The sequence below is a fragment of the Cinclus cinclus genome, chromosome 15 (genome assembly GCF_963662255.1).
Source record: "Cinclus cinclus chromosome 15, bCinCin1.1, whole genome shotgun sequence".
NCBI lineage: Eukaryota > Metazoa > Chordata > Aves > Passeriformes > Cinclidae > Cinclus > Cinclus cinclus.
This window is the reverse complement of record NC_085060.1, coordinates 10,249,640-10,354,290: the sequence shown is the minus strand read 5'-3', so window position 1 is coordinate 10,354,290 and position 104,651 is coordinate 10,249,640. Positions and strand designations below refer to the sequence as shown.

Genomic DNA, 104,651 nt, shown 5'->3' with positions numbered 1-104,651 from the left:
TGACAGTCCCCATGTAAATGCAGGTTGACAGTTCACAAGATTCTGATGAAGGCACATACAGTGAGGTAGCTGTTTAACATGAGTTTGCTTACAAATGCTTTCCAGAGGAATTGTGAAACGTCAGAATTGTGCTGCATGTAGATAAAAATGTGAAAATGCAGTTTAGGAGCTTGAGTTACATCCATATTTATTCATCTGGCTGTATCTAGAAGACAGCCACAATTGCTTTTGGACAAAGACCCTTAGCAAGATACGAAGTTTGATGTTCAATACACTGATTATTGCAGCTTTCATTTTGTTATGCTTTATTTATTATATGTCAGTAGATGAAATTAATGTGAAATGTTGCCTTCATTACATAAGATCTTACCCATGTTTGTAAATTCTGCTCTAATAAATACAAATAAAAAAAAATAATAATTGTAATTGTTTGTGGTAGATAGGTTCCCCCCCAGTCTTCAATACTGATGCTTCCTACAGGCTTCTAAGCCAGGTTTTATTAGTCTTTCTGTTCTTATGTTCAGATGGTGAGTGCCTTTTCAGGCTCATGAATGACAAATGGTTGCTACTCGAAGTAGTTAATCTGTTACTTTTATCTAAAAAGACGTTATTTTCTTGACAGAAATATTTTCTGACTATTTTGGAGAACACTTATGCCCCTCTTAAGTCTCCTTTTTAGTATTTTATACAGTTATAGTGAAGAGAGACTCTTGTATTTGTTGACCATGTAAAATGTTTTCAGTTGCACTGATGTGACATACCAAGGGTGTTTTTTCTCTATGCAATATTTGCAGATTAAAGGTAACAAAATTTCTGCCTCTGTCAATCTATAGACAGTTTTGTGTCCATGAGTACCCATTTCCCACTACACAGGTCTTTTGGTGACAGGTGAGGAAGCATTTCTTTTTGTTAATCTGGGGGAGAAGGAACTAAAGATTATTTCCTTCTGTGTAAATTTCCAGCGTTTTATCTTGCTGTCACAATAGCCAATAACAAATAAATACTCCATTTCTGCAATTGCTTCATGCGTTCACTGAATTGACTGAAATTTGATAGAGGATTTGCTTTATTTCCCAAGTTCTCATTCCATGTAAAACATTGTTAGCTAATAAAATATGCATGCACTTTAAAATGTGCGATATCATTGTAATCTTCATATTGAAAGAGCATTCCTGTGTTTCCTATGTGACATTATTTAGAACCCGATTTCAAGTGTTTAATAATTTTACTTTTCATAAAATCATGGAATGGTTTGGATCAGGACCTTAAAAAACATCTTGTTCCAACCTGCATGCCAAGGACCTTCCCCCTGCTTCAAGCAGTGTCCAACCTGGTCTTGAACACTCCCAGGGATGGGGCATCCAGTTTCTTCAGGCAACCTCTGCCACAGCCTCACCAGCTCACAGGAAGAATTCCTTTTTCCTGTCTGCACATCTGAGGCCCACCTTTTCATACACTAGACTGCTTAATATAATTTTATTATCCTGAAGGCTAATCTTTAAAGATACATGTAACAGCTTGCTTGAAAACTTTTAAAATGCATGGCTGTGTAGATTGGATTTCAGTTGTTAAAAATGTCACATCCCACGTATGAAAGTTACAGAATGTTTGGCAATTAAAACATGTATTAGATGAAAAGATGCATTAAAAGCAGCATTTATATAGTTCAGCAATGGCAATGTAGAACATTTCTAGCATAATTTCACACCTTTCAGATTAAACCTGACGTGTGCTCTTGTGCCCAGTTGCTGTTTCAAGAGGCTGGGTGCTTTTTATGGCAACACTGTTTACTCTGACATGTATGAATTTGGGCCCTGAGACTGCATATCTTGCCATCAAATCTAATTTTCTGTACAGAACTAGTGAAAATGCTTCCTCATCGAGCTGGTATGAAGAGAAGTTGGCTGAACTATGCTTTGTTACTGAAAATTTGTGACCTGTGGGTTGTACCTTGTAGTGAATACTGAAGTCAAAATCCTACAGGCTGGTGTTAAAGCAGAAATACACAAGGCCTGTTATTAAATCAGTCCATCTGCTTGAAATACAATACAGCAATTACAATATAAAGCCCTTTCTTCTTAATCCAGGATTCCAGACAATGCACAGAAATGGCTCACCCTTCATAAAACCCCTTACCTAACTTTCAACAGAAGCATTCAATACTGAACTTTTTTTTAACTAAAACACCAGGAAGTAAGAGCTAATAAAAGTGATTAAGGGCAGGTGGAGTCCAGCTGAAAGAATATGTGAATTTTACAAAGTAGTTAAGAGTATGAGTTTTCCTGGCTCAAAAAAAAAGATATGACTCTGTTGTTTTGATTTGTTCTGGAGGAGATCTTTGTGACAGGTGTTGGACAGGTCCAGTGAGGGAGATCAGTGACATTCTCTGCATTTAACTGGTCATCGTGTCCTACCTGGTTAATGTACAGCCTGATAAGCTGCCTGGCATAGTTCTTTTTGCACAGTCATTGCTGCCAGTTACTGTTGAAGGAAGGGTACAAGTTGTAATGAACAGAGTAAAAAAGAAGCTAATCCAGTTTCTTCAGCACTTTGGGAAAGAAGAAAAACCTATGGCTGCTGCTTTAGGAGCAGCTTTCGTGACATGCATCATCTCCTTTCACAAGAAATTCTGTTTTCACTGAAAAAGTAACAGTCTTACCAAAGTGTCATATCTCCTCCCTAGGAAGTATGAACAAGGAGCTTTGTCTAGTGTTACTGCCTGTTTTCTGCATAATTTTTGTTACTTTTTTTTTTCCTGATGCATAAGGTTCTGATGTACAGATTAATACTTAAAATAGTGTTCAGTTCCTTGGGAGATGTTACAGAGTAACTTAAGAGTCAGGTGGTTTGGTCCACTGAAGCGTAGGTTGCAGCCTTCCAAAGCTCCAGCTTTTGTTCAGTATTAACAATTACTTGGGTTTTTTTTTCCTGCCTAACACTATTTTTGCAATAGAGCATGTTCTCTATTTAATATTTTATTAAAGTTTTACTAGTGAACTGCATTTACAAGTATTCCATGGGAACATATTTTACTCAAGCTATACATTGGATAATGTGACACATTGAAGAAAGACAATATAAATCTTGAAACATTAGGGGAGTATTAAATAAAACATTTGGTTGCAGTAAATAAAAACAAACACCACCATTATGCAAGAGTATTTTATTTTCTGCCTTAAACAAATAAAAGCACGTTTCCAATTTGAGGTAAACCATTAGTAGTAGTTTGCAAAGAGTACAAATGTCTCTAAAAATAAAATAGCAACACAAGGTCCTTACAAAGTCTACATGTGTCTCTAGACCTTCGTTAGGTAGTTCATACAGTACCACTTTAGACAAGCTCTCTGGCTCAAACAACCTCACTCTTCATTGGAAAGCCCAGTGCAAACAAAAGAAAATCCCAGGACAGTGTTGGGACTGAGGGAGAGTCAGTTGTTCTCACCTCAGATGGTCTCAGGCACTTTAATATGTTGTGTGGACTTGTTTATGAAAGCTGCTGTTGTGCAACACACTCTACTTCCGAACACTTTTGCCTAGTTTACACCTTCCCACTCAGGACTCATCATTTTGGTCATGTTGCCAAATTGAAACAACCAGACAGCTGAGCCAGAGAAATGAAATAGAGGGAACTACACCAGACAGGAATCCTGGATATTCTGCACTAGCAGAATCCCTTGGACATAAAACAAGGTCACAAGTGATCAGCAACTCATTAGTTATCTTGGAATTTATAAGAAGGTTTTATGGAAGTATTTTGGATGATGAACATTTATGTTTTTCCTTGGTCATATCCATTTATCTAGCCCTCTCTGGTAGGAGGCAGGTCACTTAGAAAAAACCTAGTAATTAAACATAGAGGTAAGCCAAGAAAGCAAGTAAGTATAAAGCAACTCAAAGGTCAGGTCCACAGGTATAGCATTGCTGGTTATACATGAGATTGTGCTGTTTCTTTTAGTGGCAACATTCCAAACCAACAAAGGCCTCAATGGAGAAACAGCTTACACTGTTTTATTTTGTACAGGAAACTTATGCAAGTTACCTTGACTTATGTAAGTTATGTAATGTTTTTCTGCTAAGTAAAGGTGCATGTAAAAGAACACTTGCTAATCATGGCATACCAGCAACTTCTTGTTTTTTAGGCCTAGGAATCAAGAGCAGATGATCTTCCATGTTTAAAATAATTCCATTAACATTCACAGGAGTGCTTTTTACTAAGAAAATCAAATGAACAAAAGTCAAGTCACACTCCATGGTGTACCTCTAGGGATGCCTAGTTCCACTCGTTATCTAAACTTTTGTAACACTATAGATGTGCTTTAAAAGTGAACAGAGAGTATTAGTCTATGCAAAATTATGCATATTGAATACATCATGCATTCATCAGTCTTTATTAAATATTTAAAAGTGATTTAACCTCTCAAAAATTCTTGATATTTTTAAAAAGCAGTTAGTGGTTCATCCGTAAGTTGCTAATGCAATGCTTTGAAAGCCAAATTATCTTACATAATAATGAATTACACTGCACAACAAATGAGTATGATGCTTTGTGGACAAACAAAATATAGTCCCTTTTCTAAAGGAATTACAACCCAGGGGACAGATCCTGCAGAAGCTAACACAAAAGAAGATTTAGTGGTATTTGTGTTGCAAGTGTGAAATTAGTCATGCGCTTGTGTCCACAGTGCTAGGTTGGTAATGAAAAACTTGATTTCAACCTACTTTGCACTAAATGGTGATAGCAGAAAAATAGTCCTTTATTGCCAAAACTGGAGTTTACTTTTGCACAAGACATTTATCATGCTTACTTCTTATTATGTGGGTTTAAAGGAAGACAGATAATAAACCTTCAGAAGCTTCCCACTGTATTTAAAAAGGAAATCTTTGAAAAGAAACAATTCACTGTACCTCTGGACCTTTTGTAAGCCTTGCTGCTGCTGTACCTTGTCAAACAGAAGTGGAATGTTACAAATGATCTTTTATGGTTCAAAAATAGATTGCTCCTCACTGCAATATCTACTCTTTCTTTGCATTCTGGGCATCTTTTTCGTCTTCATCAGAATACACGGTGGGTTCCTCTCCCTCCTTCAGCAGCTTACCAACATGATGATACTTAACTGGGGAGAAAAAAAATGCAAGTAATTTTTCTGCCCTAAAGAGACACCTTTTTAAACTCCTCCAACTGTTTTCTGAATGAACAGGATGGCTATATTTTAATAGAACAGCTCTGAGCAACTTGTTCCAAACACTGGGGGAAAGGAAAAAAGCTAAATCAACTACTACCTGAACTATTACTGTTGTCATAAGAATCCTGTGAAGTGAATGTAACTCTTATTTTATTGCTTAAACCAAAAGATGAATAAACACAAACTGAGGGACTCACCCAGTCAAAGAAACAGAATCCTGGATTAGATTATTTCTCTTGCCAATGTCAAAGCTGGTTTTTCAACCAAAGGCATTGTTAGACTATTTACATCTATTAAACAGGCACATACATATGTGCACACAAGAACACAACTTGGAAAGGGTTTTATTTTTTATAATGTTTATTAAAAATACTCAATAGGACAGAAGGGAAATCCTTTCTCCCAAAGACAAAGATGGATCTGTTATCCAATTATGTGATTAAGTCCCCGATTTATTTTATATCTCCTTTTGAGCATGTAAAAATGCCAAGATCATATTAACTTTTTCTTTGTAATTAGGTAAGGACTGAGAGCTATACTATGTTGCCTATCTGTCAACTTCAACAAAGCAAAAGAAGCCCCTGATTACAGGTATTTCAGACTAGCAGTGTTGTTGCAACTATTTAAAGCAATTATTTGCCATATTTAATAGGAACACAGTAATAAAAAGAGTGGACTTCACTGTCGGTCCTGATGCTCAATACTTCTAAAGGTAGATTTTAACACTAGTTCAAGTCAGATATTTGATAGCATAGTTCTGGTTTCTGCAACCAGACTGTTTTATTAAGCTTGTCAGCATAATAAAACAGCCATTCACTGTGGCACGATTAACAGTCTTAATTAAAACAGGAAGAGGGCCAAAATAGTAGGGGCACATCAGGTCAGGACTGTTTCTAATGACATCATGAGGAGAAAACTCCACTGTAGCTGGTTATAGTAAATCTTACAACACTAGATTTAAAAAGAAAACACATTTTATTTCCACTACACTGGTTATTGGTGTATGCAATTTCCATAATTTATATATATTATGCTTCCAGCTGGTTACAGACTTTTAACTATTGCTTCCCCTATACCAGTTAACTATTTCTTTGTAATTACGTTTAAAATTGCTTACAAGTGAATTGTGACTCCCAGTCCCTCAAGGTCTCTTGCTGTGTAGCGTTGAGATCAGAGAGGTCATCATACGTATCCCTCAGTGCCTCCTTATCCAGGCAGAAAGTGGCAAGACCTCGGGATGCATCTCTTCCAGCAAAAATCCCATATGGGCCCTCTTTAAAATAAAAACATAAGCAGCATTATTGCAGAGGTAATGGATGCTATGTTATCTCTGTGGATCAGAGTCCCTAAACTAAAACATATGATGAATTTCTACCCTGAGACATTTGAGGTAGCCTCAAACTTCTGAAATGCTTTAAACTTTTATTCTAATTGGTAATAAGAGAAAACAGAGGAAGAGGATAAGAAACAAAATCATGGAGAAAAATACTGAGGTTTGCTGAAACATCAGAACAATGAACCACACAACAGTGCATGGCATATATAAACAGGGCAAGGATAAGCATACAGACTGGGACATACATCCTTAGAATAAGGAACACAGGAAGGATTTCTATATCTGGGGTGAAATGAAAAGTTTTCTAACAGATACTCCTGACTTGAGATGAAAGGATGGATTGACAGAAAATATGGTGGAGCTACCAGAAATTATCAAGTTGGAGGAAACATCTATTAAAACCAAATGCAATATGAACACATGATCTAAACATGCAACTCATAGCAGATCAGAGACATCAAGATAAACTCTTGATAAACTTCATCAATTATTAACTTGCTTGCATGACAAGCCAAAAATTGAGATACTGCATGTTCAACTAGACATTCAAAGTTCTCCTAAAAGGAGATTAAAGGATTTAGATGTGAACTCTGGTTGTTGTACAGCACACGCCAACTTCCAGAGTGTGCTTTTTCCTAAATTAATCAAAAGAATCTTTTCCATTAAAATGAAAAGCAAACTAGCCAGACATTGTGGCGAACCATTCAGCAATTACCAAATCAGATGCAACAGGCAGCTTTTACTTTCATCAAGGAAGGCAGCATCTAAAGCTTGGACCTTATATCAAGTGGGTTTTAGTTTGCACAAATACAAAACTGCACATCTAACTCGCTGTATATATCGTGACTGCTGCAGAATGCAAAGTTACAGCTTGGTATTGTTCACTGACAATCTCGTCTATGTTTGGCCCGAAAGCAGTAACTGATAACGCTTCCAAAAACATCATGTCTCCTGCATTTTTCTCCTGTCTCTAAGTAGCACTGGCAGCTCACTACTGCAGCTACCAGGCTGTCTGGATAGCTCAAGAGTGGTTATAGCAGGCAGATCCTGGTACAAATCAGCAAGCCTCGGTGAGCCGTTTTAACAGTCAGCCTCTGATAAAAATAAAATCCCCTGCCCTCGTGGAGGTGATAAACTCTTTCACCTGGGTGCACATAGTCCCACCCACCTCACCACTGGCTGCTCCACGAGCATAGGTTATTCAATCTTTGCACGTCTGAACTATGCTCCTGTTAGAAAGCTGGTTTAATCTAAATTGCCAAGTACTTAGTATAAATATTATGCAATAAAGTGATACCCACTAAAAGTTGGGAATGGAATGTCAACACCGAGAGAATACTTCACTTCTGCTGCTTGCCACCAGGCAAAGGCAACCCAGGCCGACAAAGCCGCCCAACCCCTTACAGTGCGTGTAGCCTGCCATGGGAAAACACCGAGAATAATGAAACAACGCGAACTGACAAAGCCGGAGTTTCTACAGCACCGGGGCCCGACTCTGGAGCCCGGGGTGCAGCAGTCACCCGGCCCGCAGCGCTCCAGCTTCCCGGCTGCAAGCAAGCAGAGCCCTTTCCAAACCTCCGCATCGGGACTAGGGCCGGGATGGTGTCAGCAGGAGCGCTGATCCCCGCCGAGGGAAGGCGGTCCCGGTCAGCACCGGCCCCGACCCGCGCTCTCCCCCCGCCCGGCGGCCCCGGGCACAGCGCGGGGTGCCCGGGCCGGACCGGGCCCGTCCCGCAGCCTCCGCCCGCCCTCACCGGGCCCATAGAACTTCTTGGCCCGGGTCACGTCGAAGACTTTGCCGTTGACGGCCATGAGGATGCGCGGGTCGCTCACGCCGTCGAAGGGCCGCAGCTGCTCCAGCGTGAAGTCGCGGCGCTTCATTTTCGGCAGCGGCGGCGGGTCCGCCTCGCCCGCGGGTGCCGCGGGCCGCTCGCCCCGCAGGATCTGGTAGAGCAGGAAGAGGCAGAGGCCCAGCAGGCTCAGGTTGAGCGGGGAGCCCACGATCTCCAGCAGCAGCCCGCCGCCCTCACCCGCCACCGCCTCCTCGCCGGCCACCGCCGCCTCCTCGCGGGCCATGGCGCCGCACTGTGCGGGGGCTCGGGGGGAGCGCTCAGCGGCGGCGCGGAGCACACCCGGCCCGGCGGGGCGGGCCGAGGGCCGGCGGGGCTGAGGCGCGGGCGCGGGGCCGCCCCCAGGCTGGGCGGGCTCAGCCGCTCCGCTCTCGCCGCCGGCGCTAGGTGGTGGTGGCGGCTCGGCCGGGGCAGCGGCTGCTCCGGTGCTGCTCCGGTGCCGCTCCGTGGCCCGGCCGCCGCAGGTCGGGTCAGACAGCGCCGGGCCGGGCCAGGCCGCTGTTGCGGCTCCGTGGCGCACGGTTCCACGGAATTGCGGAAAAAATAACCTCGGCGTGGCGTTGGATCCGTGTCGGGGCTGCCGTGATGGGCTGTGCGAACCAGCCGGGCCCTGCTGGATGGAGCCAGGCTCAGCTCCGTGGTGCCAGACACTGAGACAAGAGGCAACGGGCATAAACTGGTGCACAGAAGTTTCACCTGAACTTCTTTACTATGCAGTGACTACAAAATGGAACTGATTGTGAGAGTTCGTGGAGTGTCCCTCATTGGAGAAATTCAAGAACCGTTTGGATGCAATCCTGTGCCTCTGGGCTGACCCTGCCTGAGCAGGGAGGTTGGACCAGATAACCCCCTGTGATCCCTTCCAAATAACCCACTGTGATCCCTTCCAACCTGACCCGCTCTGTGATCCCCTACACTCACTCCATCTGTGCTAAGCAGTGACTTTTCTGAGTACTCTAGAAATGTTGTCAAACTTAACATAGAAGAAAAGGGAAGAAATTACCAAACTTCTGGGTTTTTCTCATTCAGGTATTACCTCCAGGCCCCACAAAACTTAAGGAGCAGCAACACCAATGTATTAATATAAAATGAAAAATAAAATAGTCCTGTTATGGAGTTCTGTATTAATGTTTCTTCTCAGTGGAGGCTTTGGAGAATTAAAACTTAAGATGAAGGAAATACTAACTTGGGTGTATCTACTTGGTATGGTGTTCATATGGTGGAGCAAATGGAACCCCAAATACAGGTAGAATACAGCTGGTGACATCTGCTCCTTGGTGTCAAGTGTGAGAAAACAGAAGTGATGTTTTGGGTCTGAGTAGTTGCCTCTGCAAACTGTGTCCTTCAGAAAGAACACAAACGAATGCCAGAGTATCATCATTCCCTCTACACAAGTCAGTACATCAGGGTACACACAGAGAAGTAATGCAGTGTACCAGCTATGATCATAGAATCTTTATAGCTTGGCAGATGGTTCATATCACTGCTTCAGGGGAAGCACACAGCTTCTACTGAACCTAGCATTGGGACATGTAGTTATAGAAAACTGAAAGAAGTGCATCTTGTTTACTTTCTAATTCTAAGTGTTAGGAAATTTTTTAACTCTGTGGGTCACTACAGGTGTGGATGAAGTTTTGCCTTTTGGGATACACGCAAGGACTTGGAGTACTGAGATGTTTAGACATGTTGGCTCTTGCAAGGGAGGGTGATTGGTTCCACCTGCTGTCTCCTTTGGGAAGCTCCTTGTTTTATTGGTGAGCCCTTGAACTTAGATCTCTACTGTCATGGTATGCACTGACTTTTGCTTCCTCCTGCTGTGTAACTTGAAAAACTCCTTGTTTCATTGATCTGATAACTGACATTTGTATTCGTTGATAAAGTAGCTCTGCATTTTGACCCTATTTCAGATACTAGAGAAATCTCTGAAACTTCAGAATTATTCAAACTTTTCAAATTATTCAAAGCTTTATTACCTAGTTAATTCTGCTCAGTGTAGACATGACACTGTTACATTTCATTGTGTTGATACTATGCTGTAGAGGAATAGATGCAGAAAAAAAGAGAAATTTGGAGGGATATTTTACATTTTTTTCAGCAGTGAAGAAAGAACAACAAGACTCCAAAACAACCCCAACCCTGAATTTGACCTTGAACTTGACACTAAAGCAGGGAAAAGAAGCTTTGTTTATGCCTAGTATCCAAGAGAAACTATTCAAGAACATTCTTAGATTAAGAAGGGCCAGGAAACATAGTCAAGATTGATAGAGTCTCAAATAATTTGCCACGTGAGCGCTAGTACTGGAAGTTACAGTGGCCCAATGTTTCATCTCCTTATAAAAAATAATATGCCTTAGAATGTATCTTAAGCAAAAAATAACAACAGATATTTAGAGATAAAAGGTTGGAAATACATTGGTTGGAAATACCTAAATTCATGAACTCTTTGTTATACATTTCCCTCTAGCAAGCCTGCTTGGCAATTCCTTTAAACAGAACTGAGGTTCTAGTCAGAGAGGAGTTTGCCCCAGCTCTAGTTAAATACCACTGGCATTAGCTCTGCTCCCACACAGGTTTCCCTCTCCATTCTATAGACAACAATAGCTTTCTCCTTTAAACTATTCTGTTTACATCTATGAGATCAGTTAATAGCTTTCAGCACAGTGTTCTAGTATAAGTATAATGCTTTCTTCTTATTAATTGCAGAAAACACTGGAACTCAGACAACTTTCATATCCTTGCAAATCAGGATTGTTCAAACAGTTTTAAAATACTCCTTCTTGGTTTTTTTAAGAAGCAGCATAGATCTGTTAGAGATGAAGCAAAATTAGCTCTTTTATACCTCATCATTCTTCTTACTGCACTATTTCCACTTTGTATCTTGTCTGGTAGATTTAATGCATCTTTTAGAGCAAATTTAATGATTCTAAACAAAGTGAGCTTTGCCTGGGTTCCCCATGATATTATTGTTGCCAGGCTGGTTTTGGGCCTCACTTCTCTCATTCGAAGCCCTTCACAGGAATTCCTTTCTCTGACTTACCTGGTTGACCATTTTAATTTAAACTAAGGCTGCAAGTTTGCGTAGATGCTAATGCCTCATTTGTATTACTTGTGATTCCCAGAACTGCTGGTCACCTGGAACTATTGCTGGTTTTATTTGACCTGCAAGGACCCAGGGTTTCCAAAGTAGAGAGGAGGTATGTTAGTCTTCGAAGTTGCTGTGAACTGGTGATGAATAAAACCACTGGCAAGTTAGATCTTTGCTGCCCACACTGAAGTCTGATTTGTAACTCCTATTTGAGAATTTGAGACTTCAGGAATGTGTTGTAGGATTGCATTACAAGAAGCTTGTGATACCATGGAGCTAAAGAGAGACAATTTTTGCCTTGTGGTCCATTGGCCTTCTTATATGAAGTGGGTGTGTTCCAGGTGCAGAACAGGTGCCTGACCTAAGAATGCCCTGAATAACATCTAGTCCTCAGATCAAAAGCACAGACCATCTTTTTTGCTGGACTTGTTTTTTTATTATTTTTTTTATTTCCATCTCCATCACTTTTCTGCTTCAGTTTTGAGTTGCAACTTCTGACTTCCTAGCTATGCTCTCCATCCAGTAATGTACAAGGAGAAAGGACTGTGGAATGTGAAGAAGACACTGTGCTGAAGGCTATCAAGATCCTGTCATTCCTGGAGATAAATGTGTAAACATCTGCAGCATAAAACAGCTCTAGATGGGAATTTTTACCACATTTTAGAAAATGTGTCAGAGGGGTATTGGAAAGGCAGACTGTTTGTGCTGGGGAATTGCTTTCCTCAGAAATATCCTGTTGTGAGCTTGCAGCTAAAATCTTTCCCTCACTGACTTTATCTTCCCCCCTTCCAGGACCATAGGCTTCAGTTCAATCATGTTGAACAGGACTGACAGTCACTGTGACAAGAAAGCTTGCTTGGTCAGTATGTACAGCAACTACCCTAGGAAGTTTTGGAGGTGTATTTTGACTACAGGTGAAAATCCAGGTGTGAATTCTCAGTATTGGCTCCTTTTTTTGAAAGGCAGTGGATGTCAAAACCTATCTGTACAAGCTGCAGCTACTTCTGGAATAGGCGAGGAAATAAGAAAACATAAATCCACATGTGATTCTTGCAGTGTAAGAGTCTTAGTATCCCTAGGAAGCACGCTTATTGACACTGAAAGGGTAAATTAAGTCCCTGACTTCCTGAAAATAATAACTTGTATTTCCTTCCAGGTCTAATGAGCCAGAATAATTTTATATATCAGAAGTAACTGGGTGATGGGAAGGAAAACTGATGCATTCCCAGATCAGGTCAAACCAGTAGCACTGTTGGGAGAATTAGGAAATGTTATCTCTGCTCCATTAGTGGTGGATATGGAAATGCTGTTCGTGGCATATACATGTGTTGTTCACAAGGATCCATTTTTACTTGCACTAGAGACATTCACTTTGCATTTTGGAACACATGAACTGTCTTCACTTGTGTCACTGCATCCCTGAAGGAAGGCCTGTGACTTTTCTGCCAATGTGATGCAGTTCCAGGTCTGCAACAGAGCAGATCAGATCAGTCTGTTTCAATGAGACTTGGGAACCAACTTCAACATTAATAGAATCAAAGATTAGAAGACAGGAGTTATCAATAAACTCTGTATTTTCCCAGGTGTAACCTTGCAACATTTTAGTTGCAGAAATGCAACAAAATAGATGGATTCTCGTCTCAGTTTATTTAGCTGAGATCCCTTCAGTCACTGAACTTGATTTGACATGAACTAAGATACTATATAGTGATCAAGTAGAATCCAGTTTTCAACAGGCTAAGGAAGCACTCCATTGATTTCCCATTCTGATGCATTTCCATCTGTTCTAGTTATACAATGCCCTCAACTGGAAATTCTTTCAGATCCTCAAAGTCATTCCACAGCCTGAACAATGTTACCTGAATCATGTTGCTGAGAAGATGCCTTGAGCCACTGTGCCACTTGCCACTGTGCCTTGAGCCCTCCAGGTAACGTGCTGAGTTCTCACTTAGGTCAAGCTGAATATTTTCCTGAGACATTGTGTCTCAGGAGCCAAGCCTCAAAAACTGACACTACCATCACATGAAGTTGAGTCAGAGAAGGTTTTGGTTAGATACCAGGAAAAGGTGTTTCACTCAGTGTGGCTGGACAATGGAATAGGCTCTCCTAGGAAGTGGTTACAGCACCAAGCCTGTCTCAGCTCAGGGAGTGTTTGGACGATGCTCTCAGGCACACGATGTGATTCTTGGCCTGTCTTGTGCAGACCAGGAGTTGGACCCCATGATCTTGGTGGGGTCAGCATATTCCATGATTCTGTGGTAACGCCGTGGTTGTGCCTTCACAGCTGAGTTGTTACAGGTTTCTCAGGCTGTAGTCTGTATGAGACCATGGACTATAAACCAGTAAGAAGCCTTGGAGGTAGCAGGGACTTCCCATGTCACAAGGCTTGAGAAAGAGCCAAAATTCCTTCAGTGTCAAACGCCTCCGTTTTGTGTAAGGCGCTCTCTCAGGCCACGAGCAGGCTTCGGGCGGAGACAGCGTGTCCCGGCGGTGGTGCCCACCGGGCCGGACCGCCCCGGGGTGTCTGTGCTCTTGCGGTGCTCGGGAGGTGGGGCCGATGCCCGGTGCCCGGTGCCCGGTGCCCGCTGGGCGGCGGCGGGCGGGGCCGCCCGGGGCGGCGGGCGCGGAGCGGCGGCGGTGAGTGACGGCGGGGCCGGGGCTGGGGCCGGGGCCGGGGTCCGGGGACCGGGGACCGGAGACCGGGCAGGGAGGGAGGGAGGTAGGGCGGTCATCGGGACGGGCACGGCCCCAGCTCCCGGCACGGGAAGGGCTCCAGTCCGGCCAGCCCCTCGGCAGCCGCCGTGACGGAGCAGCTCCTCGGGCGGGCGCTGCACACGCGGAGCCCCCAGCGGCGGCGGGGATGGGATAACGCCGGCGGCGGGGCTGGGATAACGCCGGCGGCGGGGATGGGATAACGCCGGCGGCGGGGCTGGGATAACGCCGGCGGCGGGGATGGGATAACGCCGGCGGCGGGGCTGGGATAACGCGGCTGTTCCGCGGCGCAGGCGAGCGGCTGAGCTTTCCGTCAGGCACTCTTTGTTCCAGTGCCGTGTTCTCGGCTCCCTACGGCTGCGAACGCGGAGGTCGACGGGCTACGTGGGCATCCTCATCCCGACCTTACAGACTTGCAGTCTTCCAGTGTCGGACCTCTACGTTTTATGCTCGAAATCAGGTTTTTAACATACGCTCGGTAGCTGGAGTTAGCTGGTTGGTAATGTGAACTGGTCTTTATTTTGTCTCTTGCGTTGTTAGTAGAATTGCTGGAATTGATGGCTGTCTCCCACGTGTGAGATCTTAACACTGGTGTGGGGGACTGCGAGAATCCGTGTGGTCTCAGAGCTTCTGTGCAAGTGACCTGAGAGAAGTAGTAGGGTCTTGTAAAGGGTCAGATCCGCAAAGTGTCATAGAATTAAAAGACACTGTGTCATTTCTTTCTTGATTATTTTGCTGATACAGTTAATTGGTCAATCTTAACAAACAGCTGTATGCAGGAATAAAGCCTTAATCGCATCACGACTTTGATGACGTGTCAATGATAGCTATGCTTATGCGAGTCAGAGTGGTTTTTGCAAGGGCAAGTGCTTTCATCCAGGTGGCAAGCTGCAGACAAGGTGCGAGCACAAAATATTCAAGAACCCCAGCAAACCACTTCCAGTCTTTTCCACTTTCTAGTTCAACTCCTCTTTTGAAAATGCCATTCAAAGTAAACCCTTTTCCCTTCCATCCCTTGTGCTGTGTCCTTGCACCACATCCTATGGAGAGCTCTGAGTGGACTTCTCTGCCTAGATCTATGTACTGAGCAGAGCTTGTCTGATGCATATATGGATGGGGTCTTACTCATTTCAGACCTGGTGTAGCAGATTGGAGAAATTAAGAGTTAGCCTAGTACACACATTCTGATCCATTTGGGATTACAGTCACTGTGGATCTTTTATACTTCATGCTGTCTTTCTGATATTTGACAGAAACTGAAAGCAGTTACAGGTAAATTGAAGTGTACAGTTTGAAACTTAAAAAAAAGAAAGGCAAGCTTGGTGGCCTTGTTTTTATTCACAGCTTCATGAATGTGAGTTTTCCATTCCTTTTTCTCTCACACAGTATAATAGATGATAATTAGGACTCCAAAACCTTTGCGGACCCATTGTAATATAGGAAATACAAATACATATTACTCTTGGTGTTATACAACAAATACAATAAAAGCTTAATCAAGCAATTTCATAGTCATGGAATGAATTTTTGCACTGTTTGCTCAACTGGTTGTTTATAGTTTGGACTTCTAGCTCTATAATACATGGACCAGTACATTGCTACTGCTGCAGGCCGATTCCTCCTGAATATTGTACCAGAAAATTTACATTGACTTTGTGAAATTGCTCAGCTGTTTCCAAAGTATGTCAGTAGATGACTTATCAAGAAGAACACAGCTACACTTCCCCAGACTGAGTTCATACAGTCAAGAAAATACAGCCCTACCACACAGGCAGTGTGAGGTTTGCAAGGATTCCAGAAACGTCCAGTCCAATATAGAATTTTGGTCCATATGGGCAAAATTGAAAGTTGACTTGGTTCTCACTATAGTATAAGAAAGTGCAAAGCACTTCTTCTTACATTGTGCTTGACTCAAGTTTAGAATATATTTAGATATTTAAGGCATTTATTTATGTGTATAAATGCTTTTTCTAATATTCAAACTCAAATTACTTGGATGTTATATGAACAAAAAGTAGATCCCTCCATTTTTTCATATCACTCTGAGTTGGAAGGCTTTTCCACATAAACTGTTTGCTTATGATTCTGCCAAAGATTGATGGAAGTTTTCAGAAAATGAAATGTCACAGGTTCCTGTGACCACAGAGATGGAGACATGCCTTATGCAGATTTGATGATTCAAAACTCTTTGTCCTTTGGAACCTACAGTAGAGAGTTTTTGGCTGTATCCAGACATTTGGGAAGTAGATCCCCTTTTAGATTTATTTTTAGTTTTTCTGGAAACAGTCAAGTGCAGACAACCATCAAAAGTTAAATTTTATCACTTAAAAAGTTTTACTGGCACTTATCTCTGTTTCAGAGTTAATATTTTTTTCTAATGGTTCATAATTTGCCAGTCATGGAAATTTACTTCAGGCAAATGTACAGCTATGTTTTCTGTCACCAGAAGAAGGTGTATGGCAGTCAGAGAAGAAACAGTGAGTTTTACTTGGTCTAAAGACTTGCTCAATACAGGCCCATTTATTCAATTTCTAAATAAATTTATTTAGAGATCAGCGGATACTTAGAATATTTCACAAGAAAGCAGTAGCTGCAAGTGCAAATATTGGACTCTTGCATAAGCATTAAGAAAAGGGCTAAGATGTTACTCAGTTTTGAATAGCTGTGAAAATGGGTGCTCAGGGAGCAGTACTTTGTGTGTGTGTGAGTCTGATACATGCAATACAAACACATTTTTAGTTGTTCCTGCTTAATATCTGCTAAAATCCAGTACAGCTTTGACTGGAATGCTTCCTATATTTGATACTGTTGAAGTGTGTTACACATTAATTCATAGGTATTTATTGATTTATATGAAGTGTCTCTATATATATGTGAAAAGAAAATGTACATGGTATATTAAACTGGGGAGGTTTTTTTTTCTGCTGAGGATTTTCAGTAATCCTTATGTTTGTACTGTGTGCGTGGTGTGGTTGGTCTCAATATCTTTAGTTATGTTACATAAACATCAAGCTGTGCTGTAAGTCAAGCAGGGGACAGAGCAGTGTGGCTGCAGTCTCTGTGGTACATCAGAGTGTAAGCTGCCTGCTATGATCTGAAGAGCTGAATTTAGTGGAAAGGCTGTCATTGATTTTAATGAGCTCTGGACATGGCCCAAACTCAAGAATCAGTGGCTTGGTTTTATTGGACTGCCACCAGCATCATGTTGAGTCATGCGTGCACAGATACATATACATCCTCTTAAAGTTTAAAAGGAGTGCCAATGCCACAAGCATGGATGCCTTTTGTATTTCATAATTTTTCTTCTAAATGAATTCAAAGACATTGCATGAGATTTTGGTACTTGACGCTGGGTTTAGTGGAAATGCCGTTCACATCATTCCCTCAGATGAGTTTCTATGCCAGTTCTTCTGTCTAAGTTCAATCTATTGTGTAGTTTAAACATAGATTTCTCTCTGTATCTTCAGTTGACAGCTTGTATGTGTAATGGGAAGGAGTGCTACAGGTTAGAACTTGAAACCACCTCTTTGGCAAGCAGCAGACACTCACTGATGTTATTAACAAGGATTGTTTCAACTACTATTCATCCCTGACTCCTGCTGACTCTTGCAGTTCTCCCCCAAAATCTCATAAGACCTCATCAGGTCATAGCTCACATAGCCAAATGATCATGCAAGACTCTGAACATTATTCTGATTAACCAAAACTGCAGCAAAACTGCCAAAATACCTGCTCAGTTACAAAGCTTGAGAAGAAGATCTTTAATGATTCAGAAACTCAAAATGAAGAGACCACCAAATACTATTTCCAATATACCCACTTATTTAAGCTGTCTCATAGTTTAGCTGACTCAGGAATGCTGAATTTGGCATGGCTGCTCTATTCTAGGCTCTTAAAACTGTAGGAAGTAATGAGGATCTTACTTCTTCTTGAAATTGCTGCTTAAAAGCCTGTGGGGGGAGATGGAAGTCAGTGTGCATACTTATTTTGCTTACAACTTTGACACTTCCTTTAGGGCCAACCTCAGCAAAATGGCATGTCAAGGAATCACACAGCCCATCCTGTCATTTCGCTGCCATTCTTTTCATTTGCTGTTCCACTCGTTTTTCTTTCTGATGAACATGCATTTATTAGAATTAACTGACATTTGCTCATAAAAAGGCTGCCATCATTCATATGAGCCTGTTAAATATTATTGGTACAATTTGCAGCAAATCAAATTATAGTACCTTGTGGTCAAATGTGTCCTTTCTTTTCTCCCAGTGAATGCTTCATGAGACCATTTTTGTATACCACTAGGTTAAGTGGGAAGGGTAATTGCCAGCACACAGAGGATTAATGCTGCTGTATTTGGCTGGTTCTTTGCCAGTCTTTGCTCTTTTGAGTGCCAAGACTTTTTTTGTGACTTTTTTTTTTATTTTTAAAAGATATCTAGCTTAGTGGAGTTGAGCTGCAACCCTTACCATGCAATATGGGGACATTTGTTTCTCTCTGAATCCTGGTGTCTGGCAAACTGACTTTTTTCCCCAGTTCTGTCACTTCACTGCACATGGCTGCAGCCAGGTAACAGAGATCTAAGCTCTTCCTCCCAACGTCAGGATAATTTTTATTCCATTGTTCAAGAAGCTATTTGTATATTCCTAAGCACTGGTAATGATAGGAGGGGGGGAGTTTTGGAGGAAATGCATTCTCTGATCCTGTTGTCTCCCCAGGAGTGTCAGAATTTCTGAGCTCTCCTGAATTTACCCTGTTTTTTATATGATAATGATTTCATTATCTCAGTAGGCGGAAGTGAAAGGATAAGGAGACATAAGCCGTGTGGATTGCTTGACATTTGAGAAATGATCCAAGATTTTCTCTATAAATTTAAACTATACACCCATAGTATAACTTCCCAGAAACGTGCTAGAAGCAGGGAGTGTTTATGAATGGTGCTTGCTTGATTTTCTTGCTTTTTCAATCTATGTTACGTTTAAGTCTGCCTTTAAATTATTAAACACGTTATAGGGAACTTCTGGATTTATTTAATTGGCTCTTTAAATCTGAATTTTAAAAGGCAGAGATGTCAACACGATGTTATAGAGAATGAAGCATAGAAAACCTTCTGTGCATTAGCAGACTAAACTTGACTGGAGAGGCCATTTCAGAATTGTCTTCTGTACAATAGTAATGAAAGTTTTTCCAAACCCTTTTGTTCTTTGTTTGTATATAGATTAGGAAGGACTTTATTTACAAATGTATAAAGGTTTAATTTTTAAAAGATTTTTGTATTTTGAAAGGGACATAGCATACAGCACATCCAAGTAAATTTCAAAACCACAACGCAAGCTGTTTGTGGACTCTTAAGGGTTCAAGAGCAGTACAATGAGCAGAAGAACACGAGAATGTTTACACACCTGTTGTTAACTACCAGAATGCACTTCTTTGAGTGTTTTTAGTGCTTATTTTCTTTTTTGAATCTATCATCTGTACATTAATACTATGTTGCTACCGAAGACTGTGTGCTGACTGTGTGAATTTAATGAGTTGATCTTCGAAAGCTGTGTGTTCTGCAATAATTAAAAGTGATATCTTATTGAATAAGATATTAAGGTCCTTGCAATAAATGAGCTCAAAGCAAGAAATCTGAGCCAAGAATGACTATAATTTATCTCAGTTCTTGCCTTAGTTGATTTGTCAAGCTTCTAGGCTGTGCAAAAGGTTTTATATTATCTTTTTAATTCATATCAATGCAAAATCATGTCAAGTAGAGGAAAGAGGAAAGAAATGAGCAAACTAGACTTAATTACTGTGACGAGTCTGAAGAAACTATGTTATATCAATATTATCACAACCTTTGGGAATTGGATAGAGGAAAAAAAGAAGTACAAGCTATTTATTTGCTCTGATTCTGATGATCACATTTCTTCTGCTCTACTGGTCCTCAAACTATGGCCATTGCATTTCCTCTTCATTCTATAGTTATAAGAGGGTTAAAAATGGTTGTAGGGTGTGACCTAGATTTTATTATACTGTACATTACTCAGCATCAGCTCAATCACAGGTTCTCATTCCTGAGAAGGAAATATATTTCAGATTTTGAACATGTTTTCATTTTGGTGGAATGGGTGTTACATTTGTATGGTGTATGGGACTCTTGAAATCAGGTATTCGCTGGTTGTGTAATGGATTCTGAAGAAAAGAAAAAATTAATCATGTCATCACTAATACAATTTTAACTGGTGACCAGTAGTAATTCTGCAACAGTCAGTGACATTTCCTTTAGATGGTTTTGACTAGCATCCCACTGTATTTAGGAACTACATGGTGAGAAAACTTTTCACAAGCTAAGAAAAATATCTGGAAGTCTTATTATTGTTTAGCATTTTTACATGGTTGCATTTGCCTTTGTGAAAAATTGAATCTCTCTCATCCGTGGTGAGAAAATATTACAATTTTTGTAATGTTGCAATATTTGTAATGTATCAATTTTGAATAATCAGAAGAGCACTGCAAATCCATCTTGTTAACTTAGCTCATTAGTGTTCAGTGGCTTTTAAAGCCTATCTAGTCTTATGTACATCAAATATAATCTCAGTAGAAGGAGGGCTTGCTTAGTATTCCCTTCACCAAAGGGAGCACTCAGTGCAGAACAAGGAGAGTTAATATTTAGGCTTCCCAGTAGCTTACCTCTATATAATATATAGATATATAGAGTCCTTTGAGAACTCAATTAGTACCATGCCAGGCAGTATCAGTTATATTGGCCTCTGTGTTATATTCAAAGCAACTGTTTAATGAGAGAAGCTGAGTTTGTGTTCTTGGGTAGGTGTTGATAAAGTCTGTAGAAGGGGAAGGTGACTTTTCAGCTCCATGGTGCATGGTGACAACTGCTCCACTTTGTGTTTGGACCTGTGATGTTGGCTGGCATTTCACTGTATGAATACGTGGGTGAAAGGATCCACTTAGCAGCAAGGATGATTTAACACCTGATGCCAATACCAGTGGCTCTCAAGTATGTTCTGTTTAAAGGTTAGCTATAGGGGCTGGAGTGGTAAGGCTGAGAGTGGCATTCACCCTAGGAAAGCCATAGGTATCCCCTGAACTCCATGCTAAAGATGGTACTAAAACAATGAACTTAAGTTTGATATGGCTCTGAACTGCAGCTTTTTTGGCTACCACTGATCCTGGGATGATAGATACACCCATCAGCTCAGCAAATAGCTTAAAGTGTGTGCCAGGTTCTGTGGCTGGGAAGGACCAAGCAGCGATTCAGTTTAAACACTTGATTATGTGACTTAGTGACACAGAACTGTGGTTTATTCAACAGTTTTAGGTAAAATTCTTCTGCAATTAGCTTATTTCCTGCCTCTGGGTATGTATTAGATATTTTCCTTTCCCACTACTGTGGGAATAGCTCCAGCATATTTAAGAGACAATTGAGAGCACACTGGGATATTTAAAGATTGCCAGAAGTTGTCTGAGTAATGTGATAGGCTGCTGTGTAAGGACTCTGATGTACTGTGTGTCTACTCTGGTGCAATTGGCTCAGTATGAGGTATTTTTTATTATGTGATGATTTTAAAACTCTCAACATGTAGGGCCAAATCATATTGTACAGTCACTGATTTCTAATTTAACTCAGCATTTTGATGCCAGTATTTCTGTAAGAGTTCCCATGGCTGAAGGCTGGCTAGTAAACTTAAAGTTATCTTGGATATTTATAGGGTGCCTATTCTTGTAGGGTCTTTCTGGCTGTCCTTATTGAGCAAGGAAACATGGAGAGAGACTCTAAAATACAGTTTCAGTCACTAAGAACTTTTGAGTTTAGTTGCAGTTTATGGATTCTGAAACAATTGCTGAATTACTTGTCCTCAGTTCTCCCCAGTGTATCTGCAGTATGGAATAATATATTCTGTACAGAGGAGCACAGGTCTAATATCTCACAGATACAAGTGGTAGGAATAAATTCATTATTACTCCATATTTTCACTTTTTTTGCTGACTGGGGAATGAATGAACCAGGTACTGTATTCATGCCTTTACAGAGAGGAAAGGTAACTAACACTGTTACCATTGTGTACTCATTTGAGTTAAATGTCAAGAGTATGCAGTTCTGAGTTTTATTTTTCTGTTTATCTCCCCTTGGTGCAAGAAATCCTGCAGGCAGGACATTCTGGGACTTCCCTGCCCTTCTCTGAAGGTTAATGGTCACCTTATCTTTAGCCTTGTGTTTGCAGGCATTGGAGTCAGACAGCCTTTTCCCCAGAGCTGTGCTTCCGTGATTTCCTGTATTATTGCTTCAGTCGACAGTCACTGAGATGGTATCAGAGATGACCTTCACTTTTGAAGTTTTATTTCAGTTGCAGCTGGAATTCAGGATGTTGATGGTTTTAGGAATATTATTCCAGATGTGTGAGTCCCTGTTTCAGTTGCTCATTCCCATACAAACAAATCAGAAGTAACTCTGTTGAAGAGGTGGGCCTACATTAGTGTTAAACTAATATACATGGGACGTCATTAAACCTGATTGCTGTTCACAGCACAGGCATTAGTAGCAGCATTGGTCTGATCTGTCTCCAAGGGAGCTTGGCAAGAGTGTTTGAAGGACATTAACTGGGTCTATCCCTAGAGGGGAATTTGGGAAGAATGGTGTGTAGAAAACTCAATTCATTATTCACATCATCTCAGGATATTTATTTAGACTCAGTAACTGTTACCTCTGATGTTCAACATTCAGACCAGGCACTGGTCCATGTGCCTGCAGCTACATACTGTGTTCTCACATTTCCTTCCAGATGGTCTTGTGTATTGGTGCCTGCCTGGTACTGAGAAGGAAAAGTTGTGTTGTTAGAACTTAATATTCTTTAACATGGTATTTTCTTAAGTCAGAACGTGCAGAAATAGAGCTCCTTTGTTCAACTTCTGCACTAACCCACCAGGACAAAAGAACCACAGTTTCCCAGTGTAGAAAATATTGTCCATGCTAGTATTTTCACAGGAAATACCAGCTCTTCCACTGGGTCAAAATTAATCTGTCTTTCATTCAAATTCTTTAATATTTTAGATTTGTGGTCCTGGATGGAGAAAGCAAAGATTTGAGAAGCAACACATTCTGGTCTGTGTATACAGGGACACTGTTACTTATCTAAAAATAAATTACATATTTATATGCAAATAAATCCTTGTAGATTGTAAACTGTCAGACAAGCAATCCTATCTCTGGATCTGTACTATTTGTTAGGCAATTGATATTTTCTGTCACTGAAGTCTGAGGTTACATCTGTGATCCCGTTGCAAATCTAGGGGAAATTACCTTTCAAATGACACATGGCCTGACCTTCATCTCTAGTTAATCCAGGGAGAGTTCACATTTGGCTGTGGGGACACAAAGGATAGATTAAGAGTGCCAGTATTTTTCTGGCCATATTTTAGAATTCAGTAATGCGCTAGATACAGCATACCAAAGTTTTTCTTCACTTCTTCCTCAGAAGAGAAGACAGTGTGTTTGTGATAAACTGAAGGAAACAATGAAGACTGAGAATTTCCAAACACTGGAATCGAAGAGATTATTATATTATTGCTGTGGTCTTTTAAATATTCTTAGTGTTGAAGGAGATTGTAGGAAGTACCTCTAACAGGGAATGACAGCAACAAAATTGTACACATTGTACACAAAGTGTGAAAAACAGATAATTAGAGCAGCATAGAGTAATTAGACAACAGAGCAAGTATCATGGCAAATTCTTCTGGCATGAAGAATTTATTCATCCATATATAAATAACTGCATGAATAAAAAGCTGAAATATTGCATAATTGGATGCCTCTGACTACACTCTCTACTTTCAGTTTCAGAGATAGGCTTTGACCCTAATTTTCTTCATAATATTAATCACAGATGGATGTAGAAACTCTGCAAGCAGAAATCCTCTTATCTTCACTTCTTTGTTGTCTGCAGACCACTGTTTCTAACCCTGTTTGCTTAAAGCTCTGATAGTGCAGCTTTTAACAGTGATGCATGTTTTGTTGTGTCTTTAGAACTGAAGAGTTTTCATAGAAAATTTCTAAGCCTGGCCAATTTGCCAGCCTGGAACTATCACTTGTAAGGAAGCTGAATCCCTTTCTTCTTCAGCAAAGTGTTTCTTGAGAGGCACATTTATGTTGGCATATGGTTGCAAAGTGTTACTGGGGGTACAAATGCAACATGCTTGTAAGGAACACAGAGAATCTTCATGACATAAAATCCAAGTGGCTCAAGGATCAGTATATGATGGATCACCCTATCACAATTTGACATTTACCTTGCTAAGAAGTCAGTTCAGAGACATCAAAATACACCGAAAATTTGAAGTGCTATGGTCTATCAGTTTGGTGTGGGATTTTCACTTCTACCTCTAAATTTGTTTAGTGAAATGCTCAAATGAAACTTTTGCCCCTTTCTGAAAATAAATTTTAAGAAATGTAGACCAAACACCCCTGTTCAAACACAGCTTGTGAAGTGCGTGCTTTCCTTTCTGTGTGACATCTGGTCCCTTCTTGCTGCTGTGCACTGTGTGTCCTGATGCCAAGCAAGCCAGCTTTGGATGAGCATTTTGTGAAATGTGAAGTGCCTGCAGTCAGGGAGCTGGGGAGGCCAGGATGTGGTTAGCCCTTAGAGATCCAAGAGGATCCAAGAGGCAGCAAGAAACACAGCAGCTCTGTCGGATATGAAACATTCAGGATTGCTGGTTCTGTGTGTAGCTCCTAACACCTCTGCTCTCAAGCTGCTGGCATGTACCCTGGCTATTTGTAATACATGAGTGTTTGAGTTTCCTCCACTGGATTAGTAGTTGCTGTTGGTTACTTAAGTTGGAGAGGCCTTTTTCGCAATGACTCGAGTGACAGTGCATGTGAAACAAATAGCTTGATGATTTTAGGAGCTGTATTTCGGTGCAAGGATTTCTTAATAGTTGGGTGGCTGGACCTTGCTCAGTCTTGCCTCCCTTGTTGCCTTTGGAGAAATTGAGAAACTTGTTGGGAAGTTTACCAAGCACTGGGAGCTTACTGCTGGTACCACTGTGGGAGGGCAGGTGGCCCCTGGGACTGCCTGGTTTTCCCTGCAGAGGAAGCGAGGCAGATTTGGATGTGCAATGAATTGAACGTGCAGTGATTCGGATGTGCAGGGGGCTGGTGCAATGTTGGGCTGTTGAGGGAAAGCCATGACAGTGAGTTTGAAGAAAGCCATGATTTTCAAATGAAAGTAGGCCCAGACTGGGATATTTCAACCAAGCCAAGCCATAAACTTTAAGGGAAATCCAAATCTGATTGAAATTTCAGGTATTTAAACTTGCTGTCTTCCCTATCTTTGAGGAACCATCTTTACTTTGCCAAAGACTGTGGTTATTTGGTGCTCCTCTACCTCCAAGCTGAAAACAACTTCAATTAATTAAGTGGCAGTAGAGCAGCCCATTCACTTTAGCACTTGACAAGTGAGGAGCAAATGTCAGCAGAGAGGTCTGGCTGTCAGAGCAGGTACAGCACATCCCTGCTTGCTTGCACTGATTTGCCTGTGGACACAGAGCTGTGATGTTTATCCACATCTAAGATTTCAGGGCTGTACCCAAAATGCTCAGTGTGTAGCCATTTGAAGCTGTGCTAGTGATAAAGGGGCAGAGCAGTGAATAATAAATTTAGCATGCCTTGGAGGTTGATATGAAGATAGAGAATCAAAAAGTATTAAATCCTGAGGTATGATAATTATTTTTAATGACTGTTTACTAGTCTGTGCTTCTTAGAAAGTAAGGGGGTTTTGAGATGGTGCAATTTGTGTTGCTGAAGTGCTAGTTGCTGAGAACAAGACTATGTTTGACCTAAATGGAAGCCAACAGATAGTTTTGCATGTTCAGGTAAGTAACTTAAAGACAAAAATGCATGAAAGAAAAAACAATATTGAAAGGAAGCATATTCTGAAGGCAAGCCATCTGAGGAGGTTTGGAGACAGTAAATCTGCTTTATGTTAGCAAAAACACTGATTATTTGAAGCTTCCAGGCTGTGTTCTACACCAGTTAAAGTGATGAAACTCTTCCAAAGTTATGAGTATCACACCCTTCCACTAGCTTTAGGGACTGTGCCTTCCCACTGGAAGGCCATTTGATCTTTCTTGATTTTAAATATAAATGTGAAATTCTCATGAGATCTCCTTCATTTCTTACTGTAGTATAAATGTTTCTGTTGGCAGCATTTTTCTGAACAAAATGCCAGGCATATTTCAGACACAGTCCTACATCCTAGGTTTTGTCTATTAGGCCAGTCAGAATTTCTCCAGTAATTTCTAGGAATTCCTTCCTGGTGGTCGTTGCCCAATAACTGAACCCTTAATTTTGCATTTTTTTTTCCCTGTGGGCTTTGTCTGATGGATGGAGATTAATGCTCTCTAGTGATCGTTTTCTGCTGGGATTAAGAATTCAGCATGAAGTCATTGCGACAAGCGCAGTAATTCCCAACAGTGAAACTAGTTTGGGTAAAATTCAACTAGTGCTACTGTATTTTTGCTGCTTTGTCTTTTCCCAAGAGACAAAAAATATATTATATCTACTCGAGGTCAGCTTTGATCTGCAAATGCACTCCGTGGATGACATTGAAGTTAGTTGTTTGTGGAGGCTTTTGCTTTCCAGCTAAGTGGGAAACGAGACCAGAGTATGATTTGTTTCTTGTTTGTGATGGCCCTTGCAATTGTTGTCATCTATTATTTGTGTGACAGCTTTCCTTTGTGTAGGGCCTTTATAGAAAATTGAGAAATTGAGTTGTCCATTCACAGATGTCAAATTTCTGCACTGTTAGAAGACTGCTGAGCCACTTATGGGACTCCTCAGGAGAGGTCCACTTCTCTAACTGCATGTATCTCTTATGAGAAAGGTATTAAGAGAAAGTATTTTTTCCAAGTATTCAGGAAGGACTTCTCCAATGTAGATCTGGTATTTCTACTAAATGTCTTTAAGAAACTCATACAAAAACACTTAATAATACTCCCTCCTACCGCCTTGCCAGACCCAAGTATTCAAACACTATATACCAGCTGAGAAGTACAAATAAATGTGGTTTTCTTCTGATCTTCTAGGAATGACTGTAAATCTTTGCTTTGCTACTATGAGAGTTATGAACCTCCTACTTTTAAATATCCATGCAATTTTTACTCAGGAGCTGATGTTCTTAGCAAGCTGTGCGACTCCAGGAGCAGGCTCACACTATGGCACTGGCTGCTGCTGCTCCCTCCCTGTGTGCAGGCAGCACAAGCAATGTCTTGCCTCCTCTGCTTTTACCTCAACAGAGGTCGTTGATAGCCATGATGCAAATTCATTTCCATATGAATTCAATGCAATGTAATGCTAGAAATGTCTACAGCTATGTTGTGCCCAGGACTTGGTTCACCCCTGTGTGAATGAGGCTCCTTGAGGTTTATGTTCCCCAGCATTTACCTGTTTCCACACCCAGTGAATGCCTCCTGAATTGTGACAGTAACAATTGTTAGTATATTGTCAGAAGTCATCACTGGGCAGTAATTCTGTCATATGGGTGTGCTGGCTATTTTAAACTCTAGAGCTTTTTGCCTGACTTTGCAATATTGCAGGAATGCAGTTGTTTGGGTTTTTTCCCCTGTTAATGTGTAGAACAGCTTGTCAGAATAGATTGTGATTTACAGTGAATTGGGATAATGCCCTTCTTGAAAGATCCTGTGCACCCCTTTTGTGCTGGAGAATAACTACAGCTTTTAGTTGTTATTTCAAAGATGCTGCAAGTATTTTCTGTAGCTTTCCTCTGTCTAAAAAACAACACTAACAATTAATCTCCCCAGGGCTTCTTCACATCCTAATTACAACCAAACCTCTCATTAGTCCCCCAGGGAGAGAGAATCAAACGCCATATGGTATTTTACACTTCGGATGCTGCGCGTACCAATAGCTGGAAGGAGACAGGAAAAGAGGAGTTAACAATTCATAACCATTTATGGAGCAGGCACAGCCCTCCTTGGAGCCAGTTCAGCAGAGCCTGAGTGCCTCACTCACATCAGGAACTTTATCTGGCCGGGAATTGCCGCGGCACGCTGGGCTCTGGTGCGTGGTGCCAGGATCCCTGGGCTGGCATCTGCACACAGGATGAATTAAATGCACACACGCCTCCCGGGAAGCGCCATGGCTGGGTTCTACGGGTGCCTAAAAAGTAAAAAGTAAGTTCCATGCTGAGCCCTCCCCTGCACCTTTCCAAAGGGAGCTGAGTCTAGCGGGTACTTGGAAATTCTGTCTTTGTTGTATTGCAGCTGCAGCATTGAACAAAGTGGTTGTGCCTTGGGTCTGAAGTAGCAGCCTGAGCACGAAAGTGCAAAAAAATAAGTCCCGGCTAAAATATTAGTCTGGTGAAAATTGGTAATGTTTGTTTTTGTTTTTTCCTCCTTCAGAAGTATAAACGTGAAATATTGAAAAAGGAATTAAGAACATTTTCCTGTTTAATTATAGCAAGAGGGAAAATGTGCTGTCCCATAGTGATTACCTATATTGTTTACATATTAACACATAAAAAGGAGAAATTCAAAATTCACATTGGCTTTTAAAAATGTTCAGCTAGAAGTCTGGCAGTAAATGCTCTTTAAGAACTTGATGAACTCAGTTTTTCTGTAAGCAATCTGAGTTTTGTTTCTGTAATTGCTCCCTCTTGAGAGATTTAGTTGTATTTAAAAGAATTATTTTTTTATTGCTTCACTGGCATGTTCTGTTGGAGCAGACTATTGAGGGAAAAGAGAATGAGAGAATGTATGTTAGTATTTGTGCTTTAAACCACCATGAAGATGCATTCTGCTTTTCCTTTGACATTCTCCTGGCTGAGGAATAGAACAAAATTTCTTGCTGCCAAACCTGAGGAGCTGTTTGGTGTTTTGCACCAGCAGACTGCAGAGGGCTCTATTCTTGCACCCGGTGAGGGATTAGACAGGGAACATGCACAGTGGAAGACAAGTAAAACTGTGTCTTGAGGCTTAGGATGTGAATACTGATAGTTAAATGTGTGGGTAAGTCCTGGATAGCAGAGGGAGGAAAACAGTTCAGAAGTGGAGCTGGCAACTGACTACTTTTCTTTCTCCCAAAGGTTGTATGCCTCACAGCAAGTTTGTCTCTCACATTACTCTGGTGGAAATGTACATTTTCAAAGGTGCACAACTCCTACTGGAGTTCTGTTAGTATTTCCATCCATATTGACTCTTTTCCTCATTTGAAATTTGTAACAGGGAATTAATATTTGGTGGAGAACTTTGCTTTAGATAAAGGGAGAGTGTGCCATCAGAACTAGCAAAAGGGTTATGAGTGAGTCCTGATGAATGTAGGTGGATTGGCATTTGAATTGACAAAAAGTAGTAAATTTACATTGCCTGATTTCCACCCCTGCCCCTCCCAACCCCAAATCCTTCAGAATCTAATGCACTTAAAACAAATTTGAAGTTCAGAGAGAGACTATAAAGGCTGGAGAGATGAAGCTTTTTTACATGTTTTACATGTGGTAAAACACCTCTTCTTTCCTGGTCAATCTCCACCTGATTTATGAGGAACAGGGTTTTTTTTCTTCAGCAGGTTCATTCTTTCTTGATATTCTTCAGTTAGGTCTCTATACTTGATATATATACACAGGTTATATTTCTCAGCCTGTTGTTTCAGCCCTGTGATGTATTCCCAGGTGAATTAATGCAACTACTGACCCTTTGCAGTCTTCACAAATTTTATATGCTGGCTTGGCTGTGGTTATTGGCAGTTAAAATAAGTTCAAGACGCTAGTTGCAGGAATAGTGATGTTCTTAGCCTGAAATTAATTTTCAGTGGAATTTGTTTGGAGCTTAACATGAAGTATTTGTCTTGCTCGACAAATATGTCATTGGAACAACTTCCCCAAATTCTCACATGGTCATTTGACCTGTAGGAGTTAGTTTGCTTTCTGAATGAAAGTTCTTTTGGAATGAAATTACTTTTATGCTTTAAGCGATTGGCTTGGGTACCAGCAGGAATTTGGCCAAAGTGACTTAGAGCTCGGTTACCTGCCAAGAAACCTGTCATGGACTTTGGAGAAGGGTTCCCTCCAGGGGTTTGAGCTGCTGAGTCCAGCTAAAGCACCTGGAGTGCTTCAAAAGCTGCTTTAGGTATGTGCTCTGTGTGCTCCTCTGTGCTGCTGTCACATTTATCCCACTCCCCCACATTTTACAGGAGGAGGCAAAGGCTCTGCCTTGGTACACTGTAATAATGTGTGGCTGAATCTGATCTTTGCACACACAGTCTTGTCCCTGTACTTGGTTAATGTCCTCTTATGAAATGAAAAAAAAAAGAACCCAAAGCCTAATCCAGGCAATTCTTCATCACAGTCCAAATCTGCCTGCTATTTTGCTGAAATAAAATTTCTAGACTGTGTTCATATTTCTCTAACCAGCATATGCAGCCTGAGTAATCATGAATTGTTCTGCTAAGTTAATAGCTCGTTGCCCTTGAGTTGTAGAGTTCTGTTTTTTTCTTGCTTCAAACATGGTGCCAGAAAAAAGTGTGATACCTGAATAGATATGCTAAAGTTTCCTAAAGCCTGTGGAGGAATCTTTTCACATGCCCCTCAGTCTTTGGTACTAGCCAAGTATGTTGTTATGAGCTGAAAATGTGGTTGCTGGAATAGTAAGGTTCACTGATGGTCAATGCAAACTGCCAATTTCCAAAGACAAATATAGTGTGTTAGAAGCTATATAAAATATTTGACTGAAGGCTTTATATGCCAGCTCAGACTGGTTTCTATAGCAGACTATAAGAAAATGTATTTAACTACTGTATTTAATGTGGTTACTCAGGATTTCATGGTGCCTTTCACAAACAATACCAGAATTATGGACATTTCAGCTTGAATGTCTTCTGCTTTGCTAAGCTTTGCACTTCCAGTGGAGTATTGTGGTCTTTTCCTATATTCCAAAAAAGGGCTTTTATCTTGCAAAGGAGTTCAGCATTTGGGTGAAGCAAGTTGATCAAGGAATGAATCAATAGAATTTTCAATATATTTCTAGATTGTTTGAGGTGAAAGCAATTGCCAATCTAAAATGATGTTACGACCGTGAAATTGAATAAATTGTATTTTCTGGCTTAGGTGCTGTTGCTGTATTTTGTGTTGTTGCCTGTTCAGATAAGTGTCAGGAAGAGATTGTGTTGATTGCTGGGTTTATTCCAGAGATGTACAGAGCTGTCCACCTGATGATAAGATGCCTGTTCACTGCCCCTGCACCTTCATCCCAGCCCTCTTGTTGAAGAGGCTCATAGAAGACAGTGGAAATCCCAAAAATCCCTTCGTCCTTGAGGCTAGTTGCACTTTTTACAGCTTTTACATGCTTGTGTGGTCCTTTGAGCCTTTGGCTCCCTATCCACAGCAAGCAGCTGCTGTTTTAGCTTGGACAGAGACAAGTGGATTGGAAGTGGTTTAAAGCTCCACCAACTGCTACTGGAGTAGCAGCTTGACACGTAGGGGCCAGGGCAGTTTGAGCTGCTGGCTCTTCTCTGTCAGCAGCTCATTCTCCTCCTGTGGCCTCTCTCCCTTCCTGGGGGCGTGTAATTGCCATGGGGGCTGAGGAGCTGCATTGCTGCCTGGCTGCAGGGAATGGTGCTTTGCTCTTTGGCACGGTTTTAGACATGAAGCATCTCTCCGAGACTCCAGGGTGTTTAAAATGAAACACTGAGTTCCCTGGCTATCCCTGCCTGGGGCATCCCCCAGCATCATCTCAGCTGAGCCGTGGTCCATGGGCTCAGTTGGCAGCTGTCAGAAGGCTGTGCAGCTTTGGGATCAGTGCAGGCTTCCTGGGAGCTGTGGCAGAGTCACTGCCCCTGCGGTGATCCGGGATCTGTCTGTATGGCTCACGAATTCAGGAGAGGTGAAATGCTTCCCATAAACACTTTGGTATTCTGAAATATGTCTGTTTACATGTCTTTTTATTGTACATCACTTTAGCATTTTGTTTCACAACAAGGGCAAGAATCATTCATTAAGAGCAAGAATCATTCATTAACAGCTTTTCAGTGTTGGGGGATTTTGAGATAAAATTATCTAAGTATGACAGGTGATCTCTGCCCAGCAAAGCAAGTTCACCTGTGTAGAGACAATCCTTGGGTGAGTTTTGAGAAATAGCTTTTATGGAAAGTGAAGAACTCTCCCCACTTAGGCCAAATTAGAGATTGTGAGCTGAGTTCAAAACACTCCTCAGGTGTTGTGAGTCTCGTGGAGGAATCTTTCAGTACACCAACTATGAGCATGTTCCTGTGTTTGACAATTAGAGAGTGTCTGGACATTTGTGAGCATTTTGTCTGTAGCTCACAGGAGCCATTGAGTGCTCTGCCCAGTATTAACTGTATAGAGGCTTAAGTCCAGTTTAGTCCTGTTTTCTTTTTCAAAAAAAGCAGAGAGAGTGAACAAAAGCAGTTAGGAGGTGTCAGAGCTGTGGCACTGCAGGCATTTGGGCACTGTAAATACAATGGTGCTATATTATTAAAAAAAAATCAACTATTTCTCTTTGTGTTTCATTCTGTTTTACTCATCTTTGTGCAAGAAGTTCAGTTCTGGCTCAGTACACCAGTGAGTCACTCCCATCTCCTCATTCTGTTCATGCTTCTCTCTGGATGGTGTTTGTTTTAGCAGCCACAGTGGTACAGTGTGTTTGCTGGCTGTAGGCAGAGGAATTCCAAGCAGGCCTGTTTATTTGGTTTCAGTAGAACAGCCCTTTTGCTATCACCAAGGTTCTGAGTATTTGGCAGATATGCTGTCAAATTGACCTCTAATGCTGCCTGTCCTACCTTGCTTGCAGTGGGGCAGAAGCTTGGGTTGGGACAATTTGCTGAATGTGATTCTCACTCTTCTGCATCATTTGACCATCAGGTTTTTTTGCCTACATAATTTTGCCAGACTGAGCCATGAAAACATCTTGTCGTAATTTTTCCTTGTGCTCTCTTCTTAGACAGAAACTTGTGCTGCACCAAGTGTCTAGCTTTCTACCCCTAGAGACAACTGAAGAGGTTAATTTGTCATTTCCTCCTTGTGCAGAGGTCTACCAAGTTTTAGGCTTTCACAGCTGCTGTGATATGAAGGCCTAGAATTGGATGTAGAAGCTGAAATCTGCTCATATATGGGACAAAAAATGCAGTGGGTTCAAGTTGTACTTCCAGTAGATAACCTACAGCAGGTAGAGCTGATTACCAGCCAGATTTGAGAAAATCTGAGATAAGTCTGTCCATGGGGAAACAGGAAAAAAACCCAAGGTAATTCCAAGGTTGATTCCCTCCCACCCCCCAGATTTCTCCTGCTGTAGGTAAGCAGTTGAGCACAAGCTGTTCTACACTAATGTGATTCAAGCTTATAGTTCTGCATTACATCTGTTATAGTCTCAAGATTGGTAAAGCTAGTATGGATTAAGTAGTTTTAAATATTATTTTGAATACAGCAAATAATAACTGCAAACTTTCTTATTTTGTTTTGTTTATCTTGTTATTTTATTCATAATGATTTATTTGAAGTTAGCAGGTGGCCTCTCACTCCCTTGCAGGAGTCGCTGTATAAACAAAGAAAAAAAGTCAGTGTATATCCTGTCTGATTTTGCTTGCACATGCTGAGCTGTCACTGCTCATCACTGTGCCAATAGTCAAGGTTGTGCCAACAGCCCAAGGTTTCCAACACAATGTGTGTGAAAAAGTCGTGACCTGGGCCACACACATCATTATTGATTTCTGTAACTGTAGTCTTATACCTGCTGCATTTGGGTAAGTGTACAGGTGCCAGGACATTCTCTGCTCTCTTGTATCCTATCTCAATGCTATAGCATGTTGTTATCTTTGTGACTGCTGTGCTTTAACCCCAGCAATTAAGCCCTACAACAGACAGTCACTCACTCACTCACTCACTCACTCACTCACTCACTCACTCACTCACTCACTCACTCACTCACTCCCCCCCGGAGGGATTGGAGAGAGAATCCCAGAGTGAACATGAGAAAACTCGTGGGTTGAGATCAAGACAATTTAATAGGTAAAGCAAAGGTCATGCACACAAGCAAAGCAAAACAAGGAATTTATTCCCCACTTCCCCAGAGCAGGCAGGTGTTTAGCATCCCCAGAACAGCAGGTTTCCATCACATGTAATGGTGACAGGAAGACAAACACCATTCCTCCAAATGTCCCTCCTTCCTCCTTCTCCAGATTTATATGCTAAGCATGAGGTCATATGGTCTGGGACATCCCTCGGGTCAGTTTGGGTCAGCTGTCCTGGCTGGGGTGGGGTGAGGAGCAGAAAAGGCTCTGGGTAAGACCTGCTTAGTGATAAAGGAAGCATCTCTGAGTTATCAGCACTGTTTCAAGCACAAACCCAAAACAAAGCTCTATAGCATCTGCTATGATGAAAACTAATTCTACCTCAGCCCTGACCAGGGTGCTCTTAGAGGGAATTGTAGCACTCAGTCAGAGCAGGGAAATTTGGCTGTACAGACAAAGCTGCCCAATCTTGCTTTCTAACCATCCATCCATCCATCCATCCATCCATCCATCCATCCATCCATCCATCCATCCAGAGCCAAGTTGTCATTCCAGCTTCAAAATTTTGTAGTGGTTGTTCCATTTGGCCTCTGAGATTCAAGGGTCTGGTGTTAATTAGTGAACTAAATGTTTGACTTGTATTCCTGATGAATTAATATGTGCTTATATATTCTCAGAAATATGTAACTGTGCACTTCTGCTGGGGCTTCCAGGTATCATTCATCCAACAAGGTGCTTGTGATCCACACAGTAGTTCTGATGCAAATGAGATGTATTTGAGTAGTCTAGCTTAGAATTAGGATAGAGACATTGTGGTAACCATCAAGCTATTTATGTACATGGAAAAATACATACCTGACAGACATGTGAAGAAATTGTTTGCTGATTCACTCTAGCAATGAGACTGCTTTCCATCATTTCAGTTTAGTGAAAATTATGTTTCAAAAGCTTACATTAAAAAAATGCAAATTGTCTTATTGCTTCCTTTCTTGCAGCCTTGGCCTGTGAAGATCTTGCAGAGTGTCTGTCTCCATCTGAAACTTTTCCCCCATGTGCCTGCTTGTCACTACCCCATCTTGCAGTTCTTGTCTTTGGTGTCATGCTCCTGGGTTTTTCTGCAGTCATGTACTGTCTCTGCTCCCTGATGCTGCTGTACCACTGCCTTAAAATACAGTTGAATTCAGCTTGATACTCCATTGGTACAAAACAGCATTAGCTCAGATAATCTTATTTTAGATGATCCTGTTTTAGAGAGGTATTTGTGTCTGGAATCCCAGAGAAGTAGGATCCCTTTTTAGTAGTTGCTCATACTAGAGTGAAAGGTCAATAGCTGCCCTTGGGATGGAAATGGCTCAGGAACTGCTTTGAGCACAGGCATGATCTCCCTTGGCTCCAACATTCTCCATGTGCTTTGAGACCAATTGTCCTTCAGGAGCTGCCCAACTCGAGGCTCTAGAGAGAGAATCTGGGAGAGCAGAGCAGGGACAGCAGGAGGTTTTCTTTAGAACAGAAGGGAGGAAAACCATCAAACTTCACACACAGCTGCAGAAGAGCCCCTGTGCAAGCACAGAAGCTGCCTCTGACCTTCCTTGATCAGGGGTCAAAGTGGGCTCTGAGCTGCAGAAATGCCCACGGGCAGTGGGAGCTTGGGGTTAGCCAGTCAGACACAGTGTGTTACAACATGGGAAGGAGCTAGCCTTGTTTTTATTTGTTGTGTGTGCAGGCAGTGGATACTGACAAATAGGTTTTGGGACATCACATGAAGGGAGATTTCCTGAGCTTCCTGCCAAAGGCAGCTTCTGAGACCACAAAGCCTGTGCTTCTTTATAGCCAAAGGATGGCTGACTGCTTTTATGGCATTTTGATCTTCAGAGTGAAGATTTATAACAGTTTGTTCCAGAATTTTCTGTTTGCCTCCCCCCCCTTCTATTTTTCAGTGCACTTTAAGTTCTTGGCAATTGAATGTCTTTATTATCTCTTATCCTGAGAAGTTTCATCTTATTTGAGGATTTTTTCCTGTCTTTAAGCTGCTATTTAACCAGAAATTGAGGGATAAGTGACTGTTTTGGAAAAATCTTAAAAGAAGGAGAAAGATTTAGCTATAGCCTATAATTCCATGTTTCAGTTCTGGTTCTCTATTGTTTCAGCCTCATTTTTTCCTGCAATAGTCTGACAACTTATTTTGGTAAAAATCCCTCCAAACTCTCTTCTTTCAGGCCCTGGATGCAACTATTCTTCCCAGTTTCTAAGAATAACATATTGGAAATCACTGTGACTCAAATATGGGGGCATGGCCTATATGCAGATTACTCTAATGAAATTTTATGGGTTTTTTTGTTATTTACCTTCAGTGTGGTTCTAGCACTTTTGTCAGTCCATACAGTTCCAGCATGCTGCTCTCCTGCAGCAGAGGGGATACTTAACTCTTCCACAGGGCTCATTAAGCTTTCCAGGAGTTCAGTGTGACCATTGTGATTCCACAGGTAAAGAAGCTCATGGCTGAGTGATAAATAACTTGGTTTTTGTTAGAAATCCAGTAATTTGCCCTGCTATTCAATGAAAGAGCCAGGAAAACCAGTGAATCTACCCAAGTCCCAGCCCAATAGTCTTCACCTGCTAGACAAGCTCTGTCTCATAGATTTTGCTGTCTAAACTAGTATTTGTCACCTTCAGAGTTTGCAGATATTGGCATTTTCCATGGAGTTTTCTCAGGCTCACAGTCTTTCAAGCCTCTGCAGAGCATGTTGAAGCCAGCTAATGGCAAACCTCTTTCCTTTGTCACATTTTGCTGATCCCTACAAGGCAGCCCATAGGAGTCTGCACACCACAGATCAGATCCCAGTCATCTAACTTTATACTTGAAGGCTCCAGGTGAAACAAAATTAATTAGGGATTTGGAGAGGGGGCAAAAAGCACATGCACAAGCTAGAACACAGTGGCTAAATATGACCACCACCAGACCTGGGATGGAAGATTACACTTACTTGTTGAATTTGCCACTTGGAGAGGCAGAGACAGTAAGCTTGACTTTTATTCCCATACTTGATTCTCTGACATCTTGACTCTGCTGGCATGAGGCATGTCTGCTGTTCAGTGATAGTGGCTTGACATTTCCTGTTGCTTTGCCTTGAAACCATTTCCAAAGGCAGTAATGCACTGGGAGTAGCTCCCTAACTGGCAAAGGCAGCCTTTGGTTATATTCCTGTTGATTTTTAAATGCATGTTCCTCCTCCTCTGCAACTACAAATGTATCCATGTCAAGGGGATCTGAGAGCATCTCCTACTGCTGGCAACTGGTTCCTTTAGTGTGGTTGCTGGAAGACTTTTTCTTTTTTTTTTTTAGGAAGAGTGTGAGAAGATCCTCCTTCCAGACGTTTCCTGAAATTTCCCCAGTGTGTTAGTGTGAAGAAAAAGAATTACCACTTGGGGAAAGCTTAGTCCTATGCTAATGCCAAATGGTGGAATTTAACTGGGTCATTTAATGTCCATTCCTTTAAAATGGAGATATTCTGGGGAAAAATTTACTGTGGCTTAGATCGTGACTATATTAGAGCCAGTCTTGATTTGGACAAATTTCTGTCACATTTCTCCTTGTTGGTACTGACCTGCAAATGCACTGTATGATCTCTGTGATAAATTATTATTATTAGGGATGGACTATCAAGAACCATTTTCCTTGGCTTTTGGCTAATCGGTAGATATTTGCTCTATTGTCTGAGCTGATACAAACTTGCAGAAGAAATCTTGCACAAACAGCAGCTACCCACGATCTTGCTAATAAGCACAGCTGAGTAATTAGGTGTGTGAGGACAGCTTGAAGTGGCACCAAAACAAGTTAATTCATCTGGTGTGGGTGCCAAGTGTTACAAAGCTCTGGTACCTGGGACTTCAGTTTGGCCTCCTGAGCTGAGTGCAGACCAACAGGTGCCCTGCTCAGGTACCTGCCTCAGGTTTAAGGTACCGGGACTGCACTACAGAGCAGTCCCCACATGCAGGGACAAGTTCTCTAATGCTAAATCAACAAATGGAGGAGTGCAGGGAGGGAGGGGAGTCTGGGGAGATGGGGCAGCAGTGCAGGGGATAGAGGCATTGACTCTCTCGGTTTCTGGACTGTGCTTATGAATTTTTCCCCTTTTTTTTACCCTTCCCCCTTCTTATCCTCTTGGCTTCTCACACAGTTACAGAATGAGTCTGTGTGACTGTATGAAAGGCATTTCCTCCTCTTACTGTTTTTTTAAAGTTGGCTTCAGCCCACCAGCTGCTTTCCATTAGTGTTACACACACGCTCAGTAGGAGGGCAGGACATAGTGCTTCAGGCACTGTTGAGCAGCAGAAGTCCTTCAGAATTGCTGTCAGGCAGAGGCTTCTCAAAGGAGGCTGCAGCTGACAAGAGCTCAGCACGCTGGGACCTGTTCTTCTGGCGAGTGTTCGCAGAGGAGCCGAGGTGTGGGGACAGAGGGGGACTGGGGGCCTGACTGAAAGCAAAGTGCATGAATGTTTGCTCTGGATGTCTTGTCAGGGTTTATTGGTATTAAGTATTATCTAGATGCTTATCCAGACTTGCTGGTGGGTGCTACTGCTGTATTTATTATTTGTGATCCTTGGAAAAGGACCTTAAACTGTCTTCAACTATCCCTCCTTCAGTGAAAATTACAAGATCAATATTCATTAACTTTATAAACTCTTCCCTTCACCATTACCAGCCGAGAAAGTAGCAAGAATCCTGGTGTAAAATGCTGTTTGTGCTATTCTTTTATACCTACATAAAACAGTCATGGGAGGGACCCCATGGGATATACCAGCTAGGGGCTTGCAAAAAACCCTGGGAATTTCATCCTAGAAACACAACGTTGTGGAAGGGCAGAATGGAATCAGCTGTACAAGGTCAGATTCTGGTTCCTCCTGTCATATTGGATTGTACTCTGTTTCAACAAAGCTGCTTGTTGAATCCCACACTGTTCAGCATATTCTGTGACCATGAGCCTTGAAAGTGCAGGTCATTCATCTCTTGGAGAGCAAAGGGAGCCTTGGTTGCTGAGTTTCTGATATGCTCAAGGGATGTAAAAACTGAATAGAAATCTTTTTGGCTTTGCTAGTGCTGTATGATTGACTCTGAAATACTGTTCTGTGGAGTTGCAGAGGGTAAACTTTACTTCACTTAGCTGTCATTGGATTAATGAGTTCATTGATAGCTTGTTTGGTTCCCAGAGAGGAAAGCCATCAACCACATTTTGTCAGAACAAAGTTCTCTAATGTGCTTTAATAAGAGAGAAGAAAATTTAAAGTCTTAGTCACCTTTTGCTGCACAATGTAATCTGAATATTAAATCATCTTGCATTCTGTGTTTTTTGAACCTTGGTTTTCAGGAGAAAAAGAGGAGTTTTCCCTGAGGTCCTACAGTAGCTGGATCAGGAGATAGTAGTATGTTCTGGTGGAGGCTGGTTGCAGGGTAGTGACCTGGAGGACCAGATGAATTCCACAGGATCCTTTTTCCTGTGCTGATGCATCCTGCTGTGAAAAGTGTGTGTCCTGAAATCTGGAGCATAAGCTTGATTTCAAAAATTTTTTGTAACATGGAGGAAATGGGTCTTTAAAAGCTCCAGGCCAAAATTTCACCTCTTTCTCTTGGCTGCTTGCCACTGTCTGTCTTCTATAGGCTATGAAGATGCTAACTGAATGCAGTGCCTTGCATTCTTGAGGTTTTATTTCCTCAAGCATTTATTTGATAAGAAAGAGGCTGTTCAGGGTTCAGCATCTCCTTTGATCTCTCTGTCACAGGCCTTCTGGAATGCTTATGCACAACCATGGGACTGAAGCTGAAGAAACACTAAAGGTGGGGTAGGAGCTTGCTTGCTGTGCAGTTTCCAAGTCTTCTGCTCCACTGGAGAGACAGCAATGAGGCTGTGTCCCTTTTCTGAGGCTGAGCAGAAAGCATTTGTCTTAGACCTTTGTTAAATATAAGAAACTTGAGTCCTGTACAATGCTAACTGTCCAGGAGTCCTTAAATACACAAACCAAGCCATGAAAGGGAATTGTCTTTTTTTTTTATTTAGCATTCTCCCACCCCTCTACCCTCCATGTATGTATTAAGTCATGTGTTCAGCTTGGCAAAGCAAATGGTCAGAACACCATCCTGGAACTTTATTTCTTTTTGCCCTATCACTGCCCTCCCATAGAGTACTCCAAATATTTGTCCAGTTGGTTCAGTTTGTAAAGGGTAGACAAGGACATTTCTCCTATTCCTGGAGATTTTTTTTTACTTTTCAGGCTCATTAGTTCTTCTAACGACTTGAAGAGCTCCAAGTGACTGCACCACAGTAGGCTTAGCAATGGAATTTGGTATGGGATAGCAGAGAGCCTAGATCTAATACATCAAACCAAGTGAGGGTAGGGGTGACTGCTAAGTTCCATTGTCTGTTTTGAAGTTAAAGCAAACCCTATAACTTTGTAGGAGTTTAATTGCTTGAAAGTACACCCTAGCAATGCAAATAGGGTCTAATCACGTCAGTATTATTTTTGTGATTGCATCTGTAGAGAAAGCCACTCTTTGTAAGTAATTAATTAAATCACAATTGTGGTAATCCAGCCCTGTGCAGGGAGAAGCAAACAGTGTGATTTTGATAAACTTTCAGTCTTTTCCATGGTCTTATATAGGAATTGAGGCAGTGGACTTACTGGCCATGGCAGAGTCTGGCTTTTGAAGGGTGTGGCAGAGATTCAACATCTTGTGTGTGCCCTCTACCTCTGCTACAGGAGGTTTGTGCATCTGCAGGGATTTCAAATACTGAGTGAGAGAGGATTAAGAACATTTTAGAAAGCTGTAGACTGGGGAAATGTGCCCAGTGTTCCACTTTTAGTGAGAAGCAAACAGTAGCTGTGACTTGGCAGCTCTCCTGTGTCAGCTGGCCATGTCTGTCCCTGCTCCCATTCTGAGAAGTCTCCTGCGTCCTTCTGTGAGCATCTTCTCTAAGCTGTCCTGTAGCATCTCAAGAGTATTAGAAATACTGCTTTAAAAGGCCATTTGTTTAACCTGGTATTTTTATCACTGAAAATCAATACACAGTATTTTTTTGAAACTTTGTCTCTAATGGTGTAATGCTCTGGGAGAGCTCACAGGGTGTTAGTACAGCTGATTGAACTGGATGTACATGGTATTGATACATCCTGACACTGTGTCTGTCTGCTGTTATTAAGGCCTGGAATTGGTGAATGTCTGGAGGTTTGATTGGTTGATGCCTGTGCATTCACATGTATTTGTATTGAAAGGGTTTTGTCCTTTTTTCTCCATTACACTGACCTCCAGGCTAGGGTTTATTGCTCAGAACATTTGCTAACTGTTCTCTGTAAAGTACAACTCACTGCCTCCAGAATTTGAAGTCTAAATGCCATCTAATTGCTAACTTTCCTCTAGATATGTCGTCAGGTTTTTAATGATGGGACCTCCACTTTGCTGGTGGAGTATATACATCATATATTATATGGGGTTTTCCCCCTGTAATTCAGCTACTTCAACTTATTCAAAGCTTGAGAAAATCTGTGATGTTCAGTTCACTGGAACTGAATGATAAGGTATACAGAGGCACCAAACCATTAGGTCCTAGATGGGGCACCCTTGCAATTAACACTTGAATTCCATGTGCCCCAGAGAACTTGGCTATAAAACTGAGCTGGAGCTGATTTGGCTGTGAAGAAACTGCCTTAGAGCTGAACTGTTTTGCAGTTGTAGTTCTAGTTGTATAAAAGATATATCAATTGGAAATATATGCTTGCAGTTGTAATTGACACTGCAGTCAAAATATCTTCAAAGGCTGGAAGGATTCTGAGTGAGCAGCTGAGATGATTGAGTAAATTAAATAAATGTTGAACTGATGCAAAAAAAAGCTGAACATGAAAGCATCAATTTTCTCTTGGCTTTGCTTTAATTGAAGGTGGGTAAAGCAGAAGTTAGAGGTCTAGATGAGCCAAATGCCAGGTCCACTCACATTCTGTGAAAATAAATGCAAGTCTGCAGACTTGTCAGTTTGTCCTTGTAAATCTGTTGAATGCTTTCTCAATATTTTCTTTCAAATGCATTTCCCTTCCCAAATGCTCAGAAGAGTCTAACACAGTATGCATGATGCATAAAGTTGAGAGGAAAAAGTGGAACCAAATTTCTTTTTCATATAAAGAAATAATCTATGAGAAAGTCTACTGATGACTACTTTAAGGAAAGTATGCAAGAAATGCAAACATTTTCATAGATAATTGATGAGACAAGGGGAATAAAGGACAAAAGTTGAGTGGTTATGATCATCCAGGAGGAAACCTAGAAATCTTATTTTTTATTGCTTGTCAGTATTGTCTGACAATTGTTTCAAGAACGTCCTCAGTGCATCTCAGTTAGGAAAGGTGTAATTAGTCCTGCTTGTTGCAATAACTTTTTCACTGGTTTTTAACAAGTTGAAGTGAGATTATTTGGAACTACACTGTGTTAATGCTCTCCTGTGCCAGTGCTCACAGGGGATCTGTTTGACTGGACTTGGCTTCTCTTTTATTCCCTGATTCCTCCCCACAGTTCAGCTGCTTGATAGTTTGCATGTCTATGTGGCCAGTGCAGGGAACTCCATGGCCTCTTTTTTTCGAAGGAGTTCTGCCTATTTTACCTCCATGAGCTGCACTTTCTTTTCTCTGACAGACAACTCTGTCTCTGAGTTTGTACACCTTATCTTTTCAGACTGTCTGAGGATGTGGGCTCATAGAAAGGTCCCAATGCTTTTGGTCATGACAGATTTTAGAATATGTGGGTTATGCAGAAGAAATGGATGAGTTTACTGATTGGCCAAATTAGTATAGAATCACAGTCTTGTTTGCTGTTGAGATACTTGACTTGGCTGTATTTTTACACCACTTAAATGTGGAAAATTGTTAGATGTGATCTATGCAGAAAAGGGAACAGGATTTGGTTGTAAAGATTCTTACTCTTCAAGTCCTGACAGCATATGGGAACCTCTAATTATATAAAAGTATCACTGAGGTGTCTTCCATAACAAAGGACAGTATTTATGAGCTGCCCTGCTAAACTGTCACATTTCCATTGTTGCTTGACATTTGTACTGTAACTCTTGTGGTCTGCTGCTTCATTCCTTTGTCTATGACAGACACCCATTTGGAAAATACAAAGTGCAGCCAGTTAACACTGAATGATCTTAAAACTAGGCTGAACTTCTGTTTTCATCAGGGAGGAAGATGATGCCATCAGCTAATTTGGTTGATCAATAGCCCTGCTGGCGATAAGGTTTCAGAGCTTGTGGTTAAAAGCTGATTGCACTGGATCCAAAATAAATTTGATCTATTGGTTTCCACAAATGTAGCATAGCCTGGAATGATGTTTCAGTGCTGATGCTTAACTGGTTTTAATAATGATGACAGACTAGACTGGTGCCTGCTGTGAGGACTCTGTAATGCATGAACCCTGTGCAGCTGAACACTTACTTATGTTTTTACAGTAGTGTGGAGCTGTCACTCTCTGGCCAAGGTTCATTATTCTAAGACTGGGAAGCATTACAGTGTTTGCTGAGCAAGTGTAATGACATCTTTCCTGGAAGCAAGCTTTGATTCTGGTCTCCTTACAAGAGAATGGTGCTGGCAATGATTAGACTTGTTAGGATTGTTAGTTGTGGCTGGAGAAATGTGTCACTGAAAAACAGAAAGTTCCATGGCCAAAGTGCAAAAAAGTGTGCAAGGCGTATTTGTGATAACCATTTGGGCATGTAGTTTTAGAAAGGATTCAGCTGTGTTTCTTCATGCTGAGTGGGAACATATTGTGCTGGGGAGATGGACTAAAATTTAACTGATGCTTTCATCTCTGTTTCAGTGACTATATAATGGCTACGAGACCCACAGAGGTCACACCATCACCTGAAACTGGAGACACAGTTGAAGCATGCACAGGTAAGCACTTGTTCTCTGAATGTATAGCTGATTTGGAAGATTTATTTTCTTCAGTTATTCAGGTCTGTAGTGACCTGTTTTGCAGCATTGGTTTTTCAGAGCTTCTTTTGTAGTGTAAAGAATATTCTGTGTGTCTTTGTCAGCTGTCAGTATTATGGAAAAGATGTGTTAATGTGCAATACTGGAGCGACATATCCTGTTGGAGGATATTCCTTTTGGTTCTGACTTGGATTTCAAAAGCAGGATGTCAGAGCTTGAAGGGCTGATAGTTGTGCCTGTGTTGATAGATCCTGCAGAGGTGGGAGCTGAGCCTGTTAGTGAGTCTCTGTCTGTGGAAGCTGTATCAGTACCCCCAGCAGCCTCTTTCTTTCTCTGCTTCTGGTCACAGGCCGCCATTTGTTGCTCATTCTTTAAGCTGGTGGCATGGTCTGATGCAAACAGTGTGAGGGGATGGAATAATAAGTGAGAAAGGAAAATATCTTCTGCTGGAGACTTGTCTACATTAAAGGATATCCCCTTTGCTGGTTTGAATTTGAGGAATAGCATCACATCTGAAGCGTCTCTGGAGAAGTGGCTGTCACACCATTTCATTTTTCTCTCATTCCTTTGGCTAATGTTTTGCAATCATCTTAAATGTTTGTGTTTCAAAGGTCATCTTGCTTTATCCTTTAGAAATATATTTGCCACTATCAAAATATTAGATAGAAGAGATAAGCAAATGGCAAAGAGACTGTTAGTTGAACTCTGCCTGGCAGATGGATAGAGGTGAAGAAAATGTAATGATAGATGCTCAGCACTCTCTGGTTCCTTATTTATGGATTTCTTATTAGATTTATAATCTAGTTTGTCACACAGTATAGTGCTATCCCAGCAAACTGGTGTAAAGATTGTGTAAAGTCCACATGTGAAAATTTTGTACTGGGGTTCACTAAAGGACTCAGAAAAGAGATCAAATTCTGATCTGGGTGATAGGAAAAGCAGGAGATGGCTCATGGTCTGAAATGTTGGCTCTAAATCCACCAGGAATATTTCTGACCCTAAATGAACAAAATTTTAAATCATTAAAGACTGCTGTGCTGTTGTCAAGGAGTTCAGGAGACTCTTGCTGGACCTGGAAAAAGCCATTTTAGAATCTTCTGTTTACTTCAAATGTAATGGAGGATTGCCTCACCTCTCCCTCTTCATAATTAGCTCATGATGTAAAGGTTCTAGGAGGTTAAAATCCCTACCCTTCACAGTGCAGTTGATTAGACTGATTTATTGAGGTTTGCCTGATTGTCTGTAGTACAAGGCTTCCAGTACATGCTGCTCCTTCTTTTTGGCAGGAACCAGGTTGCTGTCCAAAAACCCTCAGCATCCAATGTTAGTGCTACTGAATTCCATTATTTTATTGCCTCTCTGCCAATATCTGGTATTTTTTATTAAGTTAGAATCATGACATTTTCTGGGAATCTTGTCTATGGGTTGAGATTTTTTTTTCCTGGTGTTTTTAATGTTGAAATTATCTAGTCCTTGGATTTGAGGGTAAAAAGGATAGAAAATATCTCCTGATTGCACCCTAGGAAGTCAGAGACCATAGAAGATCCCTAAAAGAGTGGTTTAATTTAAATATGACTATTGACCTTCCTAATCAGATGTTCCATGTGCTTTTTGCAGTTTCAGTTTTTGCACTGGAAGAAGCAACCTTTTCTTTTCTACCATGTTATAGGGAAGAACTGTTCAAAGAGCAGAAAGTCCTGAGTTAATTCTCTCTGTGCACAGGAGACACAATGAAATAGACAGTACACATGCAGAAAAAATACAGAATACACAAACTTTACAGAGAAAAAACTGCTTCTTTTCTGTTATAGTTGGCTAAAACATAGCATAAACAACTAATTTTTGGGAAGGTTTTTCCTTTTTAGGACAGTAACCTAGAAATTGAGTATTTATTTTTAATGCCATAAAATTGAAGTAGGCAGCCATAAGATTTCAAAAATCACCAGTGGATGAAGGGGAAATAGGCATAGTTGTTTGAGCTTGGATTTTTGTTATGCAAAGATTTTTTTTTTCCAGTATTAAGGTCCTCTTGTATTTCATTAGTTCAAGCCTCATCGAGCATTCTACCAGTTTAGTGTTACATTGGGCTGCTTCACAGTGCACTGAGAGTAGGCACCTTTAGCTTAAAGGTGGCATCCTTTTGGTGATGTGCAAAACCAGAGCACAACTATTCACAGCAGGAAACAAACAAGAGCATTGTCTTTCTGAACCATGTCTTTTTTTTGCTAAGTGCTCTCACATAGAACAGTTCCAGTTGAAGAATTTTTCATCTGCATCCAACACTAAATGTCTAGTAGTGATTTTATTTTTTAACATAATAATATGGCAAGTGCGAGTCTCTGGAATTACAGGGAAACTTGGGGGATGTCTTCTCATTCATCTGAGGCAACTGAATGTTTGCAGCTGAGAAAAGAATGGTTGAAGAGGAGTTATTGCTGGAGGGCGTGTACCCATCACATCAGTAATAAATTAGAGTCTAGAGGAGGCACTGAAGTAACTGATGTGTCTGCACCAGGTACTCTCTGTTGCACAGTGACACAAGTGTTGTCCCACACCAGCTGAGTATTGCTCTTTGGCAGTGTTTGGAAATCCCTTCTGTAGCCCCCATTCTAAAGTTAGCATCACTTCTGATCTAGACAAGTATTTGGAGTAGTACCTTGGCAGTGTTTGCTTTTGTGGCAAGACTTACATCTGTTCCTCTCAAACATCCTTAGAGTAGCTTTTTTTTTGATATTGTGTGGTGGGTTTTTCAGTGTGGTTTAGGGCTTGTTTGGGTTTTTTAAACACTCTCCTGGTTCTCTGGAAATACCAGCATCTAATTAAGCTCATCAATAATGCCTGCACTAGAATCCAGCTTGCTTTCAGTCTCTGCAACTGACAGTGTACATGACCAATGCACAAGTTCTTTTTTCTCATTTGGATAGCTTTTGAGTTGCAGAGCTCTTGGCTATCTCATAGTTTGCCATTTTGTTCTTTGAGTCATTGGCTGTGTTAGCAGGCATTGCAGAATTTATGATTTTGGGGAACTGCTTTAATTAAACTTATTAAACTTTGTTTTGCCTATCTAAGATAAGCCAGATCAGCTTTGACAAGTTTTCTGGAAGAATACCATACACATTATCCAGTTGCTGATATGAAAGACAGGAATGGACAGGATGAATTTCTAAGACTCTGAAGCACTCGTCACGCTTGCTTGACTCGAGAGGCTCTGTGTGCTTGCTGTGTGACCTGTCTTCTCTTGCCAGTTCTTGCTATGGGTGCACCATGAAACTCATTGAGCCCTGTGGGAGTCTTAACAAATCCCAAACCCTTGGTATTAGCTCTGCTGTCTGGGCCACAGCAATACAACCTGTGACTGTCTCATTCACTTACTGCCTGATAAGCAGCAGTGGAAGATAAAAAGGCCTTCCACTGATAAACCCTGCCTAAGAGCAGCCACATGCCATTGTTATTGAGACAAGTGGGACTCCAGTGAGAGTTCACTTTATATGCATTGAAAGATGCCTCGGTCTCAGAAACAGCCCAGGTCACTTGGAAAGCAGTGTCTTTGGTGGCTGTGTCACCAGGCTGTGCTGGACACTGTGGCAGCATCCTTGTGTGTCCTGCCACGTGGTGCTGGCACTGGGCTGGGGAGCAGGGAGGAGGCAGGGGGAGTAGCTCTCAGTATCATTGTTTATTTCTCAAAGTGGCCACTGTCTGATGCAGCTGTGTGGTGGCACAGTTTCAGCCCAGATAAGGCCCTTTGGCAGAGATCCCTACACGTACAGGGCACACGTTGAGACAGAGCATGGCCAACTAAATCATTGCTGGGAGAAGACAATAATTGTGTTGAAATAGTGCCTTGCTTATGAAGGAATCCTACAGCTGTGTGCATGTATTATGTCAATTGCTGTAAAGTATTAATTGAACAATCAAGTTGGCTCAGATATGTAATGATGTTATTGCTCTGAGTATGTATTTAAGTCAATCACAGTGGTCTTAGTACAATTGTTTGGCCCAAACCACCCAAAGTGACCTCCCAGTGTTAGGGTCAGGGACAAAGTGCAGTACTTGTGCGAGGAAAGAAAATATATGTAAGAATGCTGAAGTATCTTAGATCTTGTTAAAAATAAAAGATCAGTGATGTTTCATGTTTTTTGTATTTTCATTTGGACTATGGAGAATCTGAAACCAAATTAACAGTTTTCCAGTTGTGTTCTTAGCTGTGTGCTATGTTTGGGGCTTTCGTGTCCCACAAGACAATGTCTTAATTTAAGTTTGCTTCTTTGTCCCTGGAGGAGTTGTTGCTTTTATTTTGGGACAGTTTTTTAATGTCAAAACAGATATTTTGGCTTTGGAGTTTATGAATTCTTTTTCCAGTTTCACTCTTTTTGCCAGTGTTGAATGTCCTTCAGGTGTTGTCTCCTTAGAGCACTGAATAAAGAGTGAGGAGAACTAAACCAAACTAAGTAAAGAACATTAATAGCTAAAGACATTGACAGCAATTTTTATTGAAAATATACCAAGTATGATCACTGTTCAGTTGTAGATAGATACATTCTCTATATAAAGTATATTTTTGCATTGGCTGGAACCTAGGTAGGCACCACTATTGTCAGCCTAATGCCAGTGTTGCTTTATAGGAACCAAATGTAAGAATTGAAGCTTCACCTTTCACTGGACTCCAGCACTGAATTATTTACAAAGGAGCTGACTGAAACTGAATGGGCTGCTCTAGCTTTGAGGCTTCCTCCAGAATTTAAGAGCTAACATTACCCAAGCTAAGCAACACCAACAACTTTTAAAAATTTCCTTTTTTTTCATGTTGCAGGAAAGAAAAAATCCAAATTTCAGACTTTCAAGAACTTCTTTGCCAAGAAGAAAAGGAAAGAACCTCCACCTCCCAGGGGAGAGAGTAATTTAAAACCTTGCCAGTCCAGCAGTGATGTCAGCATCGCTGTGCTCAACACTACTGCACTTCATTCACCGAGGGAGGCTGGGTAAGCTGGCAGGGAAGGAAAATAAATAAAAGTGCACCTCTCACAGCAGTAGGATGAATGCATGAGTTGGCCCCTTAGGAGCAACCTCTGTCCAAATTCGTGCAAAACAAGCCATAATGCTGGTGAAGGAATTTCAGGAATTTCCTCTTTCTATGCTAGTGCTTGAAAAACCAGCCTGCAAATGAGGGGGAGGGCAGCTGGGGGCAGGGGTGATCCAACCTCTTAGTGTAAGACTGCAGATAGTACAGATTGCTTTGATTGTTTTTAGTGTTTGAAATCTGTCTAGGAAGGTCTGACCAGTAGCAACTTTACAAGAAGAGGATGATGACTGAGCACTGCTAGTACAGAGAAATGTGAAGCTGTGTGGTTGTTTTTCAGCATCAGTGATGCCCTCTGTCATGGCTGCAGTAAAGAGAAAAGTATTTCTGGGGTATTATCAGTGTGTGATTGCTTCTTTAACTTTCTTACCTAGCCCTTTAGGCGTAGGTAACAACTGAAGACCCCTGGTTTTGTGTCAGCCACCCCTGGAGGGCTGTGCATGTAAGTGAAGTTTGCAAGTCTGTAGGAGCATTTCTCAGCTCTCTGAATGGTGCTAGTCCAAAACTATGTCCCTTTCTCAGTCAGTGTAATACAAGCTATCAGCTTCACTGCAAACACTGCTTCACTAATAATCTTTACACCATCAAACTACACAACTCCTCCATGGTAAATCTCCGACTGACTCTGGCCTTGAACAGCCCTCTGAGCATGGTCATGTCTCCTTCCAGGGGTGTCGTGGAATGGTAACAGCTACCAGGAGCTCCCCACCCTCCTCATCCTCCTCTGTTAGCCACCCAGCCAGGCCTTTCTCGGGATTGCCCTGGGCTTTGGGCTGTGGGGCCAGCACACACAAAGTGTGACAAAACACTGGCTGTGTCCAATGGTTTGCAGAGTTTTGCTGGAGGAGCCATGGGATGGAGGTGACACTAGCAGAGGGCATGAACAGGTGACTGGAGTGGGACATGCTGAAATCAGCACTGCTGCCAGGTGCTTTCTATCATCAAACCAGGCGTTTGGTGGAGCTGGACACTGCATTTCTTTGGTGGAAAACTTGTAGATCCTACTTTCTCATGGGTGCTTGTTTATCCTTGCCCCACCTTTCCCCACTTGCTCTGTGTGTCATGGAAATGATTTGGGAATGAAACAACAATCTATTTATTTTGTTTGTTAGCATAATAGCAACAGATTAAATGACCACACATCCAGTCTCCTGGGGCAAAGCAGATTAGAGTCAGCCCAGTCAAAAAACTTTGGAACATCTGAACTTGCCCCATCAGCCCACAGAAGAGATCTGGCTTAAAATCAGCTGTCTGCTGCAGGGACACCCTGGGTGAGAACTCTTTCTCCTGCCCTTAACCAAGTATTTGAAGTCCAACTGCTGTTTATCTCAGTTCTATCCTTCAGTGATTCTGAACTGTTTTGAAAGATCAGAGATCAGAAACTGAGTGAAACTGTTATTTTATTTTTTTTCCCCTTAGAGATAGAATAAGAGGGACTATCCAAAAAGCTTAGGGATACGTCTGTGCTACTTGAAAACCCTGTCATATACAGACTGCATAAACACACTTTATAAATACCTAAAGAGATAGAACTACATAATCCTTTATAAAACCTGATCCTGAAAGCCACTGGAAATACAACTTTTGAAGGGTTTATAGCAGGACCCTGAGCTTTGCAATTTCTGGCATGCAGAATATAAAACCAAATTCCAGAACAATGCTGCTGTTTGCTTGTTCTTTAGGAAGAAGCACTGGTTTTCTTTTTTTCTTCTTTTTTTCCTTAAACCATGTGTGGTAGAAAGACCCTGCTGGACACCAGGTGCCCACTAAAGCTCTGTCACTCCTGTCCTCAGCTGGACACGGGAAAGAAAAGTTAATGAAAAGCTTTGTGGATCCAGATAAGGACAGGGAGAGATCACTCACCAGTTACCATCACTGTTCATCCCCTTGCTTCAAACACTAATGAAAGGAATGGGGTTGCAGCAACAAGAAATGGAAGATGGAACAAACCATGATAAATTTAGGAGCCTTGTGGCTGCCTGTAGAGTCCTATCATTTCCTACTGTTTGGTGGGAAGCTTGAATGTTTATACACATGAATAAATTGAGCATTTGTATAGGGAAATCAGTGTGGACATAGAGTGCCTGAAACATCTGGACTTTAGTTAGTGCCTCTTTAGATGAAATAGAAATATATATAAATATCAATATCAATACAAATATACTGCCTGGAATTACAGAGGAATGTAGATTTGCACATAAGAGACTGATCTGTACTTAAGCTGCAGTTAATTCTATATTTAATCCTATGCTTTTTTGGTGACTGCTAGAAGAAAATACAGTAATTCTCTTGCAAACACATATGATACATATGCAGAGAGAGAAAGAGAGATAGAGGTGCATCCTAATTCACATACATTCTTGGCAATAAATAAAATATGCCAACCACAGGTGAATATACAATGCAGTAAATAAAAGCTACATGACTGTTCTTAATGCAGTAAAATTATGTCTTGCCCATATAGAGTACCTCTCATGCTGAAAAGAGCTATAAAATCAAACACAAAAGGAAGGAATGGCTTTATTAATGATGAATTAAGACAAGTGCCTTGCTTGTGTGTAGAACTGCTGTCCTGTACACAGACATTAACCATGATGTATAATGGGAGGAAGCAAAAACTCTGACCTGTGCTGTAAGAGAAACAGCTCTGATTGCCTTCACCACAACATAAACTTGAGAAAATTTATTTTGCCGTACTGTGAGGCTGTGTATAACCATAGAGTGACTGACTACACCTTTGGGGCAGTGGAAGGGTTAGTCCAGCAGCTAGAGGAAATGTCTGGAGATGTAAAGAAGGGGAATGCAGGAGGAAAAAGAGTAATTAGTTTGGATTTTTTACATAGTATTTACTTTAAAAATACTCAGTCTTTCACATCTTTCTTCTAAATAAAGACAGAATCTGTGGTTAGGCAAAGAGCATAGGCCTCTTCTATTTGATTTCCTTGCAGAAGAGCTTTGACATACTGAGTTTTTCTTGTCCGAATTTTGTTCCTAATCATCTTCTGTTCCTCAGAGTCAAGCTTTCAGAGGCAAAGCATTGCCTGCGCAGCTTCTGAGCCAAGGAATCCTTGTAACTTGTATGTGTTAATAGTCTCATGGCCAACAACAAGTGAATATTCTATGATGTTTGCCAGTTCAAGACTGGGATGAAGTTCTGGTAGAGGCTATCCTTGTTGTCTTTTGGACAAAGTAATGTACAAATGGTACTTACCTGTGCTGATGGAACTTGGCTAATAAATGATTTGGAGCCTTCCTTGTTGTGCCACTGAAGTGCAAAATTTGCTCTGCATAGTAAATAGTCCAAGCCAAATCAATCTCATTTAATTACAACTTAATTAACAGCTGTTGTGGGAACTCATCATTGCTTCACTGGGCTGAACACCCAATGAGCATAGAAACAGAGCAGGAGTATCTTACCTAGGCACTTTAACCTGGCCATCAGTAGTTCTGTAACTGTAGCCATGCACACTTGTCCCATCTACATTTTTTGATACACTTGGGAGCTGATCATATTTAGGATATGGGTGAATGCAACTGGTTTTATTGCTGGGCATGAGAGGATTTCAATCAAGTTTGTTAATATATCGAGGTTTAATTTTCTTCCCACATTTGCAAGAAGGGAAAAAACAATCCACCATCTTTGGCAGGCGTGACATGCACCAGGCTGCAAAAGTTGAATCCTGAATGTCTCATGCTTGGCATAATGCCACTGAAGGAGGACAGGGGACTCCTGTTGTCCCCTTCTGCACTGTAGACCTTTCTTAGGGTGGTTTGCATCCACCTAACTCCTAACATCAGACCTAATCATGCTGGACTCCCTCTCTGGTCTGCAGACAGACCTGTGTGTTCAATGCATATGCTGAGTATATTGCAAAGGGACAGCTGCATTTGATCAAATGTGTTTCTCTTCCCTTCTGAGTATAAAAGAAGCAAACAGTGGCTATCTTAAACATGCATGGATCTGAAGTTAAGCATGATGCATCATACCACTCTGGCCTCTTTATCACCCTTCTGCCCTGGTGGTGTGGGGAGTGTTCCCAGTGCACTGACCACTTGTCCTTCCTTCCTTTCCAGGCACAAGGGTAGCATGGGAAACAAAGCCTTGTCCCATGACAGTGTCTTCATTTTTGAGTCTGCACCAGGAAATGTGACAGGTGATGTCTTGTCTCAGGAAAACATACCTGGAAGAGTGAAGACTTTGCAGGTGAGAACATCATCCCTCAGCAGTAGTGCTGCCTCCCAGGAAAGTCTGTTGCTTGATTCCTTTGTGGTGTGCCTTAGGATTTTGCTGGCTGAAGTGTTCAAAGCCAAATTTGCTACTTTTGGATCTCTTCTGCCTCTTGGAAGCTGAATTTTTGGGCAGTCCTGGTGCTCTCAGCCTTGCCCAGATCTCACAGTGTGTGATGTAAATCCAGTTCATGAACTCTTGGAAACTTTCCTTATTAAGTGTGTCCTCTTCAATGGAACTTATATTCTGTACTTCACAGCTACTGCTTTTGGGTTAAGGCCATTTATTTATACTGTAGTGTGTCCCTTATACTGTTATTTTAAAAATATTATTTGTGTAACTCTTTTTGGCAGTTCTGGCTCAGATGTTTTCACTATACATGGCAGTACCAGAGGCTGTGTAAGTGTGTGGGATGATGGATATGTCAGGATGCTCTGACATCTTTATTTATATAATTATACTTTTGATCTCTGCCAGCAAAAGATACTGTGTTCTGCTGGGTCATTTCCTTCTTCCAAGGCAATACTGAACCCTCCATGACAGCTCCCTTATGAACTGTTGATTTTATTAATAGCATTTCACTAACTGCCCAGCTTGTAACACGCAGATAAAAGTTTAAGGTTTTTCCAAAGACTGAGTACAAATTGTTGATAAAGGAGCCAAAGGTCATTGAAATTCTTCCTTTGCTCAGTGTGAGCTTCATGTTACAAAAGACAATTGAGTCACATGTTAAGTAATAGAAGATGCACAGAAGGACTCGTTCCTCTCTAGAACTGCAAAATAGGCAAAGATATTTTTTTGTATAACAAAAGGAGTAGCAGAAGAAATCATGTTTGTATATTACAGAACATTGTTGGGGGGTGGGGTGGGAAGTTCTTTTCATGCTGTTTGCAGTCCACTGTGCCCTCTCATCATCCATCATCCTGCATAGTAATGTAATACTGCCAGCACTATTTTTGTAGCTCTAAGAGACAGGCTTTTTTAGTGACCTTGACTCTTGTCAGAGTAAAAGCCAAGCACTAATAAAAGCAATTACTTTCTCACCAATGTAAGTTAACTTACACCAGTAGAAGACAGAATGCAAATTCAGTTTCCCCCACACCACTTTGCTGTCTGCGTGTAATAAATTTAATAAATCGAAGACAGGAAGTTGTGAAACGAGACCAAAGCAAAACTGACTTTCTGTATTTTCCTTCCCATTAAGTGCACACTTATGTTGTATGCCTTGTGTTGCCCATATATATCACAGTATTGCAATAGATTGCCCATAAATTGCAAAGGAAAGCAGTTTGAATGGGGGAATGGTATTCTAGACATTGTGTGCCGTGTGTGGCAGCTAGACCTATAGGAATTATATTGCAAATGAATCTTGCTGAATAAGAATTGCAGCTATTTATGTCTATTTTACAGAGGTGTAAATGAATGCACAGACTGCAGGAAAATGCAAAACTAGACTTAGAATTACCCAATATGGTTTAATAAGCAAAGAAACAGAAAAAAATAAGTCTGCATGTTTATCTTGGGAATATTCTGTTGAGATGTTTTCACTTGAAGGACAAAGTTTGTGTTCAGACCTTGTTTCTATTCCAGCTTTGCCACAGCTGACAGACTTAAGCCAATAATTTTAGTAATGGTGTTTCCTGAGATCTGAACATTTTTAGTTTGAGGGAACATCTGGCTGCTTATGAGTTTGCAGCTTTTTTTTGTATTTTTCTAGGGCCAGGGCCTGCCAGAGCATTCTTTTGTGCAATCCTGGAAAAGAATCCCCATACTCCTTTACAAACAAAGTTATTCCTGGCTGCTCTTCCCATTCTTGCTGTAGACATGACCAGGATGTGACGGTGGGGAAAATTAAAAAGCAGTTCATTAGGGTGGACCAGAAATGAAATTAATTTGGTGTTGTATAAAAATTGTGACTCAGCTACTAGTGTGGGAGAGGGTTGTAATAAGCTCTCAAATTTGGAAGGGCTGTGTGAGGGAAAGGTGACTACATAAAACTGGGATTGGGAATGCTGACTGGCAATACTTCATGTGACTAAATACTTAAATTTATATGACTAAAGAATTAAATCTAGAATTTTGAAAGTTTGTTATTTAAATGGAGTTAAGCTGTAGTAAATTTTCTGGAATGGTGAAATTCCTGTCTTCTTTTGGTAAATTACTGAATAAAACTGATTTTGATTTTAATTTTTTACCAACACCAGTTTTAATGATGGGTCCTTGACAAACGTAGCTGGATAAAATTTTATTAATGGCTCTTTTCTATAAATGGTCTGCTACTTCAAGTTTTTTTGTTTACTAAAGAATCTCCATATCTAATAGGAGCATCTGGGTTACAATATCCAGAACACCTCCTTTAAATTGCACCACTTAAAGTTTATACTCTGTATTCCAACCACAGCTTCAGCTGCAGCAGACTGTCCGACTTGGATCACCTCCTCTTGTTATAAGTGGGAAAAAGCTGGAAGATGCAGGTGCTGTTTCTGAAGATGATGGTTTACCTAGAAGCCCTCCTGAAATTTCAACCCTTCATGAAGTTCTGACAGATTCGCCAAACAAGGTATAATTGTCATTTCACCTTAATGACCATCCATATAGAAAAGGTAAAATCAGCCTAGAGAAGGGGAAGACCATTTTGTTTCTTTGTGATAAAATATGATGGTACAGGTCATTTAGAACCAGAAGAAATTACCTAGATGTTTTGTGGACTTTTCACTGAGTTATACCTAGAAATTGACCCTAAAAATATCCTTTCTGGGTACAATTTTCCATGCTTTTATGTAAACCAGGACTCTGACATCTTTCATTAGCAAATGCATGATTTTATACTTCAGTGAACTTGTGACAGTTTGTAAAGCTGATGATTTTAAAACAACAGCCCAAAATAACTTTATAAAATATATGCCCTCCTGTGGTCAACCTTCCTGGCATATCTCAATGCAGGAGAAATCTCCCCCTGCTTTGTTTGATGCAAATGAAGAAGTTAAACCTACTGTGTAAGGCAGGGACCCAGTGACCCTTCCTTTATTTTTCCTCTTGTGTTTTCTCATAATTAGCACTGGATATCCAGCTCAAGACAATTCAGTATGATACTTCCCTTGACTTATCCTCTTCCTCATTTTATCCCACAGTCCTCCAACCCTGTTCAGCGTCATAGTTCTTTGAGTTTAGGAGGGACAGACAGTGAAGATGAACAGGTAAATAGCTCCTTTTCCTGCTAATAAAATTCCCTGAGGTGGCATATGTGGAGTTTATGTGGAGCCAGTAGAGTAATTTTATTTTTTAAAATTTATTCTGGGTACAGTGTATCCTAGGAAACAGTTCTTTAAGAGTCCAGAATGAGGCAAATGATACTTAAAATGCACCTCTCAGGCTTTTGAATAGGAAATAAAGACAGGCAGAAGTCTACTGCTAAGTGGGTTGTGTGAACAGCACAGAAGCAGCTCTGTGACACAGTATGAATCTATGAAGTTACACAAAAAAATGGACCAGGCAAAACACTTCAATTCTGCTTCCATGTCCCAGGGCCCCCATACCAAATAATCACACCTTCCCATCAGCAGTGGCTGGTGAGCAATGCCCTACATCTCTCTTATCATGGGAAATGATTGCAGGACCAGCCTTTCCTCATGGCAGGTATTCCACAGGAAAGGGTGTGTTTGAATTTGCAATTTTCTTTGCATGATAAATGACCATGAGAAGCAGCAAGTTCTGCCCTCAGAACAGCACAGTTTTTGATCAGATTGGAAAAATTTACAGAGGTCATTTTTTAATGTACATTGACAGTTTTTGTAGATGATATGTGAAGATGTTTTCTTGATCTGTAAAACTTCATCAGCATACGTGTTTGAAATGCTGTGTTATATCCTAAGTTTAAACAAAACCAAATTGTGAATGCCAGGCACAGTGCAATGGCTGTGTGTCACCCAGCTTTATGAATGAAGCTTGTTTGGCACATCTGTGACATTTTGCAAGTGTTCCAGAAAGTTTGGTCTGCGTTTCAAAACACCAGAAAACCCACTCAAACTTCATGTTTAGGGGCTTTCTACAAACATTTCTGTAAACCCTTTATTTTGATTGCACAATCTAAGGTTACAGCTGTTCAGCTCCCCAGAGCAGCATTGCTGTGAGGATGAGATCCACATCACAGTCTGGAAGATGGTTCTGGTATACAGACAAGTGTTTGATTTTCCTGAAAGTGGATATTGAAAGAGAAAAGTGGCTATAGCAGCTTTCTTAGAGATAATGAGGAGCAAGTATCCGTGCCACTTCTACGTCTTTTTAATAATGTATTTCTGCCCTGGGTCAGGTTCCTGGGGTAAAAAGGCAGCGATGCAAAGGGCAGCAGTGTCTCCTGCTGGTGTGTGCATAAACTGCAAACGTGTTTGCAGGTCAGAGCTGGGGTGGTCAGAGCTGAGGCTCGCCCTGCAGCAGGGACAGGTATTTCCCCTTCTGTGTCAGGCACAGGTGAACACACAGAACTGAGTAATCTCTCTGCAGGGATGACTTTAGGCATGCATTTTAAAATGAGGATTTGTATGCAAAACTACAGCCGTTTCAATCTTCTGAAATGGAATGAACTGAAAAGGAAATGTTCCAGAGATGTGGGGAAGCAAAGCAAATATATAAAGCATTGTATTTCTGTTTTACAGATACCTTCTGGAGCTTCCTCCAGACCCATCAGTCCTTTATCCTCTGCCACTCAGGGGACCCCCATCTCACGAGGCAGCAGCTTCCTTCCTGTTGATTTTACCATTCCTGCCAGCCCCCTTGGCTGCCTGGACACCTCAGCAGCCAGGCACAGGATTGCCATCAACCCTCGCAAACAGAAAGGCTTCACCAACAAGCATCACCTCCAGGTGGGTGTTTTCTGGAAAAGAATTACTGAGCAGAAGGAAATGAGTGTGAGTTATTAATTATTATTGTGAATGTTTTAATTTCTTTTTTCTTTCCTATCCATGTTCATTTACTTCTTCCATTGGAAGAAGGGAATACACCTCTTTTGCACCAACCAACCAAAAACGATGCTGAAAATTTCAATATCATGGAAACTGAAGAAAAATGCAGTTTTTGGTTTTCATTCTCTAGCCAAAAATTGTGGGTTATGCTTCATTTGTAAAAAACGCTTATGGTGTTTGAAAAGCTAAATGTCAATTTTAAAGAGACCTAAGTCTGTCTTTACAAATCTAGTTCTTAACTGGAACGGTACATTAACCAAAGTGTTTGTAAATTACAGGATGGAGGTTTTGTGTCTATGATTTGAGTATTCATAGAAATGCATGTGTATAAAGTGCAATTTTTGGGCATGATTCTTTAATTAAAGGATCTTCACTTTTTTAGGTGGAACAGCTGGAAAATGAAGCATATCTTCCTGCAACTCCAGAAAGGAAGGGAAATTCAACAGAATTACTTGAGAGTGACAAACATAAAAGTGATTGGGAAGGTAATGAAGACATAGGTATTGCTACTTTGGGTGCTTGAACTCTTCTGCATAACATGGACAGAACCTGTTTGAATTTTCAGTCCTTTCAAACTAGGCATCTTTTGGTTCTATAATATAAAACCAATCCTGGCTGCTAAGTTGTTGTGGTGGAAAAAGTCAAGTACACTCAACAAAGTGATGCTGAAGTGGTGAACTTTGAGGGCAGCATTAAAAAAAAAACAAAACATGAGGTGAAAGCACCATGTTCAGAAGCACCTGTCCTACACTGCTGGCTGGACCCCAATGAATGTGAAACTGAGTTCCTTGACACTCAGAAAAACCTTAACCTTGGCATTATATGTTGTGTGTGTCAAGTGAATTTGATTGGCTTCTGTTTATTGGATCTTCTTTTGCCACTCACCCAGGGAGGATTTTCCCAGTCATTGTAGACGGCTTTTCTAGGCACAGACATGCAGAAAAATCTAGAGAAATCTGGCCAGTAGTCTTACAAATAAGTATGCACAGGGAACAACTGAGCAGCAGCCACTGCGGTGCATGTGAAACAGACAGTGACTTTCAGTCATTCCCTGGATTAGGTATGTTCAAACTAAAACTTTATTAGTCTCTGGCTTGGACAGCCCATTTCTAAACAGCCTCTGAACAGCCTTATTTATCAGTCAGCAGTGCCCAGAGATGGGACATTCATGTTAAAGGACTGCACTATCTGGAATGCATACAGTTGGTGTCTGAATTTTGACCTTTAAGTGTACACTCTTTTCCTCTGTTTAATATAGGATTATCAGCCCAGGTGGGACACTGGGCAAAGGGAGGTGGTTTTAAGGAAACACCAGGTGTAAAAACTCCCCCTGATGCTGCCCCTGGCTCTTGTGATTCCACACTTGTGGTAGAAGACCCCGGTGCTGTGCTGCAAGAGGATGGATACCTTCCTGGTGTGGACCATCACTATAAAGGAGCCACACTCCTTCTGAGGCCTGAGTCTTCTCCAGCAAACCTGGAAGAACAGCACAGTGCACGAGTGTTGTACTCTGCAGATGAGTCTGCTACTGAATCAAAAGTTCATCCACAAAGAATCTGGGCTGAAGTACCTGCACTTCCAGAATTGCAGCAGCTTGAAGGAGAAGCTGTTGTGTCTCCAGACATACCAGCAGCTGACTTGTTCAGCAGTGGTGTGGAAACAGTGGGCATGGATATATTGCCAGACGTGCAAAGTTCCTCAGTAAATTCTGTGGATCCAAACATTGAAGTCCAGGAAAAGGGGGATCCACTGTTTGCTGGCAAAGGACTCTGCTTTGGTACTACTGGGAATCATTCCAACCATGCTCTCTCAGGTACTGCACTGAGCACTCCACAAGTTGCAGTAGCTGACTCAGAGTCTTGTTCTGACATCAAGTCAGTGACTGTTTTGAGGTCTGAAAAGAGTTCAGTAGCAAAAAATGACAAAGAAACTTGTGAAATTATGGGATTTCTGTTACCCAAGGACAGTGTAGAAAAAAAAATAGACACTGCTGCATCTGTCTCAGAAGCAGTTTGTGTGGAACCTTGCTGTAAATTAGAAGTATGTTTTAAAGCAGAAATTGTTCCAGTTTCAAAGGGCAACCAAGGCAGTCAACAGGCAAACACATCCATTTCTGAAAAACTTTCCATTGGGTGTCTTGCCTCTTCAAGTTTGGCTGGCTTGAAGAGTAGTATATCTTCTGATGCTAGCAGTAAGGAGTACCAGATAAGCAGTGCAGCTTCTCACAGAAAAACAGCAGAAGGCAGTCAATCATCAGATGAAAATATGAAAAGTCCACTGAAGACTGCTTCTGCTAAACCAGTCAGATTTACCATTGCACCAGCATGGCAAAGGTCTCTCTCAGGGGGTTCAAATTCAAAGGAAGATTGCTATTCCAGAAGTTCTCCAACATCCCCTATAAGACCAGAGTTCTTTGAAGGAATGACAAAGGAGCAGACACGCTTTGATGCAGTTATGCAGGAATCAGCGAAAACCAACTCAGATAGATTTGATCAAGATTGTAAGGACAGAGACCTGCATTTGAAATCTTTTATGGAGTGGGCTGACCATGAAACACAAAATTTTGAGAGCCCATTTGGGGTCAGACTAAGAAGAACATCGTCTTTACTAAAATACCAGAATGAAAGCCGTGTAGAGTCCCCAAAGCTGATCCCCTCAGCTGTTCCAGTTGCTTCTTCTGCTTCAGTCAAGGAGAATCAGAAATTGATGGGCACTGGGAAGCCACCTCCAAGCACTCCTGTCAACACAAAGTCAGTTGTTAAAAAAACAGATCTAGAAGACAAAAATCCTGCCAAGGCAAGATCAGAAGAAGTGGCAAAGAAGCAAAATGGTTATAAACCTTCAGGTATTTATACTGTATTTGTATCCAAACTTTGTAGAAAACAGTGGTCATGTAAAAAGCCTTGACAGAGCAGCACCAAAAAAAATTCTCTTGGCTAAGAACCAAATTCAGCCTTGAGTTCATCACCACTATAATTTAATTGGCTTGATGATTTGGCCAGTCAAGAGAATTCTTGGTTTATCTTAATGAAGGGTGTGTTTCAGCAAGACTAACAACAGAATAATAGCTTAAATGCCTCTGAAACATTTCTGGTATGAGCTATTCATGCATATAGTTGGAGTATTAACAAGTTTTTTAAAACTTGCTGCAGTTTTGTACTTAAAAATTGAGACTGCAGCTGCTCAAACCTTAACTAGGAGTTGCATTAGGTGTGATTAATTTTTAAAATAATGATTTAATTTAAAATATTTAAAAAGTGACAAGGAAGCCTGTATTTTACTGCCTACATGAAAACATCATTATTGTAGTACTCATTTAATCTGCAATTGAAGGATGTTTTTTCAAAGGCAAAATTCAGTTCACAATGATTTCAGTGGGACATCTGCCATTGACTTAGACAGAAGCACAGTTGGGTCAAAAAGTCCAGAAAAAAACAGTTATTGCTTAGGACAAAATCATCAGGGCAGGTAATTTTATCTCCACCATGTTCAAAGGGTATTACAGATGCTGAAGGATTTAAAACGTGAAGCACTAGCTTTAGGCTGACTTGACCTAAATCCCTTCTTTACTTCAAACATGCTTCTTTTGTAGAAAAAGTATCTCCATATTTGGAAACTGCTTCCTCTCAACCAGCTTGGGTCTCCATGGCAAAACTAAAACAAAAGGGTTTCCAGGACCATCCTCTTGCCAAAGAACATAAAGATGAAGACAAAGCTTTGACCAAAGTGGATCAAGGGGAGGTAGAGTACTGAGTAAGGTTGCATGGGTGTGCATCCTGCCCCAGGTCACCTGGGTACTTCTGAGACTGGTCAATGTTGTCTTCATGGGAGGTATGTTGTGAGCACTACTCAAAGAGAGCTTTGCAGGCCTGGCCTCTAAAGCACTGAGACAGACAACTGCTGGAAGTGAGCAAACACCTGTGCCTGTACTGTCACAGGGATTAGTTTCAGAGCTGGATGATCCTATATGTTCCTTTGCACTGCTCAAACCTGAGCCTTTTCAGAGCTTTCTTACTGCCCAGAGCATATTTATGTAGCTGCTTTGAGTTGCATTAGCTTCCTCACTGCCTTCTCCCTCCCTCCTGCAGGATGTTCCCAGCCATCCTTGCATTTTCACTGCCAGGTTTGAGAGGTTGCCAGGGTGAACTTTATGAGTGCCCACGACTGGCAATCAGTTGCATTCTTCTCTTTTCTTTTCTCCTCACACTGCAGCAAGAGACCTGTGCTAGTGAGAACTCACTGAAGAAGAATACGCCCTCCAGCTCTCAGGACAAGAAAACACAAACGAAGACTGGTGTGTCTGCAGCAGCAGGTATTCTTTTATCTACATAGTGTCTACAGTTGTCACCAGTAAGTGGTGTGGGTAGCAGGTGATGGGAGAAGAGAGGCACCACTTTTATAGTCAGCACACTTTATATAAGGCCTGTTCAGACCATGTTTTTTGAATAAGTCAACATAATGGTTTGTTCACTCAGCAGAGAAAGCAAATGAGGAACGCTTATCTCCACTGCCAGTTCATGAAATGGCATATAAACAGTCTGGTAATTTATTACTGGCCAAGATCTAGTACTAAAGAATAGCAGTTGAAGCTGGAGAGTGTTCAGAAGAGAGCAGCAAAAAGGTCAGGTCTTCTAGTTCTCCAGTTAGCCAGGAAATACTGATAGGAGTGGAGTTGTTTAGTCTAGAAAAGACAACTAAATTTTCCCCAGGGGACAAGACTAGTCTTTATGGCCAGCATGAACTTAAGCTAAACACCCCCTGGTGCATTTTAGGTGTTAGGAAATACTTTCTAACAGCAGGAGCAGTGAGGTGCAGAAGAGCGTGGCTTGCATGTTGAGAGTGTGCAGCGTCCATGGCGGATGTGTTGAATAGATAAATATGAATCTAGAGTAATTTATGTAGAGTCAGTGTCACCCTCAGGTGAGCACAGAGGCTGGATGGCCTCTCTCCTGAACACTTAGCTGTGTTTCTCTTTATTAAAGATGCAGGGGAAGAGTGTGACTCACTTGGTGACTCACGTTACCTCTTCCAAGGCTTCTGCTGGGCTGCAGCTTCTCCTTCCCTGCTTACTCAGTGTGGTGCCAAACCTCAGAGACACACTCCAGCTGGATACAGATAGGCCAGTCCTTCAGCTGTAAAAGTTTATTGTGCTTGCTGTAAGCTATTTTGTTTTTATTGATTGCAGATACTGCTTAAGTAGATAAGAAATGCCCCACTGTGTCAGACCTGTGGCTTTTCCACTGCAGATTCTTGTAGCTGACACAGCAAAAGAGGCTGTCTAGAGGGATCCATGCACCTGGCCTCTTTCTTTCCCTGTGTAATCCAGCAGCACCCAGAGTTGTTGTGCTAGAGATATTTGACAGTACCTCGGTGCTGTCCCTGTAGCAGTTATTGCTAGAGGTATTAACCTGAATCTACAGGTTCTACAAAATTAGTTTCTTCCTTTCCACAGTAGGTGACTGGCTTGGGATGTTTGCACCAACACAGAGGTTCTGATATCAGTTGCAGCTAATTTTGTGTGTGTGTATGTGTGATTAAAATACCATATTTTTTAAAAAAGGATTCTGTTACAGGCCAGCCTTTTCTTAGGTACAAAGTGAGAGATGAGATATTAACAGGCCAAGATTTCTGCTCAGATGAGGTCTTCCTTTGAAGGGAGGGAGGTTGGTTTTCTGGATTTCTGGATTTTTTGATTTCTATGTGTTGCATTATCCTATCCTTGGAAGCCCAGCAGCCTTCAAAAAAAAAAAAAAAAAAAAGTTCTGGAAGCCCAGAACTTCACAAATTGGTCTGCTACTCATTTACTAAAATTTGCAGTCTTTGTGGTGCTTACAGCAGAATTACAAGTTTTTGTTTGTTACCTCTTCCCCAGAACTGGCCAAGTTTCCTGACATCCAATGACTGTTTCCTTGCCTCCAGATATGCATTTATAGGCATATTCTGGTGTCCGATGACTTGAGCATCACAAAAACTCTGACTAGTGCTGATGTGTAAGGAAAACACTTCTCTTCTGCTGCTCAGAAAGCCAGGCCCTATTGTTTAGGAAGTGTTCAGCACTGCCTACACATGAGTAAGAAATTTGGAATCCCAAATGTAAACTCTTCTCTGATTTGGTTCCCATTAGCCCAACCAGGACTTTGTCTGGTTGAAAGTGCTGGTGGTGGAAAGGATGTAGAGTTAATATTCAGAAGGGTTATTTATTTGAATTGTTGTGCTTATTACAAAGAAGGTTCTCTCCCAAAATGTGGAAATTAATTTTCAAAATTAAAATTTCAGTACCACTTGAATTTCTACCTCATCTTAGATACTTCTGGAAATTTCTTGTGTATGTAGAGCTTCAGCCTGTTTAATGGACAGTGTCCTTCCTCCAATGTTCTTAAGTACAGTTTGCCTCCTGCAAGAGCTACCAACCAGCCAGAACTTTTAAAAGACCAGAGACCTCCTGAATGAAAATAGGGATCTACTTTAGCTCTGCTCATGGAGCCTGACTAATGGAGCTGATGGATATTTTCCATTAATCTCAGTGCAAGCAAGATCGAGCTTCTTGTACTTAACATGGCTTAGACATTAATTTAAAAAAAATTCAAACAAGGTGAATGGAGCAGGCCTTTTCTAAACAGGAACTCAAAGCCACCAAACAAGCATTGTCTGTGTTCCTCCATCCTTTGTGAGTACGACAGGTGTCTGTGAGGTTGCATCAAGAGGAGCACCTGGTACCATCAGAATCCCACCAGCACAGCTTACAAGTGAAAGTACATAAAGCACTGGTTTGATTCCTACCTAGTATTTAATAATATTGCTGGAGCAATATTTGTGTTGGCAGTGAAGACTAAAAAAAGAATCTTTAAGTCTTCTCGGCATTGGAAAACATAGACTTTTAACTCCACAGCAAACCTGGGGTAATCCTTATCCTGCAGCTGCTTTGTTTCTGTTTTCCTGCATACTCAGGAGTCCTATTCCTAGATTTTCTTTCTCTCATAGAGCAGAATTAGTCTGTGGATCTCCTTGCTGTGCACTTTTATAGAAATCAAGAGTTTGAAAAATTAAGAAATTAATTAACCAAGAATATGAATCAGACAAATAACTGGGGCGATATTGTTCACATGCTTCACGTGAAGAATTTTGAAAAATTTCCTTCGTTTATCTGGGCTTATACACTTACTGTTTGGACTGAGAAGATGATTTTTTTTGGGGGGGACATCACTCACTATTTAGTGTCAATTTTCCTGTTGCAATGACTGATTGTCACCATTGCTGCAGCTGGTCCAGAGACTGCCAACAATAGCCAGTTAATAATTCCTTTGACTTACTGGTGAGTCACAAGCATTTAGGGCTGTAAAACAGTTTCTTTTGAGAGAAGAAAATATTATTGGCAGAAAGTGAGTTTTTAACTCTCTAGACTTCTGATGACTGATGTATATCTTCTCATGGGCAGGTAAAGTTGGACCAATTTCTCAGGAAGCATCTGTGGTTCCTGCTGTTGGAAAGGAAGCAAGGCACTCCTCTAACCTGCCAATGACACCCTGCAGTCCTGCTGAACCGCCCTGGCTGTCCCTGGCCAAGAAGAAAGCCAAAGCATGGAGTGAAATGCCCCAGATCGTACAATAGCAAATGACACGAGCATCCTTCTTTGCATTGCCAATAGCTGTGTTAACTCCACTTAATCCCTTCTTTACTGTGACCATTTTTTTTTCTTTTGAGAAATAAGAGCCTTAAAACTTTTGATCAGACTGTTGTACGTAAAGACATACCGAAAAAATGCCATTGTGGGCTTAATTTGATATATTAGGAAGCTGAGCATTTCCTACTACCAAACACTAGGAAAGTTTGATTCATTTTTATATGGTTACACATCTGATAGTGGTGTTCTAAGGAGACATGCTTCAGGCTTTTGAAACATTTCTCTAGTGAAATTTTAAAAGTTTCTTTTAAAGAAACTTGTTCTTTTAAAGAGGTCGTACAGTATTTTGTACAGTTTGGCTTTGAGCTAAGAAATTAATGAATGCTTTAAAATAGATAAAATGCTGGGCACTGACGCACCGTGAGTCATGGACATTGATGTCATCACACTTCTTTCTCTAGTGCTCTCCAATGGGCAGCCTGACTCTTCTTCAGATTGTTAATGGATCTGTTTTGTGATAGCTGTGAGATCTAAACACATTGTGAGTTGGAGTGATTCTGGCTTTTGTGTGATTTGAAATCTCAGTGCTGTTGGTCTCGTGCTTTGCTCACAGATACTGCTCACTGGAATGGCCCAGAGCTGCACACCCATTCTTTCCCGTGCACTGGAAAACCACACTGTAGCATGTAGTCTGCTTTTAGTTATACCTTTAGAAATCTGGGTAAATTAAACATTCTACTAAAAAAATCCTTCCTTTCTTTAATTATGGCAAATAGTGATTTTTTTTGGGGGGGTGAGATTCCTCAGCCAATTGTCTCTCTTAAAGGGTGTGTTAGGGGGAGAATTTGCTCCTTAGACAGTGGCATCTTGTTTTCAAGAAATGCCACTCTCCATGTTCATAAGGATGTATATTTAGTCAATTGTATCTAATGTTAGTCAAAAAAGGGGCATCTGCTTTCCTTCTTGTCTCATCAGTCTTTAACCATTAACTCAACATCAGTCTGAGAGTGTGCAGCTGGAGCAGGATTATTTTCTCAGGGCCTGGCCTTGCAGTCACTCAAACTCATAAAAGTTTTGCTATTGACTTTGAAGGATGCAAATATTTGAAAAATAAGCTCTGTGAAGTGATGTTGGTGGCTTAAGAGACAGTGGCACTTACTGGTCCTTCCAGTTCTTGCAGAATTGCATGTTTATGTAGTTTTTGTTTACAGTCGGTGCAAAATTTGAAGGCTGATGCACTGTTTTTAGCTGGAAAGTTGGTCAGAATTTTTAAAGGAAAATATTATCTACTGATAAGATTAACTGCAAACCAAAGAAAATTGGTTTAAGATCAGTTCAAGCAAGACTTCAATCTTCCAGTCTTGGCCTGGATTTAATATGAAGCTTTTGTAATTTGAAAACAGTATTAACTAGGAGCTAGACTGCAATTTTTTTTTTTTAATATAGGTAAAAGTTAATTACCCAGGAAGGCTCAGAATCTAAAGATACTATTTATTTTGGACTAACACCAGAAAGAGTAGGAGTTTCACATTGGCTTGGTAATTGATACCTATTTTGTAACTTTTTTTTATGTGCATTAGGAAGCATATCCTCCCTTTCAAAGAACTGAACATTTGTATTTATCTAAAACTTTTGAGTGTAATGTAAAAGAATGTACTCAGCTTTGATTCCTGAAGTTTTGTACAGCTGTCATCCCACCACAAGCTTACTTGTAAAATACAAGCCTTTCTATATTTAGCAAATTCTCTTCTCATTCTCTTAATGTGGATTGTGACTCTTCACCCAAAGTACTGCAGTGGATACTATAATCTGTCTTTCCTTGTGTTTCCTTTTGATCTTAATATTGTTCTTGTCTTTTATGTTTGTTAAGTATATATGTTTTTGTAATCCTTGTCTTGAAGGAACCCCTTTTGTATTCCATTCCCTTATTTGGTTTACTATTAAATTCTGTTGCCAGTGATGATATAATTTCTGGGAAAAGAGGGATGGATGGCCCTCATTCATTAAGGAAGAAATAAAAAGAGGTCAGTGTTGACTTTATACGTGGATGAACTGCACAGATTTTGTTTTGAAGTGATTTTGTGTGACTCAAGACTGATCAACACAGCTGGTCAGACTAAGGAACTTTTCTAAATCTAAGTTTAAAACATCATGAGAGAGGTGATGGCTCTCCTGTTGTTCTGGAGTTACTGCTCCTTCAATGCAGGGCTGGTTCGAAGGCAGGCACTTGTAGTCATAGGAAGCCTTGAAAATACTTTGCATGTGTTCAAAGAAGCTGCTCTAGGAGATTTTTAGAGTGCTTTAACAAAGAAGGAAAGAATTAGAGAATTGTGATGTATATTTGAAATTCACTTGCATTCTGGATTTCTGCAGTTAAGGTTTTCAAGTCTCTCTATGCAACTAAGAGAACAAAAAGCATGTAGACAAAACATCAAAACAGTCTCATGTAATCACAGGAGGTTAGAAGATGGGATTATAAGACAAATGTTCAAAGATCAGTGATTTATTGTTGCATTTACAGAAGTTGGTAACTCTATTAGCATGGTTTTGATTTCTTGTTGTCATTATGTAGTTTTTAGGTGTTCAGTGAGTAAAAATAACTAATAAGCTCATTTTGGGTGATTTTTTTTCTAGACACAGTCACTGTCTCTGAAAATAAGCTGTTTTGAAGTGCAGAGTTGGTTGCAGAATGTCACTGTAAGGTTTTGTGGCTCAGAGTCTGCAGTGGAGGATGTAGGAAGCCGTCTCTGGAATTCCCTGTTCCTGGAACTTGGCTGTTGTGCGACAGCAGAGGGTGCTGGTGCCATCCCTGAGCAGCTCAGGAGGAGAATTTCAGTGAATGTTTGTATGTGAACGGTTACAATGAGAGGGAAGCACTAAACACCAGCCTTCTCATGTAGAAGTTTGGATAGAGACGGCCCCAATAATGTATTATGTCTTCTTAAGGGCTGTTGTCTAAAATAAAATATGTAATTTGTTTTGAAGTATTACAATAGAAATTCTCAGCTCAGAAAAGCTGCAGTTCCTCAGTGTGTGCCACCTGCTCTCCTAAGTGCTTTTCAGATCAATACAGTAAAGATATTAGCCTGTGAGGGCACTCTGTCCTTTAGAACTGTTCCTGGAACAGGATAGACCTGAAGGATACAGGTAATGAGAGATGTGATTAACAGTCTAATAAAAAAGGCAAACTTTTCTCTTTGTCTTTTCCTCCAGTGTTTGTTAGCTTACCTACAATTTTCTTAGAGATTTATCCTGGTTATAAGATATGACAAATTCGTCACATCAGACATCACCAAAATGTTAGTAATGATGATGTGGAACATCTTGGGGAGTCTGAGCATCTGTTTAAGATTCTAACCTTGGTTTGCTTGCTGTACTATAGAATTATGACTCCTCTATGTTGTCAGGAAATATTGCACCCAAAGTATCAATATTTGTTACAGTCAACAACCTGGGATAATTCTTGGTGCAGAGGTTCACCAAAACCTCTGTTTCTCATTGAAAACAGCTTTTTATGTCCTTTATGGAAGTAGGCAGGTGAAATAAACTGTAAATTCTGGTTTTAGAACACAAACCCATTCATCTGCCCAGAACAAAAAGGTTACTCAGGTATTTCCAGCAGGGTCGTTGAAGGGACAGGGCTCAATGATGAGTGAAAGTTCAGCTTGAGAAATGAGAGGTTTATAGTGGGAAGCTGCAATTCAAATGACTCTTCCATAGTGGGATGGATCTAAGCCCAAGGAAGGGCACTGAGAGGGGCCTTTCAATAGTGGCTCTTCCTGCATTTCTCTCTGCACGTGAGGGATACCAGACCTGGCTGTTTTGAACCACATGAAGTAGGTGAGCACTGTGACTGCCCTGCAAATCAAAACCTGTTGTGAGCTGCTGATCAAGTCCACAGCAATGCAGCTGTGGCTTTAAATGGAATTGCTGTATGATCTGTGCATTAAAAATGCAACTTCTCAGGAGTGAGCTAAGCCAAAATTTAGCAGCTTCCTCTGACTTGAGGGGCAGATTATTGACTATGGAAAATGTGAGATGCTATTTTTATTCTCATTGTGCTAGGAGTGATTTAAAAAGAAGCTATCTTAATAGCTGTTTATTTTTTAGAGGCAGTTCAAAGAAGAAAAATCTAGAGGCAGATTATCTAAACAGGATTATTAACAGTAAAATCTTGGACTGATCTGTAAGTCAAGTTAGTCTCTAAACAAGAAGCAGGTATAGAAATGGGTAAAGTGCAGACTTATATAATTTTGTATGATGTAGGGATAGAAAGATTGATTGGCATAAATAATATACATGGAAAAGATTGTTTGGTACCTGGAAGCCTCATTCCAGCCTTTCTTCTCACTGCCTCAGAATATATCACTTCCCTCTCTCAGCATTCTTACTTTTCATTTGGGGGATCAAGTCCAACTTTTACTTAACCTGTTTTGTAGTCAGTCCTATTTTACAGAATTTGGATGAAAGGCTGACAAACACAAGGTCACACACCTGTCAATACTGGCACCACTTGTTCAAAGTTCACCCTAATCTATGTGGTTAAGGTAATACTTCTTTGCATTTTCCCTATTATACCATTCTGACTCCAAATTAGTTTTGATTTACAGGTATTTTTCCATCATAGAAGTGTGGGATTAACTGCTTTAAATTAGAGCCTTTCTACATCACTTAGGAATATGTTTCTGTGGCATTGAGGTAACTTCTTCCAAGTTACACAATAAGTTCACTGTAGCAACTACAGCAATGTATGGAAAAAGGTTGGAGTCCTGAGGCTGTGTTGTGTTTCCATAGAGTTTAAATTCCATGCAGCAGCCTCCCCTAATGGTGTCACTGGTAGTGCTGAGAGCTGATGAAGCAGGAGGGGATGGTGCTGTTTAGCTCCTCGTGGGTGACACTCAGGCTGTGCTAAATGTCTGTGTCACAGGTGACGTGACACAGGGGGTGAAGTGACAGTCACTGAGCAGCAGTGCAGGGCTGGCTTGCACCCAAAGGTGCAAAATTACCAGTTATGCCTGTGGGATGAAATAGCTTCACTGGACTTTGTGAGCTGTAGAAATATGTTTTGTTCGTACAAGAGTAAATAAGGTGACATTTCTGTCACAGCTAGATGTACAAATTAGGATATATCTACATTAAACTAGAGCTGTGTTTTAAACACAAGAGGCATTTACTCAGTTTGGATCTGGAGTCATACATATTTCAAAGAGGAGGAATAAATATATGTTTTAGTACAGCATTTAATTCGTAAAGGAAGTTCTGCCCAGAAATGAGTGACCTCATCTGTAGTTGCATGAAAAGAAATCAGAACAGATCCTCATTTTGTGGAGGTTTTTCTTCCACTTTGAGAGAACAATTTATTACATAAGCATCCTTAGTGTTATGATCTCTGCTAAAAAAAAAATCTGTCTCCTTTCCTTCCATTGTTTATAAAATAAGAGTTTTGGCTTTGAAACATACTATGTATTGTGGTAGAATAATCACAAAATTATTGCATGTAAAATGCTAGAAGAATAAATATCAGTTTTTATTTGCTATTTATTTAAAAATTTCAGAGCATGACTTGCTACTAATTCTGCAAAGTACTCCATCATGGTTCAGTGTGGGCTGGGGCTTGGACTGACCACATGGAGCCTGTCCAAAGGTAGATTGCAGGTCTAGTTCTGCTCTTCACTGGACTCAGTGCAAATTGGATTAGCTCCCTTTTAGGAGATGTTTAAGCAAAGTGGAACATAAGCTTTCAGGTAAGTGTTTTGTTTTAATAGTGACCCATGTCATGCAAATTCAAACGATGTAACTCAGGAGCTGATACGGCATGGGCTGTTGTGACAAAGTGTAATGTTGCAATCTAGAGTCAACCATACTGTGGTGGGGGAAAAGTTGGGTCTTACCACTTACTCCTGGGAATCCAAGCCTGGTAACCAGGCTGGTGTGGTTCTGGTGCCTGTGCTCAGTCTAATGCCTCTAGGACATGTGTTTGCCTTAGACTTGCTGGGTGTGGAGGTCTTCATTTATTCCTTGGTAATGCACCCCAAAATGGTATCTGAGGTCGTCAGAAGTTCCAGGTAAACACATCTTCTCTAAAGGCACATTCACTGTCACCCCTGAGAGTCCTTGGAACCCCAATGAGCAGTAGCTGCTCCATGCAGTGTGTTTGTATCCATGCCCAGGGGGGCCCTGCACATTTGGCTTTGCATTTACAGCATTCCCTCTTGCCATACAGCAGGAGAAGTGTTTGTGCAGCTCCTGTTTAGGGGTTCTCTTGAGAGAACTGTGGCCAGTCCTTACTCAAACAGTTGTGTTCCATGGTATGTTGGATTAATCTGACAGTGGGTTACCTGCAGTACAGTGTTTTTATGACTGCAAGCCACTCATTTGGCCCAATGTGCTCAGTTTTCATAGAGCAAGTCTCCTTTGCAACCTCACCAAAGTCACTGGAATTGGCAGGAACTGAGTGAATGCAATTTGTCTCTGTTGGTTATTATGTTATTCCATCCTTTCCTTATGGATCTCTCAATTGAAGGCTGTGGCTTGAAAGTGAGAGTACACAGACCCACTGCTCTAATCCATTTCTAGAGCATGCCACTCCTTTATAAAAAAGGGCAGTTTGTGTCTCTCGAAAGCTAATGACATAGCAGAAGGAGCTGGGATGCAATGGTGGGATGCCTGGAGCCCTCTGGGGAGACCTAGGGTGTGGCAGAGCCTATTCCCTCCCCTGCCTGACCTGCTGTTCCCTGCTCAGCAGCCTGCGGGCTGTTTTGGGAGCAGCGTGGTGAAGCAGGAGGTGCAGGGTCCCCCCATCCCGGCTCCGGGCTCTGCCCGGCTCCTGCGGGCGCTGCTCCGCCGTTCATTTACCTGCGCTGTGCTCGGGGAGCCGAGGCTGGTGCATAATTACCTGTCCTCAAAATTACTTCCTCGTGGCTTTTGCCATGTGAAAGGAGTGGAGCCGGCAGCGCCGGCGGTGTCCAGAGCCAGAGCTGCTGGAACATCCCATTCCTTTGGCTCCGACAGGCAGGCTGTCAGTCCTCACTCTGTTTAATAATGCAAATTTCAGAAGTGTGTGCGCACCAAAACCAACAATTTTCAACACAGAACTCGTACTTTTGACAGACTTTTGCATTTGTTTTTCAGTATGGGTCTGTAACCACAGTACTGCAGTAAAGATTTTTTTTATTTTAGGGAGAGACCTAAACAGCAACAACCTTTATGCAATTTTCCAAAGAAATGTAAAGTAACAAAAAGGATTTCAGTGCTAAATGGCACTTTGGGCTTTCTTTCAGATGTGAGGAATAGCTCTATCACACAGAAACAAATCTGCTAAAGCCAATGGAATTAGTTTGGTCTAAATAAGATTATAATTGGGTCTTTCTGTTTCTGCATTGCTCAAAAAAAATCCCAGTAAACAACTTGAGGTCAAGTCTCGTCCTAGCTATGCCAGAACTATGTTGAAACTGGGGGAAATTGCCCCAAATTCCTGCTGCCTTATAGCCTACAGCATAAAAATGGTTGAATATACATCTGTGTTTCCTAGGTAGCCCTTTCAGAACCTGACTTGTAATTAACAGCTCTAATCTCTTACTAGAAATACTGTTCTGTTGGCTTCTTTGACTTCCTCGATGCACTGCAGACATTCCTTCCCCTGAGCTGGCCCAAGGTGGGAGGTTTCACAGGCTGACCACAGCTGAATTGAGGTTTTCTTCTGATTGTTGTGGAACTGTAATGCAGAGATGCTGCTCTGGTCCAAATCTGGATTTGAACTCTCTCAAAACATGGGGATATTTGGAGGATTGATTGTGTTTTTACACCCATACAATTATGTTCTTCTAGACTGTTAATTTTGGACTCACTCTATCAATATACAGCCTAATAGCAGAATAGCTGCTACTACCAACACATAATCATAAATACTTCTATTAATAGCCCAGGCCTGACATTCTGACTGTAATTAATCTGATCATACTTAGTAATAAACTGTAGTAATGCTTTGGACGTATTTTTTAGCTGTCAAGTCTGCTAATCAGTTTTGCTAAAGTGGCATTCAGTGGGCTAGGGATTTACCTTGCTTGAAGGCAGTATTAATCCCTGGCTAAAAAGATGACTATATTTCTGGAATCATCAAACTAACCTTTTTTTTTCTTATTGTTTGTAGTGCGGTAAGATGCAATGAAAGAAATCAATTTATGGGAAACAGTCTGTCTACAGCATGAAAAACAGTTTTGGGGTAGGTCTTAGTTTATTTTTGGTTTCTGAAGTCTTTGGTAAGTTAACAGCTGTGTGCTTAAAGCACAGAAATTAGAACTAAACTGAATGACCTGTGACCATTTATTGTTACAGAAGCAGTGAAGTGCCTGTGTGTAATGCAGGCCTATGTTTGGAGGCAAATTTTCTCTAGCTAGGAAGGGCTGAAAATAGGAAACTCTTTTCCATCCTGGTTTCCCAGAGAAGTGTGTGTGTTTTGGCTCCAAAGAAGGCAGGGAGTAGACACAGAGCTTTTGCCTGTTTTCTGCAGGATATCCCACTTCACTCTTGCCTGATACCTGTTTTGTGGAATATGTTCTGCCTTCTAGCACTGGTTTGCTACGGAAGCTTGTCCAGCATCTTTTATACTCTTGTGAGACAAGGCTTTGAGAGACCTGAGGTGCCTGCAGGATTTGTGGATTGTTGACTTTGACCAATGTGAAATGATGGTTTCACATTCAGTGCCTTTCTGAACTACCATTGATGCAAACTGCCTCTGCAGAATAAGCCCAGTGTAAACTTTTCTTAAAGGATTGAAGATAAAAGTTGGTCTCTGGCAATGAAATGCTGTTTTTATTTTAGGCATCTCAATGTATGACTGAGGAAGTAATCTGATTAGCACATTTGCTAGAGAAACGAACCAATGGGAAGATGAAAATATTAATAAAATATAGAGTTGATTTATACTCAAACTGGCCTTTAAATTTGCAATATATGCTGTAAGAACATGCTTATATAACCTCTATTTCTATTCATAAAGGTTTATGTGGGTCTATATTGAATTATGCATTTAAAATTAATCCACTGAGGCAGCCCACTGAGATGCCACTTCTCATTTAGTAACTGCATTAAGGACTTTGTTCTTCATTTAGAAACTGTGAGAAGCTTGCTTTGTGCTGTGGAGAGGAACTGGCCTGCCAGATTCAGACTGGCTATTATAGGGTCTTTAGAACAGCCATGTCTCTGTCTGCCTCTTTCCAAGTTACCAGCAGAACTCTATTCTTGACTCTGTGACGTGGCTCATGAAGCTTGGCTGAACCTGACAGACCCAACCGACTTGTGTCAGATTCTTAGAAAAGATTAATGAAGATTTTCTTCAGGGGTTGGGAACAGCTGATTCTGCCTTTTCAAGGCTCTGGGGACCCAGAATGAGCAGACGCACACGTTAGGGTTTTTTACCAGCATCTGTAATTCAGGTTTATTAAGTGTTTTTTTTGTGTAGCTTTCAAGCTTCTCAGACATTGCAAAAGGGTCAAGAGCTCTTCTGGATAGTTACATGGATTGTATTCTAAGAACTCCTAAACTCTTAGTTTGTCTGATTCTCAGAGTGCAATTATGCTGCAAAAATGGCATTGTGAGGCTATGTTTTGAGTCTGAACTAAACTTCTTTAGCTCAAAAGTATACTAGTTCTGCATATCCATACTAGTGAAAAATACAGAATGACATATCTACAAAGCCTATCTTGTTGATCACAAAAAATTGCTTGTTGTGGGAATGAGTGCCTTTATTAACTCTGGGCAAACCTGTTGTCTTCCTATTCTGCTTTTGGTCTTTATTATCATTAAGATAGTGCTCTGTGGCCGTAGGTTAAAAAACTTGTGAAATACCTGGCAAGACTCAGTTTGTATTTCTCATTCTGGGAGCTGTGCTCATACTGCTAAAATATTCAAGTGTCTTCTGAATAATTAAGAATTTAATTCTGTGAATACTGACACTGAAGAAGTTTTCTCTCATACAGAGTTATGTATCTTCCGTATTTCTCACTGCATTGTTCCCTGTCCCTTGTACTCTCCACTCCATCTTGCAGATAGTCCAGAGCCACCTGGAAGTTCACCACCTTCTCTCTGTGTTGGGTGATTCAGCTGGCAAGTTGAAATTTGAAAGGAGGTGGTAGAAAATAAAATGGTTAAAAGTCAGCCATCTTGTTCACAACTTCTCAGAATTGACAGACATAGATGCAGGATCATATTGTAAGTGAAGTTCTGTATAAACCCAGGCTAAATGTATAAATATTTGTAAGAAGAACATTCTTTCATTTTTACATTATCTCCATTTACCAAACGTGTTTTGTTTGCTGCTTTATTTTTGTGTGAGAGAATTAGTATGTGTGATTTACTAGAGGGAAGTTAAGTTGAAAAAACAGATTTTTATGTAAGTGCAGAAAGTGCTTATTCCCCTGATCACTTTTATCTGCTACAGGATTAAATTCCATAGTCTAGATTCAGCTGCTATAAAAAAATTTTCTCTTGCATGTGTGACTATGCTCTAGTAGATGAAGGTTTCACTGCTGCAGGGTGTCACACAGCCAGTCCCAGAGAGGACTTTAACTGTCAGGGTAGATACTTTCAGTAAAATGCAGTAGGTAAGGTAAATAACATCTATATATAATAGACATTATTTCAAAACAGTCTAGCCTTTGACAGATACCCGATGAAATTAAGACTGAAATCCTCAAAGTTATTTAGGTGTCTCATTAATACAGTGGAGAATTGGATGTCTGAGTATTTAGGGACCTGAAGTTGAATCAGAAAATAATGAACATCTTGAGGAAAGTATTATCAAAGACTAAAATAGATCAGAACATCTTCCTTTAAGTCTCACCATTTTAAGGACTCCTTGCAGATTTATTTGTGTTTAGATTAAGGGTAAATAAGATCATAAAATTAAATGTTCATTTTGATATGTGCAAAGCAACTGGTTGCATAACTGTCGAGTTATGAAACCTATATTTTTGTCCTCTGCATTCTGAACATCTGTGGCCTATATTTAATTGTAGTTTTCATCTTCAGTTTGAAGAAACAATGTTTAGCCTGAAGACAAAAGTGATATGTGTAGTGAAATCAGCTAAATAGTGTGGCTGAGTCTCATTTGCTAATGGAAAAGGCATTTTTATACACGTTATAAGTTAGAAATTTTATTCATTTGATATTTTAAAGACAGTTAAGACTGCTATTCTGAACAATGTGAAGAGTGAAGATACAAAGACATGGAGGGACTATACCTCAAGAGGAACAAACAGGTGCATAAGGACAGAAACATGGGGCCATATTGCAGCATCAATTTTTAAACAGAAATCTGTACTGATTCCAGTAGGAAGTAATTCTGGTAAAATATTGATGAAATGATGTGATATGACCCATGGGCAGGAAATAAGGAAATGTGCGAAGTAAAGCAAGCCAGTAGAATTAGGGAAAATAATATGAAATGAAGAAACAAAAGAAATGAGCACCTTCAGAAGTAATACTGCTGTCAAGGCTGAAGAATTATATAGAAGGAAGGTTTTACACGGGGTGGCAACATGATGTCACCACCTTTCCCTCAGCAGTCCATACAGCCAGATAGCTTCAGCCCAGATTTGCAGCTGTGATCTGTGTTTTGCAGTTGATCCATATAATGGACTGGATGAGGTTTCCAGTTCAGTCAGCCTCCTTTTTTTGACATGTAATTCAAATCCAAATGCTAATCTGAATTTGTGACTCAGAAATCTCTAAGTGACATCCTTACCAGAGAAAGAAAAGATGGAGCCTTCATGTAGAGGTAGAAAGGTGATGTTTGAAAGATGTTTCTTAATTTTTAAAATGCAGGTAATCAAGAACTTCTGAGATGTTTGTGTTCAATTTACTTCCATGTTATTGTAGCTGTTAAATTCAAGGTCTCCATAGGCTTCTTAGCCCATGTCTGAGTTGCAAATCAAGCTGTCTGCAAGCATACACTGCTAAAAACAAAGCAGGTTAGGAATTTTTAATTTAAAAAAAAATTCTGTTGTTAGATGTAAATCTCAGGTTTCCCAGGTGGCATCTTGAGGAGAGATCTTGAGGTAAAACTGGAGTTTTCTCTGAACACAATATGATTTATTTCCATAGAGGTAAGGAATTCTAAACTCCTGTTTCTGCCTGCACATCTCAGGAAATAGTTGGTTTTTCTGGCTTGGGATGGGCTGTTCAATAATGAGGGCTTGTTCATAGCCATGGTATTAAAAAGCCTTATCAGCGAGGTGTCCCACTTAACTGAATTTAAGGTGGAAATATTGCCATCTGCTATTAAAAGGTAGCTTCTTATATTCTGCCAGAGACATAATAAGCATTTTGAGAGTTTTCTAACACATTGACATTCATTTCCCCACACTGGATCTGTAGATTGAAAAGAAGACAAAAAAGGAACCCTCAAACATACGCCAATAACACATGCATATTTATGCAGCCAGCAGTTCCCTTGTTTAAGGAGAATACTCAAAGAATTAAATTTCATAATTTTCTGAAATAGCAAGGACATTTAAAGAGCATCTGTGGATTAGTCTGAGTAAGGTTGTTCTGTGAATTGCTTGAAAGGAAAACACACTCTTCCTAGGTATTGCAACAAATTGTTCCCAGCACTTCAGCTCAGTACAGTAAATGAAAATTCAGAGGAAGCAGCACAGTATTGGATGAACCTGCTTCAGAACATTGGCTCAGGCCACAAAGCAAGTAATTAACAAGCTGAATGAAGCATTTAAGCCCACGCCTTATCATTTATGTAACTAACCTTTGAGTTTTGGACGCACTGGTATGCTGCAGTGAAGCCTACACAGTGTTTCTTTTATGTGTGTGTATTGAGCAAATGGGAAATGCATACCCTGCCATTTGTTTTTCACATTTTCAGCACTTATCAGAGTTCTCTGGCTGAGTGATCTTATATAGCAAAAATGTACGCCTCTTGGACCTTTTTTCTGTAGTGCAGAATGAATCTAGACAAGCCTCAGCCTTGTTGTGTGTGGGGGATGTATTCTTTTTTAAGGGAGCTTTTGAGCTTGTTTAAAGCATCATAAGTAGCACTAGAAAAGAATTAATTGAATGCCACTTTTCACTAAAGAAGCGAGCAACAAAGAGTGATGGGGATTTTGCAAAATCCTTGTTTATGGAGGCAGCCTTCAAATACAGCTTTGAAAACAAATCAGGAATGCTGTGAACCAAAGAGGTCTCAAAAGACGTAGTTTCCATCCTTGTCACACATCTGTTTTGCCCATCCTGAGAAATACTGGGCATGTTAGGAGTGCTGAGACTGCTGATGACGTTACTTTCCTACAGAGCTCATGAGATAGAAGTGGAATGTAACATCACCTCTGCACTTGGGGAATGAGTCATTTTGCTTATTAATGCTCTCACTTTTGTCTCTCCCTCCTGTTCTTTTCTCCATCACTTTTTAACCAGACTTATTTGGAACTCTTGTGAGACAAACACCATTTCTCCTTGGCAGGAGGAAAATAAAATAGCATACTTAACATGGTTATATAACACACTGCTACGCATGCCTAAAATGAGGTCATTTTGATTAATATATTTATCTGGTGTACAGCTGTAACAGAACATGTAATTGTGATTAAAAGACCACCATTTCCTTTAGTCTCTTTGCACTAGCCTGTGAGTTTTGTAACTAATATCCCTGAACCTGATGGGAGTTAGTTGCTGGTTATGTCATAATTTGTGCCCTTGGGCTATGGTCCTAGCCTTCTGAACCTTGGAAAATCATTGTAGTGTGGAAACACAATTTCCCTCCTCTCTTCTTTCCTCTGTCAGAAGTAAAGTAAGAATTCTGCACTAATTATGCTTATTAGAAGCAATTCAGCAATATATGCATAGAAGGAGGAAAGGGAACAAGGCAAACTGTGGAATTCCTTAAAGTTGGAAATGTTGCTGGATGATGGAGAAAGTAAAAAGATGAGTGATAAAGTCAGCTACAGTGAGCCAGGAGAAAAAGTGGAGCAGCATGCTGCAAATGTCTCTAGTATCATCTGTGGGAAAGAGAGAACCGGTAGAATCTGCTTTTGGAATACAAGCAGATGTATTTTTCTTTTGGGATGTTGAACTGCCATTCTTCAAAGTTCTGACGCATCCGGTTCTATTTCGGTTTGATGACTCCTAACTAGACATGTTAGGCGGCTGCTGCTCAGAAGCCAGCATTTAAAAACACTGTTTTTCTGTTCCACTCTTTCTGGCAAAAAGCTCATTATTCAAGTACTTGCTCTAACCTTTAGTTACCCTGGTTGCATAACTGGAAAGCAGCATCCCACCATGCACTTCTGTGACCCAGTTGTGCCTTTCCAGTAGTGACTTTATGAGTTATGAAAGGTGTGTCTTGCTACATTGCTACAGAAACATTTACTCTACTGACCCTGATTTCCTCAATATTATATAGTCATTGTACACTAAGGAATAAAAAACAATGCAAAAGCATGTGAAAAAAAGCCCCCTAATTCCACTAGGTTGAAAATCCCTGTGTTATGCTCTTTAGCCTTGAGAGTGTTTGGACTTCTCATTGATAAAAAAAAATACTTGTAGAACCAATTTTAAAATCATTAATGCTTCGGTAATCTTTCAAAATGAGTTTTAGATGATACATTCAGTACTAATAGTCACAGTACAAATCATTGACTCATCCAAGGAAGAGCCTGAATAACAATTGCTTTGTTGAACTGATTTGCAGTCTAAATTGTGATGTGCAGCTTTCACATTTTCCAGACTGTCTGAAGACTTGCTAAAATCCTTCCACATTATCGTATCATCTATTACCCTGTAGTCTACTCACGATAAAATCTCCCTGTGGGTGAGAATGAATTTCTAATGTCACATAGAGAAAATTGTTTATTGCTAGCACTACTTTTCCAAAATCTTTCTGTAGCTCATAGAAAACACAAAAGAGACATGTGCTCAGTTTTCTTTGCCATCACATAATACAGCATAAGTCAGTTACATAAATAAAGTCACTTACATAAATAGCTTAATTCTCCTTTCATTTATATGGAATTATAAATCAAGAGCAGATCTACTGAAACAAAAGATGTTACACTGGCATAAAACTGGTATGGACAGCATGTGCACACTTTCATTATATAGATTCTTCCAGCCAGTGATTTTAGGGCTTGAGCAACTGGAAAATCATCCTATCCTAAGAAGCATTCATTGCGTGTCAGCTAAAGGCTGGTCTTCATAGCAAAGCTTGTTCTTTACATCAGTTTTCTAGTAGCCTCTGTAGAATTTTTGTATCAATATACAATTTAGTAGTAGTTAAAATATAACATTACCCCTGTCTAGTAAACATGATGTGACCAGTTTTTCTGTTGTGTAGGTTTTAGAGAACTTAATATTAGTGACTGATGATAAAGGCCTGTTTGACCTTAAAAAACCCATCCTAGCCCTACAATAGTTTAGTAAAGCAGTTTCTAGTCTTCTTTCATCTGTACATGTGGCCAAGAGGCTGAAAGAAGGCATTCCTTACCTTGTCCTTGGTTGTGAGTAATATGGAGCAAAGACCAGGCAATCCTTGGTTCCTACAGCAGAGGCTAAAGAACTGTTGAAACTAAGAAGTCAGCACCTCTTCTGAAGATAAAAACTGTTGTAATGGTACCTTTCACCCAGTCACACAGATAGCCATGGCACATTAAGAGATGCTCCAGGATTTTGTGGTATCTCATTCACAGTATAAAAGCAAGCTACTGACAACATTTCAAGGCTGTGGCAGGTTACAGCCAGGAGCTGCCCCAGGGCCTGCCCTTCCCTTTGCCCAGTATGGCACAGGGTCCTGATCCCATGTACAGCAAAGTCACCACAGGGTCTTGTGTCAGGGAACTGGGGAGCAAAGGCTGAGTGGAAGCAGTGGTTTTCCTTTAACTGCTTTACAGGATAGAAGTAATCCAAAATTGCTAATAATCATTTTAATATGAAGCATTACATAAGTGTAGATGAATTTAGCATATTTCAAATACCATTTGAATCAATCTGTGTAGGTACACTGTTATAAAATGAGGACATAGTGAGAAAGTAGTTGGGAGATATTTTGCTATCCTCTATTTGGGTTAAATTCTGTTTCATATTGCCTCTAAACCCCTCTTTTTTATAACCACTCTTAAAGCTTTCAAAACTAAAGTTATGACTTAAAAACAATCGTTTAAATCAACACGTTCTCAAGAAAAGCTCCAGTTTTGACTATTTACTATTTCCTGATGAAAATGCACTTCAACCAAAGCTTCCTCTGATCAGACACAAATATATTTTGTTGCAGATAACAGAGGCTTTGACATAATGAGCTGAAGGCTCACCATAGGCCTTAACCTGTGCCCTGGATTCAAAAGTAAATAGAGCCTGCACAAGCTTACATAAGAGGCCAGCAAGACAACCTCTGACCCCAGCAGTGGCTGGGGCTTAGGCAGCAAGTCACAGTCATGCTACATCTTGCTCAAATGACAAGACAAAAGAAACAGCCCATAGCTTGCAAAAAATTTCAAATCTTCATATTTTTTGTAGACTAATCTCTTAGTATTAGGTTTATGACTAAAGGTATTTTCTAGCTTTCTCTGTGAAGTTGAGTTTGATAGACCAATGGAAATTCTTAAGTGGTCATTACTGAAAACAGTCCTTTCATCACCACACAGACACAAATGTGGCTGGGATGCATTCCTACCTCAGATTGTAAATGAAAAGGTATCCTGGTCATAGGTTTAAATCACAGCAACCCGTAGAGCAAATAGTAATGCATCAGAGGAGCCAAAGCCCAGAGGAGTGCAGGGTAGTGCAGTAAGCCAGGCCTTCTTCAGCTCCCATCCTTTTTACTTTACCAGAGCAACAAAGGAAGAGAGGAGGAGAAATCAAACCAAGCCCAAAACCCCCCCAAAAACCTGCAGCACTTGCTGTCCTCTATTACAACATCTGAGGTTTGAACAACTTAATTTCTATGGTTTGGCTTCTTCACTTCAAGTGGTATTGTGTGACTGCAGGATCTAGTTGGTTTTTTGTTCCTTTATCTAAAACACCTACAAAAAGCAGCTCCCGTGTAATGTTTGTTCACCTCTACAGTTGTTATGCAAGCCAAAGAGTAAAGAAGACAAAAATTTTAATTAGGAAACAACTCTCCACACAGACTTTGTTGGTACAACATAGTTATAAGTACATCTACAAACACATACAGGTTCTTTGGACTATGATTTTTTTAAAATATATTTTATATGACAATGCAAACAAATCCGGAAAAAACAAATTACTTCAAACTTATGTAGAGGTAGCTGAACAGTACTCTGTCCAGTGATATGAGAGTATAACTTAAGTTTCATTTCAAGTTCATTACAGTGCACAAAAGGATGTTTTACAAACAAATGGAATATACAAGTCCACAAAACTTTTTATTTAAAATGGCTTGAGAGATATATTTCTGGCACTCTTGTAACCACATAGCTTGATGGAATTAAATTGGACAAGTATATGGTTTCAAATTAAGACATCTTACACAGATAGTCTTTTGCTCCTCATATTTGTACTTCTCCTGTTCCTTATCAGGGAATTATAGAAGCTATTACATTGTTTTTGCTACACTTCTGCTCTGTAAACCTTTGTTCTGCAAACTGAATGTAAAGATTAAAAGGTGCATATGTTTTATATTTATAAAATATATGGCTATGACTATTAAAAAGCTCAAGAATGGCAATAACATAATACAGGCACTTCTATGTGAGGGTTACTTTAGACCTTATGAAAATCCAACATTAGTAAGCACTTCACATGATACCTGGATGAGTAAGTCAATGTAATAGTTCAGGTTTTTATTACCCACCATTTTAATTCTGTCTAAGCAGATTAGTTTCTTTCTTCTTTCAGACAGTATTTATTTAGCAAAGTGTTTCAAGAAAGTGACTTTGCTCAAACTACCATTTTGCTATTGCCATAAGACTTCCAGTGAGTTACTGGGCTTTGGAAATAAACCTGTTCCTAAACAAGGTGCTGCACTAGTTACAGCTTCAGTTGTGAATTAAATGAGAACTAAGCAGGGGTTGAAAAGAGGGATTGTGTTCATCTGATGTAGGACTTGGGGGAAATGGGGAGCACTACCCTAAGTGCATATAGTTCCATGGGGTTTTTATGCACAAAAACCCTATAGTTAATTTTCACTTTCTTTCTTAAATAAGTGTTTGTGAACATGTTCTCCATTCCTAAACATTGCATTTAAATACAACTCCTCTGATTGATTTAAACACCAGTAAAACTTCAGCACCAAGCAGAAATCATTAAAAAGAAAATTTTTCACAATGAGAACAATCAGCCATTGGAATAATCTTCCCAGGGAAGTGTTGGATTTCCCAACATTGGACACTTGTAATATTTGGCTGGATAGTCTGCTGGACCATCTTGCCTAGACCATGCTTTTGCCAAGAAAAGTTGGACCAGCTGGTCCTTGAGGTCCTTTCCAGCCTGGGATTCTATGATTCTGTGAAAAGACCATCTAAAACAGAACTCAACTGTATATGAAGCTCTTTCTCTACAGCACAGATTAAGACAGACCTGCTACATCCAAATCCACATTTTTTTTTTTTTTTAAGATTAAAACAATCTTTGGAGTAATAAATCCATGGTTGAGGTGTTCTGTCAGTAAGAAGTCATACAGGACAGAAGGACAGGCTGAGCAACACATCAGCCATTCAGTCTGACAGCCAGGATCTCTTATTGCTACATTGTAATGGAAGACAGCAGCACATAAAGTAATTACAGAAAAAAAAAAAAAAGCAAGAGGAAATTTTACAACTAACACCAGAAAATCACTTAAGACTTACCATAAAGGCCTATCACAGCATTTTATCATTTCATTATTAAAACTACTGAACTACTGTCTAAGCAGCCTATGCATTACTTATGGCCCCACAACAATTAATCAATATTTCTGACCACACAGGAAATGCAAGTTTGAGTCATGATTTGGTCTGTTGGGTTTTTCGTTTTTAGCAGATGAACAAGACTGGTTATAAAACTGGGTTTGGTGCCTAGAAAAATGTGAGCAGCTTAAATAAAATATTCCCCCAATTAGTATTTTATCTGATCAATGCTATTTCTATAATTAAACTGAAGGTATTTTTAAATCAGCTGTTTATTCATGCCCATGATAAACGTTGCATTTACATCCTTGTACTTATTTATGCAACTGAAAATAATCAGTGATAGTGTGGCATACCTAGATTTATTTTGGTTTTAAACATCATTACTGGAATTTTACCATCCCAACAGAATGAAGGCTAAGGGTACTTCTTGTCCAGTCTTTCCTGGACAGGTTTGTGTTCTTTACCATATATCTTTCTCAGCATTGGTTTACATTTCTGATGGAACTTGCAGACTTTAGCCACTAATCTAGGATGTGTGACCACAGAGCAGCCCCAGAAAGAATGCTACTGTACCTGTACAGATGGAATTTTGATTTGTTGTGCATATGCAGATCACCTGTTTGCATTAAATGCAGTAGGTCAAATGTTTCCAGGCTGCAACAAATGCACTGGGTGTTCACAATGTAGGGCATGTACACAAGTCTCTGCTTGGAAATTCCGGCAGCTTTACTCAAGGCTAACAGAAAAGACAATATTCATCTTTAAGGATTCTTTCCATGACAATTTCTAAAACAACAAAATAGGCAGAATGAGTATGTAGGAGACACAGCATGCAGGATAAAAAACTAATTACATCAGTGAGAAAACAGTTTAAATTAGGATTTAAGCTGCTTTTCTCACAGATAAGAGTAACAACGGTGGAAGCTTTTTTTCCTGTGGGAGCAATATGAGACACTTACGCTCTGCAATAGTACATAATGGTTTGTGGAAGAATTGCATTTAATGCAGCTTCACTTCCAAACAAATAGAAATCACTTTGTTGTTGACTTGAAGACAAAACGCCATAGCAGGTGTCAGCCACCATCACTTGGTACTGTTCAGAACATGTTGGTGTTTTTATATATTGTTTACAGCATGCCAAGTACCACTCATGGAGGACGTGCAGCAATCCAGCAGTATGGAAGGAAGTTACAGCATTTCCAAAGTAGCTCAATGCAAACAGGATACAGATTCCATGTGCACCACAACGGTGAAACATGTTTGTTTTCCATTTTTTTCTTTGGTACCCTTATAAAAATGTTTTACAGAATTTAACAAAAGGGGAACAAAGGTAGCTTTATGGAAACTACTTCTAACTAATAAATATTTGTCATGAGATAATTGAAAAACATGCAGAAAAATGACATTAAATTCTGCTGCATTTTTTTTCATAAAGGCATGAAATGGCAGAGTGCTATCCCGTGTAAAAAAACCCAAAGAAATTTATAGCATTCCATAACATTCTCATTTCATTCTAGATTTTGCCACTGAAAAGGAATACAGTAGCTTAGAATAAAAGGCCCAGTTTTGCTCACATTGAATATAAGTGAAATTCAAAATCAGATGGAGTTATCACTGAAAGCAATAAAAGGAGTGTACCAGAAAGTGGTACAATGTAAGCAATAAAAGCAGCAAAACAACTATATGAACTGTTGATTAAAAAAAATCAAAACCAAGATACTTCCTGTTCTCATTTCTGCCCTATTTTTACCTGCTTTATAGCTAGAAGTAATCACACTAAAATTCACTTGCTTTCCTTGGGAAATAGTTATTATTAGCAACACTACCCAATCTCTTAAGAGAAAAGCAATGTCTGGGTAGAGATTTGAGGCTAACAGAAACCTGAAGATTGGGGTGAAATAAATAGCATTTATTACAACATATTCCTTCTTATGTGACACAAACTACCCTCTGAGTCCTACAGTTCAAAATAACTCCCCCCTCCCCCTCCCATAAACATACTCCAAAGCCAATCCCACCAAACAATTAAAAGAAATAAAACTCATCTTAACAGCAACAAGAGTTGATGGGGGGGAAAAAAAAATCTATGTATTAACCTACAATGAAATGACACCAGTACTTCCAGTTTCCTCTAGGATAAGCCACTTTCCATATATTGCAGCTCTTTCTTCACAGTTGTTTGTAGCCATTGTCCATTTTTGCAAGAAAGAGTTCAGATATAAATTCAACTTCAAGTTATTCTGTTCTGTGAAATATTATCCTTCTGTCACCACTATGGTCAATTCCCATTGACATCAACCATCCATACTTGAATTTACCCAAGTACTTAAACACATGCTTAAGCAGGTGCTTGACTGGTTGTATCAGGAACCTCACCACAAGCATAGGATGAACGTTCAACAGCTGTGCTTGAATTAACTCAGACAAACTGTGTATTCAAATACTTCAAGGCAGGATGTTTTGGGCGTGTTCTTAAGCTAGAGTAGAACTCGGGATGAGTAGAAAAACATTCAAAATATTTCAACACAAATAACTGAAAAATTATCAAAGCAGTCGCTTGTGCACTGCTAGAATCATCATTTTTGCCCCAGTCATAAATACAGGGTAAAAAACACTATAAATAGAGCAGCTCACTTTCCTTTAGTGAATGAACACATAAATAATATACATTTTGAAACAAAAAAATCATAGTGCAAAAATAAATTATCAAACAGAAGTTGTGAACATTATTTTACACAATGCTATATAAAACCTGAACCATTTGAAGAAAAGACTTTGCAGTTCACTGAAATAATGCATTAACCTTATTATTTCTGCTTCACATTAAACTGCACAGTTTATCCTAATCCACTAAAAATAAAATAGAATAAATTAAAAAACCCTTAGGATTTTTAAAAGGTTTATGGCAAACAAGATCACTTTTTGTTTTATCACATTTGTTGTTAATTTAGCAGTGCAGTGATTGAATACTCATCTCAGTTCCAAATGGAAACAATTGAAGTATCCATAAACATCCCCTGCTCTTTATAACTCGGTCTCTTTGAAATTCAGGCTTGAAACATCCTGACACTCAAATCTGTAAGACATTATTGCAGTTAGATGAAGGTACAAGAGACAGTCTGCAGTCAAGGGCTGTGGGAGACCGCCCAGCTGTGCTCCTCACCATCACCGTGCCCTCGTACGAGACATGAACGTGAGGACGCGCCGGATGCCATTCAAGCGGTCCTTGAGGGATTTCATGGCCAGGAACGGGAGCTGGGCTCTGTTCTCAAGGGGAAGGACAGCCAGCACCCACCAGCACCAGGCTGGCCCGTTGGGGTTAGCCTGCAAGTCAAGGGAAAAAAATAGAAATTTGAAGCTAGGATTCATACTGCTGGTAAGGTCCCGTTTTTGAGGATTTAACTCTGAAAACAGTTTTTGATAGCAGTGTAGCAAGTAGATAATTTCATTGCCAGCCTAATGGCTTGTGATTACTGGTTGGCCTGAAACAGATTACAAACAAGTGGCACCTTTCCTAAAAGTAGGATGTTAAAGGCATTTCTATTACTACCAACAATTTATAGGCTGGGCGTTCTGGATTTTTTTAAATCTATTTTTTCCCCCATATTATTACTGACCCAGCTCTTTAGGATTCCTGCCTTCCTTCTCCATGCTTTATGATACAACCTCATATTTAACTCTTGCTGTTGTATTGTGTTATGTTAGGACCCCACCATTTGCAGACCTTTAAGTTCTTTAAAAGTAACAAGTTTCCAGTTGCCTATTTACTCTCAGTCATTTAATTAGGGAAGTAGAGCAGGCAAAAAGGCAGTTCAGTCTCCTGGGATTAATGCAGTGAGATAAATAGCCTCAGAAAGATATCAACATTAAATATGAGCTTTTTATTTGCAACTGTGCTACCACTGGTATGTGGCAACAGAATTTAGAGGCTTAGCTTACGTGGGGTAAATGCAGAGTATTCATATTTTCATCTTAAAACACAATGCCTGCCAGCTTATCGGATATCCCTGCTATTTCTGTCTCTAAAAGTTACATAAGCCACTGATTCTGGATACCTGCGGGTCAGGATCCTTGGCTGGCATTGGACCAAAATGACTGAGAATTCGACTTTTGAGTGCTTGCTTGAGGGAGTTAAACCACGTATAAGCCTGATCATAGACAGAGTCATGGAGAACAAGTAATGCAGCATATTCTTGTCCTTGCACCTGGAATGAGAAATGAGAGGGGGAAGGTTACTGTTAGTTCAATCTGCATGTTGGGGAATACATTATTTTCAGGATTTTCAGGGTTGGGTAGGGGAAAGGAAAAGTAAAAAGAAAAAAAAAATGCACGCCGAAAGAGTTCTGGAATAAATACTGAGAAGTCCATTTGGCCTTCCCCCTGCGGATGCCCCTCGCCGATCCAAATCCTTCATTTTCCCTGTATTCTAAACCAAAAATATCTATTTGTAGAATTTTCACTTTCTGGATCATTGTATGAAAAAAACCTTCACACAAATATTGCACAAAAATGGGATTATGCAAAGCTTTTTTTTTTTTTTAAAAATATCAGTAGGGCCCCAGAGTAGACATTTTATCTTCCCATTACATACCAAAAGCTCCTAAGAATTAATGCAAGCAATTTTGAAGGTTATGGTGCACCCAGTCCTGCTGATTCTTACCTGAATGGGGATTTTTTAACTGGCTTCCATACAAATGCTGTCAAGTTCCCCCTCCACCCTTTTATAAACTGCAGTTATCCCATCTAGAAGAGCAGTAAGAGCTCATCCTAGGTTCACTTAGTCTTGTCCTCTGACAAATACCTCCAGGAAACACTCTTCAGTACATGGGCAGTGTATGTGCTTGTGCTATTATTAAGGTGTCCCACCTTAACCATGAGCATTTATCAAATACCACAAATTTATTTTATTAGAAACTGCTACCAAAAAAAATTCATTAAAAACATACATGCTTAGAATGTCACATTTAATACAGTTGAAATATTTCTAAATTTACCTTTTGATCCTCAATGTACTCAATATCTGCTGTATTATATCCATCACGCTGGCTGTGCTGGATCACCTTAAATCTCCTCTTGCCAATGCTGTCTACAACAGAGCGACCATCAGCAAAGAATTCAACATTTCTTATCTCCAGAATGCAGCCATAATCTGCAAACCTATTGAAATTCGAACAAAAGCAAGTAAACAAGTCTTATTCTCTCCACCCTGAGTTTCACAGAGCTGCCATACAGCCAGTCCCTACCACAAAGGTATTTACCAATGTCAGCTCATTTCTATTGCTCATAGCACTGACCTGCTGTAGTTCAAATTAGTCCACAATTGTTTGCAAAACTATCAGGAAGATTCAGACTGTCTAATCTGATTAATGATAACTGGATGTTTTGGAATACAGGGAACATCTTATGAAACTGGAAGATACACAGATCAGAAGTAAACTTTTTCCATAATCCTAATATGTTCAGTCAATTTGTACAGAAGGACAAGTGCAATTCAGAATATTAGGATTATGGAAGTACTAGGAAATCTATGAAGAAAAAGGTTCTGGCACAATTTCAGCAGATTTTACTTTGCAGGTGGATTTTTCTGCAAATTGTACTTTCCACAGACTACACATAGCCAGTAGGTTTATAGCATAAAAAGAAGGGAGAAAAGCTAAACAGAGAATCAAACATTGAAGTCAAATTACCTAAGACTGACTGTAAATTGCTCAGTGTAAATGCTCAGCCAGTCCTTATGAAGGTCCTGCAGCCTACACTATATTCAGAACAACGAGGATATAACCATATCCCATTATTTAAGGAAATTTAGCACAAGTACACACCTTACTGCAATTTAAATTTCTTGTGCCAAAGCATTCAGCAGATTTGAAAGCAGAAGAAAAATACACTTTCTTTTCATGTATTACAGAAGGTCTGCAGCTCAATCACATGTTCCACTCATTCAGTTATGAGTGTTTTCAGAGAACAGACATATTAGTCAAATTCCAAGAGCTCAAGAGAACAACTTCTATTTTCTCAATATCTTTAACCTGCATGACTAGGAAGAAACTTTCTCTAATGGAGAACTACCACAGAAATTACAGCCATAGACCTTTCTGCACCTCTCCACTGGCTCCAGACTTAAGTGGGTACCTCACATGATCCAAGCTGTACACTCACCCCTTGACAGGGTCACTGATGCACATCCCAAACTGTTTGGTGCCAGTCTCCATGCACCTCCGGATCATCAGCCGATAACACGGCTCAAAGATGTGCAAAGGACAAGGGACTGTAGGATAAGCCATTGTGCACACAAATATGGGAACATTCTTATTTAGGCTGTAAGAAAGAAAGGAAAAAATCAGACGTGATGTTTCAGCAAACTACTGACACATAAGTCTCATATTCTTTAAAATGATGACATCTTTAAATACAAATGATAACATCTTTAGAATAAAATTCTTAATGGAATAAAGAAAGCTAAATTTTTGGCAAGACCTTAATTCCATTCTTAATGGAGTGCTAAAAGCTAAAATTATTTTCTCTTTAACTAACTAAATACTCTAGAAAATTATATATCAGTTAATAGCAGACAAATTTTTAATTAAGCCTTCTGGATCCGCTAGTGAAAGCAATATTGGAACTCTAGTATTGCTTTTATTTTACTTCCCTTAATCCCATTTCTTCCCTAACCAGTATATTCCAAACCCCATCCTGTCAGACCACTTCCACCTATTGTCTCACTCTGTGCCTTTCATAGAGGTCCACTGAAAGCCAACACATTGCCTTGTACTTTGCTTATAAAACAACTCTCTGGATTTCTTCTACTTCTCTTTATTTATTTTAATTTTTAGCACAGTGTACAGTTTTTATGCTCCCTGAAGCACAGTTTCACCTAGACCCTGTTTTCTGAAATCATGTGATACAGAGAAAGAAGCTTCATCAGCATCTCCACATCATTCCACAGCAGCCAGAGCCATTCACAGCTAACAGCAGCAGAATTAGAGATGGGATTTTACATAAATGGATTACATACTTGGAAAGCTCTGCTATTTCCTCTTCATAAATCTTTCTCCTTTCAGTGAGTTCTTCTGGAAGATATCTGGCTATTAGCTCCTCCATTAGCACAGTTTTACAGTATTTCCTCATAGCCAAGCACTGCAGTAAGAACACCACAAGCAGTTAGAGAGGACATCCAGCACTTCAGTGACTGGTGCCTGTGCATAGGACATCATCCATTACCCCCATTTTCTGATGTCTGTGATTCTATCATCTGTTAAACTTGCCACTGAAGAGTTGTTTTTTGAACTATTCCCTGTGTTACAGACACTTACTTAGGTAATCTGAAAAGTAAAAATCACCTACAGATTTTCTAACTAAAGCCTGGTTCTAAGGTTTGAACAGAGACTAGACATGCTTGGAGACTCACAAGAACATTTTAAGTACGTTATTCCTGAGTTACGTATTATTCCTTTTGTGTTTGGAAATATCAAGGCTGTCTGAAGGTGAAGTTGTTCCTATTGCTTGCACCTCAACTTATGCAGAAAAAAATCCAAGGATTACCTCTGAGAGCCCTTCCTTGCACAGGGGACATTTTGGGTTGTGATCCAGGCATCTCTCCAGACATTTGAGACAGAAGGTGTGTCCACAAGGTGTAGTGACAGGTTCATAGAAGAGCCTGGATTGGAAAATCCAAGAGCAGAAACACAACAATATCGTGTACTAAAGTAAAAGAAAAAAGTTGCCACCAAAAGAAGCTGAATTCATTCACTAACTTAACTACTGACTACTGCTACAGAGATAAAGTTGTTTGTTGCTTGTAGTTTCTTCAATCAACTTTTGTATTTATTCAGCTTACAGACTTTTTTATTGCCACCAGAATGAAAGGCAGCCCACGAACTCTGACTTCAGTGAATGTGAGGGACAATATTGCCACAAACTTTCAACAAGCCAGCATTTAATTTTCCTCTGTGTGTGCAATAAACATAAACAGAAGTTGGACTGTCTGACTTCACCAATGAAATTGAGCAATACTTCCACAACTATTATTACTGATATTTTGTGATTACTAGTATGTGTAGAGCTAAGCACAAAATTGCACCTATTTGCAGTAATAGCCCACAACAGTAATTGCAATAAAATGGGACTTGGCACCTCTGGAATAAATGGTGGAACTCAAGCATCCTGGAGGTGTTTTCCAACCTAAACAGTCTCATGGTTCTATTACTGCCAGCTCTAATGAGTATTCACATACATATATATATATATATATATATATAATATATATATTGTAATCTTCAAGTGACTGCTTTCCTAGAAAATAAGTGACAGGAGGTTCATGTTTAATCTGGAAGAATATTTAAAAATTTAAGGCCAGGTCTTCAAAGTATCATGGTACCTACTGTTTATCCATTTCAAGGACCTCTATGACACTTATTTTCATGTAAATATTTTTTCCTTATTATGATTATGTGATATTGCAAAGTCATGTCTTCTTGTCAATAAAGACCTTAAGGAGATGTAAATAGTACAGAATTTTTTTTTTTTAAAAAAAAAAAAGAGAAACAATTCACATCTAGAAAATAAATTGTCTGGAATATGCTGTATTACACAACATACTATCTAAGCATTTTAAGGTCTTAAATAATAGTCTCATTATAATTTAAGTGACTTAATATTTTTTCTTTAAAGTATTAGTTTATCAAAACAGTTCACTATGTTCTTTTAAACATGTGGAAATTACAAGACATAAACCCACATTTATTAGCATCTTTAACCAGGTGAGTGTATTTAAGAATGCAACTGGCTTTTAACAAGACTGGCATAGAGAGCTCATTAAATGTCATTAGTTACTAAAAACATTGACATTTAAGCAAAGGAACACATGAAATAGTATCTAAAATGCCACACCTATCTTATTGCAACTTGAGGGTGTAACTGAAAACACTGTTAACTGTTTCATGGACAGAAACCTCACTTAAACTAAGTGAAACACTGAATTTACCCCATGTTTCAGTAAGCACTGCGTTGCGTATGTGATAACTTGGTAGGCACTGACTTCAGAAGAAATGTAGAATAAAAACAAGATATTCCTGTTAAGATTCCCCCATCTGCCCTAGCTCTCAAGAGCCAGCAGCAGCTTTTCCTAACTACTGTAAGAGGACCTGGACAAGCTCCATGACTTGCAGAAAGAAACATTACACACCAAGACTCGTCATGACATTATTTTGAGCTATTGTAACAGCAGAAACTAAACTGCTGCACAATAATGCTCCTTCTTTTCTCACCAGTATTTTGCTTTGACTACTTTGTACTTTCTGCTTACTGCTGGAGCAAAGGCAGATCAATAACATTTTGGCCACTCCATCAGACAACCAGGTTAATAACAGCTCCCACAGTTAATTGTGAACAGGTCAGTAGGTTACTAGGTAATTAGTCCAAAGTATCTCATGAACCAAATCCCCAAAACACTTCTGAAGAACATAGCAGGAAATAATTATAATGGGTCTGCATATATAACAAGAAAGACCTTAGGAGAGCTTCCTTGTGCAGTGATGTTACAAAGCTAACATCCTTCTGAAGGCAAGGCCTGTATTTGGGACTACAGTTCCCAGCTCAGCACCTATACCATCCTCTATAGGGTAAGGAAAGCAGTCATTCTTGGGCTAATTCCTTCACAAATGTATTGCTGTCTGGCTGTTTCTCTTTTAACATAGAAGATGAAAAAGTAGAATTAATTAATTTTATTTAAAGCATCTGAAAAATGCTTTGTGGACATGATAAACAAGCAGAATCACTAAGCCATCTAGGAGTAATTGTGTGGCTTTCTGTTAGAAGAAAGTTTTGCTTTTTGCACTATTGACTGTTTAGACAGCTGCATAAACTTTTGGAACATATTTCAGCTGTAGACAGGGAGAGGGGGAAGATCTGATTTATTCCAAGCAGAAGCAAATCAGACAATACAGCAGTTTGTCCTCAAAGCTTTCAGTTTGTCTGAAACAAATTGAAGTCTCCTCCTCTGCATACAAACAACAAACCCCAGATTTCTCAAAACACAGGCCTTCAGAAGTAAATCCCTAAAGAGGCTATCTGCTAGTTAAGAATTAAAAAATATTGTGCAAAACTAAACCCCAACATGAATTATAGATAAATCTGGGTAATTAAAAAAACCAAACAACCTAAGCAACACTCACTGCAGCAAATGAAACACCTTCCCAATATTCCTAAACCACTGAAAACTCCCCACATAATGTTAGTTGCCAAAGTTAAAATATTTTGTACAAAACAAGTAGTAAAATAGATGCAGTTGACAACTCCTACTTGTTTGACTAAGCCATTGCTGTTCCAAGAATAACTGTTATTTAACTGGAGAAAGAAATCTTCAAGCCAATGGAGTGACTGCCTCAGTAAAGTGAAGAACACATCTCTCAAGAGCTAAAACATTCTCTTGTTTACTTGCAAGATTCTCCTATTGCAATAGCAGCAACACAGTACTTCACATGAAAACTCAGAATATTCACTGGATGTGGTCTCTTTAGGTATTTTGTGCTTTTGGTGACAAAATGCTCTACAAATTCCAAGATGACAAACTCTGGGTTTGTGCAATGTGTCAGTGGTGAGAGCAAATCTTTCAGACACCTTCACTAACACATGACTTTAACCCTCATGTGACTCTGTGTGCCCTTTCCAAAGCCATCACTAGCCCAGAGAAGATCAAAGAGTCCACATTCATCAACAGTGCTCAGAAGCAAAGGTCTAGAAATGCATCACTGGAGCAACAATCACAGTAAAAGCTACTTTCATGTAACAGGCAAAAATAAGTACCAAGTAAGCTAGAAAATCTCTATGTCATAAAAGGAAGGAAGATACAGCTGGAAAGCTATAGATATCTGTGAGAAAAGAACACACCTCATACACAGGGAGCAGTCCAAATCCGATGGATCCACAACTTCAAATGGAATATGCTGTCCAGTACTATTTTCCCTAGAATCAACTATGTCTATCAGCAAGGAAAAAAAAAAAAAAAAAAAAGAGTAATTGAACAGAACTATGCAAGCACAATGCTATATCATGTTTTTACACCAGCATCAGATATTTAAATGTATGTTGTATATACCTGCAACTTACTGATCCATGAAGCCACATTATAGTAATTTCTATGCAAAGCTTCAAATTCAACCTTGGCAAAAATCTGCACACCTCCCCTTAATTTTAGTCACATTATACCCACCTACAGAGGGCTCAATCTGGCTTTGCATTAGCAATCAATGCCAAAATACTTTTTGTTTTGAAAGTCTAAAGTGAGAAAAATTCTCACATAGCATTGTAAATACATTCCACAGCATGAGAACAAGGCCAAGTTATCAAGAACAAATGAGTTTGTACTTTTAAACTTTTTAAATTTCTATAGAAAGTGCTAAGACCATGTGCAACACTGATGTTCTTTAAAAGATTCAGAGCTCTGCCAAGAAAAACAATACCCAACCTTCTTTGCCCCTTTTTAGACTTTTTTCTCTCTACACACAGAAAAGTTTCCACAACATGCATGCACTGACTAGGCAAAAGAGAAAATATAAAAGGCAAAGTGCAATTTGGTCTCTCTCTGTCTGAATCTTACAAAAGAAAAGTTTTCACAGGTTGCATGCCATGGAACCTGTCCTATGTGTAATTAAACCTACCTTTCTTCATCAGTTTGCAGGGCACCTCAGCATTTCGCATCTCCTCTGAGCAGCACTTCCTTTTTAGGAGGCTGCATTTTTCAGATATGAGAAAAGTAGACTCTGGCATGGAGGTGAATTTGTTCTCCTCCTCTGAGCAGTCCTTTTTGTTCTCTGTAATTTGTATAGATTTCCTCAAACTACCAGAAGTAGTTACATTTGGTTCCTCTTGAATGGAAAAACCCTTTTTCTGTTCCACGTTGACCTGTGTGAAGAGAGGACTGACATTAGACCAATCTTCCAACAATTTGGTAAGGAAAAAACTCAACCTGTCAAAAATCTTTAATATTACAGATCACCAGTAAGGAATTTGTAGGTTAAGAAGCAAGAGTTTAAGAATGGCTAGTCCTAATTAAAAAATATCCAAACCCCAAAAAGGAAGTAAACAACGAACTTGATTTCCCCTCTCCACCACTGAGTATTTTCAGTCCTTTGTGTGGCTTTAAAGCTTGAAGATTGTGAAACTGGATTCAGGCAGAATTGTGGCTAGATCTCATGTCAAATATATTGTTATCACTGAACCTATGGGGAAATGTATATTGTTTATATCATGGTGATGGTATATCAACCAACAGAAAAACCAAAACATCAGCTCAATCTAAGGAAGCAGTAAAAACACACAAAATTTATAATAGAAAAGATTCCCAGAGCTTCCTCTTGCAAGGCAGATTCCTTTCTCAGAAGATAAACTGTTCAGGGTTTATCCCTTTATGGCCACAGGACATCCTGTAAGCAGCCACTGCACAGGACATCACCTGTCAGCTTTGTAACATCACGTCCCTGGATGGACCTGAAAACAGACACTGTGGATTGTGATGTGTAACATGCAGAAAGATGAGTGAACTGTCTCTTCAATGGCTTTGTGAAAGAGTCATGCAAAAGGGTTCCTTGTCAGAAATATTCTAACAGCCTTTGCATGGGGCAATGTCACTGATTGTTTCTTATCAGCCTCAACAAGGCAGCTCAAAATCTACCACTTTTGTTTGTAAGGACTAGCCAAGTTTTCTCCTAAATATACAGTGTATGCAAATCCCATCCCAAAGTTCAGGTTTCAGTGAAACAGAAGTGGTCCTTACAAACATATGAATGTAAACCTCTGCAGCCAATTACAAAACTACAGTTGCAAAACCAGAGTTATGAAGTACCTCATATCTTCTGTAGCTCTACAATACCTCTGAGTATTGTACAGACTGAGTATAGAATGACTTCATTACTGGCATCACCAGTTGTAGCTCAAGTTGAAGCTCTAGATTTTAGCATTTCACAGCTTTGAGGGTATCTAAATTCAATCTACAGAGGCCTTTTTCCACTACCAAGACAATTACAGGAGTAGAACCCACTCAATTCTGACATAAAATTTGTCAGAACAACAGAGGATGTCTATTAAAGAAAAAAAGTCAAATAGACTTCAGTAACTTGACACTTTTGTATGTTCTGAAACTCAGTAAAAATTTGAGAAAATGTATCTCCTATCTCCCAGAGAGAAAAGGAGAGAAGGTTTCCCAATGTGAACACAAAACACACAACAAATTAAGAACCACACATCAGACTTGATCTTTACCTTGAGCAACCTTTGTAGGTTATGGCTGGTGCCTCCAGATCCCACTGAATTTAGGAGATTCCCCTTTAATCTAGAGTGATGTGACAACAGCTGCAGGATATCGGGTAAGTGTTCCTGAGCATTTCCCGGGATGAGTGAAAACAAACTAAGTAGAAGCTGTGATATAAAACAGAACACTTCACTGCTTAGTTCCTTCCTTGCAACCTCTAAATGAAAAAGTGAGTAAGGGAATAGCTGAAAGAAGCATCCAGGATTTTGTTAAAATCATTTAAAAAGCCCTTTAAACTAGGGTAGTAACAAAAAGAGCAAGACCTAATGTAATACAGGCCAAACAGACAGCAAGAAACATTTTCAGAGTTAAACAAGCCCACAGAGTTATTAACCATTCTCTGTGATGTGACACACACATGCCTTTGTCCTCTTTGTTCTGCAGTTCAGGGCTCACCAGAAATTATTAACATCTTTCTTAAATGTTTTGGGGTTGTTGTTTTTTTTTTTTTTTCCTGCACATCATCTTTCACTGGAGTTTACTAGTACAGAAAGCACTCATCTCACAGGCTTAATCCAAGATCAGCTGGGTAAATGTGTCTGATATTGTAAAATGTAGCTATTTTTAATTCACTTATGTGAGAATACAAAAAAAGTAGGCAGTAGAAAAAAAGGCTATTTTTTCATTTGCTATAAGAAAATAAGTGAATCTGTTTCAAGTAGTAGCTTGAAGCCCCATGTATGGCACAGATTATCAGATGAATATTTAAGGAAAGAAACAGACCTGAATAGAAGATTCACACTTCAAAAACTAATTTCACCATACTACGGAGGTGATCCTGCTGATGCCTGAGGAAGCCACATGAAAGCTGAGATTTCTATTTAAAGCCAAAAAGGATTTCACAGGATCACACTACGTCCAAACTAACACAGGCAGACAGTCAATACAAGCAGAACATCACATCTGCACCCAAAGAATTTGGTAAAACATAGTATGTCATTGTTATGTGAACAGCCTTGGAAATGACCCAGTAAAATATTGCATCATGGATGAACTCTGTGACTGATGAGCGCTCGAGTAATTCTTGCAGTCATAAGAAACCCAGTTTTTCTCAGAACCCCACTGCTCAGAAATTAAATGGCTTGGAAATTACTATTTTGAGTCAAAATTTAGAAACATATTGTTTGTTTCTGGTCTTTTTGCTCTAGTGCACAGAAAGTCTTCCAGCATGACTGTGAGCACAAATAATGACATAATGACAATGAAAGACTGCACGGAACCCACTGGGGAAAAAAGCAAACAAAACCCTCAAACATCAGTGACAAAAAATCCTCAAAGGCTGAAATCTCAACCACATGTAAAATGAGATAGAAATTTGATTTCACTACAACCATTCAGGTTATACTCTGTTACATTCAGGAACAGAGTTTTACTATAAGAATTCTACCATGATTTTAGAAAGCCTTATGTGCTACAGGACATAGAAACCCTAATGTTCCCATCCCACCAGTGTTTGAGAATGGCATAAATACACTGCCATAAAGGAAAATAAAACTATTTTGATTTTATTGCCACAAGTAATCACTGCAACACTGAGCCTTTTAACTATGATGACAAGAACAACAACAAAAATGATCAAATGTTAAAATACTGATTTACAGGATATCAGAGGCTTGAGGGGTGGGCAAAACAGCACTATTCACAAAAGCCATATAAGAATTCACACACATTAAAGGTTACAACTGAAGAAAAGCTCACTGCGGATCCATTTTTTTTTTCTTATTTAGCATTACTTATTAGCAACCCTAAAAAATTAATTTAAAATTGCTCTTCCTTTGTTGACTGCTTCCTCTTTCACACCTCCTGCACACACTGACACTTGGGCAGCATGACTGGCAGTGGGAAGAAGGCTGCTGCTCCCAAGTGGAGTTTAAGGAGTGCTGCGTGTTGTGTTCTGCCAGTCATTGCCCTGATACATGATTCCTGATAGCAACTCCCCCTCTTCTACACTCCATCATTGGTAATAGATTGCCAGGCTAGGAATCAGATCAGAAATTTGAGAATCACAACAGTCTGTGGGTGGCAATTATTAACAGTTCAGTTTTCCTTCAAATTTGTTGATGCTACCACTGTTACTGTTTCCACTGAATGACTGCTGAGTATATTTTCTTGCTACCTTCCTATCTTCAGATCAGCAATACACAACTCAAATATGAGGAACAGTCTGGATTTGTATCTCCATCCAGCTCTTTGCAGTAATGAGAGACAGGAAAAGAAAAAAAAATAAATCTTATCCTCCTTTATGAGAGGCCATTGAAAACAATTGTGCAGTTCCAAAAGATTTAGGAAACTCACCTTTTGTGCCTCAGACTTGGCTGTCTTGTTCCCAGTATCTAGAGCAAGGCAGAATAGAAACTCCCTTAAAGCTTCTTCTGTTTTCCCCAGATTAGCTAATGCTTGTCCTTTCCTTAGGTGACCCTGCAAGGAAACACACCCACTGCTGCAGCTTTTGTCAAGAGAATATGCAATAAAACCACAGTCCAAGTGCAAAATATCTTTCTGAAGAAGGAAAAGTTAGACAGGAAAAGTCACTATAATCATGTCTTACACCTAGACACCACCAGTGTCTGGGTTTCTAAACACAACAGTCCTAAAAACTACAAGCATAAACAGAATATTCTTTCACTCATGCAAGTATGATTCTCGTGGCACCTGAACCCAGCTGATATTGGAAACATCTACTTCCCCTATATTCACCTTCTAAAATAATAATTGTCCTTAGCATTCAATTTTTAGAGTGTTCACAAAATTTATATTCATTCAAGTCAAAGATAATAGCCTTAGCTCATTCTCCAGGACTAGCACCTTCTTCCTTCACCCCAGGAAGCTCAATAATAATATGGTTGAATGTCTACAGATTCCAAGGAGTCCAAGAAGTTATAGGACTTTAAGCCCCCCCTCAGATTCCACTGTCTGACCATTCTACCATTTCCTATCGGGACAGTATCAAGGTTTTAAAAAAGTGTAAGAGTTAGAACTTACTTTCAACCAGTATGGTTGGAGCCTGCATGCTGTTTCTGCATCATGCAATGCATCTTCACAAGCTTTCAATGTAGAGTTAATCTGGGACCGGTTGCTATATAGTAAGTGGTCATTTGGAGCTGTAGGAAATAGAAAAAGTGGTTGACTAGGTAAAAAGAAATTAGTTACATAAGCTTCAGTCCTCAATTTTTTATTTTTTTAAAACACATGTCAGTCTTCCAAGTTGTACAAACCCATGAAACATCCAGTTTTTAAGCAACTTTGTACTAAATTAAATCTGGAAACCTCTTTGGGCAACTCCAGACAAAATGCCAGCTATGTATTATGTAACTGCAGAGAACAGTGCATAAATAAATGCTGAGACGCTCACACAATAAATTACCAGCACTGACTGAGGATCAAATGGTTGGCAGAGACACACTGGAGACATTTAACACAGCAGGAGGAATGCTGTTGTACCGTAGGGAGGAGTTTCAAAATTAGTAGCATCAAAGTTTTTAAGGGATAAATAAAGGTCTTTTCATGCCAGAGCTTGAAACGCAGGAAAAGAAGGGACAGTGTGAAGAATCAGGTAGCGCTACAATGATCACCGAGCTACACTCACTTTAGCATCGAGACACAGCGCGTGCTGGGGGAAGGCTGGACACTTTTCTTGGGAACGCTTCCATTTAAGCGAAACGCTTCCCTATGATACCTCGCCTTTAACTTCTACTTAGTACTTGCAGCGTGAGTCACTTTTCCTCTAACTGCACGAAAAGGACCGCATCAAAAGTTCACCCTGCACACCCCGCAGGCGGTTCCCGGTGACGGGGCGGGAGAGCGGGGTCGGGCCGGCCGGGGGTGCGGGACACGCCCGCCGCCGCCTTCGCGCTCGGCTGCAAGCGGCTGCACGGGGCTGCTCGGCGGGGATCCCCGGCGCCCGGAGCCCTTCCCGGGGCGCGGCGCTCCGCGCCCCCCCGGCTCCGCCGGTTACACAACGGCACCGGCCGGGGGGAGTCCAGCCGGACCGCAGGCTCGGGCTTACGCAACCGCTGCTCTCCTGACCCAGTTTCACAGCGGGCCGAAGGGCCGAGACCCCTCCCTGGGGCGCCCCTCCAGGGCTCTCCCGACACCCGCCCCAGGATCCGGCCCGGGGAGCCGGCGGCGAGCGGGAGCGCGTCCGTGGCACGCTCCCGGACCCCGGGGTATTCCCGGCGGGACGAGAGGCGCCGGAGAGGCCGCCAGCGAGCCCCGGCCGGTGGAAAGTTATCTCCCCCAGCACCGGGGAAGGGGAGCCCTTACCTAGGCTGACCGCTTCGTTATACTTCTGCAGGGCGGCTTGGAGCTTCTTTTCCTTATAGAGGAGGTTCCCTTCGTGCCGGAGCTGCGAAGCCTTCACTTGGCAGGGGAACCACTTGGTCAGCAGGTTGCTGAGGATGACATTGACCCGCAGGAGCTGCCCGGCCGCCGCGCCGCCCGCCTCCTTGCACAGGACGCAGCGAGACTCGGGCGCCCGGTCCCTCTCCAGGCACTTTTTGCAGAACGTGTGTCCGCAAGGCAAGGAAACGGGCTCGAAGAGGAAGCCCTGGCATTTGCGGCACCTGAAGACGTCCCACTCGCGGGGTGCCGCGGGCTGCCCGCCGCCGGGCAGCCCCTCTTTGATCCGGACGCTCTGCGCCAGGCACTCCACCAGCTTCTCCAGCTGCTCGGCGCGCAGCTGCTGGTGGCGGGACGCCAGCTGGTACAGCGGCAGCGCCTCGTGCAGCCGCCCGCCGAACGCCAGCGCGTCCGCCCTCCCGAGCAGCACCTGCCACTCGGGCCCCAGGCCGCCGCCCGGCGCCTCCAAGTTCTGCGCCTGCAGAGCCCCGGCCGCCAGCTGCAGCACCAGCTGGGGCTCGGGGCGCGGCGGCAGGTGCGAGCCCATGGCGGCGGCTCTAGCGCGGCGGGCGGCGCGGGACGCCGTGAGGCGCGGGCGCGGCGCGGCGCCGCCGGCCCATGGCGCTGCTGCTGCCGCCCCGCGCCGGGAGCGCCCCGCGCCGCCGCCGCCGCTTATATAAAGGCGGGCACGTGACGGCGGCGGCGGCGCTCATTGGGCAGCGCCCGCAGGTTGTTACAAAACCAGGCGGTTTTGTAACGCGCCGGGCCCGGCCCGCACCGGGAGGGGCCGGCCCGCTCCGGCCCCGCCGCTCGCCGCCATCCCCCGGGAGGGCTCCTCGGCCACCCCTTCCCGGCGCGGGACGGCTCGAGCCGTGCGGAGAACGGGGGCGCTGGGCCATGGAGCGCTGCCCGCCGGGCGCACCGTGCGCGGAGTTCGGTGCGACCCGCCGGTCTGCACGGGCGCCTCGGTGAGACGCGGAATGAGCTCCGGGGTTCGGTGCTGTGGTACCTCCGGTAATGCGAAAGAAACGTCGGCTCGAGGCGATTTTGAAAAGAGAAAAATGCCAGTTGCTGCTAGAACTGGAATCGCGAAGCTTTGTAGCTACATGGTTAATCATTCTCTTTAAGGGAATCTACGTAGTAGCGGAGCTATTTTAATGTCAGGTACTCCTGGTTTTAGAACAACTAAGGAAAACATTAGAAGCAAAACGCTGTGTTTATTTAGTTTTGCAGTGTGGCACGTTGCACAGCTCTACCTGTCCTTGCCAGATTCCAGATGAAAAGCACATGCCTTCTGATGTGTCTTGTTTCATTTAAGAACAGCTCTGTTGACCGTTTCGATCTGTACGTTCCCACCAATTCTCGTTAGATGAGAGAGTTGCACGAGTTGTGTAACTGTCTGTGCTAAATCTAGCCTAGGGAGAAAAATCACCTGTGCTACTACAGAAAATAAGACGTTCTAAAACAAGTTGTGTAATGCTTTTTATTTGCAGCTTTATGCATTTTTACAGTTACCAGAAATGTCCACATTATGTATACATACGCTTACATTCTAAAAATATAGAGCACTTTTCACACTGTCTTAAAATCCACTGCAGAATTTGAAATTTCTGATGATATCCTATTACTGGTATAATCAGCCTTCTCATGAAGCTTGAGAGGGGATGAAGGAATTAATTTCCATTTTCTTACTGGCAGAAGTGTCTGGACTCCCCAGTTTAGACTGTGTGAGCTAAGCAGGTATTAAGGAACAAGCCCTGCCTGTGGAGCTTGAATGAACAGAAGAAAAGATGAAAAAAAGGAGAGGCAACCTGAGTTTTGCAAGACCTTGTTTAGGGAAGGATACTTGAGGAAATTCAGATGACCTTAAAGAGAAAAATCAGTTTAAAACTGCTTAAAATCTGGATTTTAACTTTTAATGATACATACTACTTTTGTGATGTTTGAGCCCATGTGTAGGCAACACTATGCTTATGCAGAAAAATAAGATATGTACCTGGAAATGGAAGCCAGCCATCAGACCCTTCAATTGTCTTTTGATTCCTTTGATGTAAAGATGTTTAGCATCTGCCAAAAATTTGGCCCTTGTCTCTAGGGTTCTTGAATCT

General features: G+C 40.7%; 3 protein-coding genes across 10 annotated transcripts; 1 reads left to right on the top strand and 2 right to left on the bottom strand.

Annotated features, from left to right (window-relative positions):
• Positions 1-3,166: 3,166 nt before the first annotated feature.
• On the bottom strand, positions 3,167-8,595 carry PGRMC1 (progesterone receptor membrane component 1). The gene is made up of 3 exons (XM_062502772.1): positions 8,274-8,595; positions 6,301-6,456; positions 3,167-5,114 (listed from the first exon to the last, which is right to left on the bottom strand). The coding sequence occupies exons 1-3, from the start codon at positions 8,593-8,595 to the stop codon at positions 5,014-5,016; spliced, it is 579 nt and encodes a 192-aa protein (XP_062358756.1). The 3' UTR covers positions 3,167-5,013.
• A 19,595-nt stretch (positions 8,596-28,190) lies between these two features.
• KIAA1210 (KIAA1210 ortholog) lies at positions 28,191-81,039 on the top strand. Of its 3 annotated transcripts, XR_009933667.1 has the most exons (13): positions 28,191-28,350; positions 44,049-44,125; positions 48,975-49,143; positions 53,316-53,445; positions 55,871-56,029; positions 56,601-56,666; positions 58,122-58,328; positions 58,810-58,912; positions 59,686-61,272; positions 62,020-62,168; positions 62,640-62,739; positions 65,863-74,269; positions 76,095-81,039. XR_009933667.1 is itself a non-coding variant. In XM_062503171.1 (12 exons), the coding sequence occupies exons 1-12, from the start codon at positions 28,289-28,291 to the stop codon at positions 66,033-66,035; spliced, it is 2,982 nt and encodes a 993-aa protein (XP_062359155.1). In that variant the 5' UTR covers positions 28,191-28,288; the 3' UTR covers positions 66,036-81,039. The 3 variants fall into 3 exon arrangements, 2 of the variants coding, with proteins under 2 accessions (XP_062359155.1, XP_062359156.1); XM_062503171.1 differs by having other exon boundaries at positions 65,863-81,039; XM_062503172.1 differs by lacking the exon at positions 56,601-56,666 and having other exon boundaries at positions 65,863-81,039.
• A 2,093-nt stretch (positions 81,040-83,132) lies between these two features.
• LONRF3 (LON peptidase N-terminal domain and ring finger 3) lies at positions 83,133-103,090 on the bottom strand. Of its 6 annotated transcripts, none has more exons than XR_009933668.1 (13): positions 102,469-103,090; positions 101,188-101,306; positions 100,501-100,623; positions 98,157-98,312; positions 96,557-96,800; positions 95,787-95,877; positions 92,442-92,556; positions 91,915-92,036; positions 91,059-91,217; positions 89,894-90,056; positions 88,955-89,104; positions 85,473-88,223; positions 83,133-84,753 (listed from the first exon to the last, which is right to left on the bottom strand). XR_009933668.1 is itself a non-coding variant. In XM_062503173.1 (13 exons), the coding sequence occupies exons 1-12, from the start codon at positions 103,088-103,090 to the stop codon at positions 88,065-88,067; spliced, it is 2,223 nt and encodes a 740-aa protein (XP_062359157.1). In that variant the 3' UTR covers positions 83,133-87,975; positions 88,063-88,064. The 6 variants fall into 6 exon arrangements, 1 of the variants encoding a protein (XP_062359157.1); XR_009933669.1 differs by having other exon boundaries at positions 83,133-85,685; positions 85,859-88,223; XR_009933671.1 differs by having other exon boundaries at positions 83,133-85,635; positions 85,859-88,223.
• Positions 103,091-104,651: the final 1,561 nt, after the last annotated feature.

Bases quoted from the DNA above. Each gene is read 5' to 3' on its own strand.
- PGRMC1 (XM_062502772.1), bottom strand. From the start codon at position 8,595: ATGGCCCGCGAGGAGGCGGCGGTGGCCGGCGAGGAGGCGGTGGCGGGT. The intron at 6,457-8,273 runs GTGAGGGCGGGC...TTTATTTTAAAG, and splicing joins CAAGAAGTTCTATGGGCCCG to AGGGCCCATATGGGATTTTT. The intron at 5,115-6,300 runs GTAAGCAATTTT...TTTTCTCCCCAG, and splicing joins CTGGGAGTCACAATTCACTT to TTAAGTATCATCATGTTGGT.
- KIAA1210 (XM_062503171.1), top strand. From the start codon at position 28,289: ATGCACACACGCCTCCCGGGAAGCGCCATGGCTGGGTTCTACGGGTGC. The intron at 56,030-56,600 runs GTATAATTGTCA...TTTATCCCACAG, and splicing joins TGACAGATTCGCCAAACAAG to TCCTCCAACCCTGTTCAGCG. The intron at 62,740-65,862 runs GTATTCTTTTAT...TCTCATGGGCAG, and splicing joins TGGTGTGTCTGCAGCAGCAG to GTAAAGTTGGACCAATTTCT.
- LONRF3 (XM_062503173.1), bottom strand. From the start codon at position 103,090: ATGGGCTCGCACCTGCCGCCGCGCCCCGAGCCCCAGCTGGTGCTGCAG. The intron at 101,307-102,468 runs GTAAGGGCTCCC...TATTTCCTACAG, and splicing joins TAACGAAGCGGTCAGCCTAG to CTCCAAATGACCACTTACTA. The intron at 95,878-96,556 runs GTAGGTTTAATT...CCTTGCTGATAG, and splicing joins CTGCAAACTGATGAAGAAAG to ACATAGTTGATTCTAGGGAA.